General features: G+C 37.4%; 1 protein-coding gene and 1 long non-coding RNA gene across 5 annotated transcripts; one reads left to right on the plus strand and one right to left on the minus strand.

The window, feature by feature from the left end:
* Positions 1 to 2,053: 2,053 nt before the first annotated feature.
* On the minus strand, positions 2,054 to 91,007 carry PPP2R5C (protein phosphatase 2 regulatory subunit B'gamma). Of its 4 annotated transcripts, XM_055715400.1 has the most exons (16): positions 90,876 to 91,007; positions 89,195 to 89,260; positions 73,863 to 74,022; positions 35,545 to 35,744; positions 27,049 to 27,159; positions 26,354 to 26,446; positions 26,127 to 26,257; positions 23,717 to 23,776; positions 20,710 to 20,818; positions 18,498 to 18,551; positions 15,776 to 15,946; positions 14,560 to 14,687; positions 12,919 to 13,020; positions 10,652 to 10,724; positions 8,220 to 8,336; positions 2,054 to 4,997 (listed from the first exon to the last, which is right to left on the minus strand). In XM_055715400.1, the coding sequence occupies exons 1-16, from the start codon at positions 90,900 to 90,902 to the stop codon at positions 4,866 to 4,868; spliced, it is 1,734 nt and encodes a 577-aa protein (XP_055571375.1). In that variant the 5' UTR covers positions 90,903 to 91,007; the 3' UTR covers positions 2,054 to 4,865. The 4 variants fall into 4 exon arrangements, with proteins under 4 accessions (XP_055571375.1, XP_055571376.1, XP_027659344.1 ...); XM_055715401.1 differs by lacking the exons at positions 89,195 to 89,260; positions 90,876 to 91,007 and adding an exon at positions 86,513 to 86,528; XM_027803543.2 differs by lacking the exons at positions 73,863 to 74,022; positions 90,876 to 91,007 and having other exon boundaries at positions 89,195 to 89,216.
* A 239-nt stretch (positions 91,008 to 91,246) lies between these two features.
* Positions 91,247 to 115,169, plus strand: LOC114015511 (uncharacterized). Its single transcript, XR_003559493.2, has 2 exons — positions 91,247 to 91,669; positions 115,063 to 115,169. It is a non-coding gene; the product is annotated as an uncharacterized LOC114015511 (long non-coding RNA).
* Positions 115,170 to 144,179: the final 29,010 nt, after the last annotated feature.

Genomic DNA, 144,179 nt, shown 5'->3' on the forward strand with positions numbered 1-144,179 from the left:
CTATGAATGCCCTTTTTTTGGATACACAGAGGACCTGGCCCTTCTCATAAGTATGTGAGAAGCCACTGAAATCAGCCATCCAAAAGACAAGCTTGCCAGTATGACACATTTCCCCTATAATTTAACTAAAAATGAGTACTTCAGCGAATCAGAGTAAGAACTAGCACTTGTCAAGACAGAAAAGATTTGCTCCTGGCAAATGCCATACAACATATGTAGACAGAAAACCTTTTGCATAAGTTATAAAAGAAACAACTTCATTAAAAAACAAACAGAAACAAAGATTGTCTTTTTCCTATATTTAACAATGATTTGCAAGTATTTGAGACCGAAACCAAAGCAAATAACCCAAACAAGTAAAAATCAGAGCAAATCACTTGTTTTCCCATCTTTAATCCTCTTGCATCTCTAATTCTGCAGCCAGAGTACTAGAGAAATTACTATGGCAAGGGTTTTACACTTGCATGAACCCCCTTACTGTGGTCCTTTGGATCACAAAAAAGCCTAAAATAGCTTGGGGCAATTGTGAATACCCTTCTCAGAACAGTGGAGGCCCTCTCTCAACACCACAGGGCTGATGCTTATGAAACTTCATGTTTTGTGTGTGCAGTCCTCCACCTGTGCGGGAGCGAATGCAGTCCCAGTATGACTGGGTTCTGAGAAAGCCAGCTGCAGTCATGCTGCTCTTCAATTATGTGAGGAAGGAATAATGTATTATCTTCTTTAGCTCCACCGTAGATCTTCCCTTGGGAAATTTTTCATACAAAATTTTTAACTACATCAAAGTTTTGTTTCATAAGGTAAAGACAGCCCAAGCCAAGTCTCACCATATAAAAGAAACCATAATCCAGAGAGATGGTGATATAGTAATTAGAATGGCAATTTCTTAATTAGCTACATGCAGTCAGAGTCTCCACAATCGTTGTGCACAGTAAGGACAAGACTCAAGGAGCAGAAATGCTCCACTTTTAGGTGGGTGGTCCATAATGGCATCCAGAACAATGCTCGGAATAACCTGGAATCATAGCTCTCCACTTTATGTACACTTGTACTAAAGTAGTTTCCATACAGCACACCAACAAACTTCCAAACACAAGCATACTTGTGCTACACTAGCACTTTCCTTTCCACTTAGAAAAAGCCAAATCAAGCAAGCAATGCCAAAAAAAGTTGCTGGTCAAAGCTCCTGAGCTTAATAACCTTAAAAAGAAAGGATTAAAGTTCACTTCCTGAACACGCTTGCAACTCTGCAAGGGATTATGTAGAAAAATATCACTACTGTCAGTACTTTAAATCATCGTATTTTGAGAGGCATTTGACCCCGATTTTGTAAACTGTATGACTGAACCCTCAGTTGTTCCAATATCTACTTTTTGATTCACAATTCAGCTTAGGAGCTCATGTGACGAGTTTACTTCTGAGCTCATGTAGAAAACTATTTCTTTCAGCATGCAAAGGCTTGATTTATACCTCAAATCTTACATTTCTAACTCATCAGTAGTCAGATACTGACCACAGGCTTACAACAGCACTCCAACCCCCCACCCATCACCCCCGCCCCCCCCCCAAAACCCACCACTTACTGAAACTCAGCTTTATGTGAGTTAATTTCCTCAGTCTGTTTGAAGACTTTAATGGATTCCAGAAGGCTGACAATTCCTACTGAAGACTTTTTTCCTACACCCTTGCCACCTGACCGCATACCATCACCTACCACACTATAATCCTTGATTTTATGGCTACTTTGCTTGAAGCCTGACAATATAGAAGTGTTACAGGGGAAAATATTATGGTATGAAAGGTGCGCCTTTCATATTTGTAGATTGGAGATTTATCAGATTCCTTTCAGTACTGACACTTGTTCTAAAAGTGTTCTGCTTTTTTACTGAATATCCATTATTCCTGCTTTTTTTACTAATGGCCTTTCTATTTTTTTTTTGCTTTTGTGAAATTTATGGTATTATTGTAATTTGTACAGAGGATTCTGCCAACAATGGCAATCTGAACACACCCCCAAATGCCCTGTGCTAAATTTAGTTTCATGATGAGCAAGTAAAATTCACATGTTCTTTATTTGTCCATATAATACACCATTTTTTTTCCCTAAAGTCTTAAAATTAGATAAAAGCATATTAAATGGCAGGTGTATGAAGTTCTTCAGAAACAATGCCAGAACAAAAAATCGAATTACAAAATGTTAAAAAATATGTAGGTACATTTGAACTTAACATTCCACTAACGCATAATGTTACAGATATTGTCTAATGAAAAATAATTGTGCCACTTACCTATTTTTGCTGTTTCTAGGAACTTTTTATTCTGTACATAGGACAATTCTGTACAAAATATGAAGTCTACATTTTTATTACTTATTACCATAAAACAAGGTACAATGTATGTACAATATTAAAATGAAGCCATACTAAAGCCACACTAAAAAGACACTTGTAATATTACTTTTGACATTCCTGATATACAGGTGTAATTTTGGAAAACAGGGGAAGGTGTCAGACAGAACTTTATGAAGAACAACAGTCACCAAAATTCTTCAATTTTTCTTTTTATTTTGGATGTATTAGTTTTAGAATGGTTTAGTACAGGATTATAAGTAGTATATAAATATTGACAATAAACATGCTAAACCATTAGTGGTGAAAGATTTTGGAATATTGCCTAAGCAAATGTTCAGTTGCCCAAAACTTCAAAGATGACTTTATGGTGAACTTTAAGCCTTTAAAAAATACTGCAATATTTCCCTTTTTGGTGAATGTTTATCTTCAATAAAGAACAGAAATAAAATCTAGACAGGGAAAGATGTTCTTATACGTTGAGCATCACACAATCAATCAAACATTGATATACAGTTCTTTTTTTTCCTTGGGTAACATAATTCCTTTCAGCAACCTCTTGCACAAACATACTGAACACCCAAAATCAAAGGTAACTGATAATCTACCAGCTAAAGATGGAAGTTCAAACAATGGTATATCAAAATACATAGACATTGCTTTACACAATTAAAAAAGCACCCTTTTTCCCTCAAAAGGAGAAGGCATCTTTAAACTGTTTTAATATAGTTTATCCTAATGGTAAAGCATATTCTTTTTCAAGTTTTACAGGAAATGTTTTCAGACACAGTGGACATTCCACTTAAAGGTTGGGTTGGTCTTTAAATTTAGTTGTTGTAAGCCAATATTCACCACCCACAATTTTCTTCCAACAGACAACGTAACAGTATCAGAAATTGAATGTTAAATGCAACCAACAAACAGCAGGCACTACATCTGCACAAGGTTACTACGAATGTCTGCTTTGCGCCATTTTTTTTTTTTTAATGGATGCAGGAGACGTTTTACTTCCTTAAAAAGTAAAACAAAACTATTTTTAAAGAAGCCACATTTTTATCTCTTTTATGCATCAAGACATTAAACATTAAGTTATATCATGTTACTGCCAGAGACGAAAGAAACTAATCACCCATTTAGAATAGCAGAACACATTTCAAACAGCTTGTAAGCAGGATAAGTAAGTCAAAATACTGGCCACCCTGAGAGAAATCAAATATTGAAGACAAAGCACTATATTTGAAAAGAGATTTTCCTCCCGTGCTTTTCCATCTACAACAAAAAGCTCATTACATGCAAGTAATCTTGTGGAATATATAGCAGCATTTGAAGATATTCAGCAACTCAGATGCATTTTCAGTTCACTTGTGAGGTGTATTTGCAGCACATGTGCTCTTTACAACAACAACAAAAAATATTTTCACGGTAAAATTATGGTCACTATCTCCTCAGCTCTTAGACTCATTTCAAAAGAAGCAGAATGGAATTCAAGGATCTGTTCTTTTTCCTATTTTAATAAGCTTGTGATGTTGTCTTTCCTGAAAGGTTATGTTCATTTCTCAGATAAAAACTGATGCAACTGAAATCACGCATAATATCTGCCACAGAATATTGAACTCCTAGAGCCCAAGAAAAATGCTGAGTATTAAAAGCTCAGATAAGGGAGAAAACAGTGAAAGATTATTTTACTGACTTGAAAAAACTGAAAATGAAGTTTTATATTCAGTCTATTCCCAGTCATAGTAAACAAATTTTTATTTTAGGAAAAATTCTTCTACCAGTTTGTATCTGGAATACTGGTGCTGTATTATACACTAAAGACTGGAAAATATGGCTTTAAATATACATAAAGTATTAGGACATGGTATATATAGACATGTATCTTTATCCTAAGTAAAGGAGAAATAAATTTACAGAATTCTTAGAAAGGAATGATGATTAAGGATTGTCATGAAAAGTTACCAGGTTGTAAGCCATGTTTTGTAATACGAAAGAATAACTGTATTTTCAAAACTGCTGGTATATTACAAGAGAGCAATAATGTGGAAACAACTGTAAAGTTGAGAAATCTTAGAAAAAGTTTAATATTTAAATTTTAAATACTTTTACTTTTGAAAACACACATTTATCATTAGTACCAACTATTGGTCACTCATTTATTTAGATGGAAAGAGTTCACAAAATGCTTTTCTCAAATATGACTATGAAACCTGCATGTTATCAGCCAGCTGGTACTATGATAACACCTCCAGGAAATTGTGTCCACTTGATTATAGTCAACCCAATATTCTGCATATGGAATTAGGTAATTTACCATTGTTTGAACTACTAATCTTGAGCTGCATACTCTATTAAGTTATTGCCTACAGAACTGGGTTGAAGAAAGCTTTGACTTTGTGGTAACTGATTGGTATGGCACAAAAAAGTAAGTTCTACTGTAGAACTGAGTCCAGAAAAAAAAACCAAACAAAAAACCCACCAAAAAACTGTTCCTCCAAAATAATATTTCACTGCAATAGTTTATTGCCCGTCATGTGATATTAATTCATCAGCTCTGCAATGTGATTCCAAGGCTTTCATGGTATAGATATCCTGAGGCAGTTCTGACTTGCGTCGCACAAGAGGACGATCTTTTTTCTGATCTTTCTGTGCCTGAAATAATAGAACAAAGTTGGCCAAAAATATTAATTAATAAACAATTATTTAAAAATACTTCTTGCACATCACTATGTTCACTTATGGGAAAATAAATTAAAAACCTATGGGGAAAAAGTTTATAAATTTCTCCTCTTTTTAACCCACCAGCTACCCAGTTCAAGTCTGGAAACCATTTTTTTTGCTAAGAGGAAAAATTAGAAACAACTAAGAAATTCTAAGCTATTGGCAATCATGACATTACTATCATGATTATCACTTGATACGATTTTTAAAAATAAAATTATCTTCTATCTTCTCACTTATTTTTCATTTTGTATGCCTCTACATGCAAGAGAAATGATTTTAAAGTTTCTCTGTGCTTCTAATTACCTGCATGAGTCACATACCTGAAAATTTAAGGTTCTGCTGTTATTTTTATCAATGCCCTCTCAAAAAAAGACTGTATTCCTATCAAAATACCTCTGAACTAACTACATAAGGGTGTTTTTATATAGTTCCCATGTCTGTCTCACCTACTGTAATTTGCCTGTTAGATTAATTATGTTTATTCATGTTCTTCTATAAAAAAGTCCTTAGAAAAATTCATTGGCTTTTACTTAGCCATTGATTTACTAGCATGTTCAAAAAGTTAGCAAGTTATGGTCGTCAAATTTTATTGTAGCAAAGACTATTCACTATAATCACTGACATAGTCTGGTACAGAAAAAAATTCCTGGTCTACTTTCCTCAGTCATTCCACCACCTCTCCAGTATGAACACCCTGCTGCATTGCTAACCTCTGGGATAAACCAGAGTTTTCACTGAAACTATAGATAACTTGACATAGTTCACTTCTGAAGTTTTATTTAAAAAGAAAATAAGCTGTCCTTTTGATTTGGCTTTTTTTTTTTTTTTCCCCCCAAACCGCTAACTGTAAGACCTCTTCTTTTACCATCAATTTTCGATGGTACTTAGCAAGGGATATATAACTGTCTCTCCAGCATCCACTCAAAGACTGATGCAAGAATGCTACCTAGCTTTCCTTCTGCAATACCTTAATACGTAATCAATCAATCCTTTTCCTGCCTTGTGACCCAGATTTATCAATCTCCTTGCAAGCTTTATACTTCTCACAGATTTCTCTATGTTTTTCTAATAAGAATTCCTGCTTCAAACCAATCTATAAGCTCTGCTAGGACAGGATCTCTGTCTTCGAAAAACAGCCTTATAATCCTTCTAATAATCTCATTTACTTCTTGCATACTTTTTTAGCAAGGAAAAGTGGGAAAGCATGCACTTGGGAGAGATAGCTAAGGAATGCTTGAACAGTTCCAACACAAGTTGCAGGATTTTATTTAGTTTACAATTTGTTTATTTTCCATTAGCACAATTTTTTAATCCCCACCCCTATCTAAAAACTGGGGAGGGGTGGCAGAAATTAAGTTAATCCATAGGAGTGCGATGCACTCGTTTTCCAGCTGGAACACTATCAAATAAGCTATATATAGCCCCAACACCATAGCTCTTGAATTCTTTGTAGAAAAGAAGGTCAGACCTCGGTAGGCTCCTTGGTTTTAGTTTGGGTTGCCGTTACTGTTTGCACTGTGTAATACTGGCTGAAATCCCCAAACACTTGCAGCAGCTTGGACTGGGAACTTTTTTCTTAACTGCCTGCCCCGAATACTAGTATATAGTCATACTTCGGCTGCTCTTCTTCTGGAACTGATGTTAGAGCACTCAGAGTTGGGAGGTATTAGTTTTATTTCTCTCTGGCCAGGATGGAGAGTGAACCAAAGTCTCCTAAGTCTTGAGAAAATGGTTATGTGCTAGAAAATAGCATAGTAAAAGATGGACGCTACCATCAACACAACTTTAAGATTAAGCAGTATGCTTTTTTGCTAATTATCTCATATGTATCAAGTATCAATTATCTTGTACCTTTATCCACTAGGAACTGGTTCTAGGTTCTGGAGCTAGTGAAAGGAGGCAACTCTCCCCATTTACCTGGGCCTGGCTAAGTAACCCAAAGTTTGAAGAAAGGCAGAGGTTTAGAAACTTCAATAAACCCAGTACTCCTCACTGACCAGCTCTAACTAGCATTCCCGTTCAGGGGAACGCTACCCTCATTCATTGCCCTGGACAGGGTGTAATTCAGCCACCAAGATTTGTGTGTAATGCACAGGGTTCCATTCCAGAGATAAGTGTTTAAAAAACAGCAATCACTGAGCATATCTTGGTGGCATTCCAGAATTTCTTTTGATTTCGACCTTCATCCAAAATGCCATAGAACAAGTAATAAATAAAATATAATTTTGCAGAATGATGACCCTGGAATTTTAAGAAAGTAATGTAGGTTAGGTTGACCTTATTGTCTGATACATTGGTTCAAATTAACTGACTATCTTTGATCTCAACCAGTTTTTCCAGCTCCAGATAATTTCTCTGGTCTTAAACATTGCTGGATTTAGAGATATTCATATTATTGATATTGCTACCAGACATCTTAGTGATACTGCAGTGCTCTCTGGCACCTCTCCATCTTCCATGAGCTCCAAGTTTAAATCTCAACTTTGAATGTCAGGATGCTAGTTTCACTTAACTGAAGTTAAATTAAAAAACACCTGAAAATTACAAAGCATTAGCTAAAGATGAAAAGACTGGAATGACCTTAAGACTCCTTGCCCTGTAGCAGGTAGTGGACTGTGACAGAGGGTAGACTGAGGAAGAAGACTCTTGAGTGGGCAAGACAAATGCATACTTTACACATTTTTTTCAAAAAATAGTAGCTTTAGCCACTAAGAAGGCTCTGAATAACAAGCAAACAAAAATGTCATTACTAGACTTTGACTATATTTTATACAAGTTTTCCTTATGAAAAAACCTAAACTGTTATATAGAGAATAGAACATGATGTGGTAGATAATAGCCATATTTTTAACTGTCCTTAAAGAATGTTCATTGTTCCCACTGTGACAAAAAAAGCTATTTCCAAGTGAAAAGAAAATTAGTTTCTATAGAATAAATTTCAAAAGAGAAGACACCAGAAATATAACACTTTATTCCTGGCTGCTAAAGTACCACTTAAAAGTAGCAGCTCTAATTAAGTTTATTACTCTGTGATACATGGTTACAGGGCTGAAAATACAACCCAAGTTTATGTCTATGATTAAGTCATTTAAAGTACTCTAAATTATGAATTACTTTTTTTTTTTCCTTTTACTCTTCATATGGCTTTACCTGACAAGCCTCTTCTTTCACTGTCTTTTTCAACATCTGCAAATCTTCAATTAAAGGCCCATCTGTTTCCATTGCAACAGGACTGTTCAGCAAACTCGTGTCACTGTACGTTGGGTACTAATAAAACGCAAAGTGTTAAAATAATCATTCGTAGTAGTAATACCTAAATATTAAGCGTGTATTTGAGCATTTGAATGGTATGATTAATCATTTGAGCTTAGCTTCAAATACCTTATGCTTCCAGGCACCCATTAATACATTTAAAAATGGAACTCAAATTTCACTTGTAAGAAACGTCCTTTTGAAAAATACAGTCAGAATACATAAAATATGCTTTGATTATCTGAGACTGAATTTTAAAATATTCAGATTTTGCCAGTACTGAATGTCTACTATGGCACTCATTTATCTGAAACCTTATCAATACATTGTGTCATAATTTGTGAACAGTGTAGCAACTGAAACACAGTAATTTTACTTTCTGGTGTAATTTTGTGTTGCGAGAGAATATATACTGTTAAAAGGCCAAATATGGTTAATGTACATTTAGAGTATTTTAAAACCAAAATATTACACTTTTCTGTCTTGAGAAAGTAAAACAGCCATAAAAGTCTTTCAGAAATTAAAAAAAATGATCTTGTAAAAACAGCCGTGTAGTCTCTAAAGCTTACTGTACAGCAATCTCTATTTTGAATTCTATTTTAATTCAGATGAGGTGTACGTGGTCTTGAAATCAAAATTCATTTACAAATAAACACACACTTTTTCATCCATTTTTCCTTATAATTTAGTATCTGAGTGTACCAATAACTTAATGCAGATGAGACAAAATAGAAAAAAGTGACAGAAAAGATCTAATGAATGTAATTATAATGATCCAAAATCTTAAAATGTATTTCTGTGTCATGCAGAGTCAGGAACAGCTTTGAACAACAAGAATTGTCAGTTATTAGACAAATTAAAAGTTAATAGAAATTCCAGGGGAAAAAAAAAAAAAAAACCACCTTGAAAATCCATTATAAAGAGTGCTATAAGCATTTATATCCTTATATCAATTAAGTGAAGCACTCAGCGTTCAAATTATTTTAAATTGCTTCCAATTACTAGCTCTCTTCAAGCATACTATGCAGAACATACTGCATACACATTGTGTTAACCAGTTTCAGAGAACATAAGCAGTTACAAAAAATTAGTTGGGAAGAAAAGGGTAAATTTACACTGTAGAACTGTTTTTTACTGCTACAACTCAATCCTCTTATTTAGCCAGCCACGCAATAGTTCACCACTTTGTGATAGCAAATGACCGTGTATATCAAGTGCTCTTCAAGCAAGGCTTTTTTTTGTATGGCTTATCTGATCAGAGGAATGTTTTGTCACTGAAAGTCCATTGCTGCTTGTATGAATGATTCTTTTTCAATTAAACTGACCTGTTGTCGATTGCCATTTTCTTTAACAAATTTTGAGTAGTTGACTAAATGTTCCCTAACAAATGCCACCAAAGAGAAAAAAAATTCCTCCTCCTTAGAAAAGATGACCCCATACTTTCTGTTTTAAAAGAGCACTGAGATCATAAAGTGTTCCACTTCTGTTTACAGAGTACCATTACTCCCTCTTCCAACACTTTAAACTCAGCTAGATGATGTTGGAAAGTTACAGTATAGAAAGTTTCTTGCTGCAGTATAGTAAAATTCTGGCTGCAAAGCAATTGAAACGCTTGGGGTTTTTTTTCCCCGTAGCAGCAATCAGTATAATTGAGAGAAAGGAAAATGGGCAGCATTTGCCAAGCAAATTAAATAGGGGGTGGGAGCCCAAGCCAAACCATCCCCTCCTCCCATAATTTCAAAATACAATGAATAGTCTAAAGGACCTTTGTTTCTTTATCAAAATTTCAGTTACATCAAGTAATGCCTGACAGGATGTTTTCCTTTTTAGTAAGAACCTGAGGTGCAGGTTCACCGGAAGACTGGACCAATGCAAGTATGAGAATAAATGCAGCAGACAAGAACATACAAGATTACTTTAATCCATTTGACACAGAGGAAAACTAACCAGTCATAACTCAATAGTTTACAGAACGATCTCTTTTGTAATATATTGTTTGCAAAACAGCTTTTCAAGATAAACCAATTATGGCATCTCTGTATTTTCCATAATTTTGCACAATAACTTTTCAAACCGCAATAGAGTATATCTCCTATTGTAAGAAAAGGAAAAAGTACTTCATATCATACTTTTCAGAAAACCTTCTTTTAAAAAATAATTACTTGCACAAGAGAAAGGTTACAAATTTTAAAAGTACTTTTATTGTATGTCTTTCATAATACAATTAGTGAAATTGCTTTATTTCCATGATCAGTCAGACCTGTTTTCCCCACTTACACTTAACAAAACTAAAGTATTTAAACAGGAACATGTTAATCTTTTCTAAATACCTGGGGATTTGATTTGGCTAGATTTTCTATTTTAACCCATGCTTCTTCCCGTTCCTTCGATTTTAGCTTCTCTCTGGAAAAAAAAAACAACCCACCACTTAGAAGCAAAAATGGCAAAAGCAACTTGGTGAATCTTGCATCACAACTTGTATACTTTTTAAAAACATGAATATATTCTTCTGGTAAGAATTCAACAGAATAAATTATTTAGCTATGGCTTTCAGCCTACTGCCCAAAATATCACTTACTGTTGACAGGATAATTTGCATCATATCAATATCCCATGATCACAAAGCAACATTTAAAGGGAAAAAACCCATGTTTTCTCATGAAAGCAACAAACTAGCTGATACCAGTTTATCTTTAATACTGTACATTATTAAAAGGATTAAAATTAAAACAAAGAAGTCTTGATCTATGTTGAAAATGTGTTTGTGTTTTCACTTTACAATATTTGAATTCTATATTGAAATATAAGAAACTAGTATCTGACCATAGAAAAAGGGCAGAGATACTTAGATTCTTACTGCCTGTCCAATGGCTTTAGGTAAAGTTTAAAGTAAAGAGCCCAGAGACATTTTGAATTGGACACCAATGGGGAAGTACCAATAAACACACACTCATTCAAGGGAGTCACAAGCCAAGAGGGATTACACAGGATGGTTTGGTCTGGTTTGTTTTGGTTGGGGTTTTTTTCGGGGTTTCTTTGGGGGTTGGTTTTTTTTTTTTTAAATTTAAGTAGGAAAGGTTTGTTTCTTTATGTCTAATGTATACAAAATGTTAAAGTCGAGGGGTTTTCTCCTTCCTTTCTGAAAACAGATAAATAACTTAATGTAGAGACTAGAGTGAACAGCTGTCTTTGAAAGGTGGTAGAATTTCAAAGGGCTTTGAGCTTAAAAGTGCTAAAAAAGCTGTCAGGCTTCACTGCATAGAGCAGATGATTCAAATGTAAAAAAAATGTTATATTCAAGCAATACACAATTTTCCTCCAACTCTCTATTAAATGAAGAACTCTAACCAGCCCCTTTTAAGTTCTTGTGTGGTGGTGGATTTTTTTTTTGTTGTTTTATTATGTCACTCAGCACCCTGCCTGCCTTAGTTCACACTCAAAATGCCGCTGCCCACCCCCCTAACCCCAAAATACAGAAGAAAAGGTTGCTTTCCCATTTAAAAGGGATTCTACTTATTTGCTATGAGGCAAAACAAATTTACATAGTCTTTTTTTAAAAAGCCAATGTTCACATTTTGTTATCTATGAACACACATATTTAAAATTCATTATACTACAAGATCATTTCTACTTAAACTATATTAAGGAACTTCAAAACTTGTACAAATTCATCTACATTAAGAATGTGTACTACTTCCAGTATGCTGGTTCAAAACAGGTGTGTAATTTGAACCACTACTTGAAGGAATCCCTGTTCACTTTGAAATTAAAACTAAATTCAGATCCAGGTTATTTTCAGTACCCACTTTCTAATTATGCTCGCCAGCCCGTAAAATGAGAGCCAAGTCATTAATACTTTTGACTTCTCAATCTCCCTTTAGTATATTTTGAATATGAATATTCAAAAAATTTTATTTATAAAAATATTTTAACACTATAAAATGATAGTATTATAAAAAATAGAGGAACAGAATATAAGTGACTATGATCTGCGTTTTTGGGAACAAACCAGAAAAATCTGGAATTCAGAAAAATTCCAAATCCCTGCTGTGTTCACCGGCCTATGCAAGAATATACTAAACTCAGCAGGATTCTTCCAACAAATGAAGTACAAATGCCCCTGTATTACAATCAAGTAACAACTTTATTTTTGGTAATTTTTAGAAAAACACGCATATGTGCTAACACATAATGCAATGCTGAAAAATACTGGGAAAGTTTTGGGAAGAACTAAGTGACAACATGAAAGAAAATAACACTGGGTAAACAAAGCATGCTAAAATAAACAGGATGTAAACTAAACTGTTTAGCGAATCTTTTATACTGGCCTCCACGATCAGCAGTGTCCCTCTGAAAAAAATTAATTTTTAGGAAGCTGGTGACCCTCTGTAGTATTAGGTCAAAAACTACACAAAGCATCCTATTCTTGAGATTTTACAGTTCATATATAACAAGAAGTTTCACCAATTTGATTTTGAGACTGCTGTACTATTATCCAATGGGCAACTTCCCACTAAAGACACAGTAGTTTTTCAGAGCTAAAGCACTCTGAACAAATTATTCAAGAACAGACAGACACACTGACATGAAAACTTACTTCAGTTTTTCTGCTTTAAATTGCTGTGTGCAGTCATCGAACAGTTTTTGGTTCATCTCCATGAAGAGTTTCAGAGCATTGTATATCAAGCCATGTATTGTCCTATAAGTAAAACTTCTGGTTGAAACTCAGAGTACTTTAAACTTTGAAATCTATTTTTTCTGGTCAACAGTAGCCAATAGCCTACATAACTGGAAAATTACATCATTTCAGAATAAGTGGAAACAAAACTAGTTAGTGGAAGTTTCAGTTTACCCTCAAAAGGGCTAATACAAGTACTAAAATTACCAAATTTGAATGCAGTTTTTTTATTCTATAGTACTACTTGTCACTTACACTTTTGATGTTTGAACTTCATTTTTAATGTGTATCAATACAGGACTAGTTTTGAAATTTAGTAGCTGACACTAACCAAACTAGGGTTACTAGAGAAAATGCAAGATGACATTGAAGATCTTGAGATAAGTACCTTACTGGCAACTGACAGATTCAGGAAAAAAAAAAAAATAGTTAGTGATTAAAAGGAGCCTAAGAAAGACCATTCATTCTGAAAACTGCCACACAGCAACAACACTCACTTCAACACAATTATGCCAGGACTCTAGAAAAGTGTTAGAAAAGTGAAGTGGAAAGCATCAGAAAAGTTAAAGAAAAATTAATCTGCTTTATGAAGAACTTTTACAAAATAATTTACAGTTCCAGACTGTAATCTATTGCTGATCATTAAATCCAATATGCAATCAGTTATACAATTACTTCGTATCGTACGTGTGAGTTACAAGTAAGAGTGCAGCTGTACTGGGTAGCATGACTTCTACTCAGAATAAAATGAATGCATGGCCTTGAAAGCCAGACAAAACCACCAACAGCAATCCACATTTACTATGTACAATTGCACCACTGAAACAGAATTTTATTACTGAGTACATTATTTGTTACTGTTTACACCCAGTGACAGTAACCAATCACTTTAACCTCCATTTCTTTTCCTGTGTTTAGTGGCAGATTGATTACTCATGCTTGGGCAACCCATCAGTCCTCAATTCATGGCCAGTGCTAGACTGTTGATACTTTCACTTTCCCAGCAGTTGCACAACTGCTCAAACAAAGAGGCACTTTACAATGGAACAGCCACAGAAAGGAGCTGACCAGGACTGTTTCCATGCATAAGTACTAAGTTATTGGGGGGAAAAAAAAGTGAAAACAGTCAATGGAGAAAGAAGAGAAAACAATAAATGGGAGGAAAAACGGAAAGGAAAAAAATGACCTCATCTACAGCATATTCACTAGAATGTAGAAGAAAAGGAAATCAGCAAAGAGGTTAAAGATCAGAAATCAAAGTTAAGTCTTTAGAAGTATCTGAACTACGATAAATGCCAAATTTGCTTCAAATTAATAAAAAATCATGGATTAGATGCACTAAAACACTGCTGCTTGTTTAATGAAAAAAGGAACAACTATCTCCTTCAATTCTTAGTATTTCCTACAAATTTTGACACTCCTTACCCAGCAACTTTAATGTCACAGAATAAACAGCTCAACAAATTGTTGTAACTAGCAATCAAAGATGTGAGCCACTTTTAAGCCTAAAACTAGACGTAAGTGAAGTAGCAGAATTTTATTTGTAGAAGCGTTTCTTACTTGTTCCAATGCGTCTTTGAATTCCGGTACAAGGATGGAAACATGATGGGTAAAATCTTTGCTGCATTATCACTAATTAAACTCATAATATATTCATTATTCCAGTAGTATAATGCTCGCTCTGCAACCTAAGATGACATGAAAAAAGAAAACACTTATTCAGAAAATCTCTTAAAGAGCAAATAATTGAAATGTTTGTCAAATACAGAATCATAGAATCACTTAGGTTGGAAAAGACCCTTACATCAAGTCCAACCGTTACCCCAGCACTGTCAAGTCCATCACTAAACCATTTCCCTAAGCATTGTATCTACATGTCTTTTAAACATTTCCATGAACAGTGATTCCAGCACTTCCCTGGATAGCCTGTGTCAGTGCTTGACCACCCTTTCAGTGAAGAAATGTTTGCTGATATTCCATCTAAATTCCCCCTTACCCAACTTCACACTGTTTCCTCTTGTTCTATTGCTTGTTACTTGGGAGAAGGAACCAAACCTCACCTGTCTACTACCTCCTTCCACGTAGTTGCAGAGAGCAATAAGGTCCCCCCTGAGCCTCCTCCTCTCCAGGCTAAACACCCCCAGTTCCTCAGCTGCTCCTCACAGGACTTGTGCTCTGGGCCTTTCACCAGCCTCGTTGCCCTTCCCTGGACACGCTCCAGCACCTCTGTGTCCCTCTTGTACGGAGGGGCTCAAAACTGAACACAGTATTCAAGGTGTGGCCTCATCAGTAAGGTAAGAAAAGTTTCAGCTCTAGGTTTGGAATTGTTCTAGTGCAAATGGCAGTCATGGAGCTGACTGAAAGAGATATGGAAAAATTTTTCTTTGATAGGGACATGATTCAAACTGTAACCTATGAACGCTGAAATTCAAGCAAAACGTTCTCCCAAAGAAAAGAGTATTTGTAGAACTCTGTTACAATCAGTGAATGGAAACATTACGTACCAAAAGAGTTCAGGTACTTCTGAGAACAGCAAGCTTTTAAGCTTTTATGTTAAGCATAACGCTGAAGTCAATCACCCAATACGGATACATGTACAGCATTCTTAAAAGAAACAATAAAGCTAACATTTGGTTCCCTAACATTTGACACAGAATTGAGGACGTTTTTTGTGCAACAAATACAATTCATCATGGTGAGTAATAGCATGTCTTTAACATTAACAAGTCTGCTTTATAAAAATCCTCGTATTAGCGTACATTCAGTAAGTACAGACCTGAAAGTGTGGACTGGACACGCATTTGGCTAGCTGTCTGAAAAGAGGCTCCATAACTTTTACAAATTCAGATGGTTCAATAACATCTAAAATTTCTTCTAGTTCATTTAAAAACATGACTTCTTTTGGACTGTGAGTCTTTGGCCAGTATTTCAGCAGTGCCATTACAACCTGTAGAGACAAAGTGAACATAATCTTCATGATAATTTGACTTTACTTTGCATTAAATTGTAAGTCATTAAGAACTCTGGTATTTTAAACAGAACACAAAACTCAGATTTCTTTTCCCATGTGACAGCAGTGATCAGATATGGTTCATTGTCACAGAAATAACTGCTAGTAGGTCTAAAAACACTTCTTCAGAAAACAAAGTCATACACGTAAAAGACATATTCAAAAATAACAATCAGAAGACTACAGAAAGTAACCTGACATCTAACTTAACATGATCAAAGTGCAAATTTCCTACTATACTATCTGCTACTTCAGTGGTCACAGCTTTCAATCTCTAATTTCTTGGAGGCATACTCCAAAGCTCAAGAAATTTTATATCATATTTAAAAAAGAAATTTGTTCTAAATACTCAAATTGACAGGTAACCAACTATTCTAAGCATGCTGCTCTTAAACAGTGAGTTTTATTTAATTGACTGTATTACTATTTTCACAGCCTTAACTTTATTCATGATTATCATTTACCTCGCTTGCTGAAGCAGTTTTTGCCTAGCAAACCATGAATGCTCGAAAGATGGGGGGGCAGAGGTGGGGTTGGGGGTGGGATCCATGAAAATCTCATCTACTGAATATATAAGTTGAAGAATTTAACTCTGAAAAGTGATACTAGTCTAGCAGTTAAATATATCCAGACATTATATTTATTAGTGGAGTTACCAATTATATCATAATTTATTCAAGAATCTTCAAAAATGCACAATGTTATATTGAAGGAGTAACAACTCTTGTGCTGTTAGCAATTCTGATTTAAGGAAAATGCGAGTAGACACAAATGTTTTTGTTATGAAAGGATGATGATTTTTTCCCCAAAGATGTCAGTTTTAAAACCACAGTGTAAGATTTTTTTTTAAAAAAAATATAAAAACTGTTTTCCATCTGTGGCAATTTGGTGCCAAACAGTATTCAAATAGGAAGACATTTTCCTTCATGACATTTAAAACATGTTAAATACTTAAAAATTACTACCATAGCATTCAATCTTAAATGTAGGTATTTTTGATGAGAAATGAATACAACCTTGAACATATAAATTTATAAATGCTTTTTTTCATCATTAAAGATTCAAAAGCCACATAAAAACCAAAAATATGACAGCGTCTGTCTAATCTTAGATTAAGAACTGGAGAAAAAACAAAACAAAAAACCAACGACAAAACAGTACAGACTCCCTGAAAAAACTCTTTAAGATAAAGTTTGTATTTGTCTTTTTGTGTAGTTTAAAAGTTAAAACAGACCACTAGCCTTTCTCTCAGAGAATAATTTTTCTCTCTCATATATGAAAAAAAGCAGTCTTTTTGTTTTCTATAAAAATGTCCTCCATTTCAGAAGTCCAGCTTTTTATCTTTAAAAAGTATATGCAATATTTAATATTGCATGTTGACAAGACAATGCAGTAAGAAATCAGTGCATCTTTCATGTATGTATTATTTAATCATGAAAGACGACACTGTGTCCTCAATGAAGCCTTGGGAGATTTACACAGATTTTTTTTAATAAGATGTCAGAAAGTCTCATATGACAATTATAAGGGGAAACAAAGCATTTTATTTTGCAATGACCAGAATTTTTGAAGGGGAACATAGTACTTCAGTGATGCATGTGCTAAGTTTTTAAAGAATGTTGTAATCATGTACTAATTTGGGATCAAAAAGGGAAGCAGAGCTGGATGCATATTAGTTCAGATTTGTACTAGGAAATATGTGACATAGCTGATGTCTGAAAGAAAGCTAAGATTTCAAGATCTCATATAGCACAAATGACAGAATGTCTGAGATTTGATATTTTAACAAGTATTAAAAGCTCCAAGTGGAAGAGAGTTCTTGCTCAGCTGCATACTTACTTTCTTTCCATTTCCAAGAATTCCAGTTTCCATTTTACAACACAAACAGTTATAATCTAATAATGTGCACTTTTGTTAGTAGCAATTTACTTAGTGATTAAACATATTAGTTTTTACCTACTTAATATTGGGTGTAATGAGGCAAACCGCTATATACTATTGAGGATAATTAAAAGCATTCATCTGTACAATTATGTGCAGCCAGATCAAGGTCTGGTTTTGTCTATGGTCCAAACTTGGTAGACAAGAACAGGATCTGACTCAAAAGCCTTGCATCAGTAGGTAGCTCTGTCTGCCAGAAATCTGTGTTCCATCATAAGATCAGTCTCTGAACAGAGCACAGTTCAGGCAAGCTAATTTCTGACTAAACTGCTTCTGGATCAACCATCTCATATCCAGTCAGGCAGAACAAAATAAGCAGAATAAACTCTGGTCTGTCTGTAAGAGGTATATTCTTAACGTTTTAATTAATTTTGGACATTCCAAAAACTCTTGGATAAACTGAATTTGATACATCAAAATGGTTAAACATTCGTCTCTTCCTAACAATTATATATAAATACTTTGTTCCCAAAACCTCCTTAAACAGTCTACAGATGAAAGGGATATTAATATTCCAAAACACATAATAATAACACAATAAACTTACTGGTTCTGTAAGCGTGCTGTCCTTTTCTAAAAACTGAACTACACAGTATGCCAGCTACAGTAAAAGAAAAAGATTTTTATTAATGCTCACTGTGAAACTGAACACACTTTGAAATCACTAGCACAAGTGGAGAACATTACTTAATTCAAATAAAAACACAACAGTTTTTCTGTGATTGTACAAAAATTATATGGCAGACAATTTAAAACAACAAAAGGGTAAATACGCTTTACCAATTTTTTCCAACCTTTGCAAGTCTGTCCCCACCTTTTTCTGGGTTATAATATAGACAAACACATAATTTGATGTTTTATTTTTAGACCTAGTACTTTGCATTTCAGCATACTTCATCTTTTCAAATACAGAATTAAAAATAATTTTAACATCATTATAAACAAATCATATTAACATCATATAAACAAAAAATAAACATTAACATTTTGGTGTCCCATGCTGATTTAATAAGTATTTTCTGTTTCATAACCTAAGTTAGTTATGAATGCATCCAACAGTTTTAAGTCTTAGGATTTTCTATATATGAGAACTCAGGATACCTAAGCGTATCCGTGCAAAGCTGACGCAAGCCGAGGCTGAATTACGGTATTTACCATTTCTGAGAATGAGACAGTCTGTCTAAAACATGAACTATTACATTCCCTCCACTCGACAGGCCCATAGTCCTAAAGTGGGAGGATCACTGCACACCTCATGACCTGTTTAACTATTTTTCCGATGTCTCTCCGTTTAGGGAAGTTCAGCTGATGAGCCCAATTCCTCTCTTGTTTTTGATGATTGCTACCAAAAATGTCCCCAGGTAATCTGAGGAATGTACACAGACTTACACCTAGTGTTCTTCACTGTTCTAAAGCAAATTTGAATTGAATATAGAAACTAGCTTTCTTCATGTATATCTAGATTTGGCAGCAAATCCTTCTGAATATCTGCCACTGCTTCAATCTGAATTGTTGTGGTTTTACTCTGCTGTTTCACACACTAAGTTCACTTGAAGTGCTTTCCTATTTTATTCAGCAGGACATGAGAGGCATCCCTATGTCACGATCTTCTTTTTACTGATAGTAATGAGGAATGTAAATCACCTAAAGGTTTTGGAGAATTAGTTTGTGAATTAAGGAAATAGAGCAACCTGTCTCAGGTAGGTAGGAAGAAAAGGTGGCAATCAAAAGGTGGCAATCACAGATGTCTGCACTAATTGAGATTATAAGAAAGGTCTGATTAGCCACAATCTGATTATGTTTATAACATTAGAAAAAAAAATAAATCTTCTGAAATGGGAGCAACTCTAGCCTACAGCTTCAACAGGAACTGTTATGAGTCCCAGCAGGCAAGATCCAAATCAAATGCTTATAAGCATCTGTCCTCATTTCAGGTGGGATAGAGCTGATATTCTTCCTAGTAGCTGGTACAGTGGTAGAGAACTGTAATTATACAAATGGTGCTCTTAACACAAGTTGTTATTATTTGAAGAAATGCTACTGAAAATTTGGGAGTACTTGAACTTACGTAGAAAAACTTACAAATTAAAAAGCAAAGCTGTGTAACAACCTCAGAGAAAATTTCAGCACATCACAATAATACTGTATTTTCTCCAATATTGCATTATTTCCCACTCCTCTAGGAATTCTGAATGCAACTAAAGTCAGCAGAGAAAAGATACAGCTGGTTTAAAAGTACCATACTCTAAAAAAGATCTACTGAATTGAATAATGATGTCCCTATAAATGCTCAATTCCTTTCAAAACATCAACAGTTTTAAGAAACTGAATTCAGCTGATATTCTCCATGTAGTTTAGAAAAACTGTTTATAGACAACATTCATTAAGACCATAATTTTCTGCAATTTTTGTGTATCTAAACATTACAGACAAGAACAAGATAAACAAAAAATGTTTTGTGCGGATAAATATCATGAAGTCTCACATTAACAAACTACTTCACGTGTTTCATCTATAAACAATACAGAGTGCTTTAAAAAAATATTTATTTATGCACACACACATTTATTTTCAAATTATTTTTCCCCCCTCAACAAATGAAGCATTATACGCACATATATTAAGCAGTTTCCCCAATGTCAGTTAGCAGGGGAAATGAAGCTTATAACAGAACCCACATCGGAACAACCAGAGTCCCTCTGACCTCTCAAGACAAACTTCCTTTAACACTAGTATGAAAAGTACCAAACAAAACCTACCTGTGGATGGTAGACACTGAGTGATTTCACTTTGTGCAATGGTAACAAAACCTTCAATAGGAATATTTTGTGCTCTTCTTTTAATGGTAAGGCAAATCCATTAATTATGCTGCCATGGAAAGATTTAAAAAGAAAAACCCGTAATTATACAAAATCTGCACAACTGTATAGGATATACCAAAATCTTTATTTTCAGCACTGTTTTTTTCCCCAATCTCCTGGAGAACATGATTCAACACAAAAATTTACAAATTAAGGATGCACCAGAGACTATTTAATTTTTGATCCAGTTCTCTAAAGATTAAAAATTAACAAAATAGTCAAATCAACCTCGGCCCATCCCTCACCCAAATCTTTCGCTGGTCCTAAGTTCTTCTTTCAAGCAACATATATGACTATACCGACACTTCGGATTCCATTCGCTATGAACTATTCACTGTCCTCAGAGCTTTTAATACATGCTTCTCCCAGTTTCTTCATGGTATTAAAGAACGAACCAAAGACTGGATGTGGAAGAGAGAAATCCAGCACAGCAGACAAGTGAAAACATGCCTTTTACTACAATGTTACTATTTCTGCAAGACCCTAGCATGTAACAAAACAGCACTCCAGCACATGACATCCCAGTTACAGGTGAGTGCACATGTGGCTCAGTACTGGGTCAACAGCACCTTTACCTAAGAACACACTACTAGAACAGCAGTTTGCATTCCCTCACTTTGCTAGCATTAACATCAGTTAAAACTTCCAGAACCCAACTGCCTACTTACTATTTTAAATCCTGTTTTATTTATTCTAATGTTTTTCTCTTCACCCACAAGAACAGAAGGTACCCAGGCAAAAGGAACCTAACAAACCTACCTTAAAAAACCCCATACACATTAAAAAGTTCAAAGTTTCATATATTTCAGAGCTCAGAAATCAGATGATGACCCAGAATTTAAGCTTACTAAATAACACTTGTTCACCCTTGCTAAAAAATGCTTAAAATAATTTCTATTAGTAATGACTGTAGAAGTATTTTGAGGATATGAGGCTATTCCTCGTTAAGTCTTTCGGTGCATAATATCAAATCCCCATTTCTACATTAACATTTCTATAGTGTTCTTTCCACAACTTCCACATGCTCAACAGATATCTTTTAATTTCATTTAAAAAACCCAAAAAGTTTCTCCAAGATGTTTTAAGGGTTAAGCACAAAAAGGAGCAGAATTATAGGGCAAGTTTGGCCTTGATTGAGTGGGAAAAAATTCTGCAATCCTGTCAAGAGATGTTTGTCAGAAAAAAAACGTAACCTCATTAGTAGTTCCTACTGTAAGTGTTCATATGTACAGTGCTGTACAGCATTTAGAAAAGGAAAAGAATGAAATCCAGTACTTTAGCAGGAAATTCCATTCCTCTTTACTTCTGACAAGTCAAAATCCAGGAACCCAACTGAAAACTGTTACTCCTAAGAAGCTCTCTGTCAACAGCATGCCGTGTGAAACTCCTTAATGGACTGGAAGAACAACCAATACAGAACAGTTACAGTTTGGAAGCCTCATTTAGCTACTGGAAATTTTGATTTGGAAGCCTGAGGGAAAAAAAACCCAAACTTATCTTTTATATTTGTACACTTAAAGCTAATCTAAGAAAACCAAGAATGAAAGAGCCGGTGACTTTAAGTAACAGTTTTGTAGATTTAGCTTGGTATTCTAGTATCTAAGCTTTATGCAGTCTTCAGTATATCTTGATGAGTATTACTTGATTATAGTATGTTGAAGTTATAATGGATATGTAACTCCTTTCATAATTGAACATTTCATTGAAAATTAAAGAACTGTTCTGGACAGACACGTAGATCTAGAAAATTTTAAAACATTTTTCCAGTTTCAACACTATTCCGGGCTGAATTAGGAACAGTGTTGTCAGTAGGTTGAGGGAGGCGATGCTTCACCTCTGCTCAGCCCTGGTGAGACACATGTGGAGTGCTGGGTCCAGTTCTGGGCTCCCCAGGACAAGAAGGATGTGGACACACTGGAGGGAGTCCAGCAAAGTGCCAGGAAGATAAAGAAAGGGCTGGAGCATCTGACATACAAAGAAAGGCTGAGAAAGCTGTTTAGCCTGGAGAAGGTTCAGGGGGATCTTACCCATGTGGACAAATACCTGAAGAGCTGGCATGAAGAAGAGAGTCAGACTCTTCTCAGTGGTGCCCAGTCAAAGGGCAAGAAGCAACGGGCACAAATTGCAACACAGGAAACTTCATTCAAACATAAGAAAAAAACCCTTCTATTTTGAGTGTGGTCAAATGTGGAAACTCGTTGCCCAGAGACATTGTGGGGTCTCCATCCTTGGAGATATCCAAAGCCTGACCACAGACAAGCCTAAGCAACCTGCTCTCACTGACCTGGTATTTTTACGTGCAAAGATATGGAAACACCATAGAGTAAACCTAACTTAGCTTTTAAAGTGTATTAATGTATAAAAATCCCAAAGCTTGCACATGGATTAGAGAAATCAGAATATAAAAAGACTACTCTAGTTTTAATGAGGCTACCAGCTTTAAATTGTAAAATTTTAGTTTCAAAGGCTTTCAGATGCATCACTGAAGTTTGCAAAATAATGGGATTAACAAAAGGTTTCTGAAGTTTCATAACCTGTGCTTCCTTTCTTTATACTTGCTATGCATTTCGTGATGTTAGAAGAATTTTTTAATAAACTTAAAACTTCAACTCATGTTATCTGTACTTACTTTTTAACTGATATGAAATACGAGAACCCTAAGCTAGAAAATAAGACTTTAAAAATAAGAATTAAAAAATTGGCACATCCCAAAATCCTGCCACAAGGTTCAAGTTTTCACTGTGTTTCTACAATCTTAAACAAAACTTACTCTCTTCATTACAGCTTTGACATGACACGGAGTTATTTTAATCACGTTTCAAAGCAATCTGTAATCCCCAACTCTATTTTTTTAAGTGTACTCTGAAGACTAAGCAAGTTTAATTAAACAAAACCTATAGCTTACCTTCCCAGTATTTCCAGTAATTCTGCTATGCCATTGTGATGTTCTGTTTCATAAATAAACCTAAATAAAAAGTGTTACTCAGTTACTGCTGAAGAGAGGTACAAATCTAACACCAAGATCCCCATATAACATTACAGGTAGCCTTGACCTCCCAGGTTTTGGTCACTCAGTAAAAAGAAAACAATACATAGTGGAAAAGAAATGTTGTAGAAACATAAATCAATAGCACATCAAGTTGCTTTCAACCTTCATGCTCGCTCTTTCCTCCCACAGTTAACAAAGCAGCATGCACTCGAGCTTTTTCCAATACTTATATTCCATGTCATTTTAATAATGCAAAGCTGAATAGAGCAAACAACACTTTAAATATTAAAATAATGCAAGAGCATCTGGCATAATTAAATGTCATGACTAAACCTTCTACAGCACATGCAAGCACAAGGTGTTCAGTTACTACTCATGGATCGAAAAATCTCTCTGGCATTACAGACTTCTGTGCATACAAAAGGCTCTGTAATAAACAGAGGAAGACAAATCTTCCTGAATTTTCTTTTGATAGAGCAATTTAATTTACTAGGCAATCATCTTTCCACCCTTCTTCCTAATTGCCTGAGTGTAAAGTTATTGAGAACATTCTTATGCAAAACTTCAGGTATTTTGTGAATAGTTATAAAAATTGACACTTAGGAGAAAATAATTCCACCCATTAAAAAAATATTTTTTATTCAAGATTCTGTCAGGGGCAGACATATAAACAGCTACTTTTAATCCAGAATATTTGACGTGACTTTTTTTTTTCTCCTTTAAAGATCCTTTCCATATATTTCAGGACAATTCCAAGTAAAACTAAAGATAATGATAGAAAAAGCTTTGGACTGAATTAACAGAAACATAAAGGTTTGATAATTCAAAAAATATATATTTTACATTAGGAAAAGTAAGATTAATGCACTATTAGGACAGAATTAATGCAATTCTGGTCAGCAACTAAAAGACAAAACCACAAATTTATTAGGTAAGCACAGTAACAAAGTGATGACTTGCAAGTAGAAGTATAAGAAAAGGAAGTATTTTGAAAAATTCTACACATACTGTAAGAGCTTATAATGCACTATCCACTAATTCAAGACAGAAGTTGAAACAACTTTCCTCCCTGGTGCTCCGTATTGCAGGAACACTAAAAATTTCACATCAAAATGTAAACTAAACTGTTAGCTCCTAAATATTATACAGCTAAGTCAGGTTTTCTGATTAATTTTCTTCCCCCTACAACTTGGTAGAGAAAGGTAGCCTCTACAGTCCAAATCATATAATGCCCCATATACATTTCTTAGTTTTTCAAAAGCACTGCACCAGAACAAAAGTGCAAAAAGTGGCAAATAAAAACACTGTTCAGAAGTGCATTACAATACACTTTGATGTTGTTGTATCATCCGTTTCAGGTAGTTTACAAAATTATGCATTTTGGAATTAATCAATCTATGCGTGGGGAAAACAAATTACATCTTTGTTTGAAAGATAGACCTGTATTTTTCCTACGTCAAGAGCAAGCTGTCTGTAAGGCAGTGAAGGCTTACATATTTTTTTAAAGTAGCCCCTCTGTATCTCTTCTAAAGGCTTACTCATTAGCACAGACAAGGAAGATAAGCTCCCTCTACAGCTGGTACTGCTGGGTGCCATTCATGAGATGGCACAGTGTACGTGGCAGTGTTTTGCTACTTTCTTAAAGGGGTAGCATCATACATCAATTCTAGGATGAAAACCACAGTGGTAGAGAAAAAGGGAAGCACGATGGAAGGAGTGTAAAACTGATACAAAACATAATTATTTGTAGAAAAGAGAAGCATACCAAAACTAAAATACTGAAGAAAAAAAAAAAAGGCACCATAATCTTGCATTCACCTTTGACATAATAGCAGTAAAAAACCACTTCAAGACCTTTGGTAATATGATGGATTAATTTCTCATCTTAGTTCTGTATCAGGGAAAATACCATAGTACATTCTACTGTAGTTAAAAGAGTATTTCATGAGCTTTAAATCTCAGTTCTGAGGAAAGGAAGGAAATACCTTCCTTCAAGCAAATTCCAGATCTCTCAGTCATTTGATTTGAGCCCAACTTCTGCATTATGAAGAACTACATTTTAAGTCATGCTGTAATACAAATAGTATTATTCAGTAAGAAAAAAGGCCTCACAAAGATACCAAACCACTCACTGAATCACATACTAACTCAAATTTTAGCTGCCTATTTATGCTGTGTGCAAGACTACCCTAATTTAAATTTCTCAGACAGGTATTAAATATTGTTAGATGTGGCAATATTTGGTATAAGTTTACTAAGAATTTAAAAAATTACTAGCAGTCTCTTGGAGTATTTTTAGTTGTATACCTGATCACATGCACCATACCTATAAAATATATTATTGATTTGTTTCCGGATGTAAGCTCTTAGGCCCAAGAATTTCCCATATATTCTGTGAAGAGTTGTTTTAAGAAAGTCTCTTTCACGAGGATCTTCACTGTCAAAGAGCTCTAAAAGCTGCAAAGAGGGAAAAAATGAGATGTACTTTACTTGAATCTAATGCACAGTAAAAATAATTTAGAGCTTTAAGTTAAAAATTCTGTTTTACCTCACCTGTAATACAAACTTCTGATCAATGTATTTCTTGGCTATATTAGGTTGAAAATCTGGAGATTCTAAAAACCTTAAGAAAAATTCATAAACAAGCTGAAAAAAACACAACAAAAAATAGTATTAGTCTTTTAAACAAGGAACCATTTTATCAGCAGCACATTACCAAAAGTACCAATTAGTTGCTCAGAACCGCACTATGTTTTTATTTATATACCACACAGTAAAAGCTTTGCTCTTGCTCTCTTGACAAAGTACAATAACTTAAGGTTCTTTAAACCACTGAAATTCTGCTGAGCTCCATCACTAGATTTTACTCAAATGACATACAGTAATCTAATATTCATCATGCCCAGAAGTACGAGTTTTGAAAATTCTCTGGTCTCTGTCATGGTACCTGTGAAAGCTAGGGCTGTGCCTGAGTCACCTCAAAGCATTCACAGTGACAAATGGAAGCACATTTAAAATTGCAGCAGTTACACCTGTATTGCAAGGAACAAATGAGCCTTTAACTTCTACGAAACCAAATTTTTAAAAGGAGTGTTATCAGTTTGAATTCAATAAATGTATTTAAAATATAGTAGAGAAATGTACTTGACTTGAGATAAATACATAACCTAAACAATTTTGAGTCAATGAACAAAGACTTCAGTGTCAAAGTTCTGTTAGACTATGATGTCCTAGCCTTTATTAAATACCTGTAGGTGAGGCCATGCAGCTTCTAAGGTTGGTTCATCTTCCTCTGGATCAAATTCTGCTCCCGTTGGATTGGAAGATGGTGGTAATGTTCGAAACATATTAACTGCAAACTGAAATCACATGTGCCTTTAAGAACTCTGAAACAAGTCCATGATCAAAAAAAGACTTCAAAGATGGTTTTGACTGTGAATTCTTTACATGAACTATTTTAATATTTGCAAAAATACAAGCTATATAACACAGCATTTTAAACCATGTGGTACATCCATTCCTCTTTAAAGATTTCTAACTTGGAGAACACTTTTCCATGCAGTACTCTTTAAAGCACAAACCTACTGTCAGGACATGTTCTATGAGGATATTGGTCCAATGTCTTTACACATACATTTTAAAAGCCCAAGCAAATGTATATGAAATGTTTACACAAACATTTTTTATATATACACTTTACAAGGCCCTGCAACAACCTGCAAAAGTGGAAATCAGAAGCAGAGATGTAAAACAAAGATTACCCACAGCTGTTCTTCTCTGTAAAATGTTACAGTTTCATTTCACACCATGGGTATACACACACAGAAACGCTTCAAAAACAGATTCCTCCCCTGCTGCCCTCAGTGGTGTTTCTCTTAAACCATGTCCATCTACCTGACTTCACAGGAGCACTGAAGGGGGGAGAAGTGCACATCCTAATGTTTTAATCTTTCACTTCACCTGAATTCACAACTCCCTGAAGATTGTTTAGCATCCTCACAAAAGTGGAGCAGACTACAAAGATTAATTGCTTTTCAAGTTGTTGCTATATAGACAGATAAGTTACTTTTGCGTTTCCAAGTGCTTATCGAGATGCACATTCATACTATGTATGAACCAAAGACTACTCTTCACAAACCCCTTTAATGTGAGGAGAGTTTCGAAGTCCCTAACAAAGAAAAAAAACATTACTTGTGCCAGGGACAGAAACCTTTTGTATGAGGTCCTGTTCTAGGCAAAACCACCTCATCACGAAATGCATGCAGCTTTTTTTTTTTTTAAAATAAAATCAGAAATAATGACATTTATATCAGTTTACACAACGAATATAATCACAAATGCAAAGTAAAAAGTTGGCCAAAAAAGACAACCTTAATGATTTTTGGGATAAATTTAGCACACATTCTCAAGAGTAATCTTACCTAAAATGGTGCAAAGATCTAAAAAGTATGCAGTATCCTAAATTTTCCACCTGTTATGACAGCTAGCAAATCCAGCTGGCTTTTTATGTAAGAAAGGAACAGCAGCTAGTGATTCAAACTGTTGTTCTCAAACCCTGAGGAGTTAACGATCAAAACTTTACAGAGCAAGTTGGAGGGATGTTTCTGTGCACACCAGTAAGAAAATCTGAGAAAGCCTTTATCTGTATACGCGATACAGCTATGGCTGTCAGTACTGAAGAGAGACTAATTCCTCAATTCCAATTGTAATCTTGAGTATTACATAAACAGACATTGGTAGGAGACAACCAAATTGCTAAGTAGAAAACCATAATCTATTTAGCCACGTAAGTGCACCCAATAGAGACTTTCTTGTTCTATTTTGTTGCTTACTCATTATCAAACCAGTACCAAGCAGCTTTAACTTATTTTTGTACAGAATAAAACCAAAACCAAACAAAAAGAATCAATTCAAATTAGTATATGGTCCCAAACTGCCTCCACTACTTCAAAATGATCCTTTGAGATAAATGCCTCGGTCTCTCAGCATCTTGAACGCATTGCAAAAATGACGAGAAGACTGCCAAAATAAAACCACAGCAGTGTACTGTCCTAACCCTTCATAACGACCGTGAGTATATTAGGCTTCAAAAAGGAATTTTCTTTGAGTCTATTCCCTCCTAGAATACTAAAGTAAATTCTGCTTTCAAATACACATACTATATTGTGCTTTATAAGAATACTAAGATATCTTAAAGTAAATTTTGGTAAATGTTTGCTCACAATGAGAATGATGCCTACGCTGAATGGAGAGCTACATCCTGAACAAAACTGACTTATCAAATCAGCTGCAGCTGCCTGCATGCAACTTCAGTGTAAGAAATACATACATTCATTCCATCCTAAATATGTACCACAAGTACCAAGAGTTAATGTATACACTGTTATTGACGCTTTATTGCTGTAACAGATTGGAGGCATCTTTTTGCAAGTATTTAGGGGAAAAAAATTAGAATACATTTCCTAAGTCTGGCAAAGTAAGAGACTACAGGGCAGAGCAGCTGATTTGCCAAGAAAAAGAAAATTCTTTGCAAAAGGCTACACCACTAGGAGCAGGAGAAACATTTATAGAGCCTTTTTAAGAAAGCCAATACTTGGCTCAACAAACATGCCAGTACAGGGCATCTCCAGGACCAGCTAGGTAAAAAAAGAAAAGAAAAAAAGATTACTCCACCAGAACCTGCACTGAACTGAATGTCCTATTTGAGGATGCAAAAGAACATTTTACTTATTTCAACAGCTGGAAATTCCTACTTTCAACAAGTGTACAATAAACCCTATAAGTTTGCATTTACTTATACTGTAGCTATTCAGAATGCAAGGTCTACTCCAATATCACATTTAAAATCTATTCTTTATGCCACAATTTCAGTCTTTATTGTGTTCAAATTCCATCACGTGCCATACATATTTTTATTCTTTTCTCATGTTTTACTGAGGCTTTTTTTCACCTGTTTAGTTCATTTGGGTTTGGGATTTTTTTTTGGTTGGTTTTGGTTTTGTATGGTTGTTTTTTTTTAATAGCATCAAAGCTTTCTTGTTGATCACATGAAGATTACTCAAAAGCTCTGAAAGATTGTCTTGGTTTAAAGCTACTTTGTGGAGGAATGCATTCTAGCATCTTTGGTGGGATTCTGGGAAAAGCAACACAATGCCATGTTCCCCTCTTCACATACTGATGTTTTCTCATTAACACCTCCATTCACAATTTAAAATACTGCTGTGAATTACCTATTAACTGGCAAGGCTAAGCAGCATATGTATGTGCGGTCCTGCCATCTCACATCTGACAGATGGCAGAGCGGACAGTGGGAGGCAGTATCAAACTGCATCAGACAAAACTGCAAGACTTACATCATATTCCCATGAAGGAAAAGTCATCCTGATGCTCTATTTTTCTTTATAATACTCCTTCATTTCAGCAACTGAGACGTAGGACTGATCCAGACCAAGACTGGCATATCAGAGTAATCACTATTTCAGAGAATTAGAAGTAAAGCTGAGATATCTTTATGTTCCCCCTTTTAAAAGCACTGACATGGAGCTACTAACCACCTCCAACCTTTGTTTACAAAAATACTGTGAAAATTTACAATGATCAGTCGTCTTCCAAGAAAAGAAACCCAGGAAGACTAGGCTTAAGCTAGAGTTGTTAAGCAAATGGAAGAACAATCAACTTTTTATAAGTGAAAAAGTCTCAGGGTCTCACTACAAAGAAGAAAAGCCAGGTCATGTAAGGCGTTAGGTACAATGTTTTATAATTTTTATTTTGAGAATATTAGATGGAAAGAGTTAAACCCCAAAATCAGAATAACTTGTTCCAACTAGCAATGGAACCAATGAAACCTGATTTGATCTGTTTTCTGTTTCATATCCTTGACCAACATAAAAACCTGCTCAAATCAAGCTTCTCTTTCAGTGAAGGCACGAACTTTACACTCTCAAGTCACCGAGATTCAGGAAAATTTACAATGAATTAATACCAGTGAGACCTTCGCCCTTCTGCCCAATGGCTAATCTTTTTCCTAACTTCTCAGTCTTCTGACCAAACAGACAAAACAATCTGCAAAGCCTAATTTCCTCTAAGGCCCATTTCCCACAGAAGTACTAAATAAACACAGCGTAACTTACACACCTCCGCTCAGCTCTTCCTGCCCCACAACAAAACCCAAGTCCCCCTCAATTTATGAAATTTGAGCCTTTACGAGAACTGGGCTAGTGTGCCGAAATTCTCCCTCTGCTATCAGCACTAACAATAGTTGACTCCAAAGGACATAACTTAGGAGGATGGGGAAAAAAGGGAAGTCAATCAACCTGCATTTTTATTGCTTCACAGGTGTGTTTGCTGTATAGTTTTGCACCCTATTTTTCTAGTGGCCCATTTTGTATAACACCGGAGAACACTTTCAAGCAAGTAAGCATCAGAGATACCATTACACATTTTCTCCTCCCTTCTGGTGAGCAGCCTGAGTGAAGTAAGAACAGCTCTGAGTGACAGGCTATATAATCCAGAAGTCTGTGCCTTCAATATTCATGTGAATAAAGCCATCTTAATAGCTAAATAAAGCCACAAGTACTACACTTCTATTCACAGTAACGTTCTCTTACTCTAGGCCAAAGATCAGACTTAAACAACAAAGAAAAAATCCACATCTGCAAACCCCACAAAAAAAATATTCAACCTCCAATGGGTATAACTGAGGATGTAATTTAATTTTCATAATGCATGAAAAGTTGCAGTGAAAACTGCTTCAGTTGCTGAATAGAATCAGAACTGTTCCTATAAATTATCAATTTTTAAAACTAGTATTAGCCTATGCTCTTCACAAAAATGTTAAGTTACCATTCACAAGTACTTCATCATCACCACCACCACTAAGGAAATTATTCTGGGAGCTACAGAAATAACCAAGCCATATTTATACATGCTTTTGATCTCCTCCTTTCTCAGAACACTACAACCCTGGACCTCCACATCCAGTACTGCCCTAGCCTACTCAGTCCCCCCCAACACCCTCTGGCTGGCTAGCTGGGGAAGTGAGTATTTGCATTAATGTTCACTTTCACAGTCCCTCTTAAAAGAGACACAATCCAGATACTGCCCATCCTTCCCTGAGGTAGAAAGCAGCATTAATCTGGGTCTGTATTCTACATAGCTAGCAATTCTCACAAAGTTCTACAAAACAAACATCCTAACTGTCTGTGCTTCTGACAAACTAGTGCACAACAGAACATTCTCACAAATCTGTTTTCATCAAAAGCCAAGTTTAAAAAAAAAAATGCATGTATTGTATTCTAAATAAGAATCTAACAGATTTTAACAAAAAAACCCTAAATTTATCATTTACAAGATCTGCTCAGATATCTGACTACACATCATAGTTTTGAGAAGAGGCAAAACTCCTGCTCTAAAGCTAATCAATACAACCTTACTATACTGTACCTGAGAAATGGAACTTGTTATTCAAGTGTTTAATAACAACATTTCCTTTCCCACCACATCTTTGCTTAGAAATGTAAAAAGAACTTGAAGAACATGTCAGTTGGCTCTTTGAAGAAGAAAGGGAAGAAACTCTTGCATCCATTCTGGAGAACAATATTAAATCCATTTTAGAAATTTAATTTCTCTCCTATCTTTTGAAAATGACACTTATGCTTAACATTAAATAATTGAACTAAGCCACTACATGAATATATAGCTTAAAGACAAGACCTTACTATATATTAGCCCAGGACCCTTGAAGCAAAACAGAGAAGAGTGAAGGTAGGGTGGATGGACAAGACAGAAGCACTAAAATTATAAAGAATAAAGAAGAACAAGGCAGTAAAGTAGATGCTTCTCTTGTCAGAGAGACAATTTATTATTATTAAAGACATAACTTCTGAAATTCATTGCCCTAAATAATATGGTAACAAACTGAAACAAAAATTAGAGAAACATACACACACATAGATATGCATGTATATACATATATACTCATAAATAAATAACCTTCAAATTAAGATGAACAGAATGGCACCATAAAGTCCTAATTCCTATGCCAACTACCAACTCCAGAAACTTTCCAGTCCAAGAACCACTCTCAAATCTGAATATTTCTTGATCACTCTCATAGTTTTACTGAAATCACTATTCCTTATTAATATAATTCAGTGGTAGTAGCAGCACACAACATGTGAACGTCTCTTGGAAAAAACTTAAACTACCAAGGCATTAGATTTATCTTCCTTAAAATCCACACAATCAACTCAAATCTACTGCTAGAACTTAGCAGAAATACACCTCAAACTACACATACATGCCTGCATGAAAGAAGCTGAAAATACTACTGCAGGAGAAATACAGTAGTTTCAGAAGTGAAGACCAAAAGAAAATTGTTCTATAAAAGCAGCCTAAAAAAGGTGCTAACTGAATTTAACCTCAAAATACTAGTCCAGGTGCTTTTACTGACACTGTCTATTGCAGTGCTGTGCAAGTCCCGTGCAAGGAAACTGTGTGCTCTTTCGAAACTTGCACATAAAAAGCACTTCAAACTCACTGAAAGAATTATCAAACAGATGCTCTGTGCTCCCGGCAACACTGGCCATTAATATAGCAGCCAAATTCTGCACCAAGATTTATTAAACTGACTGAAGTGCAGACTTTATCACCACCAGTTGCATCTGAAAGCAAAGAAAATATATATTCACTTCAGCCAAATGTATTCTGGCCATAACTGTTTGATGAAGGAAGATAACACAGGCACATAAGGCAAAAATTATGAAATTATGGGCAATTAAGCCTTCTTACATGGAGCAAACAATAATGTCTGACATAGATGTTCAAGAAATCACCATGAACTCCATTTTGCCTAAATAACATCTCAGCAAGCTTATTCTCTTTTATAAGCTCCCTTTCATCACTGTCAAGTATCCCAAAACAAAGTAATCAATTAGCAAAACACAGACATAAATAAACTCTCAAGACATGGGAAAAGCCATGATCCCACATCTCCTCATTAACCACCCTCAATGCTTCGTGTACATCTTTGACTTCTAGAGTTATATGTAATCCTCATATGCTCAGAAGTTCTCATGAAAGTAACTTCTGTATCAGTAAACACTTATGGCTGATTTAGGTAACAAGCAGTCATCAGAATAAGCAACATCTTTCATACCGTAAATCCTTAAAATCTTTGAAGAAGCTTCAAAGTCTCTGATTTCGGACCTCAAAAATCTGACTAAAGTCATGTTTATGTTAGAGATGCACTGTTTTGTCATCCTCCTGAAAATTCACCCCAAGCTAAAAAATCTCAGGAAAAACCATTGTGTCACACATGGTCAAGAGTTTATTATAAACTTATGTCGCAGTTTAACCCCAGATGGCAACCAAGCACCACACAGCCGCTCACTCCCTCCCCTCCCTGTCACCTGCAGCGGGATGGGGAGGAGAATTGGGGAAAAAGGTAGAACTCAAGGGATGAGATAAAAACAATTTAATAACTGAAATAAAATAAAAAATAACAATAATAATAATAATAATAAAAAGGAGAGAAAGGGAGATAGGAATAAAACCCAAAGGAAAAAAAAAACCAACAAGTGATGCACAACACAACTGCTCACCCCCTGCTGACCGACCCCCAGCCAGTCCCCGAGCAGCGATCGGCAGGCCCCGGCCAGCTCCCCCAGTTTAGATACCAAGCATGACATCCGATGGTATGGAACATCCCTTTGGCTAGTTTGGGTCAGCTGTCCTGGCTGTGCTCCTCCCCAGTTTCTTGTGTACCTGATCACCAGCATGGCATGGGAAACTTGAGAAGTCCTGATTTAAAGCTAAACCAACTGGAACATCAGTGTGTTATCAACATTATTCTCAAACTAAATACAAAACACAGCCTTGTACCAGCTACTAAGAAGAAAGTTATCTCTATCCCAGCCGAAACCAGGACAGATTAGTAGTCGGAGAATTTCAAAAGGTGCTTTCTGTTCTCAGTGTGTCGCAGACAACAGCTACAGACCCCAACCCAAATGCTACCTTCCAGGCAACTGACTGGTGTCTAGTTACCACAAGAGCTGAAAGACTCTCCTGTACTTTCATGGCCTCCTCCTCTGGAGTGGACTTAAGCATGACAGAAAAATAAAGTAGGTCTAGCCAGCTAGGATCCGGATAGCGAGAAGGGGAGGAAATGCAGTTCTGAACAGTTCGTATAACTTGTTCCAGCAGAACCATCACCTGCCATCCTGCGTACCAGATAGTCTGAGTCTCATTTTCATCTCTGAATACAGAATATAATAAATTGCTGGTACTGAACAGGATTATACAAGATTAAGTGTCAAGCTTGCACAGATGATCCTTAATTCTAATCTACATTTTTTTCAAATGTTCCGTTTTGCCATCTACATAGTTTCCTTAACAGCCAGATGCATCTAACTTTCCTCCCTACTTTTATAAACACCTATCCCAAAAAATATTTGTGGGGGAAAAAAGCAGCCCTTTTTTTTTAATACAAGATTTCATTTTCATCAACTTAAACCACAATTTACTTCTGCTTCATATATGTGCGTAGTTTCTTTCTTACAAAGGAAACAACACTGGCAATGGGATTTAAAAGCACTGTTATATTACCATTTTGCAGATGTGCAAACGTAGTTGATCTTTTATTGAAGATTTCAGTAAGATTTCTGAAGATAAACTGATACAGCTGAAGAAGCAACTGGGAATTAAAAAAAATACATCCAAATAGTTCTCATTTTTAGGTCACTTACCATATGTACTACTTCAGGGTAAATAGGCTCTGTAATCACATTGCGATTGTGTGTGATATATTCTACCATTTCACTTAAAGCTGCGCGTTTTACTTCCTTCCACTTTAGGTCACTTAGTGGATCAGAAACAAAGTCAAAAAGTACACAACATTGTCGTAACTTCTGGATAAAAAGTTTTTCTTGATCAGCAGGAGGAACATCTGAAAAGTGAAAATAATTGGTTATAAGTTACATTGTAGCGGACTTTACTCTTCTCCACATTTTTACTTCCAGGGACACAGGCACAGCAGTGTTTCAGACTACAAGCAAACTTTCTGTATCTTCAAACTTTCCGGAATAAAATGGTCCAGAGTATGAACCCCTGTTAAATACACTGCACATAACAGGATGATTTAACACCATTACAACAGTGATGCATACCTGCTGTTGCCTGAAATAGATACTTGAAAAAATGTCTCAAGGAATTCCCCAAACAGCTCAGTTTATGTAAATAATATTATACCACATTTGCAGAAATACTCCGTTTTTAATATTAGAGATAAATGGGTGGATGTTCAGTTTCAGTATTAGATTTAAGCCACAGTGACTTTTTAAATCTTTGAGCTGCCACCTCACAAAGTCCTCCCATTCTTATATCAAGCGCCTCCTACAACACAACAGGTTGCAGTAAGCACATCTAGGCACAGAAAAAGTACACAAGATTTTTTTTCAGACTTCATCGACACAAGAAATATTTAAAGAAACTGAAGACTATGCACTTAATATCTTCACCTATTTAGTCAATTTGTAACACTATTCTGAATGCTTGTTTCATGCGTACAAGAATTAGACTTGCATTATCAATTTATTTAAGCACTTGCAGAAGCCTGTTCGGTTAGCTGTGGCCAGCACTTCAAAATTAAACAGCACTGGGCTTCTAGAAAAGATCATGCTTATTCACCAAGATAGGTAAGAAAAAAAAAATTAATACAAATGAAGCAAATACTTGGTTTGATATTTACTCATTGTTTAATCATCACTCAAATGTAGCTGTTAAGAAACTATTTTGATTTCTCTCCTCAGTGGTATCTACCAAAAATATTTCACAGACTTCAGATATCCTGAGACCAGACTCCCTCATCTTCACTAAGAATTGTGAAAAAGAGAGAGAGAGAGAGAGAGAGAGAGAATAATATTTGTACTCTTTCGGTAACACTCTGTAATTCACGGCCTGTATCATTGTTATATAGGCACTTAACGTTTTGAGACAAAGGCTGCCTCGCCTCACATGGTCTCCGTGCAGTGGTATTTTTATTGTTTGACAAGGACACCTAGGGTTATAAACAAAAAAGTTTTTACCTCCCAGTTTTCCTGCGCTTTACACCTTAATCCTCCCTACTGATCCTCTGTAATTATTTAGCACTTTTATGTAAAGCAAAATTAACACTGCACAGTTGAAACTTCATACACAGAATCAGTAAGCCAGCATTACTTTTGCCATCAGTATTTTTCAAAATAATGAACCTTCAAAAAATTATAAATATACTCACATCAACATAAACCCAATTATAATTTGAAACTAAAGTAAGCCTAAATCACCAAGTCCAAATATAGAGGCAGAAGTTTAACTTCACATTACAGTTAAGAAAGACTAACACTAGACTGCTGTTTATAAACAGTCATATGTTGACAAATTAAAATACCTCCTATGGCTAACATTTCAACAGTTACACCTTTTAAATTCTACAAAGCTTTAGCGTCAATGTCACAAAATTCCACATGTGCTTTGTTTTTTGCTTTAGTAACCCCATGAGCAGTTAAGATGACTAATGTATGTGAAATTACAGATTATTATACAACACAGCAAGAACTTGCAGGATCAGGACTTTAACTTTCTATACTTAGGAAATACGAAAGTAACTGCCCAGAGGTAAAGAAAGCAGTACCATATTTTGGCAGCAAAAATGCGCATCCAATTAAAATAGCCATGGATTACAGCACTAAGCTTAAGACAAGAAATGTGGACACACCACAGAAAGTCTATGTTAATTTACATTAATTAACACCATAACACATTTTATATTTCTGCATAATGACTTTTTTTACAATAGGTATGAACTGCTAGGATATTAATAGCATGTTAAAAAAGAATAAGGCTAGACTGCATTTGTAAATAGTTCCGCAGTTTACTCCCACTTATTCCAGTTGATGACTTCTCTTTTTCCTCAGAGTATCATAAAATGCTAACATTTTCTTAAACACAAGCAGCAAGTGCCACCATCAAAGTATTTCAGGTGGTACTACTGAATACAAGCATACACAGCCTAACATATGCATGTACAATCTCAAAACTGAATCACTAACAAATATCTGCAATCCAGTTGATTAGTTAAATACAGTAAGTTTTTCTCCTTTAAGTGCTTGACAAACTTCTCCTTGAGATAACAAAAGCTGCAGTAGCTCCTCCCTCCCCAAGATAAGTTGTTTTCAAAAGTACTTTTGTTATAATAAACCTAGAGGACATATTTGGTTAAAAAATAAAGAAAATAGCAGCAGTTTTAAGTTACGTACATTGAATTGCTTTAAAGGTTAATCCCAGAAAAAAATCCTGTAAAATAATAGCTCTGAAGAACATACAGAATAACAATGTAGCATACATGAAAAAAACCATAACTAGTTACAGACTTCAGTGTCACCAAGACACCTAGGATAGTGAAGACTTTGAAAACTAGAAAGAAGGTGCTCAGACATGTGTCCCTAAACAGAGCAACAACCTTCTGGCAAAGAAACCAAAATAACTCGCTCAGTGTGGTAAATAAATTGAAGGTACTTTAAGCTGCACAGATTTTTTATCTGAACTGCATACTTTTGTCTATTTGGATTAAAAACTATAGCAATGAATAATTTCTTCCGGAAAAATAATATTTAACCCAGTAGTTTGTATACTGAAAGCCAGCCAAATCTATCACCTGAATGTAAAAAGTCTCAGATGTACGTAGTGGTTGGAGTGATAACTTTTCCCAATTAACTGTAAAAACAAAAGTGGTTCAACCTCAAGTGTAACAACACAATTTCACTTAGGGATACCGTGCTATGAAGGTATACTCCACAAAATCCAAAGCCTAAATAGAAACTATAATCGTAAAGGTAATGGACAAACAATTACAGCGATTTGCAGTACATTAACCTGAAAGGAGAGGAAGCATTAAACCTGTAATCACTACTAATCTCGGAAGTTAAAGACTGACAACTAAGAGGGTCAAGAAACACCCTCAACAAGGCAAGCCACCTCCCTCACCATTTATTCTCAAGTGGCTTAACTATTTTAAGTACCTCAGTCATCCTTGTTATTCTAGCAGAGATGCTCTTTATACAGACTGAGAACCTCACTATTTCTAAGGAACTTCGTGTTTTCTCTGTTTGGCTTTTTTCTCCCCTTTAGGAGTGTTCATCAACAGCTTTCAAGTGTTCGGACCTCAAAAAAAAAAAGTACCTCTTGTGATACTTGTCTGGAGTACTTGCCATCAAATCAAGATCATCCCTACTTTTAAGGTTTGAAAGGATGATTTCAGTATGACAGAAAATAGAAGGTGGCTAAGAAGCTGACTTGAGTAGACTGTAACTTTTGTGCCGGGAACACATGCACACCTGCAGAGTAACTCCAAGATGCCCCAAGAAGTCACACTGATCTTCAGCCACATGCCAAGGACCGTCTGGTTACGTTCTTTTAGTTAACTGCATGGCAACTGCATCACCTTCCGCTTCAATGAAGCGATAATCCCTTACTTCCAAATTGCTGAAGTTAACTGGCATATCTGAAGAGAGTGCCGTTAGGTAAAAGTTTCCATCATTGAGCAGCTCTGGTGCTCCATTCCCCAGTGACCATGGGAAGGCCACGGTTATTCAGAAGCTACTCCTTACAATTATTCACAAACTGACAGTCAGAGCTGTCATCGAGCAATTTATTTATTTTTTTTTAAACCAAACCAAGCAACCTCTCCGATCATATCAAAACACAAAACCCATGCACCACCCCACCACACACCTCTATTTGCTAGCCACTATTTACATCATTTTCACAGAATCTGTTCCTAAGATTATAATAGTGCTACTTTTTAAGATTCTTTATTCAGTCCAAACACTTATCCCTACCAGTAGCCATACTTCAAACGAGTACTATTTCTGGTCTTCTACTGGAACAGGAGCGCAGTTTTTCAGAATCACAGAGAATTTCAGTCTTACATTTGGATTGAATGTCCAGCTATTTCTGACACAGATTTACACAAACATTGTTTTATGCCTAATTCTGCATTATTTATCCTACTGTCCTTTTTGTAAGATAGAAAAATACACTAGAAAAAGTATCAAAAGAAATGAGGTACCATGAGAACAAGGTAAGCCTCTGGGCCTGAGGGATTAGCTTTTCGTCTTGTTCAGTTTTTTTCCTTCCAATCCCAGTATAACTGTTAGATCAACTTAAGTGAACGGCCTACAGAGATGCAAGCTTTACCCCTTCTATTTTAACAGTACCGATACAGAAGTAGCTATTAATTTTAAAATCTTCATCATCATCTTTGACTGTGGCCTTACCACATAAGCTTGCTGATGAGTATGGGGTATGTTTCTTTCCACTGTATAATTTATACCATCTGTGCTTTTACTCCTAAATTAACTATATGAGTATCTCACACTGTCAAAGGCAGCACTTTCAGTCCATATCTCAGTTTGAAACACCAGGGGAAAGACCAGGTACTCAGCTACCAGCTGCCTCAGCAGAACACAGATGGTTAGTTGTAAAAGCTAAAGTTTTTTCAACTTTGTATGAAAACGAGCTCCTTGGAAGCTTCAGGTTTGTCCTCAGCTGTTCTTACTGCAAGTTAAAGGTAAATGACTCACTGCAAATGAACAGTCTGCAGTGGCAACTGCCCTCCCTCCATCCTTGCTTGCTTCTCAGCCAGGATGTGGCTTCATTCTGCACCCAGGAGCTACAAACAGACTACAGCATGCTGAGCAACCACCGTATTTTTGTTAAGGTACAGCATAGCTAACGAATTAAAACATAGCTATATTCTAACAAATCAAGATTTTTCCCGTCTTCATATTAAAACAAATCTTGCCTGGTTTAAGATGATGAGAAGTAGAAAAAGTAAAAATAAACTAGAGAACACTGAAGTTCAGTTTTTAAGTGCCTAAACATACACTCAATACGGTATGATACATGTATATTTTTGCCTTGTAGGACTGTAGAGAACTTGCTGTTCTCCAGATAACATTTTTTATGTTCCTTCAAATCTAAAAGTTAGATTTTTAGTTTTGTAGTGTAATTGGTCACCACTGGGCATTGATGATTGATCCATCCCCCATCTTTTCTACAGAAGCTCATTTTTCTATGACAACAATGTAATTCAATAGTTGCTGAATGGAGGACAAAAGGCAAGGCAGGGTAAGTAGGTGACCCAAAGATGTCACACAAAACAGCTGTTTTCTAGTAGACTGGAACTGAAACAGAGCTTGAAGTGTAAAGTTTTTAGGTCCTGTTCTGACAGGAAGAAGTTGATATAATTTCTACCACAAAACGCGATTTGTGGTCAGTAGAACTCATTACATCACATCATTTTGAAAACAGAAAACAAGAAATATGGTTGATAATTTGCAGAAAATACATACAGAAGATAAAATTCATCTCAGTTCTGTGAGCACTTTCTTGCTCATATGTAAAGGCTCAGGGGTTCCAGTTTTGCTCACCTGATAGCTTCCCATTTCACAAGAAAAACAGCTTTTTTCTTTAAAACTACCAGATACCCATAGCTACCAATGAGACTATGTACACACACCTCAGTAAAAAGTTCCTCTCCTTTTAAACGGGCAGCTAGATTTTTCCATACAGAAAGACACACGGAGGCTTAAGTCAAAGAATACACAGACCACCCCACAAAGGAAAAGCATGTGCAAAACAAATGTCATAGAAAAAAAGACTAACTAAAACCCACGTGCTAAAAGTAACTGCTTCTGTAGGACACGGGTGTAAGAGCAGATGTCCAAGCGTGTACAGCAATTTCTGCTTGCAAGCAGATGATACAGCTTATAAAATGTGTCTGCAGACCTACTGAAGAGCTAGGGTTTTTAATGATAAATAGAAAGGAAAACCAACATTGAACTGTTAACTAGGGTGCTACCCAGAACATACCATCAAGCATATTGTTAACACATTCCATTCTGCTGCTGGCAAAAGCAAGTATTGGTGTATTTCAAATTTGGTGTCCATCAGAGAAGCAAGCAGCATTAGAGCTTTAGTGAAGCTTTGTAATTTGCACTATATACTTGTACTTGAACAATGGGAGTTCAGTATCTTGCAATGCTTTCTTAGACATTTCAGGTGACAGTACCATGGCAGCAGTTTTTCAAAGAATGAGCAGAGTTCAAGATCTTGAGTGAGAGAAATGGAAATTGTCAGACATGAAGGTAGAGGGATTGCAAGGCATGGGGAAAAAGGACATAATCTGTTGAAACATGCATTTACCAGAATTAGCACTTTTTCCAGAACTAGTGATCAAGTCCCTAAAAAGAGGAGGACATAAAACAATCACAGAAAACTAGAAAGAATATTACAAAATCCCATCTAGCATTTGATAAAATTCCCTTTAAAATATTTACCTTATTTTGAAATTGTTACATTACTATCCTAATCCAAAGCAAGGAATATTTTTCTGGGTTACAGAACTTAATTTTTATTGCATTTCTATTACTTGAGAAACAGAATTTTCACTGATTTTATTGAAATCATGATGATAATAATTAACATTAGATATGCCACTCCCCCAGTTAACAGTATTCTATCCTAATACATGATATTGGAAATAGGGCAGTGTCACAGGGAAAAAAACCACCTTCCAATTCACACATGGAAAAGTTTAATTAAAGCTATTATTTCTAGCAGCAGTTAAAAATAAGCCTGAGGAATAGAAGGAAGTACTATAACTACATACAACATGCAATATTTTATACTGTAACTAGAAACCCTGGGAGTGGGAGTTTGGCTGCAGATACCTCAAAGCAGGCATGATGTTGTTGTATGCATACCGTGGACTAGCAAGTACATAAAACATGCTGCTGTTTATATTGTTTTATTTGGAACATCATTTATCCTGTAGAAGCATTTCTTTGCCAACAGAAGCACTTAAAACAAGAAAAATGACCACAGCGACCAAAGCCACAGGAACACTCATGGAAAAACAGAGTGCTTGTATTAGACTCAAGAGAGCATGATATATAAACATTTTAAGTGGCACAGAACAAGAACAAACTTCTGCTCTTTATCTCACTATTGAAGATAAAGGGATGCACATGTAAGCAACATAAAAATAAAAGAATGAGCTCTAGGTTATAAGATCCTTCTCTAATTACCATGTATTATACCTGTAAACACTCCTACAGAGAAGTTCTCAATAGCCTTTTTTTTTTTTAAAAAAAAATACTTAACACATTTCCTGTCCTGTCAGAAACAGGACAGTAATGATTAGACAGACTTTCAGTCTGAGCTACAACAACAAAGCTCACTATTCCCAATCAACTCTTGATTTGTTAAAAATATTTTATAGCTCCTCTGAACTTCAGAACACACTCGCTATTCCTATCAGCTATTATCATAGTCAAGTTGTCTTGTTCAAGGCCAGTGAGAAGCTGAGCTAAGCATGGTGGCTGTACGTGTAGGGGAAGCTCCCCATCTCAAACAGTACTTGTACAGCAGAATGAAAGTGTGACCCTGTCTGCATCAGCTGCCTTTGTGCAGCACCATGATGCTCAGTAGCAGTCCAGGTATTCAGGAGAGGGGAAAATGAGAATCAGCTGTCATTACAGGCTATATCCACTCCTCTGCTTTCAAGGAACTGAGCTGCTGCCAGGAATACCTTTTGGCTGTTCTTCAGATAACAAAGTTGTTATTGGAAATAAAAGCTGCTTTTCATTTCCCTGCATTTGGAGAAAACTGCACTTTTCCAAACTCCTGCTGTTTCACATTCAGTAATGCACCTAAAAAAACAGGCACCCAAAATATGAGAACTACTTTCCCATACATTGGTAGAAAATAACGATGCTAAAATCACACATGGCACATTTTCTACCTAAAATTCAAAAGCAAGCTGTATTTTTTTCATTTTCAAGTAGTTCAAATTTTTAGACATTCAATTACTACAGTGGTCTTATTTAAAGAAGTCTTATTTCCAGCAAACAAACCCTGGTTACTAGTGAACATTCAACCTTTGCATTTTCAATAAAGCAATAGCACTGATATTGCTTCTACGCTGATCTGCAGTCTGGATAAAGCCCTAAACAAGATAAACAAGTTATTTCACTTATGACAGCTTATATATGAAATCAATCTTAATCATGATACAGAAGGGGGAGAGGGGAGAGGCAGGTAGAAATTAAGTAGAAAGGTACACAATATTAAACATTTTCAGTTTCTACATAAAGAAATCTCTTGCCTAAATTTTCATATGAGCAGCTTTTCATTGGATTATGAGACTTAAAGCAGTAATTCTTCCATTTAATGTTAAAATAAGGGCTGTTAGAATCAAACAAGCCATTATCAGACAAATTAAACTGGGGGGGGGGGGGGGGGGGGGGGCGGTGCGGGCAAAATAGACACCATCCCCCAAAAACACAGCTTGAGAGCCTGAAAAATGAGAAGCACATGTTTTGTCAGCCCTGAAGTGAAGGTCAAAACAGGTGCTTCACCACACTAATCCCCTCTGAAAGCTGCAGTCCTTGGGGAACCCAGTGCTGAAGGCTATTGCCAGTGGCAGCTATCTCCTAACTACGAGATTACACGGTGGTTTTGAGGATAGAGAAACTAAGTAATGACATTAAACTGTCAAAGATTTAAGATGGGAGATTTTAAGGACTGACTGGTAATGAAGTAGGAAAAAAAGACTACCGTCATTTTATACTATTTGACATAATTTTTACACACCGAACAACCTGAAGCACCAAAATTACTTCCAATAATATCTTTTCCAGGTAGAGATCTTAAATCTGATGATGGTGAAAGTAGATCAACAGTGAAAAATCTGTGCATTTAATTATCTAATGATTTTTCACAAGTGGACTGACACCACACTGGCACCTAAGCTCCTGCTTTATGAAGAGTTTTACTAGAAGTCAACTATTTTCTTAGAAGCCATATGGAATTTTAAAAAACCTTGAGAACATATTTGTAATAATATTTAAGTAAGGGGGTTTAGACTATATTAAAATGTTTAAAAATAGAAAGTGAAGAGTAAGTGATAACTGTATAAATACTTTAAAGGCAATGTACCATAAAGAGGAAAACAGAAATGCTCATACAGGAAATGACAAGTGAAACAAGCTGAAATGGGCTTAAGCTAATGAAATAAAAATCCCACCTGAAAATTAGGGAGAAAAATGACAGGGAGGATAATCAAATAGACAATGGAAGAAAAAACTGTCTTAACAAGGGAAGAGAGAAACCAAACAAACTACTCTCAGTAGTGCTTTCTGGCATACTAACAGTTAATATGACAGAAAAACTCATTTTAAAACATGAAGCACTTACTAGAAACCTATGAGAAAAATCCTCAGTTTTCTAGCTGTTATAGTGTACTTGAAACCATTCTCATGGCATAACCCCAAACTTATTATACAACATCTTCAATTGCACTTGAAAACTTTAAAATTGTTTTTAAATATATATAACAGCCTCTAAAAAAATTAAGCACTACTGTGGTAAGACCAGACTTCAGTTACATTACAGAACATAATTCAAGTGCATGGTGTAATGCAGAAGATTTCTATTAAGTAAACTGATGAAACTCATGGCCCACTGAATAAACTGCCACTCTGGACGCTTGGTCGAAGTATCAGCTAACCCAGCCTAACCATCTGCTGTAAGCAGAAGTGCCATTTCCTGAAATATACCCAAACTCCACGCACCAGCCTGTAATTTGACTCAGACACTGCTCAGGAATCTATGTAATTTGCCAATCAATGTTACCTGTCACACACCTACAATAAATATAACTCAAGGAACAATCAACTGCCAGAATAACTTGGTTACTTCCCCAGAGCGTATCAGCCTGCTTCCTCATCTCCTCACTCCCTGTACGTACGCTAAACCCTGGGGCTTACTGCTTGCTTTCTAGCGGATGCTTCTGAATGACAGAATAGGTGAATTTAATTATGACATTTTGTATAATTATTAACAGATATCACAAGAATTCATTGAAGAATGCGGGGTCACGTGTTGGCTTAGAACGAGATGACACAATAGATTAGAACGCATGAAGAAAAGCTCCCCCATGGTTTTCTACAGTCAAACTTACACATTTCACACCCTAATGCAACCGAAACCAAAAGCCCAGCCCTCATGCAAGAACTCTGGTTAAGTAAGAAGCACAACTGCATGCACTTTCCAGCTTGCCTGAAGCTAACATGTATTTTTAAATTAACAAAAACTTCCATAACTTTTCCTTGGTGACAACACTGAATCAGCTTACTATATTCTCCACTCTTCAAAATTAGAAATAAGATGGGGAATAGGGTAAGTCTTCTGAAAAGTCTGTTCAAAAGGAACAGCTTTAACAGCATAGGTTAACTGAGCTGAGATGCAAACTAAGGTCCTGAAAAACTGATCAACAATTAAAGTCATCCCAAATCCCCACACAGCATTAAAACTTCCATTATAAGATATGCAAAAGTATCACCAAATACCAACATGACTTTTTTGTGTTTTTTTGAGACCAATTTCTTAATAAATTTTAAACAGACAGTAAGTCCCATCCCCTGTGGTTTGGGTTTTTTTCTTTGCTTGCTTGTTTTCTGGGGGTGGGGTTGGAGTTGGAGTATTTTTTGTATTCCCTGAAAAACCCTACTTTCCAATGCAGTGCATAGTCATCCTCATTTTTTAGCATAAGCAGTATTTAACTAGTCCCCTGTATGCCTGTGAAATTTACACGCCTGGTGTGATGACACACAGATAAAAGAAATGGTCAAGCACAACAGCAACAATGTTTCAGAAAGAAGAAACATTTTAGAGCTAGCTCAGTAACTTCCCTTAGCAGCCAATGCTGGCCATGTCAAATGCTGACAACAATTACTTAAAATGCTAACAGCAATGAACAGCAATTCCCTGATACGGAATAAAAATTACCTTTCAGCAAGGAAAGCTTTGACTCAAATATATTAGAAAGCCAACTATGCCTGTTTCAAAATGTACCAAAATCTGTGCTTTCAACATAATCATATTTCACAAAGATCAAAGATAAAACAGGAATGAAATGCTTAATCACTTCCCATTTAACTCAAAAATCACTCCTGTACAATCCCACATTGTTTTCCTCATATCATATTTGTCTGAAAACATGTACATTTCCTCAAAACAGATGTCTTCAGTCTCTGGTCAAACTAATCTTCAGTCTCACAAATGAATTCTATTAAGAACTGTACCCATTAACAAGGGTGTCTAACAGAGCCTATTTCTTATCTGCCAGAAAAGCTGACATTCTGCTGAGAATTTGCACCAAATTTCCAGCCCTTTCACACTGCAGAAAGACTGGAGAATTTAGTTATGTAGAATTAGACTGGAACTTCCAACAAATCTGTAAATTTACAGGGCACAAACAAGTTGCTTGGCACTATTAGCTATGAATCCCAGACTGACCCACTACTTCATGTGTCCAGAACCCCTGGACAGGTTTAGACATCTCACTGCCAGCATATTTCCCAAAATATTATTTTATTTACAATTTTATTTTTACACAGAAGAGGTGTAATGAAAGCAATTTATTTTAATTTCCTCCATTTAAAAATAAGCTTTATTATTCTTTATCCCTTAAGCTACATTAATGAATATTGGATTTCCAAGTAAGAGGGAGTGAGAAAAGTTACAGTGAAGTACATGCTCAAAATTTCACTTTATGGAGGATGTGTTTGTTCTGATTCAAAGGTCAGTAAGATCTTAATTTCCTACAGGGACAAGAACAACACAGTTTTTACAGCATGGATATAGCTTTAACAAACAGTCCTCAAAAAACCCCTGTGCATAAATATTTGGCTTTTAAGATACTTTATATAGAAGGTTAGATGTAATGAGAAAAGATATAAAAATATTCTGGGAATAGGTAAGAAGAAAGATTCTAATGTTAAGACTAGTAAATAGTTTGGAAAATATTTTTGAAGGAAAATTTACTACACCCAAAGAACAGACTATATACTTTTTCTGTAAACAATGGGATTTCAGGCTTTGATCAATTTTGTTCAAGTTCCCTCTCCAACATGGCTTGAGTAAACATAGGACACCTTTGAAACATCACTGACATTATTATGCTTTCACTTTGAATACAAAAGCAATATGAGAATTTGGTTCCAGAGGCTGTGTGAAGTCACACAGCTGGTAGCTTTGATCCAAAAATGCAAATTAGAAACCTTCCATAAAACTCCTCAAAAAGTGTTTTCAAATTAGTAGACTGCTACAACTAGAAAAGTCCCAAATGAATAATTTTTTACTTCTTTACATTTCATGTATCACTTTTTCTTTGTGTAACTTCAAGAAAATATTTACTTCACAAAATACAGATCATTACCAGTAGTAAGAACAATTATAGAAGTTGACATAAAACTTCCACGATGGCTAATAATCCAGAGTCAGAACCCACCCCTAATTTTAACTGCATTTTGAAAAAGAAAACTTACATGGCAAGTTATAGTAGAAATGGTACTGCATGATTTGTAGGTGTATTAAGCGGAATTGGTTAAAAGAGGTGCGGATGTGGCTTTAAAATATCATGCACTCAGAGCATCATTTAACTCACTTTAGTCATGAGAGACAAGAATTCGGGCAGAAGCCAAGCACCAGCTCTGCTACGCTGACAAGACTGTACTTTCACTGGTATAGGGTGTTCACCTCCGGCAAAAAGATTAGAACATAAAACCACCTCCATCAGAGGAACATCTCTGTATGTGATGCAAATATTCCCGTATCTATTAAATATTGCTGGTGCTCACTTGATCTGTGTGGTTTACAATGCAGTTTCAGTAGCTAACAGTATTTGACAGCATATGGAGAGAATTAGCTGACTCTACAGAAGTTTCAGTTAATTATTAAAAGCTTTGAAAAGAAATAGAATTTTTCCTCCAAAACAGATATGCTGAATTTTGTTGCTAAAAAATATTTTGAGATTAATCACAAACCAGATGATTTACACCGATATAATTTTGCTTCCTTGAAAGAGCATGCAAATTACACCATAAAGTCAGTAAATGTAACTTAAAAATTCCAGCTGACTACCTTCCTATAATTTCATGGAATTTTCAGCTCAATAGAAAGTCCCCTCCGGAGATATTTTTACAGTCATACCCTTGAGAGATTTCAAGTGCAGTGTGAACACTTAACACCCTAATTGTTTCCAGCAGAAGTTATACATACACTTTTCACATGGGCAAAGGATCTATACAAAAGTAAAAACAACTCAATAAAATGAAGTAAGAGGAATGACAGAACAGAGTAAAAGCAGCAACAAGGTAAAGTACATCCTCCAACATAAAGTGATGCACAGTAAGTGAAGAGTTAATGAACGTGTTACCATGTTAAACGCAGCAGGAGCGATAACTAAGCAACCTACTTCAAATCTGCTCTAAGTATTAGAACACACTCCCCTTGAGTTGCTTCAGTATATACCAGTAAAAAACCATCAGTCTGTGTGTGTAGCTATGTACTGTGGCTATGCCTGGATGCCCTTCCAAAAAATCTAGCAAAACTATACAACAGCCAATACAATAACACACCTGTACCAGTATCAATCATCTGAATTGTCAGAGGACTATCTAATACTAATTGATGAAACTCTTCAGTAAAGACTTCATAATCCTATAGATATGAGGGGCCTAGGTTCATTAAGAATAGAACTGCTACTTGTTCTTGAGGAAGATGGTCCTGTTTCTCCTTTTTGAGGCAATACTTGGGAGGAACAGTGGGTGATTTTCAAAGCTAATGATCCGGTGTACAACTGGTTAAGTGATATTCATGAGCATCAGTGACCGAGAACTTGCTATGAGGATACAGGAAACTTTTGGCAAGATTGATATCTATGAGCTCCAGGAGTCAGGTTGAGTACCAACAGTGTCTGAGTAGCTTCGTAGGAAGGCACAGGTATCAGCCCAAACATGCAGCGGGTTCTCACCTCTTCAGATTATCAAATTATAATTGGCTCATATGGGAGAAAAGGGAAGAACAAGCATTTTTATCTCCTTTAAATCTCTAGCTGAGGTTTATCCATTTGATCCAAAGCCAACAACAACTACGACCCACAAGCAGGACAGATATGTGCTGGCCATGGGAAATCCCATTTATTGGATTAGCAGGGGTAAAAAAAACGTTGGAAGGTCTTTTGCACTGGAATATTTCCACAAAAGTAAAAACAAACATGTAATTTTACAAGTTACTGTAATTTTTTTAATTTAAATTCACTGAAAAAGAACTAGCACAATTTATCTCTGTCATGGAAGCACCTCTGAAGAAAATGATTAAGAGGTGTATTCCATGTAACTTTCTTCCTAGGAAGATTTTACTCACTTCTCACAACAGAGTCTCTATACCTTAAATGTTTACTGAATGTAAATATATTAAAGGAAATTAATATTTAAATAAACATACATGCTCAGACCAGTTAAGGTCATAATCCTTCAAAATACCCACTTACGTGTAAAATGCAAGAGGTGTGTGAAGGTGAAAATTATCATTACACAGAAAACAGAAGGATGACTAATTTCCTACTGCAGTACACACTGACAGCAAAAACACAGTAACATGAAAGGTGACTTTCTGAGATTTTTAAGTATGCTTTCATAATCAGTATAGGCCAGCTTCAGACGACAAAAAACATTAATACCCCCAAAAAGGCAAACTGAGCACGTGTAAGGGATATTATGCTTTATATTTATCAGGTTCTTGGAAAGTATTAGAAAGTTGAAAAACGGCAATTACCTCTGGATTCTTGACTTTTAACATTATGTCTTTATAATGCAGGAAGATTACCAGAAACATGTTGTAAGGGTCTGTGGTAGAAATTATACCATTGAACAATTTATGTTATAAACACCACAGAAAAGGAACAGTAAGGTTTGTTAATGCTGTATTCATTGTCTGTTTAAAGCTTGTTAAAATATGATACTGAGCAAATAAATTCAACATATTAGATTTTTTACAAAAGCTCGTAAACGTCAAGAAATGTGGGTGAAATACCTGACTGTACATTCATAAGTTCTAGCTTATTCTAGAGTTGCAGATGTTCTATAAAAAAACATGCCACAATCTTTTCATACTACTGCTGACTCCTAACAGATTATTAAGAAATGAACGAAACACCCTTTTAGTGTGCCGGTTTTTTAATCCTGCATGCAGTTCCAGTTGTTCATCTTTAACTGTTCGCAAAACCACATAAAAATCATTTAAAACACCATACCACCATAAACTGAGAGTTAACTCAAGTAAGTAACTCCTAATAGGCATGCTAGCACCAAATGTATTAAGAAGTCTGCCTTAATGACCAAAGCAGGAAAAAAAAAAAAAGGGGGGGGGGGGGGGGGGTAGTGGTGGGATAGTTTACAATAAGAGTATTGCTGTTTGAATTTAAAAGGCTATGTTAACATCGATATTGTAATATTTTAAGTGACGGTAAAGCCAGTCACTTTTTGGTCCAACATGCAACAAAATTACAGAACCACAGAAAACTATTTTTTTTCCTATTTCACCAACAAGAGACCATTTCTGCTAGTCTAACCCCCCACTCAATGCAGGGTGAGCTAAACAAACCCAGCTGCTCATGGCATTGTCCAGTCAAGCTTAAAGTTTCTCCAAGCACAGAGATTTCACAGGCCCTTTTGGAATCTTGTTCAGTGTTTAACCACTCCTATAGTGAAATGTTCTCCTCCTTGTATACAGTTGCAATCTACTGTATTGTAACTTGTATTGTTTTTTTCTCACACAATCACTGTGGACCTCTGAGAAGCCTGTTCTCTATATCCTCCCACCAACTAGTTGAGGACAAGCTATCCCCTTAGCCTTCTCCTCCTCAGGCCAAACAAACTCAGCTCTTTCAGCCTCCTTTTCTACATCATGAGATTAATGGCTACTGTTCTGCTTCCTTCTGAAGCGTGAGGGTTTGGCCTCTGCTTCCCATTTAATTACAAAATGGATAATTTTGTTGGTGTTTTTTATTGTAGCTTCGAAACAATTCCTCCAAAGCAACAGCCTTCTTGATTTTAAGTATGGTTAGACAAAAGTATCTTCAGGTCAACTATGCTTCAAGAAAAAAGAAACACATGCTGGGTTCTTTCTAAAACAAAAAAGAACTTTTCTCCTTTAAGAAATAAATTGCGTACTTCAGATTTAAACACAATATGCAGCTCACTTAAAAGTTGTTTCTTATGTTTACACATTGTCAAAAGGGCCTTGACCTTTCATAGTAAAGTATGAAAATATAAAAGTAAGTGGAAAAGCATCTTGCAATAGCTAGATATCACTTGGCTGCTTTAAGAGCCTGACAGTAGTTCATGGTTGTGGTGGATTGACCTTGGCTAGATACCAGGTACCCACCAAGCTGCTCTATTATCACTCCCTGCCTCGGCAGAACAGGAAGGGAAGAAAATACGATGAAAAAAAACCCCACTTGTGGGTCAAGATAAAGGCAGTTTAATAAAGTAATAACAAAAGTCGTGTGCATGGAAGCAATGGAAATCAAAAGATGTTTTTCTCCTCTTCCCAGCAGCATGCAATGTTTGGCCACTTCCTGGGACGCAGGGCTTCAGTATGGTAGCAGTTGCTCCGGAAAACAAACGTCATAAATAACAAATGCCCGCTCTTCCTCCTCCTCTCTCTTAGCTTTTATAGCTGAGCACATGTCATATGGTGTGGAACATCCCTTGGGCGACTGTGGGTCGGCTGTCGTGACTATGTCCCCTCCCAAGATCTGGCCCACCCCCACCCAGCCTACCGGTGGGGGTGGAATGTTGGAGAGACAGCCTTGGTGCTGTGTGAGCACTGCTCAGCAGTAGCCAGAACACTGGTGTGTTGTCACCACCTTTCTAGCTACCAAGCACAGCACTAGCAGGGTTGCTATGGGGCTCTGCCAGACCCAGTACAACGGTGATCAGGCAACCTTTCTGCTCCAGATCAAACGTGGCCTGAGCTCAGGGGAAACACCACAGACAGGTGCTTGATGCTGCGTTAGTACCCAACCCAACAGAACAATGATCTTTCAGCATGCTTCAACAAGTATGCAAATTTCTATCTATTGTCAGATATTACATCACAAAAACATGACCAGTGGTATTTTTAGCCCCGTAGAAAAAGGCCTATGTGAAGACTGAATATGAACTACCTTCCACAATCCCTCACTTAAGATTAATACATACGAGGAACACATAGAAAGAATGGACAAAGCTAACATCACTCGCATCTTTGAAAAAAGTCAAAGCATATTTCACATAAAGGAACTTAAATAATGACAAAGTCCAATCTGTCAAAAAAAAATTGCTGCTCTGGAAGGCAGAGGAGGAGGGTGGACAATGAGGCATTTCAAAGAGGTTATGGCCCACAGGAAGCATCAGTTTGAGTTAATGCAGTATCAGGGTGTTCTCACCCTCCTTCCCACACAACTTTCAGTATGTCTTGCAAAACATCTTGAAAATAATTTTTGAAAAGCATGAACAGGCATTACCAGTCCCAGCCAGTCAGCAATAAAGTAACTTCTATATTCTGCTAATTCTGCATCAGTAGATCAGAGCAAAGTTTTACCTATATTTTTTTCAAATATCTGCGCCTTGAGTTCATAAAAACACTAGTATTTGGACTACTGGTATGTACTGGTAAGACAGCATTAAGAGATATTTCTTATAGCATTGAACTGTATTCCTGATGAAAAACGTCTGCCTGTCCCGTTCCCCGCCCCGCCCCCCCCCCCCCCCCCCCCCGAATAAACATTTATAATCTGCCTACGGAGTTAATTACATTGATTTTCTGCCGCTAATGGCTCTCTGTACTACAGTTTTCAACAAGACAACTCAAAACAGTAAATATGAACTGGTAACCCAAGTCTAGTGACCGATGTTTACTATTTGTCCTAATCCAGGGTGCTCTTACAGCTGCTTTCTTTGCTTGAAGTGCTGAGATCGAAATCAAAAGATCCCAGTGCTTTCCCCCAGGCCTCATCTACATGGATCCTCCTGTCAGGGACTTGAGTGCACTTCCATCACCCTAGGGGGTTTGCTGCCAGAAGGACTCCATAAGGAGAAAGATGTATCTTGAAAACACCATCCAGCTCTGCTTCCTCCTTTTTATAAAAATGTTAAATTCTTAATAACTAATAATCCTCTTGTCTGTGCTGTCCTAATGTCATCTTCACAGTTAGTGACCTGTCTATGCATGCAGATCCTAAAAGGAGCTCTCCATGCAGATATCCCACGACCAGTCGCTTTGGCCACGTCATTTATTCCACAGTCAGCTACAAGCTCAAGTCTCTATCAAGGATCATAAACCACATTAGTTACTCCATGACCATACCAGCTGCTCAAACTGAAATTGTAGTTTTCTTGGAAGCTTTGGATCATTCCAATACAAGGTAAGTTTTCAGTTCACCATAACCAGTGACAAGCAGTTCAACTGACCATTATGTACCATCTTCGTATTCTAGAAAAAGGTCAAATGCAGCGGCAGCATAACTCAGATCGCCTGGAAAGCCTGTTGCAGGTGGAATGACCAAGGGCTCATCACCCCAGCAGGCCAAACACTCTGACTGAGGCAGTGCTTTCAGCATAAGCAAATAACATAGAGCAATGGCTCCATGCCACTTGCATTCAGTGCGGATTATGATCTTTTGGTGCTTGGTATTTTCCAGCAACGGGTCCAAAGTCATCTTCTGCAGACCTGATTTCTACACATTGGTCTTGAACAACTGCCAGCAGTTGTGACAAAGGGCATAGTCTCACAGTACCTGAACAAATGAACGGAGAACAGGTGTACTCTCTGTGATCAGGGTCAGTCAACAGTCCAGTGGCTGCTGAACAATTCTACAGTGAAGAGGCACACCAAGCCAGGTAGTCAAAACATCAGGATCCACATCAGCGAGATACGCGGCTGCACAACCACATAGTTGCAACCCAGCTGAGGCAATGGTCAAGGCCAAGCTAGAGCCTGAGCTTAAAGACAACTCCTGAGCAAAAGGGAAACCCTGATAAGACTTCTCACAGCTGTTTCCACAGCAGTCTGACTCAAGATTACATGGGTGGACCATATCCATGATGACCTTGAGTACTGTCAGCCAAATGAACTGCTGGAGAACAGGGTATTTGTGGCCCTGACACCACCTTATCCTACTGATAAATACTGCTCCTCCTTATAGGTGATGGTGCAGATACCAGCGTCAGCAACAGCAGTCAATAAAATTCTGACACCCTAATCTCCTATTCATAAGACTCATAACATCATTTTTAAAAACCATCTGCATCTATTTTTCTAACTATGTTGTTTTGGCAAAGCTGCAAGTAGCCCAGACAATAAAGCTGTCTGCAGTTCTCGGAGGGGCAAAAGGAAGGGGAGCAAGCTCCCGTCCCATGCCAGATCAGAAGTTCTCTTTTTTATTCTGCAAATATTACATGCTCCATATGATCTAGGTACAGAAAGTGCTTTAGAATGAACTTTAAAAGGAAGACTGTAATTTTTATTTTCACAATCCTGATAGTGCAGTCCACAAGGCTTCACAGATATTTTTTAAAAATAAGATTAAGGTAAAATATGGTAGCTACAATATAAGGGTAAAATAAAATACAATACACCATCTCAAAATTTTACATTAAAGATTATATGAAATTGGTGATAAAGCAGTATCTTCTTTATTACAACAAACTAGATCTACCAGAAACAACTGAGGGGCTTGTGCCCCCACCCCCCTGCTTTTGACATTGACATTGAAGTTTTAGCTCTTACAGCTGCAAAGAGGCGTACTTCTATAAAGTTAATCCTATACTGCAACAAATGATGTAAAAGGACAACTGTAAAAACAGCATGGATTTTGAGACAAACAGTAAAAATGTGTCATTAGGCTTCAAAGTTAACAGTTAATTTTTACTGTTATTAATTTTGGATGTATTGTTCTGACAGGCTTTATTTTAGAGGAGGATCAGCACTGGTAGCATCAGAGCAGCTAGTGAGATAAGGTACACACAAAAAAACCAATGCAACTTCTGTGTGTATGTATGTATGTATGTATAGAAGAGATGCCTTTCATCTCCCAGTGTCAAGAAACTCCCTTGGGCTACAACACCAGGGTCATATCTTACTTCCTACCACCTGAAAAATGCAAAGCAATCTCCCCAGTTATTCCTTAACTGCTTACAAGAAAGTCCACCCCCATCATCCATTAAAAAAAACCACCACCACAAACAAACCAGAAAAACCCACACAAACAAAATACTCCCAACCCCCAAACCAAAACAAACCACAAAACTCCTTAACCTCTACTGTACTATCCAGTGCACCAAGAATTCAAGTCAAATTCAAGGAAACTGAAGGAAAGTCAGTATCAGAACAATTTCTTAAAATCTGTTGTTTCCACAATTATGTATTTGATTGGAGCAACAACAGGGATAATAAATTCACAAAAACCTTTTTATTGTATTGAGACAAAGGATTATTAAGGCTCATCATTACAACATTTCATCATTCTGATTCCAACCTTGGTTTGTTTTCCTAATGTGCACCTTGAAAAGATGGTGCTTCTCCCCTTCCAAAAGGCTGCACCTATCAGAGAATTAAGGTAATTTCTCTGGAGTGAAAAGCAAAGGCCTGTCTACAGGTCAGGCAGATGCATTTATATTCCCTTGACAACAAGCACAGTCCCTTATTCTAACTCAAGGGAATGTTACTGCATTCCCCCCCCCCCCCCAGACCAAAATTAGAGTCTTCTAGAATACATCCAGTCCCACTTCAGACAGAGAAGGATATGGCTCTTTTAAAAGGTAAAGAGAAATCGTGATTTCTTTCGTGATGAAGACCAGTGCTACTGCTTAAGGCAGCAAGCTTCTTAACAGTTGGGTTTTTTTTTTTTTAACTTCCAAAGCAAAATTTGTTTCAGTGTATGGAATATTAATAAAAAAATATACTCTTTTCACTACTAACATGTAGCCTATACCAGTGAAAACTGAGAAGCAAAGGTACTTAAGAACAGTATCAGCTGTGTTTCTTGCATATAAATGCCATTGTTCAAGGTGTGCTGATCCCATCTGATGTATGTTCTGCTCTTGTAAGAAGTTCTAAACCAAAATCACCTTAAATAGATGCAAAAAAACCCTCGAAAAAGCTTTTGTTGGTTAACAGCTAGCCAAAAATATACACAAAACCCCCATACAGCAATTCAAAATCTTACAAACTGCAAAAATACAGGAGATAGACGCTTAGTATTATGCAAACGTGTCATACCAACATGTATTTTTCCAATGAATTATATAAAACGTGGATTTTCAATGCACTAATTCTATCAACCCGAAAGAATGCATTCTGTGAAGAAATTTAACATTCAGAACTGCACAAAGCGACAGGCACATAAGAGCTTGCTTGTTAAAGCCGAACCGCATCTCTGCTAGGAAATGCTTTCTGAATACATAAAGGATATTTTCACAATAAATGTCACGTCTCTTTCCCCCCCCCTTCCTCCCCCAACAACACTTGCAATTATTTTACGCGCTGCAGCGGGTTTGGAAGGAGCTCTATCTGAACGATTCGCACAAAAAAGGCTTTGAAGCGCACCAACCGTTTGCCCTTATTCTATATAAACTGTACAGTGATAACTTGGCTCTTCCCTCCCCCCACTCAATACCTTTCTGGGTAGTGACTTCACATCCTTTGACATCAGCACAGCTTGAAAGGGGGATGGGAGAGTTACGGCTGAAAGCAGCAAAACCTGCTTTTAACTGTGTACGCAAACGCCCCGACGGATCCTTCAGCCTTCCCCGAACGCAATGAACAGGAGCGGGTTTGCCCCCCGCCGCGGCCGGGCCCCACCGGCCCCGGCCCCGGCCCCACAATGGCCATTTCCGAGCGGGTCGCAGGGTCGCGCCGCGCTCCCGCACGCACAATAACTCACCTCTAATATGCAAAAGGGCCACGGGCTGGAACGGCCCGTTGGAATTGGCTGCGTCAACCACCATCCTGCTGCCGGCTCTGTTACATGTCAACATCTAGGCTCCGGCAGGCACGGCGGTGTGTGCCTTAAGGCAAGGGACCGGCCTCCATTTTAGTTTAAAAAAAGACAGAAACTGAAGCGCTCTGCAGCTGGAGGGAACTGGCTGGTCTGTGATGTCAGCGGGCGGGAGGCGCCCCATTGGCTAACGGCAGCAACTTCAAATGACACCGAGGAGGCCGCAAATGAGCGGGGGCTGCTGCGGGGCTGTCACCGCGCCCGCGCCCCCCGGCCCGGCGCAGCGGGGGAGCAGCAGCCGCAGCCTCCGCAGGTGACTGGGCTGTTGCGCCTGTTTGTTTGCTTCAAACCAGGATGATCTCACCGCTGCTCTAGTATCGCCCCCCCCCCAATATCCAGTACGCACCTGCTCGCAGGAGCGCACGCATTCTGCTCCTGCCTCCTTCCAGCACTTACTACTCACTCTTTACTCCCTCCTTCCCTAAGGCTGCCAGGAATACCCACCGGGACTTAGCCCCCACAGCACTGAGGGCAACAGCCACAACTTCAGCTTTCAAGAGCTGTAATGAAAGGTAGTTCATAGTAAGGTACAGGTCCTTTAATTACTATTATTCTTAGTGATTTATAAACATAAAACCTCATAAGCATTCCCATGAGCTGTTTTATGACTGGTTGCTAACACATTATGAATAAAAATATAGACATAGGACACTCAGGAGATGAAAACCCTCATGTTTCATGCTCATCCAAGTATTTCTTTCATTCCAGAAACATACCTATCTCAAGTTTACCTTGATTGCTGTAAAACTTGGATAATGCAGAACTCTGAGTTTCCTTTCTAGAAATTTCTAGTAATTACAAATAACTTGTTTTTAATTATTAAAAGATAAGATACTGCAGCACTAAGAACCAATATATAGGCATCTGAAAAAATTTTTGCTGCATAACCCCAGAAATTCAGAGTACAACCATTTCTAAACTTTAGTTAAATTACTTAAGGTATTTACAACAATTTCTATACTCTTTTTAGTTAAATTACTTCAGGTATTTGGAACAAAACTGCAAGCAACCTCTTCCTCATCACCTGAGACCTGCGTGTCTATTTTTACAACAGGCTGTTTGAAGGACTGTTTTGTCTCCCAGGGACTGCAACTCCGGGAATGATGCTCTAAGAAGCAACGTTATATTTCCACTATCTCCAAATCTGTGCTTTTCCCCAAATGCTATTTGCACTTGTATGTCACCTTTAAATATTTAATTACTTGTTTTACAATGCTATCTTAACTTAGATCTTTCCAAAGGAGGAGTAAATCAAAAAAAGAGGAAGAGACTTTTCAATTAGGTAAGTTACATAAGGCAATGAAAACGTGGAACAAAAATTACAGGGGATATGCATACCTGGTTGGAAAAATTATATGCCACTACATAAAATACTACACTATCAAAAGTGAGTTAGAGCTGTACTAAATATTACTGAATTGGAAGAAGGAAAAAGACTAACTGGAATATAAAAAAAGAAGAATATTACCCGTAAGGCACATGATAAAATCAATTGGATTTACTGATTCACAAGGCCTAACTTGAAGTAGTGCCTCCTGGATGTCACAGTTGAAGAAGGATGTAAACCTGGCGAGAAAGTGCAATGATGACCAATCTAGAAAACATTACTTAGTTTAAAAAATACAGCTGCTCTGTTTGGTATGGTGTGGGTTGTTGGTGGCTTTTCTTTGGTTGGTTGGTTTGGTTGGGGTGGGTTTTGTTGGGTTTTTTGCTAGAAAGGCCTAAACTGACCAAGTCTTTTAAAGCATGATTATGGAGATGGAGTGCATTAGTTTTTCTACATTCACTACGCCCAGGAAATTCCTCCTACATCAAGGAAGATCAGGTTAGATACTCAATCAAATCCTCTCACAATAAGCATAGTGAAACTAAGTAGGAGACTGCAGACTTTCTAGTAATTTAAAAAATGGCCAAACATCATGAATGATACAAATGTAGCTGGATCCTGCTTTTGAGAACATCAAAATGGATTACATCAGCTTCTGATGCCTTTTTGAACCTCTGTAGTCTTAGGAAAAAAGTTAAAGAAATTTGTTCTTCCAGTCCAGGCAAAAACAGAGGTGTACTCCCAAAAAAAGTCTTTAAGTTAGTATGGAGTTTTGGTCTTATAAAACAAAAAGCTAGCATAGAGATATGCCTTTAACAAAACTGGATTAAAAAACAAAACCAAAACTGACCTCAAAGTTTTCTACAATATCTTGATCAATTAAGGAGAAAACTAAAGAACTGAGACTTTTCTTGCAATATTTTCATATGCAGAATTTTGTAAGCAAAATCTGTTTCTTTTCCCCATTTAAATTACAATTAGGCTGTTCTATAGTTATAAGCTGCAGTATGAAGTGGCACAAGTTAGGTTTAAAATTGTAGTTTATTTGGTAACCACATCTTTAAGAGGCAGCTGCTCTGTCTCTCCTTGTGTCTTTGCTTTTATGGTCAACTGCTGCTGTCTCTTTGAAACTCCCTGAAAGATTAAAATGGCTATGCAGACTGCTGGTCCAATGGCATACAACTTAAATACTGTACTGGAACACAACAGAACAAAAAAAGGAGCATCACTTTAGTTACAGTGCCATTTCCTATTTTATACATAAGCATGACTTGAATAGCTGGAGGTTCATTAGCAAATTTTAGGTCATGGCTTAAGAGTCAACCCCCCCTACACTGTTCTTACCTAAAGAGAGTAAACGTGCTATTTGCAGCACTAGCGGTAGTATTGGCAGAACACTAAGTCACATTCACGTAAAGTTTTCTCTTGCAAGATAGACATTACCCTGTTCACATTTCTTCCTCTTTGCAGGACTGTTAGATCTGAGGCCACTACTTGGTAAACTACCATGAAAGTGGTTTAATTCAGTATATTTCTGGTGTGCTTTTGACAGGATACTAGCGGAACTGAAGAAATCAATCTTTGTAAGACCTTTAGCTCATTAATCAAATCTGGTATCTTCTCGCCAGTCATACAGATTGAGACATACATTCTGATCAGGAGGTTTGTATACCCTTCCTTTGTTTTAGCCTTAAGATATTTGATTTGCCACCAAAGGAAAATATTTACTTAAAGTGAATTATTTTGAGCAACTTGGGGGGGAGGGGGGCAGCGCAAAGAAAACTGAGTTAGGAATTGACTTACTAATGGGGAAGGAAAGAATATTAGTGCAAGTGGAACGGAGATAATGAATATCAATGGGAGGAGGGGAGGAAGACTTTACTTGAACAAATTTATGAAGATGCTTCTGTTGCAAGAGAATCAAAAAACATACTAACTTTGGCTACCCATTTTTTAGAATTAAATAAATGAAAAAAATGTATTGACAGTATAGCAAAGCTGTAGCTATTACAGGTTTCCTGATGAACACTGGTAATAATTTCTAACTTCCTGATGATGGGAATGAAGGAAAATCCTATAAAGTTCTTAGGATATAATGAAATGTGTTACATTTAGGATCAAGCACTATAGCTGGTGAATTCTCTTTATACTGGGAGGCTGTGTAGTATGTCTTTCAAAACATCAATCCATTTGGTTGTCATTTAAAAAACAACCAACACACTGCAGCACCCCAACAACAAATTTCCCTGCCCAAAGTCTGCCTTTATTTCCATTCTGAAGTAGCTGCTATTCTGATAGCAACAGAATCAACAACATATGGTAATTAAAACTGGATGAACTTCTGTTTCCATGAAGACACCTTGGATCAAGTTAGTTACCTCTCAGACTTTATGAGGAGTTTTCATTTTTGGATTGCGGGAGGAGGGAGCTATTTAGTCTCAACTCTAAAGGTAACTAAAGGCATAATTCCACAGCTGCTGAAGTTGCTATCCCTCAGCAACCTAAACCAGCCTAGTTACAGGCTGCTTCAGTTCCCTTCCTACAGTCCCCTCCTACTTTATTTTGCTCTCATCTGCTTCAGTGGTCATCAGACCCACAGCTCAGTTGGTTTAGTTCAGTAATCCAACAGAAAGCCACTTACTTTACTGTCAGACTGGTTTTCTGTTAACTTATTGTGTTCCACAGCAGCCTAAGGTAAGCTAAGTCTGTATGAGCTACTGCTGCAATCCCACCTCTTCTGAGGCACACCTCTCAACCTCTCTGAGGTGCAACCATCTGAAATCGCTGTATGAGGGCTTGTGCAGCTGCACGGTTGAACCAGATTAGGAAACTGAGCGGAGTTAAAATAGGAAGGGAAAAGGATGAGTTTGAGCTATGCTGAGTCTATTATCTGGTTTACCAGACAGCTGCCCAAAAAAGGTACAGGAATAAAACACTATTTGCTTTTACTGCTAGGACCAATGCAATTTTGCACCTCCAATTATAGTCCAAGCACCATTCTCATAAACAATGTCAGGCTACAGAAAACAAGGGTCTCTTCACAACCCTGAACAGCGAGTTACTCAAAGACAGTAACTTTGTTTTAGGGGAGAAAAGACACTGGATGCTACACATTTGGAGGAGAAATCACAGCAACAGGAAGGATACTGGACTTCTCCTACAAAGTTCCAACTCAATTTCAAAGGACAGCCAAGAGAAAATTCAAGGACACAGAGGCAATAAGCACTATGTTAACATCTAGCTATCAAAAAAAATACACAGGTGAGAAAAAAATCCTCACCTGGATGAATGAAACTGGTATGGACTATCATTTGGCTTCCTTAAAGAATTCCTATGACTGAAGCATGGCAAAAGATAGCATTCTACCTTCCAAGCTGAGAAATTGATAATATTTACTCCCCTTTCAGTACAGGAAAAAATGATTAAATGTAGAATTGGCAAATACCTGCCTGTGACTGAAATGGTCTCTGTATTGGGTCTGGCAGAGCCCCATAGCAACCCTGCTAGTGCTGTGCTTGGTAGCTAGAAAGGTGGTGACAACACACCAGTGTTCTGGCTACTGCTGAGCAGTGCTCACACAGCACCAAGGCTGTCTCTCCAACATTCCCCCCTCACCGGTAGGCTGGGTGGGGGTGGGCCAGATCTTGGGAGGGGACATAGTCACGACAGCCGACCCACAGTCGCCCAAGGGATGTTCCACACCATATGACATGTGCTCAGCTATAAAAGCTAAGAGAGAGGAGGAGGAAGAGCGGGCATTTGTTATTTATGACGTTTGTTTTCCGGAGCAACTGCTACCATACTGAAGCCCTGCATCCTCAGTACTCAGAACTCTCAGCCTCAGCAGGGACCCAAACTGCATCTGAGGACACCGTGGCTGAGATAGGGACACAGACAACAACTACAGTAATTGCCCCAGTAGTGAAAAAGAAACAGTGGACAAGAACACTCTCCAAAGATCCAGAGGATGTTCTGCATGCAAGAGCCATGTGGAGGACGGTGATTCAAAGTGTCCCAATACCATATTCTAACAGCTTGGCAGTGATGTATTGCCCGAATACAGATAAACCAACTGTGGAGAAAGTGTCTTCTTGGCTCCAAAACTCTGAAGAAAATCTCTGTACTTCCTCATCCCTACTGGTCAGCACCTTGGCTGTCAGGGACACTCCAAGAAATCAGTCCTCTCCTGGCCCAGAGGGAAAGGCAGCCCCAGGCACATGCTGTGTGGTGCACTCCAGTTCTTCCTGCATGTCCAGGGCGAGGACATGAGGAAATGGGATGGTGAACCCACCTTTAAGCTGGAAGCCCACTTAGGAGAACTGAGAGGGAAGACAGCTGTTAAAGAAGGGGTCACCCAAGAAGGCTGTCAGCATAGTGGCTGTAGAGACACAAGGCAGTAACGAACACTCTCCCAGATGTAGAACTGAAATCACCTCCCAGGTGACAGGACCAGCTGTGCAAAATGTACTCTACACTGCATCTGGGGAGCATGGTCTTACCTGGAGCCTCTGGCAGAAAACATCAGGAGAAACCTGAGGTTGACATTAGGGGTTGGAGCTGGGGGTACTGAGGATCAGAAGCCCACTACACCCCAACCAAAAAAAGAGATACTAGCAGCATATGAGGGGGTTGGAGCCACTTCAGAAGTTGTTGGTACAGAAGCACAGCTCCTTTTGGCACCACGATTGCCTGTGTTACACTGGATGTTCAAAGGAAACATCCCCTCTACACATCACGCAACCAGCGTTACATGGAGTAAGTGGGTGGCATTATCATTCAACAAGCTTGACTGGGGAAATCCAGCTGCCCAGGAATCTTGGAAGAGATCATGGACTGGTCAGAAAGCAGAGATTTTGGAGCATTGCCTGAGGGGGTGGCTGAAGCCCAAGAGGCACCACCATATAATGAGTTATCAGACAATGAAAGGCATTATACTTTGTTTACTGATGGATCCTGTCATGGGGTAGGAAACCATTGGAAGTGGAAAGGTGCTCTGTACAGTCCCACATGACAAGTCACTGAGGCCACTGAAGGAGAAGAGGAGTCAAGTCAGTTTGCAGAAGTGGAAGCCATCCAACTAGGCCAAGAGATTGCTGGATGAGAAAAGTGGCTAGTACTCCATCTCTGTACTGACCCCTGGTTAATGCCCTATGAGGATGGCTACAATAATGGCAGACCACCAACTGGCAGTGCAGGGGTAAACCCATCTGGGCTGATGCACTGTGGCAAGAAATCCCTGCCCAGGTAAAAGACGCGGCTCTAAAGATATATCATGTAGATGCTCATATGCCCAAAAGCTGTGCCACTGAAGAACATTAAAACAAACAGCTATTTGTAGCTTGACAGGCCCACAAAACATTGGGACTTCTAGGGAGAGATGCTACATACAGATGTGTTCATGATCAAAGGGTGGACCTGACCATGAACACCATCACACGGGTCACTCATGAATGTGAAATGTGCTGCAATCAAGCCAGCCACACAAGTGGAATCTCCCTGGAACAGAGGGCGGTGGCTGGTTTTTTGATACGGTGAGGCCTGGCAAATTGACTATATTGGACCACTGCCACGAACACGCCAAGGCAAGTGCTATATACTCACCATGGTGGAAGCAGCTATTGGGTGGCTACAAACATACCCTGTAAGCCACGCCACTGCCTGGAACACATCTTAAGCCTTGAAAGACAAATTTTGTGGCAACATGGTACCCCAGATCAAATTGAATCGGACAATGGGACTCATCAGAAATAATCTTATAAACTCCTCAGCAATGAAACATGGCATTGAATGAATGTATCACATTCCCCATCACCCACAACCCCCTGGAAAGATTGAGAGGTGTAACAAACTGTTAAAGACTATGTTGAGAGCGTTAGGCAATGGGGCATGGAAGCACTGGGATAGTAATTTAGCAGAAGCCACTTGGCTAGTTAATACCAGAGGATCTGCTAACTGTCCTGGTCCTGCCCAAACAAAACCCCTTCATGGTGGACATAGCCTGGACAGCTGACCTTAAGTGACCAAAGGGATATTCCATACCATATGACATCTGCTAAGCTATAAAAGCCAAGAGAAAGGGGGAGGAAGGGGCAGGGGACATTTGTTATTAATGATGTTTGTATTCCAGAGCAACCGCTACACATACTGAAGCCCTGCTTCCCAGGAACTGGCCTGCTAACAGGAAGTAGAGAATAACATCTTTTGTTTTCCATTGCTTCCATGCATGCAACCTTTGATATTGCTTTATCAAACTACCTTTATCTCGACCCACAAGTGGGTTTTTTCATTTTACTTTCTCCCCTCACTGTTCTGCTGAGGAAAGCAGTGATAGAGCAGCTGGGTGGGTACCTGACATCCAGCCAAGTTCAACCCACCACAGTCTGTATCTGAATTTCCTAATATTTGCATGGTCACTGTAGCACACAGACAACAGTGCCAAGTTTTCCTTCAGCCAATATTGTACACCCAAAAGGTTTTGTAAGTGGGGGATGGGGAGGGAAATCAGTAGATGTCTGTTGAGTTCAGAAAGCCATATATTTTAAGAACTGCATCTAGTACAAAAACTTATTTCCCAGGCCAGACTGCAGAACCTCATTTCAGGTATTGGCACACTATTTTAATCAAGTGCAGTATAAAAGCTAACACATATGCCAACAAACTCACTCCTTTCTGCAGCCTTATTAGGTAGATCACACATGCCATTTTCAATAAACAAAGCTTAAAAACATTATGTTTGAGTGAAACCTTGAGAGCATGCTAGTTATCCAGCAAACACTGACTTATATTTACATGTATAAATATTGCATTCAATGTTTGATCAGTAGAGGTCTTACGAAGGGAAAAGTTCAGTGTAGCAGCAAAAATGTCTGGGTCTGATTATAATGAAGACCTGTGCAATGGAACAAAATGTTCTTTTTGTAAATAAGGGCATAATAAAAGACGTTTCAAGAGAGATCTAAACTCTGAATTCAGAGACAGGTTAGAATCTAGAAAAAAAGACAATACTACATTTTGAATCCTATTTTTATGGATTCTATCCAAGCTTCAGTAGAAACAAGTTTGGTAGGAAATGCTGCCAGTGACAGATGTAGAGCATTCTTCTAACACTTTCAGCTGCTGACTAATGAGTAGGTGTTTGATAGGGCAGTTGAAATGAAAAATAGCTCATTAATCCAAGCCTATGATTTCATGTAAAGCTAGCTAACAAAAACCTGCAAAACAACAACAACAACAAAAAAAAAATCACACACTCAAGCAATGTATTCTCCTCTATAATCTTTTTTTGGTAGTTACACACTTACTATCATGTTTCTTAATCTTTAAACTGTAATGTAGTAATTCAGACTGGATAATTGCTAAATATTTTTTAAATTAATGATTTCATAATCATTAAATAATGAAATATTTACTCATTTGATAGATCATATTTTCCTGTATGAACACCAATCAATTGTCAGTTTGTGCTTTAAGAAATGTATATGCTTACCACACATTTTAGTAATTCTTCTAAGCATTTAGAAGAAAAATAAATACAAAAAACCCAGGAAAGTTTGTTTATGCAACACTATGGTCATGTTTTTAAGACAGAAGTTCAAAGACAAAGTTACTAAATTAACATGACAAGAAGTCTCTACAGTTCTTTCACATGATACAATACATATAATCACTGACACCTAACCATACCCACCCTGACAGAGGAAAGAGTGAGCTTCTGCAGTATTTTCCATTATGGACTTTTTGTTTCAATAAATTCAATACAATATTGAGCTGCCAAAAATAATACAAAGGCATGAACACAGCGAGGACCAGAACGATGAACTAACTCAGTATGCTGAGTGCTAATCTAGTGTGTGTACAAGGGAGAAGAGCATCATCTGTTTCACAAAACTGTATTCCTTGCTGTTTTGCAGGAGAATGAATTTGCTTTGCCCCAGTGTTTTGCCTTTTAAATGCATTACGTATTAGGGCAAATTATCTTTTCTATTAGCATTATCTTGTTTAATCTGCCATCTTACTTTGCATAAAATACTTGTAGCTAAACAGTGGTGCTACCACCTTGCAGCTGGACAAAACTCCTTAATTGCCAGGCACACACACAAGAAGCATCATTCAACTGGAAAGGCCAAAGTACCACACCTTTGTTCTCTACCTAATTTGCAACTGGCACCAGTAGGTTTCTGTGATGAAAGTGACATTAAGTATTGAGACCTCCAGTCTCAACAGCTCCTAAGAAAAGTGCTCCTCAAAACCCCATAGTCCATTATTGCTATGATTCTCATAAATTCAATTATATTGCATATATCCAGTCAGTGCCTTTTGGATCATGAAAACAGACACTAGTTTTAAATGAACAGGTAACTCTGCTTAAGTTTGACCTTACCCTAATAATGAATTTGTGGAAATTTAACAGTATAGATTGCTAAATTTCTCTGCAGCACAGAGAACAATACTTGATTGCCTCTTAATTTGTCTTTATACCAATTTTGCTTACTTATCTGTACTCTCCAGCTGAAACACACAACCACCATACATTTCTGATCTCTTGAGAAATTCTCACTTTCTCTTCCTTCCTCATGGTTACAACAGTTTTATCAATGAAAATTTGGTTCAGTTGTTTAAGCATCAGAATCTTAAAGAATCACCTCTTCTGCAATCTTGATTCATCAGACTTTAACATTGTACAGACTACAAAAACAGAGCTATCTCCTAGACAGCCATTTATGACTTAAAAACATTAGGAAAGCTTTAATAACGCTTGCCTTCCTATCAGAGTCCTGTATCACAGACAGACAAGTTGAGACACTACCCTGACGTTCTCTTGCACAGAACAGACTCAGAATTTGGCATAGCTCTAAAGTCTCTGCTTGGGGGTGTGTGTGGGGAAACAAACCAAAAAAAGAGACAAGAAATAAGAAACCATGCGGTCTGCATGAAATGTGCTCAGAAAAACAGCACCCTTATGCCTTGCCGTGTTCATTATTCCTTCCCCCCCCCCGACTTTTTTTTTTTAAATAGATATGACTGATAGTATTTTTAATGTTGAAATCATGCTATGTCAGAAACAGACATCTCTACCAGAAGGTCAAAACCAGGACTGATCAACATGCACAGCAAGATCTCCAACAACTAAATACCAGAATCCGTTTAATGATATCACATGCAGTTATTCTACATTAAGAAAACAGCACTGTATTCCATATCCTACACTTCTCAGCATTAAGAGTTTGTATATCCAGATCTGTCAATGTAGCTCATTTCTTCCTATCTTGATACGTAACTTTGGAAGAAGATTGTATCCGCATTTTCAAGATCAAAAGTCCAACTCCAAGAGGTAAACAGTAACTCTGTAAATAAATTTGAAACCATACCTGAAAATAAAAGCTGAATTTCAATCACCACTTTAAGATTATATAAAACAATGTTCACTTTTATCTAAAAAAAAAACCCAACCCCAAAACCCATTCCCAAATCCATGAACAAAACCATGACACTTGTCATGATAGGAATCCTCTTTAAGACTATAAAAAGGACTCTATCCAGCTTTAAAAATCATACAGAAATGCTGCCAAAAGGCATATTTTTGAATCATGCTCAAATTTACATATGCATGACTAATGTTCATTGGGAAATTTTGCAACACTTCAGAATATTAAGGAGAACTGACTTTTTATTTTTTCAAATTTGTTATTCTCCGATTGACAGAGAAAGTTATCTTTTAATGAGTATTACTTGCAGGTTAAAGTAATATTTGTGACAATTATATTTGCCAGTGCACAACACCTTTTATCCCAGTCAGAGCATCTGCATATTGTAAAGAATTCTCAGTGCAACATTCTTACATACCAGAGGGATTCAGACCACATCCTTAAAAATCTCACCATCTTCTGCAACTGTTTTCTCCAAATGCTGCATGTTTACACAGTTTACCGAAATCTGCATTATCTTTGCAAAATATTGTGTACAAATCCAAGTACACTCACCTGTTTGTACTCTTAAAAATCCCTTGTAGCATATAAACTAAGTGTACAGAATGGACAAGGGAGCATCTTAGAAATACATACTTAGCAAGATTGTACCATAGGAAAAAAACAAACCATCAACCTGTAATGGAAGTATTACTAAAACGATAAATTCTTAGTAATATAAATTCTCATTTTTAATAACATGCACATCTTTGAATCAGTAAGCCTCTTTCACTTTTCTGTATAAATAGTCCTGAATAGAAGCAAAACACATTAATGTTTGGGTTACTAGTTAACCAGTTATGAAATGCCACACTGCTGGCTGTTCTATTTTTTTTGTTTCTTTTTTTCTTTTTGATCTTGGTCAATTACTCAGCAAGTCCATCACTGTAGCAACCTTATTCTGAAGATGCTGACACCCACTATTCTCACATGGTAAGGGACAACTATAGTCTCAGTAAAATCAGAGAAGAAAACCAGAGTTTTATTTTTTAATTAAAAATAACTTAAACATTGCAGGCAAAATTCAGAAAACATCAAGTCTGATCTCCTAAAGGTTTAGATAGCAAGCTAAGCTTATTGAATTTACAAATGTTTGTGTTGTCAAGTTTTTTTAATATGCATGTAAGAGAAGGGTAAAAAAACGCAGCTAGATACAGAAATAAATGCAAATACCCCCAAAATAGTAAGAGAATATATATATATCCTTCCTTTCCCTCAGCATTAAACCCAAGTGATTTTTTTTGTTTCAAATTTTAGAAATTCGATCTGTATGACAGTCTTTGTATACTAACTCCATAGAAACCGAAGTGAAAAATGTATTACTGCAGCTGTCAAGCACACAAGCAACAAGCATGCAATTCATAACATATCATTACACTCTCAAAAGTTTCCTCTCAAAACTGAACAAATGCGACTAGATGAGTAGCACATATATATCACATTCAGGCTCTAGAGCTTTTTCCAGTATGTAATGTATTTGGGTGTCAGAAGTTCATAGAAGTAACCTAGACTCAAGAACTAAAGATCACCCATTAGCATCACCAGAAATAAATATCAGCACACAACTAAATCATTGACACTGTGGAATTAATTCGCTGATTAACCATGAAAAAAATCTATCTATAACGTTACAAGGAATTCAAGCTTCCTGCATTAAGTGGAAGGGGGTGGTTGTATAGACACAAAATACTTCAGTGTGTCAATGGTCAGGTACATATAAGCTTGGATACAATACTTTTTGTACAGTTTAATAAATATTCATATCGGACACTTTCAAACAGAACACATTCTTAAATTTGTAAATAATTTCAAGACATCTCAACATTACAAACTGTTTTCTTCAGAAAGGAAGAATGAAGAAATTCATATGTTTCTGAAGGCTGAAAAACCCTTTGTCATTTATATTTGATATAGATAACCAAAGCATTAATCTGCAAGTTTTCAAATCATAATAGAGCAAAACATACTTTAAGGCAAATAAGTAATTTTTTCCCAATAAACAACTGGGAAGGAAAAAACCATCAGCTTTCTGTAACTGAAGTACTGTACTGCAAGTGTTAACTAACAGGGAGAACTGGATAAGCAGAAATTAACACAACACAAGTTTGTTGGCATAGAATTTTTTTTTTCTGTGAAAATAGGCAAGATCTTTTCAAAATGTTTGACACAGTTCTGAAGGTGCTTCTCCAGAGATACTTCTGGGTTATCTGTGGGCAGACAAGCTACCTATTGTACCCAAACTGTATCAGGCTGCACCGCACTGCGCTGCAGAGAGCTTTGCTGGTTTGCAGCTTTACTAATACATAGATCTCAGTGCTCCACAAGCCAATTATATCAGAGACTTCTTTTCGATGTTCACCTCTATTCTTAGAGCCTCTTAACTCATTCTTTTTTTTTTTTTTTTTTGAGTTCTGAGCTATCCTGCTTCTCCATTTCCCAAATAAACTAAGGGTGTACAATGCTAATCAAACTGCTCCAATGAATATAAATCATACCACACTAATACCAGTCACCAGGGCAAATAGGCTGGTATTTCCAGAAGCCTATTGTCAGCACTTCTGTGCAACGCCCAAGAGAAAGTTCACAACATGCTTGAAGACCAAAAAGTATTTCCTAAATAAGAAGCCTTGATGAAAACGCACTTTGGCAGCTCCTCCTTTCCCTTCCCACTATTTCAAGTGATCCACTGACCTCAGCTCCAGCCCCATGGCACAGAAGGAAGGTGGTTATCTCCACAATACTGCAGGCCATTTAGAGTTTACCAGTTACAAGCTCTCACAGACCTTAAAGTATGCAAGAACAACCCCATTCTACATGCTCTGCTTAAAATACAATCTCAGGTAAAAGTATCACAGTATGCAGTAGTCAATCCAACATTTATGAAGAAAATGCACATCTCTTGGTCTACTACAGATAGTAGAAAGGTTTCCCAGGTACTGTAGCCACAGAAATACAGCCACCTGTTACAAGTAACTGGTTTGAGTTTGAGAGCGGATTAAACACAGCTAACCTGAAAGAGTACTACATTCTTCCCATCTCTTCATGGAAGCTAAAGCTGCCTTAAACTCAGTCCTTTAAATTATAGCCTGCCAGTCCATTTAACTCCTGTCCAGACACAGACATTACAAAACACACTTAAACCTGTCAAAAAATTAAGTTTCCCAGCTTCACTTGACCCACTGAACACATATCAAGTCACATATCTACGTACACATTAGGAGTACTGGCCAATAGCATTCTCATCAACCCTAATAAGTAGGAATTAAATCATGACTGAGCTTGTGGAGTGAGCACAGCAATTATACAGACACCTGCTATAATCCATGAGACTGGACATAGCTTTATTCATGAAGACAGTAATTACTACTCATCACTAAATCAGCAATTGCACTAGTGTTTCATAACAAAGTTTGGTCCTCGACAGCCTGGGGACACAGGTACACCATCAGACATCCACCAGAGATAAGCTCAAGATCTTTTCTCTTGTTTCACTTGAGAGTGGGGGTGTGACCACAGACTGAAAAGCAAGTATAATGCATACGCACAATACTTCTACCATTTCTGCACATCTAGGTGTGTTGCATCAAAAATGCTAAAATGCACTCAGAACATAGCTTATACAGTTTTTAAGACTCAACCTTTTTTTTTTTTGTATACCACACCACCACACACACACACCCTGCCAAGTCCAAGCAGGCTCTCTCCTGCCCTTCACTGGCCTACTAGTTCAAACTGAAATGGAGCCAAGGTGGAAAGAGAATCCACTGTAAGACTGATTACTTTCCCCTTGTCCCACCTGCAAGAATTTTTGTCATTTCCAGCTCACCATTCACTCTGCTTTTAACTGCATGCTCAGTTCTAGTCTCCCTGAGCTGACAATCCCAGGCACTACCAGAAACACAGTATTTAAAACAGGACAAAGCAAAGGTTCTAAACCAAGTAACAAATGTTTTTCTTTGTAGCGGAGTCTTTAAACAAAAGGTTAAATGATGCTGTATGCATGACTTTATAAAAAAGAATAATCACTACTTTAATTCAGTGTCATTTGCTTATGTCAGACCCTGGACGTGACAGCTTGTGCATGAACCTACTATGTCAGTTTAAAAGATAGGACATATTTATGAGTAATCTGTGGTGCTACATAGTCTTAGTTCCAAATTTAGTAAAAAAGATTGAAATACACTAAACTTTAAGCAGCACCTTGTATATAGACTTCTATACGAACATGATAGACAATATTTTCTTAAATGGTACCTCTGAAGAGAAGAACATTGCAGTCTAATTTGACTTGTATGAAAAGCAGTATAGTTAAAATTGGCTGAGAAGCTCAGTTTTTTATTTTCAAAAAATACTGATGCAGTATATCAAGAAAACACTGACTAGAGGAAAAAAAGTCTTATTCCTTGACATTTTCACATTGCCTACAGCAATACTACTCGATATTTCAGCAACCTGTTAGGCTTTCACTGCCACCTTTGAACATTAGAAAGCAGTATGCATCACACTTCAAAACAGCTTTTTTTTTTAAATAAACCTTCAGAGCAAATCAGTTACTCATAAGCAACTAATCAGCAACTGATCAGTACATCTGACCACACATGGTAAATTCTACCCTAACACTACTACAAGCTACCATAAGCACACTTACACAAGTATGTATTACACAACAGACAGTAGCTAAAATAAAGATGATAAAAGCTGTGTTAGTAAGAGAACACACATATATTATCATCTTTTCATCACAGTTGGCTGTAAATACAATTCTAAAAGATCAAAGCCTTAAAATTGACAAAGGAAATATTCATATTCACTAAAAAGATGCCACTCCGCTTGACCCATGCTCAGGAAAACAAGACCAGTAAATAGCAACAGACCATGTCTTCTCAGAATGCCAAGCGATTTTAGTACAAACAAAATACAGTCTGAGCATGCTGCACTGAGGACAGATGACTAATATTTTGCATAGAGTGCCCAAATATTCTGCTTTTATGTGAGATGAGTGAACATACTTTCACATAAAAAAAATCTGGGCTGAAGAGACATAGATATTTCTTATACTGATGGCCAAGAAGGCAACACACTGCAAGTCCATATATAGGGACTGAAAGAAAAGAAATAATAAAAATCCAGTGTGTTCAAGCATGCAAGTATGCGCAAGTTTGCACACGTGTATACTTGATATATAATGCATGCTGTACAGATGCAAGTAGTATGATAGTTAAGATGTTTCTCTGTCTCATGCCCATGATCCCCCCAAGAGCATTCTGATTTAGAAAGACATACCTTTTAAAGCTGGCAGTTTTTGAAGCTCCCTGTTATTGCTAACATTAAACTTTGAAGAACTCTGCCGCTTTTCCTTCTTCAGTACTGTCTGTGGTGCTGGTACTTTTATTTTAGATAGTTGTGCTGGAGGAGGAGTGCTATTTGATTTTTTGTTTGATACCTGTTTAAAAAGAAATTACAGCAGTTAATTGCAGCTTAACTTAGAAAATCTTCTAAGAAATTATTTTTGTTACAGAAATGAAGCAAAATAAGCTTTTAAACAAATTACTCTATTAGTCATCCTCTGAATGCATAGTTATCTATTCTTCTGTTCCATCTTTCCCATGTTTATTGCTGTACGACAGCCCTCATAGATGGGAATAGATCACCCTGTTACATGCACTAGCCCATTTATTTGAAGTTACCAGCCAAATGAAAAGAAGTTTTGAAATAATGTAGTTCCTTAGCTACTCTCACCTTTTTCCTGAGAAGTGTAGGTCTCCAAGGTATCTGGGCTGTCTAACTTCAGCTTCAAAGGGATCACCAACCTTGTCTATTTACAAAGGATAAACCTTTCACGACCTATTTGTACTGTGCCTCACTGCTGGAGCCCTGAGCTTAGCTAGGGCATTCAGGCTTCGATACAAAGTTAAAGAAGCAAGTCTTATTACTGTAGTAGCTTCAGCAGCTTCTAAAACATCATCTGATCCAGCTGGGATAGAGTTAATTTTCTTCATTTAGTTGTTGCTAGGTAATGTTTATACTAAGTCAAAGACTTCTCAGTTTCTCAGGCCTTGCCAGTGAGAAGGGATGGAGGGGCACAAGAAATTGGGAGGGGGCAGCTGACCTGAACTAGCCAAAGGAGTATTCCACACCATAAACCTTCATGCTCCGTATCTAAACTGGAAGGAATCGGCCAGGGCCCACTGATCCCTGCACAGGGGCTGGCTGGGCATCGGTCAGAGGGAGGCGAGCAATTGCACCGTGCATCAAAAAGATCTGTGCACCATCAAGACTTGTCGCAGTGCACTGCCTACTCAGAGCAAGTTGCTTTTACTGCAATAATCCTTATTTGATTGGCACTGTACATAAACTTTGTAACACAAAACCAGACAAACAGTTCCCACCTATAGGTTTCCAGTTGCTGTTATTTCCCAGACTATACTTGACAGTGCTCTCTGCTCTCAAGCTGAGTAAAATGCATCATTAACAGAAGCCTGTCAGAACTTGTGATGCTGCCTTTCTCATTCCTTTTTTGAAGTAGGAAAAGCAGGTTTAAAGTAGGCAATGGTTAACTTTTTAAATATGAATAATTTCACTACATTCTTTATGAGAACGATAAAACATCTAGGAGTGACCTACACTAAAAATACAGGAACAGCTGAGCAGGAAATCTTACTGCAAGTACTGCAATTCATTTTACAGGACCTTAATTTGCTGTAGAAGCCTTTCAAATTTGCAAACTATTTTACACTAAAGAACACACATCTGAAAATACAACTTGGCACTTTTCTTTTTCAAGAAAGACTATAGTCTCCAATTTGAAAGCGCCCACTTGATAACAAATAGGAAAAAGAAGGGAATGGGATTCACAAAGGAAATCAAGTGGCAATGCTGCTACTTTGGCAGTTTGAATGGATTTAGTTAGAATTTTGTTAATTACAGCAGATATGAAAGCGGTGTTCATTCCTGCATGAAATAATATCAATGGCATTTTCATAGGGATATGGCTAAAATAACAGAAACCACTTTTCCCCATGTTCCAAAAAAGTTTCCAGAATAGCTTATTCATCAACAATTTCTGCATGGTCTGGGAGTATACACATTCAGCACACAGAGATGTTACCGTACATAAATTTATCTACTTCTAGAGTCTAAGACAGTAATTTTACTCAAATTATGTTCTAGTAACATAACTAGGAGAAAAATTTATATGGTTCAAGAACAGATTAACAATTGTGTTATATTAAGTACTGTGTGTATAATACATCAAAGGTATGACTGAAAGCAACATTTAATTTTCATTAAAGACATTTAACATGACCATGTTATAAATTAAATATTACAATAGCAAAATCCCTTACAGCCTTATAGAAGGAGAGAAAACACACTGAACACTGGAAGTCTTAAGTTACCAAAATAGTCTAGAACTTGTTTCAGTAAAAATAGCATACATCAGGCAAATTAAAAGCATTTATGTACAAGTAATAACTATTACATTGCATTTTTCAGACTATTTCACTTTTTAATCCCAAACACTAAATGCTTAACAATCTTTTTGCTGAAATACAGTTATCTGCAAGGTAAACACTATCCATTAATTTGAGTTAAAAAACAAGCAAACAATTTTCAAAATAAAAATATGAATGGACTAAGCAGAAAGAAAACAGCACTAAAAATTAGGAAGCAATGACTTACTATGCATTAAACAATAAAAGCTAATTAAGATCATTACAAACACTATTACTGCACAAGATTCTGTACTTTAAATACTGAGCTTCAGCCTAATGGTGTTTTTCTGAACTGGCTATCTTCCACTGCCACCTGTTTTTTGTTCATTACTTGGAACAGGAAAAACTGCTTTCCTGTTTCCTCTATTCCCAAACAAATTCTCAGTTTCGAATTAACAAGTGCTCGCATGTGCCTGCACACATGCGCACACTACAGTATCCTAAGGTAACACAGACCTCAGGGAGCCAAGTATTCTAAATCGCAGATAAATTCTAAAATTAGCCAAAAGTGGTTATTTAAGAGGATGGGTCACATTTCTAATTAGAAATGTTGAAAGCAAGCATTTTTTGTTGCTATGGCAACCTCCCATCCAGCAGCAATGACTCCAGTGCAATTCTAGCACTGAATCACCAGCCAATTTATCCAATGTATTTCCTCCTCCTTTCTACCATCAACCATTATCATCCCTGCTTTTCAGTCATGCTCCAGTCACTCAGGCAGCACATACCTGAAAGCTGCCAAAACAGTTTCCAGTTCATTATTATCTGAATGCTGTGCTAGACAGCTGTACCCAATGACCTCTGCAAGTGGCACTATGATGCTACCACAAGAGAACTGGCCTCCAGAGCTCGCAGACAACCAGCCACTGGATAGAAGGGCACCTGGAGAAAATGAGTTAAGTCAACTTGAACCACACAGCTCAGCAATTTTAACCACCCCTCTAAAAAGGAAAATACAGTCTAACAATTCCATGTATTCATTTGCTAAAGACTTCAAGTTAACAGATTTAACTTTGTATGAAGGTACAGTGCTCATTAATTCAGATCAAAGAGCCAAGCTTGGCTGCTTCTTCCGAGTGACAAATCAAACATTGTCAGAAACTACAACTCCTGAGAATAACTGATGGACGTTCTGCTACATCGGTGAACAATTCAACTTATCTGACACCAGAACAATCAAACTACAGATACAATTTATCAATTCTCCTCCTACAACTAAAATGGGAATATCTATCCTTCCCATTGTTCTGGAAAACAGTTTTGTCCTACCCAAATGTTTATATACTCAGGTACATTCAATTCCAAAAGTGCTGATAAACCCCTAAAAATGCATACAAATTACTCTGAAAAAATGTCAGATTGGAATGTATTTCTTCAGATCATAATTAAAGCACAACACTCAGTATTTTTGATCAATTTGATTTTTAAAAGCTAGAGCTTTACATACTTTTATGAACATCTAAGACTATTGGGAACCGTGTGATTCCAACTTTAGCTTCTGCTTTTAACAATTGAAAAAATATAGCTTATTTTCCTTGAATAAGCTTAAAATTAATTCAAGAAAAACAGGGAAGAAAGAAGGAAGTTTCTTGCTAGTCATGACAGTTCAAGACACATAATCCTTGCATCCCTTCTCCCCTCGAGTCCTCCTACATCAAGCAGGATATGGAGCATTCCTTGTCTTAACATCACTGTTTTGAGCAAAGTTGGATCCTTCATCCCCCTGACTCGTACACAGGCAAGTATCAATCTGAGCACAACACTAAGTTTGTGACAAGGGAAAGATAGGAGTAGACCAAACACATCCGCAGTTACAGCCAATTAAACTGACCGTCATCAGCCTACGTAACTTTTACTTTCAGCCAGCCATCTAAGACATAAGACAGAGAGAACACTGGGATCTGGAAGGAGCGTCCACCCTGTTCTTCCCTTTCTGACAGTCCCTCAAAAAACTGGCATTCAAGCTTCCTTGACCAAGAACTGGCAACCAGAAGAACTCTGTCTGACCTCACCTTTTAAGGCATACTCCCTAATAACTGAATTAGAGCAAAGCGCACAAAGCCTTTGCTCCACAAAATCTAGAGCCTAGCCAAGCCAAGCCTGTAACAATGCTGCAAGTTTTCATACTGCTTTATAAGATAAACTGGTCAGAGCAGGGTGAGGATTTGAAGATGACAACAAAAGCACCTGGATGCATCTGTCATTCAAGACTTAAAAACCCTGGGTGTCTTACTAGTGACAAAAATCAGACCATCTCCTAAGCACAAAGCAGAGAGATCCTCTGCCTGAAGAAAACACAGTGCCAAGCAGCACCCATGTGGTGTTCCCTGACACAGATGAGTCTCACACTAATCTGCTATTTTCTTCCCTCTACTGAGTATCACCACTGAATTCAAGTTTATATCGGTGTGTACACCACCCCAGGATGGCAGCAGCAAGCCACACTCCAGCCAGAACCTTGATAAAAATTCTAGACTACAAAATCTCGATAGGTGAAACTTGTACCAATTAACATATGATTAACACTCCCTGTGAAATGCAGGTATACAGAGTGAAAAGCACAGAACACTTTTTATGAGAATAATTAGTCTGAATCTGAGAAAAGAGGAAGAATGCTTATATTAATGAAGAATTAATCCTTTCATTTCCTTTTGGTACAGTAAGTAGCATCCACAGACATATTTTTCATGAAGCTAAACAGATCTGATCTATAGCACTCAGAAGAGCTCATTTCTTGCCAAGGCAGCCTCAGAACGGGCTACGAAAGCATTCTGGACTGTATCTAAAATATACTTACAATGAAACTGAAATAACTTACTGAAACTAAACAAAGAACACGAAAAAACATGAAAGGGCCATTTACAACTTCTTTTTCAAAACCATATGAGGGCCCAGTATGTAATCAAAATAATTTGGCTAAGAGGTTGAGGCCTAATACATAATCAATGTAATTAGGCTGAGAAGTTGAACTTAATTTAATCTCTTGAGAACTGAAATCAAAGATCAAGGAGTCCAGATGGGTGGAGAACAGTTAAGAGCCTTCCATGCAGGTTTTTTCCCTCTGCAGGAACTTCAAAGTAGCATGAAAATCTCTGAACACTCCAGGAATCTTGAACTCTGCCACACAGTTCTCTCCTTTGCAGATCTTAATTTACTGTTTTGGGGGTGGGAACTGGGACAGATCATACCTGGCATGTGTCCCAGTAGCCATCAATGTGGTAAATATATCCACAGCATACCTGCAGATGGTGGGCTGGTAGTGTTAGATTAGCAGCTTGGGACAAAGGCAGCGTTCAAGAGAGCATGCTACCAGGAGAGCAATACTTGTCAGCTCATTTCAACGCTGTGTTGTTAACACCACCAGTCCAACATGCCTTCCAACAGGACATCATCAGGATAAACTCTTATTATGGTATTAAAAATATGGCCCAACAGAGCTATCCAGACAGTCTGCAGTAGTTCTAGCTCATGCAAGTAGTGACCAATCGCCGGTACATAGTTGCTATGGAACAACTAGCTACGATCTTTAATGCCAGTATTTTCAATCTGCAGACTCTGTGTAAACTATATATGGATTCTTAATCATCTGAACATGTAAAAAGGGGCATCGATCCATAAACAACTGAGTTAAAAAAAGCAGGGAAGCAACATGCTTGCTGGGTACCATTTTGGATGGCAAACTTTCTGAGGTTTTTACTCTGTTGCAGATTCTTGCTGCTGTGCCTTTATTGTTCACTAGTTTCACCACCACAATCTTGTCTGGACAGAAAACATATGGAGGAGTCTCTGGAGATGCAGCTTATGGTGCTGAAAGTTTTGGTTGGTTTCTCACAGACTGCAGTTTAGATTTCTATTGTTTCTCCTCAGCAAAATCATTTGCCAGAGTTATACCCTGATTGGTCTGGTAGAATTATCTTTGCAGCTGCCTTTCTAGCAGATATGTTTATTATCATTAGATTGTCTCAGTGGTTGAGGTACAGTTGGATAGTCCAGTGGTAGTCTCAGCATAACTTACGATGTTTTTATTTGCTAAGACAGCAAGAGCTGCATCCTAAAGCTTTGAGGATCCATGTTGTTATAATGATAAAAAGATTAACTTTTTGATAGGGTGGTGAAGACAACGTTTATATGTTTTAGCATACTGTAATTAGCACTCACTGATTTGTGTTGCAGTACTTGTTTAGCAACTGTGGTTTTGCATTTACATACATCAATGCTACTGCTGGCTATTCTTGATGTCTGACTACGGAGTTCCATTTGTGTTTTGTCAGAGAAAACACAGTTTGTTGAATTGCATCAGTGACTGGAAAGTTCCCTATGAGCAGCAAAGGTCATCTGTCCCTCTTCACTGTGGAGGGGTGCCCATGGCAAGGTACACAGTCATAGACCATTTTAGAAGACTGATCTACACCTTGCTAGAAGCTCTCCCACCTTTCTTGCTGGCTTTTATTTTTCACAGCACAAAGCATTGCCTGTATTTCCTGTTAGCTGCTTACACACAGGGCTCAAATTTTATCTTCTAAAGAATTGTATCATCACAGCTTTGTGCAACACACTTGACTTGCAACACATCAAACCAACCCTGACAATTGCCAAAGATGTCTCGACTCAGTTTACTGCATCCTTGATATTCTTGCACTGTAATTTTACATTTATAGTTAAATATCAGCAGCATAAGGCTTCGTTTCCATTTGCTCCTTGTAAAACTTATTTTTAACTAGTTTACTCCAGGAACAAATAGACATTTGATTCCTCTCAGTGACATATCAGATCTGCAGCCTGAGGCTGTAGAGTACTGGCAAAGGAGACAGGGTCCCCAGGCTCAGACCATAAGTGTTTTCATAAGTGCATCATGTTTTGCATTTGCTGGAACACCATCAGTAAGCACCTGGTACTTTGTTTTGTTACCTGCAACCATCAGTTAGCTAATGAAGTATGACTAAAATGAGGTAATGTTCTAAGTATTATTTCAAGACATTTATATAAATACAGAGACAGAGAATCTGAATAAATGATGGCCTGGCTTAAATTACTTCAGTTCTTTATTTTCCTTTGCAATTTCTCTCTGATCAACCTGAACCACCCTTTTACTTTAAAAAAAAAAACAACAAAAACTACTTTTGTGCATCTTTTTACTTCTCAATCTTCTACACACCCTATATATACACACACACCCATATATATAAGGTTCCCACATTTGAAGGAAAACACATACAAACTCATTTGCTTTAAGCCCCACTCTACTGTATATTTTAATTATATAAAGCTACGAGAAGCTAAGGCTACTGTACATGTAGCTCTACCAATGATGTTTGTATTCTTGTGCTCCCTGATCCACTCCTAATAGTTTCTCACTTCACATACTCATATTGAACTTTTTTTGCTTCATCCCCTGCCCACCAATTTGGTATTTGTATTAGATGCTATATGAGACAGTTACAGACCATGACAAGGTTCCGAGGCATTTCAGTCATATAACAACCTTGACCACTTCTTTAGTGCTATACCAAATCATTTCATCTTTGGCTCTTATTATGCTTTTATTTTACATGCCACTAGAAAGTTTACTTTTCAATACTTTAGACTGCTAAACTGAGCAGTGATGAGGAACCATGTTAAATTATAGGCACTATAAAGGTGTAGCAAATGGTAACACTTGGTAGCCGTCTTTTAAGAAGTATATTCAAGAACAGGGCAAGATTTTTTCCTTTTTTTTTATTTTATTTTTTAAAGTTGTACCCCAAAGCCTGTTGAGGTGCAGGGAATCCAGGAAAAAAAAAAGCAAAGCCTACCAACCCACCTGTAGAACTACAAATTTATTCTAGCTTCAAATGAAATTGAGGGGAACCCTGCCCCCAAGATTTAATGTTTGTAAAGTCTGCAAACATATGGGTGGGATTCAACAGCTACCTAGTTTTTCTGTTTGTATTCTCTATGGGATAACTATATTAATAATTCTGTATTACACACACATTAATGAACACCTGAGTCCTCTCAAAGTTTAAGGAGCTGTAGGCATAACTCTTACAAAAAAACCCCAAAACACTTAAGAGAAACAATTTGAAACAAAGGATGTAAACTGAAGACATCCTTTCCCATCTGCTGACACCAATTTTTGTGGGCCACTTTGCTCCTTTGGATTAGAACAGCCTTTGCTTTCATTGCTGCATTTCCATTCTAAAAGGATTCAGAATTTAAAAGCATGATTAGAAGCAGATGATAGCAAGTACCGAAAAAAACTGACAAACCAAAGTCCTCACACGTGTTATACCAGTAGTTGTCAGCCTCCTGTAAGAGCTAGGAGGGCACAGGATCCTGTTTTCAGAAGCATCTCCTTTTAGGTAGCAAAATACTTGTATATAGCAGTGTTTGGTAGACTTCTTTAAGCAATTCTATTAGCTTTAAAGGCATAATATTAAAATTACATAACAAGCACTGTTAAAGTAACATCTTTCACTATTCCGTATTAAGGTATATTTGCTTCAGATGCAGAAAGAAATTCTAATTCCCCAAAAACAAAGACAGGCAAGATGTCAAAAATTGGAAATAAGTTACAGAAGTTAAAAGCAAAAAAAGCAACTCTGCATAGCTGCTTTACGAGTAACACACAGTACATCTTTCTAGTCAGCAAAGAGCACCTTACTTAGTACTAAGGGTATATTCACTTGCTACACTTAAGCATTTTCTGGTGGTTCTGTCAACCCATTAAAAAATCTTTCTAGGAAAGAAAATGAAAATTGGAAGCCATGAACAAAAATTAGTTTTTCAATTATATTTTTTAGAAAAGTTGGTACACCGGTTTAATGACAAACAAAAAACCCAAAACCAAAGCCCACAGACTATTTACACAGCTGATACAAGAGAAAATCCATACTGATTTTATATATAGTTTTGGTTTAAAGTCCTGCTTCGCTAATACTTACAGTAAAATCCCAAACTAGTAGCCTAGAAAGCCTCAGAAAACACAAGGTCCAGCACTATCCATTTATAGCCCTTCTGCAATTCAAACTTGAGAGGACTAGTAGTTCAAGATTTCAAACCTCTTTCATAACACTAGTATCTCTTCTTCCAAATGAAAACCCACCTATTTCCAAACCAATTTTATCTAATGCATGGGGGTGACTCATGAAAAAGACTGGCTACTCCAGCTGTCAGTCTAGCTGGAACATATTACTGAACACATACTGAAGAAACAGCTGGGGTACAGCTAGGTTTGTTTTGCACCGTATACACCAGACAAACATGGCTTATTGGTCTGGCCCACTGAAAACTTGGGAGTTTGGGGATGCTTTATTGCAGGATATCAGCCATTCCTGATCTCGATGGCTATATAACTGGCAACAAACTGACAGTATGGTAGGGAGTACTACCAAAACCCTTAAAACACTGTTTTATAAATAAATTAATACCTAACTTGAGGTGTCAATTAAGAGAGAAATCTGAGCTATGCTAAAACATAACTTTGTAAAAGACATCTGCTTCTATGAAGAACAACAAACACAAAAGAATCTTATAACCTCAAAGATGCTGAACTCAATGCATTAAAAAATGCTGTGCCACCGAGTGAAAGAGATTGCCTGTCAAACAATAATAACGGAAAAGAAGAGCTTAAATGGCAGCTGCTTTATACAAGTGACAATAAACACATATACACTGAATCACATGCAGGTACAAATTAGCATGCTAAACAATTAAAACAGGATAATCTCAGCTGACTGTAAGAATGTTCTGTAGCAAGAAGGTTTTTCCAGAAATAATTTAGGGGCAGTTCTAATCCTAATGCATGTGAACAAGCTGGGGAAAACAACCCCGGAACTTTTGGAAAGGTGTTCTCCCCTCCTCTGCTATAGTCCCTAAGGAGTTGTCCAAGTAATACTTACCTGTGCTAAGCCTTTTGAGTATAACTTTAAATATGGTGAAGCTGAAAAATCTAGTCACAAGCTAGACACTGTGTAACAGCCTCCACACACCACCTTCAAAACCAGATCAGGTACATTTGTTTTGCAGAGTTACCAATAACTTGGTATAGCACCTTAAACAGCATTGTGATTTTAAAAAAGACGCAAAAAGGGAACATGAGAAAAATAAGTAACAGTACATAGAAAATATGGAGTCAACTTTCTAAATAACTTGCTACTGATTACAGGAGCCTGTTAACACAAAAAATACTCGATTTTGTCTATGCCTAGTTTTAACATTAGGATACTTCTACATATGATCTCTTAAAGGAAACCCACACAAATCCATCAACATCACTTATACTACCAATTTAATTTATGATTTTTGAGGAGCATGTTGGTCATACGTGCATATGTAACCAGGAATCGAAGTAGTAATGAGAATACTGAGCCTAATGTGCTAACTAATACTGGAAAGGTGATCACAGAAAACTGGATAGCCAACTCTCAAGGTTCTTCCACAGAGATGAAAATCCCTACTTTTGCTGAAGCATTTAAAAGAATCTATTAAAGAGATTTCTGTAACTTCATTACCATGCCCAAAAAAATATCAACACTATGCTGAACAGCTTAAGAAATCAACTTTGAAATAAAAAAGGCTTCACAAAGCAGGGAAGAAAAGCAGTGTTAAGGTAACCTCTTTCCCTATTCAGTGTTAAGGTATATTTGCTTTGGATGCAGAAGGAAATTCCAATTCCCTAAAACAAAAAGGCAAGATGTCAATAAAAACTGGAAATAGGAAATTACAGAAGTTAAAAGCAAACAAAGCCTGACAAAATTGCTGCACTGGAAGCTCTTACCAGTGTTTAATAAACCTACTGAAAAGCGATGGCTGCAGGACAGAAGCATGGGTCAGGGCTTAACAAATCTTAAGATTTTTAAAAAAATTGGTTTCAACAGTGATTCTAGTCCAACTTAGCAACACATGCTACCAATAAATCAAGCAGTTTCTTGCACAGCAAGAAAACTGGCTAATGCAGTTTGCATTTTGTTACATTTTTATTTGTCTGCATTAAAAAGCCCACACCTTTAAAGTAGAAAGAATCAACCAGGGCATCACATGGAAACAGTGAGATAACAGACAAAAACACACACACTCGTCAACCCACATTAGTCTTTCATTTGCTATTCTGCATGGCAGAACAACTTGAAGAAAGAGTTATGATTTCTGTTCTTATTTGTTGAAACTCACGAAGCCATTACTTTCTTAAATAACAGAAGTATTCTTTCCCGTCTACAGACTACTCAGCATCTAGATTCAAAATGAATAGAATTTAGATTTAGAAGTTTCATGCCTTCTTAAACCAGTCCAGCTAGACCTAGAGGATGCTATCACTTCCAGTCACCAACAACTACTCCGTCGCATGAAGGCAGCTACTTCTGACCCTTCCAACCCCCAGGTGAACCACAACAGTGAATTAATTGTCCAAGGGCTCCTAGACCATTTCAGAGACCGGTGAAAAGTAGAAGTTTTAGCACATACCTTCCCCACAGGGAAAACATACAGAAATGAGAGTATATAGGGTTAGAATTTTAACTTCCTTCCCTGTGACTGACTTGAAAACTACTGTTAAAATACTGTACTTTAATTTTTAGAAGTGTTAGGTTTTTGCTAGAGATAAAGGTAATGTTTCTCATCAATCATTAACTGTTACCAAGCTACCTCTTTCTAAAGAAATTAGACTGACCGTGTTACTACTGCCTTAATTCCAAACGAGACCTCCAGACCTCTGTGACAAAACAGAACCCTATAACAAAGCTTATCTGTGAGGAGGCAAGTAACTTCTGCAAAATTACCAAAGCCAGGTCACAGGGAGTATGTCCCCAAGTTTCCAAGTGTTGGCATAGGCAATCCCCACACCTGGACATCTTATTTTGTTATGTGTAAAGGTTTTGGGCACCAGTAATCATCGACCCCCACCACCCCCAAGTATTTTACCAGAGTAAAGATACTACTCCTACACAGAGGAAGGACAACACACAATAGATAAGCCTTCGTTCACAAACTGAAGACACTAGAATCCTGGACTAATTAGTTAAGTAGGAGGTTATACTTAAAGGAATAGATTCAACTGTTCTGGCAACTATTTAGTCCAATGCGTTAATGCTTACTAACAGGTTACAAACTAAAGTTAGATGGGAACTATCTAATATTAATCATATTAGCTCTTAGTTGTTTAGGAAGCAAAAAATACATGCAACTGGAAACTGGAATAATTGCATTAGGGTTCAGAATGACAAGGTGTCTTCACCTCATACATATGTGCACTTCTGGTACCTCTATCAGAACATTGAAACAGAGGACAATGAAAGTAATTGAAGTCCTCTCACCTAGAGATTAAGCAGGGCTTGGGGAAAAAAATCTAAACATTACAGTATAAAAAAGTCAAATAATTAATAATACAAAAACAATTTTAGACAACACTTCAGCAAAGCAACCTTCTAAGCTACACACTGGTTTAAAAAAAAAAAAAAAGCATACCAGGATGGAAGACCATACATCTACTGTTTCTGAATCCCTCTTCTTGAGTATCAGCTACTGACCATGCAGCAAATAAGAGGTCCTTGTTGCTTCATACATTGCACAGTTCTTTTGGTATAGTATCAAGTAACCAAGGCACAGGTAACAATTATCATCTTGTATTCTTCCCCTTAAACATCTGCTTGGTGGGAATGCTGGAGACAGGAAAACAGGCACAATGGAGCTTGCTTTCAAACACAACTACAATGGGATTCTTTGATATTTGAATTATGATACATTTACTTCACTAGGTCATCTGTGTACTGCAGATACTATTTAGTAATTCTGTACATGCTTATAGGCTACTCCTGCAATTTTCAAACAGAGACAGGCATCAGCTTAAGTCATTTTCACCCCCTTTCAGCACAGGCGTCCTGACTCTGCATACTGAAAATCATTCAATCCCTTTTCAAACTTGCTGTACAGCTTCACTTAACTGAAATCTCATTTCCCTGACTACAAGACAGGAAAACACTTGTTCATTTTTGTAAATATTAAGATCTGTTGTACTTTATCTATAGAAGTCCAAGGTATCATGAATTTAGTTAAGTGCTATAAAAGTGTCTATAAATAAAGTATTTGTGGGATGATGCTGCTTGTGTTGTCCCTGTTCTTTGAATAGCAGACACCTTCTAGTCTTTACAAGCTGCCATTTGCATTAAATGCATATGCATTACATGCATTTTGAGAGGAAAAAAAAAGAAAAGAACCAGCATATTTCCAAATCTACTCATAGTGTAGAAGATTTTTTTAAAAAAGCCATGTTAACATACATGTACAAGGAAAGATGAGGAAAACCTTCAAAGGAAAAAAATATCCTAAAAACATATTAACAGTGTGTTCCAGAATTATTCTACACTTACTGATCTTCACTATTTAAGAAATAGCCTTTCTGCTCACATAAGCACCAGCTAACATACATCATGATTACAGCCAGCCACACTAAAATGCAAGCCTACACTACTATTTGTGTGCAATTACTCAATTAATTAAGTTAATGAGTCAAGCACCGAGGTGCTCAAAATTGTATGGAGACTAAATAATGCCCACTGGGAATGGCAGGCATATATGTACTAGTCACATTTCCAATCCCTTCCCCATTCTGTCCCTACTCACATATGATTTAAGTATCACTGATAAGTAAACTGTACTTTTCATTGGAAATTCTACCTGGAAGGACAATCGAAAAAGAGAAATGCACAAACACTACAACATGTTCTCCTACTGAGATTCATCGCTCACATTTTAAGTTCAAAAAAAAGGCTAGCTCAGCAAACACAGAAAGAGATAACAAAACTGCATACACATTTTCAGTTAAGATTTAAGCTCTCCACTAATTAACTACAGGGGCTTTACACTCTATCCTGAAGTACTGAGGAGGAATAAGAAAATCAGTTCTGGCCTCAGCAACTAGTCATTCAGAAGCCTGAGAAAATAAGCAGTCAATAAACGTACAGCAAAGATGCTGATAGTGACGAGCCTTGCAATTGCACAGGAAATAAAATTATAGCCGAGTAGTAATACTCTGTTTAGCATCACAGCGATTACTGTAAAGACAGGATGTATCACAATAAAGTACATCTATTTACACCATTATAAACACCTACACTGATACATTTCTTTCTTTCTATGAGCTTTCCTAGTAGCTAGGTTCCCTCCACCAAAACTCAAATCGCACTCTTATCTGAATTTGCCAAAATACTTCTACAGGTAGTTTAATAAACTTACTAATTTCTGAGAGAGTGTACATCTTTCTGCAAAACAAATAAATGAGAACTCACTGAAGTGCATCAGAAAGACTACGCTAAATATTCCCACCCACCTGCCCCCAACAGTCATTTCAGGGAAGGAAAATGGTAAAGCTGGGTGACTATTTTGTTCTCAAACATTATCTTTCATTACCAAGACTGAAATACTAAGCTTTTCAGTGCAGCATTTTACACTCAGACTGGTATGAAAACTTTAAAGGAAATTTTACAATCCACCTAAACAGTGGTTTCCCAAATGAAGCAAATTATTAATTGAGTTTCTGAATTAATGTGGGAAGTGGAGTGATTAATGGTTTAATCAACTCCTTTCAAGTCAGTGCACCTTGCTGGTGGGCAAAACAGAGAGTAATGTAAAAGGAAAAAACAAAAACCAGCATCAACAACAGATTAATCACTCAAAAATGGAACACTCCATTGTATACCTGTAAAAAGAAATCAGCCAGCAAAACAACTGGCGGCCTTTGATTAAGCCTAAGGTCTCCTGACAGTATAACAGGCTACCAACGCTTAACTGACATACCAGCATCAACAGTTTGAGAGAGGAGAGCTCTGGCAATTACAAAGAATGACGAAAACTGCAATGAGCAACTAAAAGACAAGCCCCAAAATCCCTCACAACAAGACTAGAAAATAAGATCAATGTATGCCTTATAACCAAAAAGGAAACAGATGAGTATTTAAGGCTGTAGCAAGCATTTTCTCTTCAGTCTTAAAACCACTTTTTGTCAAATAGCAGGGCAGTAGTTCCACAACCACTTTCCCGCAAAGCCACCTGTCATGTCAAAATTTTAACAACCTAGAAACACTTAAAATCACTCTTCAGATGTGATGACAGATTTGCCTGGAAAAGGCTGCATATTTTAGTAATATTTACCTCATGCTCTTGGTTATCTTGCCCATCTTTGCCACTTTTCCCACTCTTGACTGATTTTGCAGGTTCCTTAAAAAAAAAGTTCGCAGTCTCAGTTATTTTGAAAAGGACATCTAGATAGATTTTTCATGTCAAGAAATTAGGGGTTTTCAGACGCTAAGAATATTAAATTTGATGATACAAAAAACCGATACTGTTTTATTGGAAGATCTTAATACCGAACTAACAGTCTCTACAACACTGTTTTAAACTGTTTTTATCTGCAGAAAGTTTCTAGAATTTTATTTATGCATCAAAATTCACCCATAAAGCACATAAAGATAAGTTTTCATGTAGGTAAGCTGGCAGCGGACAAAGAGTGCAAGTGATCTGAACCATGTCTAAGAACTCACCCTTACTGTCTCTGGTTTTTAGCTTCAGGAATATTTACATTTGTTTTAGGTCTGAAACTAGGATCAGTGCAGCACCTATTCTACACTTCATTATTTTTTCTGTTCTAAGGGCTAAAAGATCTAGTATTAGACTCAGGCACGCAACTCAAATTTCTCCCTCCCAGTTATTGTAGCCTTCACTCATTGCATGTTACAATTCGATATTCTCAGAAAAGTCTCAGTGTTTTAGTATCAAAGGTAGCAAGGATATTGAGGAAAAGTTAAAACAAACAATCCCTCACAGACCACAACACCCAACCTCCCTACATCTCATTTTTTAAAACGATGTTGACAAGACAAGAAGTTGCTAAAAAAAATAAAAAAAAAAAAGGTCCGGACGAGGCAGACCGTATACCTCACCGTTCCTGACTTCCAGTCACAGGGCTAACGGCCTGTCACACAACACAAAGCCACCCCAGGTAACTTGCTGTTGAATTCAGAAGTTTTCTGCGACTGCCACTTGTGCAAGCCCCCCGCGCGGCTGCCAGGTAAACCGCTCCCGGCAGCGCCGGGAAAAACTGACGCAAAGCGGGGCCAGAGCGGAATCCTCCCCCGCTGCGGGGAAAAGGGGGTGAAAAGGTTTGGGGTGGCGACGAGCGCTCCCCCAGCGCCTGTGGCGATCCCCCAGGCACAAATCCCAAGGCAGCCGCTGCCACGCAACGGTGGACCGTCCCGGGACGGGGACAGGGCAGGCAGCTGCGGGGGCTAGCACCCCCCAGCCCTGCCGCCATAAAAAACACGCCCCCCGCGCCGCCCCCAGAGTAAGACACCCCCCCACACACCCCTCACCCTCCCGCCAGGCACGGCTGAGGCAACGCGCCCCATCCCCTCCCACCAGCACACCCCCGCACCCCGAAACCGCGGCCTCCCCCCACCGGCTGCCCCCAACTCCGTGCCCGCCCGCCGCGGGCTCCGCGTCGCCGCTTCGGCAGGGCGGCCCCCGAGGCTCGGCGAGACGATACCAGGACCGCCCCCCGCCCCCACGGCACCCCCGGACTAGGCCACACCGGGAGCTGCCCCTTCCCCAGCGCCCCGCTCCCGGGGGAAGGCGGGGGGCCGGCACGCAGCAACAAGGGGAGGGAACTGCCTCTCGCCCAGCTCTCACCAGCGGCGGGGAGCGCTCCGCCACCCCCGTGCTCCGCTCGCCGCTGCCGCCCCCCGCGCTCTACCCCAAGCCCCTCCTCCCCGCAGGGCCCGCACCCCACTGCCTCCCCGCGGGGCCCGACCCCCCCGCACCCACCCCACCGACTCACTTTCTCCTTCTTGTTTTTATTCGGCATGGCCGCGCCGCGGAGGCGCAACCCCCGGCGGCCCCGCTCGGCGCTGCGCCCGCCCCCAACTGCCGCTCTCCCGTCCGCGGCAACGGCCTCAGCCCTCCCCCCACCCCGACGTCATGCAACCGCTGCCGCCCCATTGGCCGCCCGTGTCACGTGAACCGCAGTTCTCGCAGCGTCACCTCGTAGGCGGGGCGCGCGGCGGGTTCCCGCCTCCGACGCTGCCAAGCGGCGGCGGCCGTCGGTGGGGCCCGGCCCGGCGCGGCCCGGCCCGGCCCGGCTCGGCTCGGGGCTCCTCCCGCTCCGCCCGGGCTGTGGGGCGGGCCCCGCGGCGCCAGCCACGCCTCGAGGTGGGCCTGGCGGGCTGAGCTGTTCCGCCCCCGCAGCCCGAGCCCGCCGCCTCGCTGAGGGCAAGCGGCGGGGCGCGTGGAGATCCCTACAGCGCGCCGGGCCTCCGGCGGCATCTCCCTCAGCCGGGTGGCGCCCCGTAGGAAGCGGCCGCCCCTGCAGTCCCCCGAGCCTGAGCTGCCTCCCGGAGCCCGCTCCCGAGTGAAGGGGACGGGCTCCGCCGCTGGGGATGCAGGGAAAGGTTGGACCGCCGGGCGGGGTCCGGGAGACGGTCGCTGGAGAGCGGCAAGTGTTTTAAGGAAGAAAAAAAATAAACCCGTGCAAGGGCATAGCTGAAGCATGCTGGCCCTCTCGTACAAATCCGGTGTGGCCATCATCAGTTTGAGGACTTCAATATATGCTTGCAGTATATGGATAAGGAAAAGGTGAGCTTTGCGTAGTTGCAGCCTGGTTTTATAGCAGTATCTTTATTCCTTGTTTATTTTTAAAAGCCTGGGTGCAGGTGCGCTTTTTTTCACAATGCCCACCTATAGCAGAGGTTATTTTTTTTCCCAAACAAATCGCTTTTTAATCTTTCAAAGCCAGAATGCAAAAATCGGAACAATCCTCTCGAGGGGGAAAAGGAGTAAGGTGCATATACTTCTCCTGGAAAATTTACAAACATGGCCAGATTAAGCCCCAAATTGCTGTTAGCTGAGGAAAAAGCACGGGGATACTAATAATTATAATAATGCCAAGACATAAAGCATTTAAAATTTAAGTTGGACATTCTTTTCAAGTCATAATTGTGCTGTGCTACTAAAGGACAGAAAAAATTCCAGCCTGAAAAATACGAGCATAAAAGTGAAACTGATCTTACTTCCTTATCCAAGTTTATCAAAACCAGCATGAGCAGGCAGCTGTGCTCTCATTTTTAGGAACTGGGATTTCTAATAACCACTTGTGTCTCATGTGATGGTATCTAACATCAGCTTACATCCATTATATTTGAACACTTTGCTTTTGCTGTGGTGAAATGACAGAAACTTTCCCTTTTCCAGGCACTGCAAAGAAGACTACTGACTATGGAGAGCTGCTTCCTCTTGCTTTAGTCCTCTTGCTTTCCTGCTTCTTAAGTGCTAGAAAACAAATTATGTCTGTCTCTTATCCTTTCCCTAATCTTCTCTGGTTTGAGGATTTAGAAACAAAGTACAGTTATCACCATCGTGCTTCTGAGCCAGTCATGAATGAGTTACTACTAATAAACGAGACTTCTGACCAACAGAAAAATACAGATTTTGAACAATATAAGAGACAGTAAGGCAAAGAAGTCACTTCCATCTGTAGTCTGGAGTTTGATCTGTGTATGAAGGGGTTTGTACAGCTGAGGCTAAATGAGGGCTTCCAGTTCTTTGGTACGTTTCGGTTTCATAGAAACTTAAACTACTTTTAATTCCCAGCCGTTATGCTCCTATCTCCCTCCTCTGCACTGGTGCTGATACTGTGCAGCTCCATAAACCAGTTCACAGAATTGATCAGGTTGAAAACTCTCCACCCAAAGTGATGTGTTGTTTGGTGGGGTTTTTTTTTTCCCTTGAACTGGCGCACCACCACCTGCTTCTGTAAACACTAGCATTGGCTGAAGGAAGGGGGTGGAAATATGTGGCGGGGGCGGGATGTGACCTCAACAGCCTAGATTTAGATCAGTTTAAGCAGCTTAATGAGTTTCTCATTGGCTCTTGGCCTCCTTTGTGCTTGCTAGTGCTCGTAGTTTTTCCAAATAATGGAAAAACTCTGTCAGCATCGTTACCCAAGTACATCTGAATAGCAGCAGTGAAAATTGTCTGTCCTTATTTTGCTGTTGGTTGGGAAACATTGAATCAATATGTCAGACCGAATACACATTCAAAAGATGGCACTGACTCAGTTAACATTTAGGAGGTTTTCTTTGTGACCACAGATGTAGAAACTCTTGCGAAAACTTGACTCCCCCTCACCTCACTTGCTGGGGAGTCTTATTCACCAGTAACAGAAAGCAATTGTGTTTCTCAAGGCCTGCTGTATTATATGAAATAATCAGTGGGTGGAGGTGATTTGCAAGAAAAATAGTTCCATCTGTATACTCTAGTGTCTTCACAAAATATGAGAATAAGACAACTGACTTCCATCTTCATGCGGTGCTAAGACGAAATCTTATTTTTGCTACAGTGGTATGTCACTGAGAGCCTAATTATACTGCTACAGAGTAGGATTATGTAAATAAGGTGATGTAATATGAGCGTGAATAGGACTATATTAATATTTGCATTAACATATGAACATGTCTCATGCAAACTAGATGATTTCAAAAACCAGAACAGATTCAGGCTGATTAGGCTATCTCTGTAATTAAAATAGCAAAAACTAATGCATGTAGCATAGCTACCAATTTGCGGGTTTTTACTGTATTGATTAAATTGTCTAAACTTGCAAAAGTTGGATCACCAAATAATTTCAAGTCTTGTGTAAAACGCCTGGATAATATTTAATAGCTTGAAACTGGGCCACATGTCCACTGTGCCACTGAAAAGGGAATATTTACAGTTAGTCCTTTCCAGCTGTATTGAATATTCTTTTTTTTCTCTTTTTTTTAAATCCCTTTAAACAGTGGTTGAGCAGTCACACCCTGGCCTGAATTTATTGAATAGATCACAGTCACTGTGATAGGGATAACGTCTTCCATCCCCAGCTGTATGATTTTACTGCTTTCCATGCACTCTCTCTAGTTTAATTAGGTGATATGCTTGTTTAACTTGTGAAAATAGCAGAAAGCTAACTGAGCAGGGAAGACAATGAGACCTTTTGCTAGCAAGCTGTTAACTTGGCTCAAGTGAAGCTGTGCAACTGTGCTTGTGGACAAGGTTTGAGAAGCCAGTGAACTGTCATCATCATACATAATTGTCAAACATTGGCAGGCTGTTTCTCAAAACACTTTTTATTGACTGAAGCAGATCTCTTCTGTTTTCTGGCACTCTTGTGTCAGATGTAAAGAGAGAACTGAAAACTGAAGCACCACTGGCAGTAAAGAGACTGGAATAGATGGGTTGAGATTTAAGAATTTTTCCCATGCTTGTGCATGCCAAACTACTAGTTAAGGTAACTTTCCTGTCAGGATTAGTGAAACTGCCGGATTATGTCTGAAGAAACTGAGGGAATAAACTGCTTCATCAGCCCCTGCAATAGACTCTGCTTCTATGCAACCTAGCATCAAAAGCTGCAAAGCCAGTATATTCAACTTCACAAAAAACCTTAAACATCTTTCAGAGACCTTCTCCGCTACCATGGATTTATTCTGCCTATCCTGAATTACATTAAAGAATTCTTGGGCTGTTCTCAAGCTAAATTGTAAGGCTTTAATTTTCCTCAGTTCTTTTAATATCCCTGCGTGCTGGACACCCTGCTGTCATGATCTGCTGTGTTGTAAAGGTTACAAAAAATTTTATTCAAAACTGTATTTAATTCAGACTCTTTTGAAGTGATGAGTAACATGTCAAATTTTAGAACTTACGTGCATGTAAACAACATGATATTTCAGCCCTGTGTGTGACCACAAAGTTACAAATGGTGATTATTGGCATCACTTAACACAGACCCAGAGGTACGCGTTCAGAACCACAATCATACATACATGTAGTAGTGTCAGTATTGGATACCTTCTAGCTGTAGTATCTAAATCTCAGCTTTAAGAATTTTCAGTGACTATGTGAAAGCATTGCATTGAAATACAGATGTTTCAGTTTTGTCTGTTCTTCAACCTTTTCATTCTTTCTTGCCTCTTAAGTTTAAAAAATTGATAAGATTTTATTTTTAATTTAGCGAATAACATCAGTTATTTAGGCAATTATAGCATTATAGAAAATGTTTGCTAGGAGTTTTCACTTCTGTTAAAAATTCAGGACTCTCCTTCCTTCAGGTAAGTACTGAAAGCTCATGTTACGTCCCCTTTTCAGTAAGCTCCTACAGGCTTATCGGCAAAGCCAGATGTCAGCTTACTTATGAGTCTTCTATTGGGGAGCAGCAAGAGTGGAGCTGCTCCATAAGAGAGAAAGAACTGGGAGTGGAGAGTGGCTGCAGCAAAGGCAGGGCCTTTCTGGGCAGGGTGCCATCCCAGTGGGGTCAGCATGGTGATAGTCACGAGTCTGAGACAAGGCAGGATAACAAGTCAGGGGTCCGTCCAAGAAGTCCAATCAGGAACAACAGGAGACAGGGCCGAAGACCAGAATAGAGACAAGACTATCCATAATGCAAGTCCAGGCTTACAGGAGACAAGCCCAAAGAGAGGACTACTTATAACATAGGTGTAAGGTTCATCCAGGAGACCAGAGCTAGAGACAAGACTACCTCCCATGTATGCCTGAGGACCATTTAGGAAGCTCAGTCAGGAAGTCATGCTGGAAGGAGACTGGGCTGGATACAGATATAACTCTGACAAAGCAGGTCAGGTTTGGGTGCTCAAGCCAGAGCTTAAATGGAGCCCCTGGACCAGTTGGAAATGTTTTCACATATGACTGGTAACTGGCCCAGTATTAGATGTTGTCAGTAGCTACTGTCCATATTCATTAGCACATTGATTCTGGATTTCGGTTTGGGCCAGCTTAATTTCAAAATGAGCATGAAAAACAGAAATGATGAGCATGGAGAACTCACACAATGTTACTGAGGCGTTGTACTGGTTTTGACTGGGATAGAGTTACATTTCCTCATAGTAGCTTGTATGGGGCTAGCTATGTTTTGGATTTGTGATGAAAACAATGTTAATAACAAGGATGTCTTAGTTATTGTTGAGCAGTGTTTACACAACCTCAAGGCATTTTCTGCTCCTCACGCTAACCCGTCAGCAAGTAGGTTGGGGGTGCACAAGAAGCTGAGATGGGAGATATCTGGGACAGCTGACCCCAATGGACCAAAGGGGTATTCCATACCACGTGATGTCATGCTCAGCAATAAAACTGGATAGAGGGGTGGCGAGGGTGGTGAGGGCTGCCATTGCTTGGGGACTGGCTGGGCATTGTTTGATGGTTTTTTTTTTTTTAAAATTATTATTAAACTGTCATTATCTGAACCTATGAAATTTCACAGTTTTACCTTTTCAGTTCTCTCCACTATCCCACTGGGGGTGAGTGAGCAGCTGTGTGGTTCTTAGCTGCCTACTGGAGTTAAACCATAACAGGCATCATTACTGATATTCAATAATGTTCTGGACAAATAATATATAACAAAAATATCTAATAACATCTAATGATAGCTAAAACATTTTACATGTTTGTGGCCAGAGTTTGCACAGTGCTTATTAAGTATTAAAATGACCTACACGTAGGAATTCAAATGATGGTCAAAGTAAAAGACAGGCTATTAAGCCAGATGAGCCATTTGTTTTATCTGGAATGCCAGTTCCTATCAAAATGCACTTGTGTGCTGGTACCCAAATTCCATAGAGATGGGAATTACAAAAATAATAACATTAAAACATTTTGTGCAAATCACTTGATGTTCTTCTGCCTCAGTGAAACAAATAAAAAGATCAAAAAAGCAAGATTTTCCTGCATGTCATATAGTTGAATCTTTCCAGGAAAATAAACTCAAAGAGGTGCAACTCTGCTGGTAACATATGTGAAATTAGGATGTCTGTTTTTATGTTTCCACTGTTTTTTGTGGGCTTACTTTTCGTATTTACAATGAGAGAGACTTTAAAATATAATATTATAATCTGTTTAAAATGTATTGGATGTGCCCAGTATTCAGAGGGTATAAGGGACAAGTTTATTTTTGATTGTTCACCTCTCTTTTGTATCCAATTTGAGTGTTATTACGGTGTGTTTTGGTGCAATTTTTAGCAGTCTTTGTTGATTACAGTTTTTGCTGCATTAAGTGCAATGTTCCTATTCACATACTACCATTCCTTCTTCCCACATGATACCAAAGGGAAGATTAATTTTGTATCAGATGAGTGAGACTAGTAACAAAAAGGTGACTGCAGCTAAGTCTCCTACATTTTCATTTTTATCTTACTTAAGTTGGTATTTATAGAACGAATGAAGAGATCCAATTAACTGTACCTCCTGTTGATGCCATACAAGATTTTCTCTTTCAACACTTCATACTTTTTTCTGCCTTTTTTAGGATTTGTCATAGCTAATATAGCTATGTATTTTTATCTCAGTGTGGGAAGAGTTGAAAGACATACTCGGAAGGCATACTCAGGACTTAACCCTGCAAGTACCATAAGTTTGTAGATGCGTGAGGATCTGCTTCCGAGTATGCTAGGAAGTGGCCACCTTCTCAGATGATGCATCCACTGGATTTCTGATCTGCTTCAGGAGCAATCCCTGCTTCCTGGTCAGAACGTAAGGAGTAGCTTCCATCAACACAGCTTTTGACATGCTCACCCGAGGGCTGCCTGCCTGCATCTATACTGTGCGGTGTTCAGAGCGACCTCATAGTCTTCTGCAGGCCTTTCCTCAGCCTTGTACATACGCAGCACAAATACCACTCCTCTGCTGTGCTCACCCAGTGATCATGCCAGTTCTTACTGTGTACCTTAAGATGGATAAAGTTTGGTTTTAGTTATCGTTGCCTGGGACTCTACTGCAATCCCTCAGCATCGAGCTGCCCTACCACGTCTCTTTCGGTGGTCAGGGTGTTTCCTGCAGTCAGGGTTCCCCTTTCTTCAAGAGCTGTGATAGTCTGGAATCCTCTGCCACACTGACTTGCTCTGCCACCTTGAAGTCTATCTTTGCACAGGAGACATCTGAACAATTTTAAACAATTCTTTAGTAATGAATACCCTTTTTTTGTTTGTCCAAGATAAGCAGTATGATGCAAGCATTGGTTTTTTTATCTGCTTCTTTTATCTGCTGCTATGACATGTTACCAGAGAGGCATGTTACAGGGGCATGCTAGGTAAAAGGCTTGCAAGGATGATGTTGGAGGATTGGACCAAGTGGAGGGAGACTTTGTACTCAAACCATTTCCTAGAGCTATCTAGCTTTATCTAGCTACTGAATGGCTTCTAGGTTTTGTCTGAGAGGAAGCCTTGTTATTTTGCTTCAAAGGAATAATCAAGCATGCGCAGACAGAGTGAATGCTAATGAAGAGGGCTTTGGAGCAAAACAGGTGATGATTCAAACTGATGGTATAGATGCACTCAGAATCTCCTTATGTGTTATCTTGGGAGCCTTGATCTGTAATTCAGCTGTAGATTCTACTGGATGGCAAAAATCCCGAGGCCATCATTCTAGGTTGAGTTTTTCAACATAAGAGTCATAAGAATTTGTCAACTTCAGCAAACCAGAATATTTTTGTTTAGTCACATTTTAGAAGGTGTCAGCTCCATTTTTACTGAAGGTTTTAAAAAAAACAGATACCCCAAAAGAATTTAGACTGAGCAATTAAACATTGGCAAAGTTTATAAGCATTTCAAACTAGAACCTTATAATAGGAAGTGTTAGGCAAACTTAACTACAGATTTCTCTTCCATCTGTATTTATATCATGCTGTGTACTAACTGTCTGGTATGCCTGTACAGACTTTGCCCCAAAGTTAACTTTGTCTGCATCTTGCATTCAGTATTTATTTAAAAAATTCTGCATAGGTATGAGTTGTGTATCATTTCATTATATCATTTCTTAGGCATATTAGGATTTTTTTTGAACACCAGGCAGGTGAATAAAAGTACTGAGAGAAAATAACATGGGAAGACAATTACTAGGAAGTCAAAACCCAAGGCCTTTGACACAGATTTTTTGCCTGCATGCCTTCCGCAGAAGCATGATGCATAATTGTTATACTTGATACATTCCTTTCGAAAAGAGGTTCAGGGTTTTTTTAACTTTATGCTCTTCTTCTGCTGTCCACAGTTTTTTCCTATCCATGAAAATGCCATTTATTGACGTGAGCAGAGCTGATTACTCACAGCTGTTCTTACAGATTTTAATTTCCACAAAACGGTTCGTGTCTCCAGCATGCTGTATGTCTCTGCTTTTGCTTTTATTGCTATCCTATGTGTTTCTTTCCAATTTTATCAGAAGACTCTCTGTTCATACTTTTCTTGGCTGTTTAGAGAAATATTCCATATACATGTAACATTGATTAAGGAATCTATTGTGAGAGCTGTTTTTCCCTTCCTTTCACAGGGGCTGCCAAGATAATTTTGTGGGCAGCCTTTTGCCTATCTTGTGTTGTTTAATCTATAGAATAAATGCCCAGATTACTTCCTGGACTCCTTTATTTTTGTTTCAGAGAAAAAATTAGCAGACATTTGATCTAAAGTTAACTGCTTTTCATTATACATTGAAATGGAAAATCTCTGTTATTAGCATATAAAAGAAGCAGATTGGCAACTGCCTGTCCATAATCTCCATGGCACTTTAAGGCCTCTTTCATATATGTAAAGAGGATAACGATAATAAGGTAAATAAAGTATGTAAATAAATGAGACAAGGTATGTATTTCCCCATCCCTGGAAACATTCAAGGTCAGGTTGGAAGGGGCTCTGAGCAACCTGATCTAGTTGAAAATGTCCCTGCGTAATGCAGGGGGACTAGGTGAACTTTAAATGTCCCTTCCCATGCAAACCATTCAATGCTTCTATGCAAGATATATAAATAAAAGATTCTTTACATATATTTATGTAGAAATCCTACTCCTCACCCCAAGTTAAGTGGATTTTTGCAACTTACTTTACTAAGTTAAATTTGAAGTTTAGTTCTGCTAAATATCTTAAGGCATTTTAATATTTATCTAAAATGTTACAAACGAGATGAGCTAATAGCTAATCTTTTAAGACTGGTGTTTGTTTTTGATTTTTTTTTTTTTTTAATTTACTTGTATTATGGAACCAGCCAGAGGTTTTAACTCTGGACTGAAGTATCATGGCATTGTATGTGAAATGCTGGTAAGGAAATGTCCTTTTCACAGAAAGGTCTGGTTTTGCTATATACTTCCCTAACAGTATGCTTCATAAATAGTATTATTCAATTAAATGCTAGATCAGCTAAATGCATAAGTTGTAGGCTTGAAGCCAGAATGAGAGGAAAATGATCAAAAGCTGTATGATTAAAAAGAAGATTCACTATGTATACATTACTTATGAGATGCAAAGGCTCAGTAGTCATTCAAGCTTTGACTGTACATTTCCAGGCTGCTCAGCTGTATCTGGGTCCTAGTGTCATTTGAGGTTGATCATTTATGATGTTGACCATTGCGTTCCTGCGTGCTGTTTGCTGCAGAAGCTGGTATGCTGTATACAGCTACCTAACAGGCTGTTGTTGGCTTGAGTAAACCTTGAATATGTGTGGTACAGCAGGTACATTCAAGAGTCTCTGAGCCAACTTTTTGGTTGTTCTGTAAATGTTACAGAGGAAGTAGATTTTTGAGAAGTGGTAAGTTTATTTGCTTTGTGTTTAAAAGGTCTTTTTATAGTCTAACATTAATTGCTACTGATAAACACTGATGGCTAACAAAAATATCTTAGAAGAAGCCCAGGGGAACACTGTGTGAACTCAGCAAAGGACAGGAGTTTGGAAGATCTGGATTCTATTCTTAATGTGACCACTGATTTGCAGTGTGATTTTGGCAAGTTAGTCTCTGTGTTTCTGTTTCTTTTTCATATCTTTTATATCTCTTGTCTATCTTCACTGCAATTTGTCTCTACAATGCCTAGAATAAAGAGGGAGGCAATCTTGGCTGTGATTCTAAGAACAGTGATTACAAATACTAAATACAAAGTTCCAGTCATTCTATTGAAGTATGATTGTAATGGGATTGTATAGGTATAAAATGATAGAGATTTGTTACATGTTCAGCCATATCTAACCTAAAGGGTTGAATCCTGTCTTTAAGATCTGTCTGCATGTTCTTCACTGAGCTGAGAGAAGTTAGACTTGAAGATAATGTCCATGGATACCAAGGAAATAAGATAGTTGTATTTATAACAATTCTGATTCAACAGCTCAATGACCTAGAGCTAAATGTCTTCAGCTCTTTTCCACATACATTCCCTTTCATGCCTAATACATTTTCCAAAAAAATCTCATTAAAAACACTTTCATATGATACTGACCTTATGTTTGAAAACAACTGATTAATTATTTCTCAGATGAGTATTGCTAGGCTTTGTCCAAATATACCCTGATAGTATTTTTCTTTTGAAAGGAAAAATGCTTCTATATTATGACCAATTTTTCTGTCGGATTCCAGGTGATATAGGCAGCCTTTGGGTCTGGTTTGAAACCCTACTAATTTCAGTTGGGTTCCATGAAAACGTAAGTGTGATTCTGTTCAGTAAACATGAAAAAACCCTATAATAAATTAAATTCTCATGGAGACCACTGAACATGGCAAGTTTTATTGCAAAAAGTAGCTGCCAGCCTTCTCTAGGCTCCCTGCAAAAGGGAGTTACAATCACTTGATTTTTATCAATTTATTAATGCTTTTTTGACAATACAGATACTTTGTATCACTACTGAAAATTCTTGTTTCTTGCGTGTACAAAAGAACACGTCCTTCATGCCGAGCTTTGTGAAAGCAATAGTCTGTCTCGTTACATTGTTTTTTCCTTTCATCTCAGGTTGATTCTCTTATCTTTGTTTTTTTGGTTTTTGTTGGGTTTTTTTTGTTTAAAAGTTAATTTAGTCATTATAAAAATACCTGATAGACACCAATGGAAACCAACCACTGAACAAATGTAATATGGGTAGTAAATCCATTGTCCCGCTTGCATCTGGGTTTCAAACTTGTTTTGAAGGGCTGAACCTTTAGACATGAAAGGATAACCAAGTCTTCTGGCCTACTCAATTCTGAGTTTGAAAACAGCATGCCAACTTTGTTAACCAGATTGCACAAGAAAAGCTAGACTAAACCTGTTATTACATATTGGCTATTGAATACCTGTCAAATAGTTACGATCACCATGAGGCAGATCTGGAGAGATGCTTTCAGATGAAAAGCAGTGTATCCCATTACCAGTCACTTGAGCCTTTCAGTGTCCATCTGCTGATTTGAGAAGAAAACATCGTTAATAATGTATTCATTGATTGTGCTCTGGCTTTTATGTTGCTATTAGTTCTTCCAGCATGAGCTATCTCAACATTATCTAGCTTCTGAGCTCTAACATCTCCTTAGTAGCCATGGCAAATTGCTTGGTATTTTCTGGTTTAGGGAATAAAAAGAAGTAAAATGTGTGATGTGACATTCAAATTGATCCATAGGTATGAGGTTGCATGCTTAAGAATCTATACTACATTAATATATTGTATCACTGCTTCAAAATACTATTAAAAAAGAGGGAGTTTGAGCAAAAAAAGTAGCTTCTATCATAATTTATTACAACTAACACAATGACACTAATGTAGCTGATAATATAAATCACTTAATACTATGAAATGAGTGAGATACTGTTTTGGGTTTAGGGGAGCTGAATGCTGCTATAAATTGGTGCAGCTCTATCAATATCAGTGGAAATGTCAATGCCAGAAAAATGGCCAAAAATATTTAGAGAATTTTGTTTGGTTTGGACAGTGTTTTAACATTTTTGATTAACAGTTCCACCAGGCACAGTAAAATTATTGCATTAGAACTTAAGCCATTCAAACCCATAATTTACAGTCTTATCATTTAGGGGAGATGTTTGGGGTTTTTTTAAATTACTGAACAATATGTCCTGAAAAGTGGTCTGAATTAAAGCCTGCAGACAAAACAAGACAGTTTTTACTGTTAAGTTCTTACTGTCTCTGAAAGTCTCACTCTTTCGAAGTACTGATCTTTTTTTTTTCCTTAGAATGGGAAGTTTGTATACACTGGGAAAATAATTATGAACCTGGGAGAAAATGGCATGCAGTCCTTGATCCAAGGCATTTGCAAAATAAAAGTTCTTTTTAATTTATGGTTTTATTTTTTTTTTTAAATATAAGATAGTATGGCTGGCCAAAACACCCAAAGGCTTGGCTGTTTATCTCTGGTACAGATCTCCACAGTTTTCATGCCTTTGTGGCTTCAAGATTGTATTACTGCAGTACGCAGGGACCGAGGAGCTATAGCTATGGCAACCAACCTGATAGGTAGCTGACAGTATGAATTACAGAATCTCTAAGGATTTGCTGCAGACTGGCCTCCCTGATGGTGTGACTGCTCTTTTTTTTTTTTTTTTTTCTTTTTTTTCTGACCTTCAGGACCAGGACCAGCATCAAGGCCTTGTATGTTCTAGTATTCATCCTTCTGTAAGAAACTTTAAAGAGTTTGTACCGATAAACAGGTACAGATGGATCTTAAACTGGTTTAGGAGGGGATTTTTTTGTAGTGATATTTATTGTAAATCTCCAAGTGAGTCAAACTGTGTCTCATTTTTATCAGTATCAGTATTGCTACATCTACTGTAGCACTTTTACCAACAGAACTAGCTCATTCAGAAAGGTTTTTTACACTATCCTGACTGACTTAGTGGTTTAAGTAAATCCTGAAGCCAATCTCAGTCTCAGACATGCCCTTTGTATTAAAGATGAGGTGGGGAATAAGCTAGGATATGAAACGTTCTTGGTTTTATTCCTTACGTTATGTGAAGAGTGTCTGAATTAGGAAAGCTAGTTGCAGCCCTGACATTAAAAATCCAGGTCCTCCATAGTTGCTGGCAATTGGAGTACGTTTCATAGCAGTATCACAAAGGTGAGACTGAAAGGTGAAATACAGGACAAAATAATTTGCATTCTTGCTTTTCTTAATACCTCTTCAACTTGCTGATTAAATTGTAAGAAAAATTCAACTCATACACCTGGTTAATATGTGGGTAGTTGTGCTTCAGAACCTGAAATCAGTTTCAGGTCTCCTCACACAAAAAAAAAGACAGAAAGAAAAAAAAGGAAAAAAAAAGCCTCAATGCTAATTAAAATATTTCATAGATCAGAGTTTAATGTCTCTGTTGACAATGTATTTGTACTTCTTTTTATGAAAGCTGTTGGCCATTTCTGTAAAGATCATCTGCCAATAGTTATCTATTCACAGTTGCTTAATAATGTACATTTAAAACCAAAACTGAACGTGCCTGGACAATTATGCCTTCAGCCAAGTATCTTGTTAGTGCAGATATAATAATATTATGCAGTAATAATAATAACAATGATTTAATTGTACCATCCAGGGCACATGTTCTGATATTACAACAGCTATTTAATTGCATATAAAGGTTTCAAAGAAAATGAAATTTGTAAGAAAATGAGAAATACAACTTAGAACAAGTTTCAACAGTCCTAGGAAAAAAAAGCCTTATCTGAATGAAACAATTCATAGTATAGAAGATCTGATAGATTTTATGGATTTCTTTAGTGTGTAGAGATCATATGCAGAATTTTATTGCTTAAATATCATCTGCAAACAGTAAACTATTCTTAACATGCTGCAAAAATCTACTAAAACAAGAGTAAGATGCTTTTACAAAAACAATGACAGTAAGGTGATTTTATCTCCGCAAACCTAAGGCATAAAGAAGGAGTTCACAAGGAAAAATCCCTGTACAATGTTGTTGGAATTTGCTGGGTTCAAAATTACTCAGATTCACTTCATTTTAAAATAAGGTGACCTAATGAAGTTTAAGACAGTTATAAACCCAACTGAATTTAAATCACTGTATTTGGAAGACTCATGTAATGCTTCAGTTGTGGTGTGGCAAAGCTGGAGAATTTGATCTTTTTTTTTAGTAACTACTAGTTATTTTTTCTAGTGACTGCTTTCAGTGCTGTGAACAAATTTTCAGAAATTGTTACGAGAGTTCCCAAGGTTGAGTGTTGCCTGATGTTATTGATGAACTGATAGTTAAGGAGAGATAAGAGAATTATTTACACATGGATCATTTACGTGGTGATCTGTGCACCAAAGCATAGGGGAAGTGTGCTAAGTGTATCTGTTTGTAACTAGAAGAAAAATCTGAGAAAGGTGACAGATTTTTTCTTAATTATTGATAGCTTTTGTATATACCTAGTTCAGATCCCTTTTCCTAAAAATGTCATATTATTATTACTAATAACACAAGTGAACCTGTTTGATGCAATACCATTTTCCCAGTTTTTACTGATTTTAGTAAGATTGTAAATGAGTAGAGATTTTTGTCTCGCACCAGTTTAGGATCATAAAAGGATTATAAATATATAGGGAAAGGTGAAGTATGCATGAAGAGATAATCCAGGATAACCTATAGCTCTTGTCATATTTATTTTTCTTTCCTAAATAATCTGACAAGCACATTTAAATTTACTGGAAAAACCTTTGGTAAAGAAGGTTTTACAGTCTTCCTAGTAGGTCTGTAGCTTGGCTTCCCATCCACTGAAGAATTACTATAATGTGTGTTCTAATTCTTCTCATTGTAAGATTTAATTAGTATCTCCTGTGCTTCTTCCAGTCCTTCTTCTAGTGGATACATTGAGCAGTAGATGATCATCTTTTAGTAACTACCTTTCGTGTATCAAAAGAATTATCAAGTCCTGTACTCTTTCAGATTATTCATCTCTCTCGTAGGTCTCATTTTCTAAGCCACTTTTAGTTTTCTTCTTTTCTTCTGGAGCTTTTCTATGAATACTGACAATTGCTAAACCTATTGACTTTTTAAATGAAAGCAAAACAAAATAACCGAGTAAGTACACACGCTAATTATTGTCATGTTAGTAATATAAACATGTATGGTGAACACATAATAGACATTAAGGAAAAATGCCCTCTAGTTCTGAACAGTATAATGTTCAGTGTGTCAAGCATAGGTCTAAATGAATTGACTGTGATCCACTGTAGATGTCAGTTGCTGAAAACAAGTGTGTAAAATATGTTCTGCCCTTCTATTGAAAATGAATGCCCACATCATCACCAGACTAAATTTAGATTTTTATTTTTTTCTAGAAATTAGAATTCTTACTCTGAACATGGAGAAATTTACAGCTGTATTGCATCAGGCAGAGCTGCAGGGGATGGCTGGGACAATTTCTCCTCCTTTCTTATTCCTGATGACAGCAACTTGCTATGACTTTTTATTTGACACAGCATAGTCCTCAAACTTCTGCAAGTTTTTTTTCTAAGTTTGGTCTGCATGTTTTAATTGAAGGCTTCATCTGGTTTATCTCTGCTTTGTCCAAGTGAAGGTGTAAGCAACGTATTACAGGAGTAAATTTCGTATTCCCTGTTATTGCCATTTGCCATAAGTGAGTATACCTGAGCTTGGCCTGATCTGGTTCCTAGTCCTCAGTAGACTGTCAGCCAGTTTTCAAGTCTGATACCTCTAATCCTCGCCAATAGCCTCACTTTTCATCGAGCAAATGAAATTATTTTAATACTGCAACAAAGTGGGAACTTTCTAAACCAATCAAAACAAAGACACTTTGAACAGCACAGAATCCCACAGACATTTCATGCAGATGTATGTTGCATCTTCTGAGAGGTAGGCTTCTTCAAGAGCCCTTTTTAATATATGACACCTGTCAGAAGGATCTATATCTGCTTTTGGAGTCGATATTTCTGTAATACATTTTAAATTAAATAAAAAATGAATTGTTTCCATCTGTTTATTAATTAACTATATTAACTACAGCAGAAATTTATGGATTTTTTAAACAGAGAAGCACTTTTTCTAGACTCTGATTACAAAACAGTTTTATTTGAAACAGCTTTGGTGCTACACATTGCCAGGGCAGTGTATTCTTGCACTTTGTCTGTTCTGAGCGCTACCTGTTTGATCACAGCGAGTCAGTTTAGAGAGCTAAAATGCCAGAAAATTCACTAAAGCATGTGCTGAAAGGATCAGTACAGAGCAAGGGAGAATGCAGGATGAGAGAGCAGAGATGTAGCAGCAAGTAGACCAGCTTAGGTTGCCATGATCTGCATCACATTTCACAGACTTCTCAGAAATAAATCATGTTTCCAGCACAACTACAATAAAATTCAGTTATCTGCTGCATGTCAGACCACTGCACAAGGGCTGTCTCCTTCCAAGAGATTCCCGGGTAGCACACTCTGCCTGAGTTAAATTCATTTTGCTTGCTTGAAAACAAATAGCGTATTAAATAGTTACTAAATACAAGCTAATAAGCAATTATGCCATGTGATTTTTATCTCTAATTTTTAATTTTAGAAAGGCTTCAGAGTTTGTCAGGAAAAAAATCCTTAACTGAGCTACAAATGTTCTTTTTCTTTTTTTCTTCTTCCTTTTTTTCCCTTTCCCCCCCCTCGCTTTAGAAAATAAGGAACTTGAACTTTACAGTAATTTCATGTACTTAATGTGGGTGCACAGTAATATGACAACACTGCCCTCTAGTGGCAGTATGTGTTAACACAAGTCTCAACCTACATCAGTGTGAATTGGTCAATGTGTGTTGAAAAGAAGGTATGTTGGCCACGTTATTATTTCTAAATTCAGTTTTGTTTTACATAACATAACAAGGAATAATTAACCAAATGCTGCATACAATGTTGTGATAATATAAGCTTCACCCACCAGCATCAGCTGCACTATGTATATTTTATGTGACTATAAAACAGAATATATATATGATTTCTTGTGATTTTCCAGACTGTCAAACATATGTAGCTGTATTCTGTACATGTAGTTTTATATCTGTATATGGTAGGTTTTTCATAGGTATGTCGTTTAACATGGTAGGATCACTAATTGGTTTTTAGCCTACTATTGAACTCTGGCATTAAAATCTAACCCTTATGGTGACAGTGTTTCTAGACACTGGTATCCACAAGCACATAAAATATCCTTCATGTCTTTTTTCAGTTTGAAATTTTAAAAATCCAGTTTATAGCTTAAGAGAAAATAAGGAAAGGCAAGATTTTGTGTAAGAAAATAAACTCTGACATTTCAATACATCAGTTTTTCAAACTTATCCACTAAAAAGGCTAGTCTACATTGAAGGTGTATTTGCTTACTGTGAAGACAGATGTTACAAAAAATTACATGGTTTCTCACTCGTCCTCTAAAAAACTTCCTGCTTTGGAAGTTTGAAAATTTAACCACCTGTGTAAAAAATCCTGTGAGGCTCATCTTTTTTGGTGTTCTTTTGGTTTTGGTTTTTTGTTTGTTTGTTTGTTCTTTTAATATTCTGACATGTTTTGGAAAAATTCTAACTAAATAATTCATGATGTGTTTTGGGAATAAAGAGGTTATGATGCTTCCCATTCATGCATGCCCCATATAAATCCAAGGTAAAGTGGAAGCAGGAAACAGAAGACCCAGTTAAAGACACATCTTTAGCTTTTTGTATGGAGTGATTTCTGCAAGTGATGAGCAGAACAGATGAGAATGAACGTGTTGATGCTCTATTGTTCTGATTTTACCTTCAAAGACCATTTGGCATACAGCCAGCTCACATGTGTCAGGTGCAGTTAGAGGACTGCATAGCTAGCTTAACAATGCTTTCATTTCCCTTCTTCATACCCAGACAGTTAGCAAGTATGTTTTAGGAAATGGGATTGCACCTTTTGAACGTTACCACTTAATGCACCAAAAATACAGCCAGTGGATACTAAAGAAGTGTCATGGTTTAACCCTGGCCAGCAACCAAGCACTACGCAGCTGCTTGCTCGCTCCCCCCTCAGTGGGATGGGGGAGAAGATTGGAAGAGTGAAAGTGAGAGAACTGGTGGGTTGAGATAAGGATGGTTTAATAGGTAAAGCAAAAGCTGCTCACGCAAGCAAAGCAAAGCAAGGAATTCATTCACCACTTCCCATGGTCAGGCAGGTATTCAGCCATCTCCAGGAAAGCTGGGCTCCATCACACGTAACGGTTACGTGGGAAGACAAATGCCATAACACCGAATATCCTCTCTCCCTTCCTTCTTCTTTCCCCAGCTTATATGCTGAGCATGATACCATATGGTATGGAATATCCCTTTGGCTAGTTCACATCAGCTGCCCTGGCTGTGTCCCCTCCCAATTGCTCGTGCCCTTCCAGCCTTCTCACTGGCAGGGCCTGGAAAACGAAAAAGTCTTTAAATTAGTACAAACACTACCCAGCAACAACCAAACCCATCATTGTGCCATCAACGTTGTTCTCACACTAAATCCAAAACACAGCACTGCACCAGCTACTAAGAAGAAAATTAACCTTATCCCAGCTGAAACCAGGACAAGAGGTTATATTGATGTTGGTACATACCATAGATTAATAAAATTAATTTTAATTTTTAAACTTATTTTAATTCACAAGTACATTTGTTGCTTTTGTGCGAAGTTATTTTTCTGATATCTGTACAAGAATTCAAGGTAAATATTTTCTTAATTTTCATGTGAATTGTCCTTAAAAACCAAAATCAAAAGTAAAACCATAAAAATGCAGTATTCTTTTTCCTAACATTCGATTTATACTGCAAAATACTTGTGTTACATTTTTTTTCCTCTGAGGTCTGCGCTTGGACCAAAAGAGATACTTGATCTGGACAGTTGATGTGCACAGTGAAAAGCCATTGTCTTGTGGTCTTTGTTCCACAATCCCCTCGAGCAGGGTTTGCTATAATGATATAAACTGTGGTGGAAAACTGCAATGTGAAAACATGAAATTTGCAACAACGTAATTGTAGCCAAAGAACGATAATTAGTCAAGAAACAATTCTCTTGAATAAGACAACAGCTATTTTTAAAGTGTCAATAAAAACTATTAGTAGTATAAGCAGTGCCCCCCTAAGGGTCAGATGTAAGTATGCAATGAGCTGTGTTATTTTAAAAATGTCATGTGAAGAGTTTAGATGTTATTACACTTGGAAGATGTTATGCAGGGGCTTCTAAGTTATGGATGTTTGCTTCTGATTCATGAGTTTAACTCCAGTTCACATCGCTATCGACAAAAAATGGCAGATCATAGCACGGTGCTTCTTGAATCAATTATATGTTAATATAGCTAGAAGTTTACATTGCAGATTGGCTAACTATGGAAAACACCATCTGGCAATTTTATTGGCAGTGTTTGTTACCGAGGTTTGAATGGCCAGTGAATGCAGTTCACTAGGGCAGGTGTTCTTCAGCGTGAATAAGGGTGTCTTCTTGCCCTGAATAAGGCAGCAGCATCCTATTGCATTGGCTAAAAAATGGCACAGGCAAAACGTCTCTCTTTTTCTGGTAGTTGACTGAAAACATAAGAAAGAAAAATTCAGTATGTAACAGGGGCAGAAGAAACAAATATATTGAAGAGATTGACTTTGATATGTGGAGGCTGCTTTTTCACTACAATTTCACTTATGCCGGTGGGAAGTATGCCTTCTCTTTCTCCCTGCTGACACTATCCCATACATCTGGAAGCAATCGCTCTTAAAAAGGGCCCTGACATCTTAAGTTAGAGAAAGCAGACCAACTGGATGTGTCAGAGCTATGACAACAAATCTGAAAATCTGTCTTCACTGATTTCAGTTACTGTCATGTTTGATTTGATGCAAAACTTGCAGTATCAGCTCGCTCTTAACGGGTATTACTGTCCGAGCTAAATACCTGGAAGGTATTAAGAATTACTTTTTAATATAAATTGAACAGACAGATCATACAAGCATGTGCTGAGAAAATATTTGAGTTGAATAGGATGCATAAGAGCCTTAAAAATTTTAAAAAGTAAAGTACAGTGAAGTATAGCTATAAAGTAGTCTTTATAGTGTAGAATATATAGAGCAGAATCCTCTGATGAGTTAAACTCCTTGTCAGCTGATTAACCTTTCTGGAATAAAAGAACCTTGTGATTTCCTATAATACAAAGTTAGAATAAAATTTGTGTACTAAGAAAAGCTAGAGAGAAGAAATTTTATAACTAAATACTGTATTTTATATGATGGTATATTTTTCATATTGATCCATTTGCTATGATTTTTTAAAATGAAACTGTTTTCAATGTACACGTTCATGTAATTTGCAAGGAAAAAATACCACAAAATATTTTCACTTTGCAATATGTCCCTACATATAATATAAATTAGAATTTGACTTGTGAAAGGGATAGCTCCTCCTTGGATTCAACACAGACATACAGTACAGGCTGATATATTCTGGTGAAAAGTTTTCAAACCTTGTATCAGGAAAAGAGAAGTCGACTGGTGATACTGAAAAAGAAGCTATGTCCCTATTTTTCGTTTTTTTAATAATATTGCATATTGTCAGTAGTATGAAATGACAAATCCACTAGTTTGTTACCAAGTAGAACAGAAGAACAGAACATGGCCACTTAAATAAAAAAAATATCTAATTTTTTATTTAATTAAATACATTTAATTGGGTCTATGTAAGAGTAAGTACTCACAATCATGAAAAAAGAAAATCATTCATAATCTGGCTCTTGGAGCCATTTGCTATTAAATTTCATGCTTTATGTTTTAAATTGAGAACCTTTAGAAATGAGGGGGGAGTTGTTTCTTCAAGTTGCAAGTGACATGATTTCTAGGTCCACATTCCTTTCCTGGCTTTCTCTAATAAATACACCCTCAGCCCTTCCCCCCCCCCCCACCCCCCCCCACCCCTTTACCCCCCAAATTAAAAGAGTTAGAAATGTTTTGGTCAAAATATTGTGTAACAAAAATACTATCAGGGAGAGGAGTCACACAGCTTTTCCAGTGAGTGCCTTTTACTGCTTTTAAGCAGCTCTCTCCTGGGAAAGAGTGCTACAAAAAATACCTGTAACAGAGTGTGACAAGACTAAGTGCTTTAAGAATAATACGTATTAAGAATAATACGCATTTTGAGTAAACCAAATAGTGCTGTAGTTTTATAATAGTGTAACATAATATTAATTGTTAAATTTTCTGAGTAATTACGTCAGTCCCTGTTCTCTTCAGGACAGAATACCTATTCTTCATTGACATATCTTCAAAAAACAATAATTAAATTCTACATTCTTCTTTACGGCTTGAGAATATAAACGTGTATAGAGGAATTAGCAATGTTAGTCAAATGTTGTACTTTCAAAAATATTTAACTAAGTAATAATCTTATATGGTATGTGTTTGCTTGTTTAATTAAATTAGTTAAAACAAACTCATTGCTACTAGTATTTTTTAATGAGATTTAAAAAAACCCCACAGGATTCTACAATCTAACCATTGTTTCATTAATTGTCTATTGTTTATAACATCACTTTTCTAAGTAATTTGCTACTCAAAAGAAATAAGTTAAGTATGTACTTTGAGAAACGTATCATGCAGTGAGTTTATTACTAACCGTATTTCTTTTAAGGAATTAAGAACATGGCACTAATGTCATTCTGTCTGTTAATCACAACACTCCTCAGTTTCTTCATTACCTTCCAAAGTGTTTCCTATGCCTAGACCCACCCACTGTGAAATTATTTTACCCTCAGAAGTGTCTTAGACAATTTTCTTGCCAAATAAATGTTTTTAGCACCTTAAATTCTGTTCTTTAAAAGTATCAAAGAGGGTGAGCTACTAAGCCAAATTCCCCTCAGGATTTGAGAATGTGACTCCGTAATCTTGTGTAAAGAGGCATTAACAATATTAGTCACAGTACTCTGCTTTTTCCATATTCCTGACTAGTTCCTGATGCAGAATTCTCATTAGCATTAACAGATTTATCAAGTAATTCCCCCAAAACACTGAGATTTGTAGAACAGTTCTCCTGTTACTTACAGAAACAGCATGATTTACTTTTATTTACTAATGCATGTGAGAGTTGCACAAAAACAACATTGGAATTGTGAATCAGCAATATAGTAGGGGATGCCTGGGTAGGGACCAAGGGGAGGATTTTAGGCATCTGGGTTTTAATACTGTAAATAACCAAATGTGTTTGTAATCACTGCCTGTGTAAGAATTGCATGATAAAACCATTAAAACCATGATTCACAACATGTAATAATGCAGTAATTCTTGTAGCAAAGGACCAGTAGGGAGATACTTAGAACTTTCAGATTCTAAATTCAATTTTACACCAGCCCTTGCAACATTACAAAAAGGGTACCACTCGAACTCCTCACTCTAGTTACGATCCACATAAGGCAGTCCACCAGCTGGAATTGTTTTGTCCATGTTCTGTGCTTGCTTCCCAGTTTATAGAATTATAGAATGGTTTGAGTTGGAAGGGACCTTAAAGATCATCTAGTTACTAACTTAGACTGTAGGAATTGGTTATATTAGACCCCAGACAGATGGGAGTGATTTTTGTGATCAAGGAATTCTATCTAGAGAGAAGTATCCAGTCTTTTTTTGATGTTCAAGCAATGTAGCAAGAGAAGACTGGACCACAAAATGTGACCCCCAAAGTGTCTTACAGTAACTGTAAGAATGGAATATCTGTTCCATTCAGTTTCATCAGCAGAATAAAACACCTGAATAAGCAGTCCAAGCTCTGGTCCTTACTGTGCTTTCGTTACCCTTTCTTTCCTTGTTTTGTTATCTTTGTGAATTTTGAATACATACAACTAGTCAGCAAATGAAGAATTGGGTGTTTTTTGGATTATTAGTTACAACATCTGTTTTTCCTGTGAATATTGATATTTTAACTTCCCTTAATATTTATTTAACTGCTTAAAAATTTTATTAGTTTTAATCAGTTTAATATAATTTGAAGATTATGTAAATGCATAGGGTGGTTTTTACCTCTCAGTTGTCTCTTCATTGCTTGAATTCCTTACTGATTTCACTGAAACACAAAAATTTATTTCATGTCACAAGAAGAATTCTGAAAACTGAGTGGCATCAAGAGTGAGGGAAGTTCTATGGATTATATAATATCTGCTTTTAAAATCGAGCCACCTAATAACCTTATGTATTCTGGGTATGTGTTCCTATGACTTATGTACACTATGGGTTTTGTTCCAGATCTAAGTAATTTTATTTTTATTTTCTTGTGATTGCTTTCAGATAATTTTTTTTGTGTTTGAGTATGAAAATAGCCTTTTGTTTGGAAACTGGTTCTATTTAAATGCTGTAAATCTGGTTGACAGATATGCGACTCTTTTTTTGTGTGGTGTATATTAAAAAGTACTTTTTTATTGAGTTGGATCAGTAGCATGTTTTGAGATCAGAAATAGTGCAACAATATAAAATTTGAGAAGAGAGTGCTCAGCATTTTTAGGATTCGTATCACTGATTTATTGGAAGGAATGAGCTGTGGAGTATGTTAAAATGCAGTTCCTACGTAGGATAAGAACATTAATTTGTTGATTAAAAAGAACCATTAGACCATTTAGGCTTACTGTTTGCCTCAAAGGTATTGTTAGTTCCAAAGATCTATAATGATCATAAATAGTATCTGTCTTTTAAGTCTTTTTAAACAGATTGTAGAATTCTAGGTCTTAAAATGTACTTAAAAATAGAAAATGTTGTTGTAGTACAAAAGAGAAATTTTTGGGAAGGTAGTGCTTATACAGGATATTGCAACTCATCTATTTTAGTTCCTATTCTAGAGTGCATTTAATACAATGTACTGGAATACTGTAGTATCATCCCACTTCTGTAAAGTATAATTTGGTGCACACATTATAACTTTTTCTGACAAGTTAATATAAAAATACATCCTGATTTATGAATGCATTAATACTAATGAAGCACTAGGTATAGGTTATAGTGCAAATACCAATAGTATGGGCTTGTTAAAATGTTCCATTTCTATGTTGATATGTGGGTAATGTTTTAATTTTCTCACTGAAAATCTATTTGGGGTTAAACCATGACAGCTAACAAACTACCTCATGAAACTTGTTAAATAAGGTGTCTGCAAGTTATATGCAGTATTTTTTATTTATTTAGTGCCAATAATCTAAGAATGTGTAAGCACTTAACAAATATTAATAAAGTAAACACCTGAATATTCTGACAAGAATATTATATCTCTTTTATAGATGACTAACCAGAGGCCTGCAAAGGAGATGTGACTGTCAAACACTGCATGGAAGATCTGTTAAAGAAGTGGGGATGTGTTAACCTGAGTGGCAAATAATACAGTAGGTGTGTTCTTACCTGTCTCGTTGACTGCTTTCTTTCCTTAGCCGCTAATGGACTTGTAGAAAGACGTGAAATCTCAATACCTATTTCATTTACTTGGAAACAAAACACAAAGTGATTATACTCATGTAAACAGTAAAAGAATCAAAAGTTTTAAACAGCCTATGTCTTTGAAAATGAGGAAGACTTTTTCTTCCTTTTACTTGGCTACTTGGAATTAGGAATTTTCTGGTTAACAAGCCAGTAATGAAAAATACTTCTGCACTGCTGTTTCCACAATACAGATTCCAATTAGATAATCTTCCACCCCGACTCACTCTAAAACTGTATGGGAAATTTATTGATTACTACTTTAATAACAGACATTTTAAGGAAATAATAAGCTAAATGTTTAGATAGTTAAATGCAGTATGATCTCTAAAGAATATAAACTCCAAAATATTAGAACTAATATTTTCAAGCCTAGGTGCTAAAATGTGGTTCCTAAACATCCTTATAGACTCACAATCAAACAAATTGCTGACTGTCTTCCAAAAAGTTCAAGTTACTTTTATTTTGGAATCTAAACATGCATTTAGGAATGCAGCTTTCAGGCACTAATGGCCGATTTTCAGTAAATTTTAATAGTTTATTTGATGATCCATAAATGAAGTCCAGAAGGATCATGAATTTTCTAAGCCCTCATTACCACTAAATTTATAGAACCGCTGTATGTAAACTGTTGTGTTCTACTATGGTATCCGTGGACTTCTGGATATAGACATGCATCCTAAGTGTCAGAACAAGATCTAGCTGTATATCATTCCTGTTTTCCCATCGATCTAATGCTGTCATTTGTGTTGAATGGGAATCTAAAAATACAGGCAGAAAGTTTTCAGTTTGGACAGTTTTCCAGTCTGAACAAAGTCAGGGGAGCTGGATGACAAGGGTAAACTCTGCTCCACATTTTAAGTAGAGATCTTACAGACTACAATAGAATAATATCTCAAGGAAAAATTAAGACTTTATTTACTGAATAAGTTTCCAATCGTGCACATTTTAGTGAAAATTTTATTGTCCTATTTTTCAGAATTATCTTAATTTTGAAAATTGATGATATAGAATGTAGAAACTACATTTAGTAACTTGGGGATGTAGACTGTATAACACTTCAAGGAAAGATGATAGTAGGCGTCCGTGGTTTTTGGACAGTATTTTTTGTTGCAGAGGAACATTATTAGTAGAACTGTCAAAAAGAGAACTAAGCAAGTACATGGGGGCAAATAAGGATAAAGGGCCACATCCTGCAAAGTGCTGAACATGTTTTGTGGCGCTGGCTGCCTTTAACTCCTGTTGATTTCTGCATGCAAGGAGGGTGGGTTGAAAGAATGTGTGTATGTGCATGTGTGTGGAATCAAAGAACCTTACTTGAACCTGTCTTTGGGTTATAGCCAGGTACTTTAAGTCAAGACGATAGTCAGATGCTTGGGCTATGAAGTTACTTAATGCAAAAGAAAAAAAAGAGTATAGCTGCTTTGGTTTTGATCTTGCTCATGTGATAAAAGTTCCAATAGCTTCCTATCCTACTGGCAGGTCCAAAGACCTTCTCTAATTATATTTAAATAAATGTTAATAACTATTTCAGTATTATTAACGATGGCAAGATTTGAACTCATTAAAGGTGGGAAATTGGTGGGATTAATCTCCTCCAACTTTTATTTGCCAAGAGAGCATTTTCCCAGCATTATTCTTTCTCCATATATTTTAACTTTGTAATTGTGGATCAAAGCCTACTCAGCTTTGGTTGTATTAAGTGAATCTTACTGAAATAGAAACTCAGAAAGGCATTTTCTGCCAAAAAATGTAACTGGAGAAGTCACGATTGAGTTCAGCTTATTAAATCTGTTTACTCAGTGTGCCTAAGTCTTTCTGGAATTTAAAAAAAAAATAAAACATGGGTATGCTTGGGTATTGGGACATGACAAGTAGTACATTTTAAAAGAAATATTCCTGGGAAATAGATTTGAGAAACATGGACAATACAGAACAATAAACAAGACCTCATAAATGTATTACCTGGAATATGTGGCTCTGTGAAATGAAAATTATTCAGAAATCTTGAAAAATCAGAACTTCAAAGACTTGCACTTCATTATCATCTGAATATAAGAATTCCATCTGGTTCTGTATCCTGTTTCTGAAAATTGCCAATACATTTGTGCTTTCAAAAGAAGGTGTAAGAATTTTACAGGAAACTGCTGTGGCTGGTCTTTTGCTGAACTCTAACTGCTAATATGCTTCAACTTTTAGTAGCTCTTTCCATAAAATGGATAAAAATAATTATAAGAATAGTGAACATCCACTGTATTTATATTATTTTGATATGAATATTTACATATAAGTTCTTGACCATATTTACTTCATGTAATTTAGAATGTAAGATCGGCCACATAAAATGAGGCCAAAGGTCCATCTAACTTAATATTGCCGCCTCTCACCTGCTATGTGAGAATTTTGTTTGGTGAGGCTTATTATTTGCAGACTAAAAAATAACAGATTATTATTCTCTGTTGCCTGTCTTAATTTCATTAATGGTGTTAATCATCTCAACATCGGCATTAGTCATCTTTTGCTTTCAGTCTTCTGGGTGTTTTTTGTTTAAGTGAGGCATCTTGGTGTGTTTTGTTTCTCTTTTGTGAAGCTGTTCCATACTTCTTTTTCTCTTTGAAACTCCTATAGTTTCATAGAAGCTGTAGTTTTTTAGAAACTAAAATTATAGTTTTATAGGGTAGTTTTTTTTCTGAGATGGAATGTCAGAACTGCATACTTTGTAGATGTTGGGAACATGGTAGGTTTATATTGTCTCAGAATTATTTCTGTCTCTTTCCTAGTAGTTTATGTTGCTTGCTGTTTTGAATCCTCTTGCATATTGTACTGCTGTTTTCAAAGAATCATCCGTAATGACTCCAAGACCACCTCTCACTATGATAATAGTTGATATAATCTTTTTACCTGTTTTCCCCTTATGTTTTATGCTGCCTTTATTGATTTTATGCATCCATCATCCATTTTAAGAACATTAGAATAATTATATTAGGTTTGACCAAAGGTTACTGTAGGCCCGTTTCCTCTCTCCAGCACTAGATAAAATAAAATGCTGTTGAAGAAAGAACATTAGAACAGGGCAATCATGTATTGTTACTTTGTTAGAATATTCTCGTCAGCTCCAGCAGTTTGTAGTTCAGGAAATTCCAGAGTCAGAGATACTGTCTTTGTAGTTAATGAATTTTATTTCCTGTTGCTCAGTACCGCAAATGCTAGCAGTAAGTTTTAGATTTTACTGTCCTGACTAATTTTTATCACCAATAATACTTCCTCCTATTCTCTCCATGTGCTGTTAGTCTTAATTGAAGTAATTAAGCCAATTAGTGTTCATCAAACTTTTAACTTCATGTAGATGCTCAGTCAGTTGATCATTCTACTTTTTTTGTCAGATCAAATGCAGTTTATGCTTTTTCCAATCCTTTGTTAAAACCCAAACTGTTTAATTTCCTACTTTGTCATGTTGCTAATTGTTTTCACAAAAGGTAGAAAGCACTTATCTGAGGAAGGAAGAGATGAATAGAATTTGAGCTATCCTTTGTTTAAATCAAAGCATGCTGCTGATGAAACTGTAGAACTTCATGGTTATTCCAAATGCATTTTGTACCAGCTGCAACTGTTAAGTAATTCACTATTTTTTGAGGTGTTATGATATGAATAGGGATACAAGCAGGAAGAACTGATAAGTGTTTTGATTTAATATCTTTCTGTTTAACCCCTTTATTATGTTCACACAGGATTTTTGCAAAAATATTGTCCTTAAGCAAATGATCTTTTGACTAAAGATCTGCCTGAAAATATGACAGTCTCTTGCTAGTGTTACATGTAGGATTAGATCCTGCATTATTGAAATTAATAAGAGTTTCTGCATTAAGCTTGGTTATAAGGAGCAGGACCTTGAATCCCAATGTGCAGCTGGACACACTGAAAGATAAAAAGTTATCTGGGGTGGGCTTTGTGTGATCGAGTACAGAGATAAGAACTCTGGCACTATTTATATTTTCAGTACTATTTAAGTGCTGAATTCCTAATATATACTGACATTGCACAGTTTTAAGGACGATATTAATGTGCAGCCAGAGAGAAATGTGTGTCATTCCTTTGAATTTTATTTTATAATAAATATATAATTTTATAATAAATATATAATTATAAATAATATGAATTTATAATTTTATTTTATAATATATAATATTTTAGGCATGGCATGTTGGTTGTGGCTTACAGAAAGAACAGACATGCAGTTTACCTTGTGGGGAAAGGAATCAGCTGCAGTAGTTTATGCTTTTCTCCTGGTATTTCCCTATTATCCAATAATCTCTTTGATGAGGAACAGTCCCCTGTTTTCTGTTCTCCCCTCTAAGTCTGGCACCTGCAGACTTAAATCTTTATTTATTTGGAGAAAGAGGCTCCCCCAAAATGCCTCTCATATTTAGCACTGCTGTTTCCATTTACTGCCTGATCAACCTTTTAGAGGCTGTACTCTTTACCTCAAAGGTTATTGTTGCTGGGGAAAAAAAGCTAAAAAGCTAAGTCCTAGATATGCCTTCTGGTCTTAACCAATACCTGTCCCTGAACCACAAGTTTTTGAAATAGGTCTATGTTTGCTGTTGCAATGGGTTTGCTATGGCCCAGGCATTCAAGATACAAAATTTTGTCTTTGCAATATTAGTGGAGATGCGCTGTTGCTCCTTTCCTTGCTACACAGCATATGGCATATAAGGAATTTCTTTTATTGAAAGGGAATGCTTTGCAGATGTTTTGCAGTTAATATGTTGCCTTTTACTTCTCCTGCATTGAGGATTTAGTCCAAAGCCTCATTTCAGTTGTGCAGAACATGTGAAGGTTATGTCCCATGGTCAAGCCTATATGCAGGATACCTTGATTTTCTCAATTAGGGCCAAGTTTCTCAGGGGCATTCTATTTGCTGGTTGTTCAAAATGCAAACACTGTGCAAAAAGCAGCTAGACTCCAAAGGTTTCTTCTCAGATTAATGAAGAAGGCTTTTGCTTTTTCATTTTCCCCTGAGCGTGCCACCAGAGCCAAAATTTCTTGGGCCATTCGGGTAGGTACATAGGCTAATCGTATGGGTGATGTGTTCGTCGTAGCACCAGGGATGTTGCATGTCCTAGTGATTTACTCTGTAAAGTCTATGGAGAGAATGCTGGATGTTCACACAGTGCTTCTATCCTACAGCATCAATCTGCTGGGGAGCTGTATCAGCTTTGGCAACATCCACAGAGCACAGTAGGACTGTATCCATGTTGGCTCATTCACTACTGCTTCCTGACTGTTTCTGACCTGGTGGCTTTGCTTCTTGCATCCTTTAGACTGTTAAGGCTACACTGGCTACCATCAGCACTATTGACATTGTCCTGCCTGCATGGTCCAACTTCCTGAAATCTCCTCCTTGATGTTTAAAATCTCTTCAGCTATCCCTGGCAGGAGGAGTGTCATTTGTTTGCTACTCAGGGATCTAAACTATTCTGCTAGAAGGAATGGTGAGAAAATACGTTTTTGTCTGATCATTAAAAGAAGAGCTCATGCCAGAGAGTCTAAACTATCAATGTCAGTACGCAGTGGTATGTATGTGTTTTACTCCAAAGGTGTCTGCTTCTTGAACTGGCTAACAGGGATCAACCCCCTTTCTCATCAGTCTAAGTGGGCTTGCTTATTTCTCAACATCATTGCAGTGCTAGTTGCTGAACTATTTGGTTTGGTTTTCTAGACATAGATTCAAACAGCTCGACAGGTTGTTTCTCTGTGTTCTTGTTTTACTCTTTTCTCTTTTATACTTTTTATACTTTTTACTTTTATACTTTTCTCTTTTTAATGGAGGCCAGGTGGGTTCTCACACATCACATCACTCCAGACTGTTCATGTGGCAGATGTAAGTTCCCATTCTATTGCATTACCTGTTCAACAGTGGTGGTTTTCATAGCTACAGAGCACTGCCTTTAAGACATGCGATACTCATTGAAAATTTGCGTTCTAATCATTCCTTAATTTTTATTTCCAGAATTAAATTCTGCTGCAGTGTCTTAAGAATTCTTAGACCAGTTCTGTTTGCCATGAGTCTTCTGTTGCAAAGGGAACAGTGTTTTACTAATTACTAATATTAGATGGTCTGTGCCTCCACAGTCTTTGAAGATTGTAAGCCTTGATAATGTGTTTTAGGTCCCTGATTTATGTTTAATCCCAGTCAGGGACCATGCAATAGATATGGGATCCCTCTATTTTCTACATTCCGTATTCAGTTTTCTGGTGGAGTATCTGCCTATGGAAGGAGATTGTTGAAACAGGTGGTGAGCTAGGCATTCTGGCTTGGACACATCTAGCAGTACAAGTACTCGAGAGAGGAAGTCAACCAGTATTTCGGAATGAAAAGATGGTCTTTTATCAGAGTTAATTTATTACTGAAAGAGATAGATGGTAGTGCCTAATGGCAGTATTCTGTATGATGACACTACCATTAACCCTCAGAAAACCCTTCTTCAAGGCACATGATCTTGTCTTTTAAACGTAATGGGATCTCTGTATAATGTCTCTGCCCTAGGCAGTGCTAAGACATGCATGTAAGTTCCCATCTAAGCCTCCACAACTTTGCTGCATATCCACTGACTTGCATTTTGATTTCACCATGGTCTCAAGCTTTATGCAAACTTTAAACTCACTAGGTTTTTTATTTTCTGGGAATCTAAATATTGTAAGGGTGTTGTTTCCAGACAATCCTTGTTTATTGAATGCTGCAACTATGGTCTTGATCCAGAGTATTTAGCTAGGATTTAGTAAGGTGTCAGTATGAATTACGGAAGAGGCTTCTGTACAACACTTCCCTAGAAGTCTAATCCTCAGAAGAATTATTGATTCCAGACCGCTTTGCTGAATAAATTTTAGTATGTGTGTCTTGTAAACAAAAAGGACAATAATTGCATGTTTGGGTGCCTTATCTTTTCCTTTTACTGAATTACAGAATAGCAGTATTTCTTCATTACTAGACAAGTCTATGAGTTGTAGTGATAAACAGTTTATCTATTCCAGAATATTTATCGGACCATTGTCTATTAAAAATAAACATCACTCCAAGGGGGAAACAGTGTACATAATGAAAAGTGATTGTTTAATGATTAATTGGGAATGTGAAATTCTAAGAGGCGATAAAGCCTTCAGAACATACTGGTACTCAGTTTAAAACTGTGGAATGAAAATCATAATGATTAATTTTAAGAATTAGTCTATGCTCATGAGAAGATGGAGTTGGGAATATCAGATTGCTAACAGGTAAATATCTTCACATTGGAAAAATACATCAATATTCACCTCAGTATTTTCAGAAAAAAAATTTGGCTTTTCTTTATTTGCTCAAGGCTTTCTAAATACTTTTTTATATATCATTTCTGAAACCAGGGCATTTAGACTTGTGGTATAAAAATAATCCAAAATTCATTGATACTGTTTTGTTTTCAGAGTTTGGTTTTCCCTAGAAAATAATAAAACCCAAAAGGTTTTATTTGCTATGTAGCTTCAATTAAAATTTGGCTAAAAGTTGGAGGTTTTGTTCATTGGAAATGTTAGTCCCTATTTCCATTCCAGCTGCAGGCTAACTTCCATGCATTGGGATAAATAGCAATGAGCCTTCTCACAGTTTCTGAGAAGCTCTTTAAATAAACAATAATTGTTTATTATAGGTAGCAACGCCATTACAACCTGTTGATGTCAGAAGTTCTTTTTAAGAGGCATTCAGTCTCTACTTTGTGGATCAATAACTCTTCTCCAGATGATGTTTAACAATCGCTAAAATATATGTCTACTAATGACATAGTATGAAATTCTATGAGAAAGAGCTATAACAAGTGACATCATGATTTGCACAGTGTATTGGTAAGTGAGTAGCTAAATAGTGCTAGTATTCTGTCTCTGGTATTGCAGGCTAGAAAAAAGCCTGTACTTAGGAGGTATCACCTGTGCCGATGAAGAGGTAGACCCTGAGCTGCAACTGGGATGTATTGGGGGGCTGCCATAAGGTAAAGGGAAGAAAGTTCTGTTCTCTGATAGTAAAAGAGCGCTCTGAGTTGGTCTAAGTCCCAGGTATGCTACCTGGGAATGGCCCCCAGTGGGCTGATCCAACAGCCACTGGAAAAATCTCATTTTGTGCCTTTTAGTTATGCCCAGTGTCTCATTAGTGGCGGATAGATGAGATAGAGGGCATTATACTGGCGTTGCACCATGGGAAAAAAACCTTCTCACTGCATTTTTCTTAGAGAACTGCAGGTGTCGCTAAAAATCACAAAGACAAATCCATGTTCTGGAAGCCAGGACCCTGGGGTAATCTGGGGAAGTGGTGAAAAAGACAAATCAGATTCCAGTTGTGAAGTCTGATAAGCCAACTGGTAAGCACCAGAAAACCTTTCTTTGTTTTTTGTTGTTGTTGTTGTTGGTGTTTTTTTTGGTGTTAGATCTGTCTCAGTGCTTTATGCATGTATGTCCTTAAAAAGTGCTAATTGTGGCTATAATTGTAGTTAGTAAATTCTCCAAGTAGTCATTATGGTAAGAACAGTCTTGAAGATGTTCAATTTCCATCTGTTACCAGATCCATGGCTTGAATAGCAAAATGATTATATTTTTTTTCTTAAAATTGGCTTTGTTTCTTGTCTTACGCTTGTTTGTCACTATGATCAGTATGTGAAAGATAAATACATGTCACTGTAAAATCTTTCTAAAATTATTTTGAACTGCTTTTTCCTGTATAGTTGTAGGACTTCAGATGGTCACCATTTCTAGTCCTTTCTCTAGATTCTTAAGTGGTGAATATTGCTTATTTAAGTGATTTCTTTCCATAACTCCTTCAGTTTGGCTTTCCTTATTATTTAGGAGGTCCTGCTTTCTTAGGTCATCTCATAGAGCATACGGTTACATCCACTTAGTGAAAAGATACAGAAAATATCTTGATAAGCATGTTTTAATTGATATGATACTGAACACTGTGGAGAACGTAAGAGAGCCTTGCAGTAGTGCTCCATTCAGTCTGCATCTTTTAGTTTTCTACCTTTCAATTTGGACATGAAGTAACGTGTTAAGTTTCATCCTTGCCTGGGAGACAAAAAGTCTGGGAGTATTTGCAGTCAATGATCTGTCATGGTGTCAAACAGTGTATCAATAATTTAATAACACAATTACCTACAGCCCATAGTTTTTCTGAAACAATGGAAAATGATTGCTGCTAGCTTTTAACAATAAACAATCATATTGCCACCTTTCTACTAGTAATGGATATCAAAGACATCATTAAATACCTGCTTAAGGGGAAAAAAGCAGGCAGGAAATCTAGAATGAGAAGGACAAACAGACAGATAGCAGTAGGCTGAATGTGAAAGGTCTGTGTGTCTCTCCTATTGTACAGTTTGGTGCAGTCTTGTTGGGCTAGGGACTGTTGACTTCTGCCTCTGAATGGCCCTTAAATGGCGATTATTTTAGAAAAGCTGTCTTTCCAGCATCAAACCGCTGCTGGTTGCCTTAACTTCCGATTTCAGGACAAGTATAATTTGTATGTAGCGATGTGACTGCCATATCCACTTCCAGAGTTGGAGGAAACACAGATCATTGATGCATATGCAGAAGCAGTGTGAGGGCTAACTTTGAAACTGATTTGAGGAAGCTGTGTGATGGCCATAGTGGAAAGTGCAATGACTTTTCCCAAACATCTGTGGCAAAAATGAATTAAGATCTTGTGAAATGTGATAAAACACACGCAGAATTTATTATTTTGCTGTTTTAAATCCTGTTCTTGGCACAGCAAGTGCAAGGGCTTAATTCCAGAAATATTTCATATCTCTGTCTTGCTGACTTTCTCAACCATCGGGGGTCTCTGGTAGCCTCTTCTTGGAGAGTCTATCCTAGGTAGTCCAGTAATGGATTTGGAAAGTTAATCCCATAGTTGAGTTCAGGTTCCAGAGGAAACGGCATTGATAATGTAAAGTGTACTTTTCCAATTGAATTTCCATTGTTCCAAAATTCTCTGTACCTTGTCTAAACATCTTCAGCACGTCTGAAGGACTAATACTTTCTAATTTTTTAGTTTTTTCAAAAATACTTCACTTTTCTCCAATCATATTTATTGTTCTAAAGCAATAAGATATTATGCAATATCATGCACATCTGTCTGTCTTCCTCTACCCAAAAAAAGCTCTACCCAGAGCTTTCCCACTTTCATTTTTCACTTTGTCTTTATTGGCTGAAAATCAAACGCCTTCTTGTTTACTTTGTCAGGCTGTTGAAGGCTATGACTGAGCCCCTCCATTTTCATAGAATCATAGAATCGTTTAGTTTGGAAAAGGCCTTTAGGATCAAGTCCAACCATTAAACCAGCACTGCCAAGCCCACCACTAAACCATGTCCTAAAGCACCACATCTACACGTCTTTTAAATACCTCCAGGTTGGTGACTCAACCACTTCCCTCAGCAGCCTGTGCCAGAGCTTGATAACTCTTTTGATGAAGAAATTTTTCCTAATATCCAATCTAAGCCTGACTTGGAGCAACTTGAGGCCATTTCATATTGTCCTATTGGTTGTTATTTGGGAGAGGAGAATGACACCCATCTCACTACAACCTCCTTTCAGGCAGCTGTAGAGAGTGATAAAGTCCTCTCTCAGCCTCCTGTTCTCCAGGCTAAACAAGCCCAGTTCCCTCAGCTCCTTCTTGTAAGACCTGTGCTCCAGACCCTTCACCAGCTTTGTTGCCCTTCCCTGGACATGCTCCAGCCCCTCAGTGTCTTTCTTGTAGCGAGGGGCCCAAAACTGAAGTTGGGATTCCAGGTGCGGCCTCACCAGTGCCAACTGTAGGGGGATGATCCATTACCTTGTCCTGCTGGCCACACTGTTTCTGATACAAGCCAGGATGCCACTTACCTTTTTTGGCCACCTGGGCACATTGAGCTGATATCGACCAATATCCCAAGGTCCTTTTCCGCTAGATTTTCTTTCTTTGTTACATTTGCAGTAGTGATCAGAAACACGAGGCTTCCTTTGTGTTTCTTTGCTGTGAAACAACACTGCAGACATAACCGTTCTTGGCACTTACTGCCAAAATTTGATTATCTGTTGCCTGGGTCTTATTAACACTTAGTCATTTCAGTCTCTTCTTATAATAGGGTCATATTGTGCCTTTAACCACATTTTCATTACCTGAGTTTGACACTTTTCTCTTTCAGCTAAACATCTTTTGAAGATGAGTTGAACACAATATTCAAAGATTCATTGAACCATCAGTAACTGTTACACAATTTATATTGTTTTTCAGCTTTTTTCTCTGCTGTACTAGATTCTCAGTTTGATGACCTTCTGTGTAAGTTGTGAAGCTCATTTGTTTTCCAAAAGGTGTCAGTGGGGTTTGCATCACACTTACTCTAAAACCAACAAAATTTATATTTCTCAGTTTCAGTATTTGGGTTTGGGGTTTTCTAGTTTGTCATAATAATGGACTGTGAGGGCTTTCTGTATCTAGTTCATGTCACTGTGGTTCTTTAAGATTATTACACTGTTAGGTTTCTAATGCAGCAAATGAATGATCAGATTTCATATAGATTTAATGAAAATGTTATTATTACGTGAGAAATACTAGATATCATAGCCTAAAAATCTTTTAAGAATTAAGTAAAAAAAATCAATAAACCAAAAATACGTTCCTTGTATATGAATGGTTTTAATTGACTGACAACTACATTTTGTTCTTTTCATGTAATAGTGTTTGCAAGTACCAAGCTGTTTAAGAATTTGTTGTGCTACTTGGAATATTGGAAAATTTTATGTATGTACTCATATTCACTTGTATAATATGCATAAGTACTTGCTATATTATCTTGTTATGTGAGAAATATCTATGCGTATAATATATATAAGTGATTGAGGCAAATTAAGACCTCACAATTACCTCTTTGGACAAAATGTACCACTGTATGTAGAATGTCGAAATACCACCTAGAGCTGCATTTTACAAACCTGAATTGCTGGCAACTTCTCCCATCCCCATGCAGCACCACAGGAGTGGCTTGTTGCCTTAAGGAAACACAAAAGAACAAGTGAAGGGGAAAGTCACTAAATACTAATGAGAACAACCACAACATTAAAAAAGGATGAAAAATAAAATATTCACAATTTCATAATGAACTGAAAATCAAATGGAAGTCAAACCAAAGAAAATAATAAAGTATAAATTAAAACATACAGAATAACGTACACATGTAGAGTGAGATATATTCAAAAGCAGAAATAAAGTAAGTAGTGATCAAAACTTTTAGATTTCTGCTATAAACTCTTATCTTTGTGAGATTTTGGCCATCTTCCTATGAGAAGGCAAGGCTTTTAGAAAGCGTGGAATTCTCACAGATGAAAAGAGACTTTAATGTTGGCACACAGATGCTCCATTGGCTTCTTAAGTTGTTGATCTGGAAACATTTCTTATTCCAGTGAAAGAATATATGGTAGCGCTGCAGGCTGTGGAGCATCTCCACTTTCTCCTGCAAGAGAAAAGGCTTCAGGAGACTGAATTGTCTTGGGAATGCAGAGCCGTAGGAGAAGGTTCTTCTCCTTGAGCCTGCCAGGGAGAGGAAGGCGAAAATGGTCAATTAGTCTCAATTCAGTGCCGTTGGTTTAGTATAGAGGATGCTTTGGTTCTATGCCTGAATATATTTTTTGGTGTCTTTAAGAAATCTTAAAGAGATACAGAATTTGTGATCAGTAATGATTCCCAAGTACTTTTTATAAGTGCTAAGCAGGCTGCTTTGCCCACATTCGGCTTTGCTGGCTAGCTTCATTTTATGCCCTATCACTATTAAACAGTTCCAAGTGTCATCCCAGAAATGGTTGTACTTCATCAAGATAAGGTGAGCCTTAAATATAAAGTTCTGTCCTGAGATATATATATGTCTTATGTGCCTGCAAATTATATTGACCTGACTGGAAATTTGGAGTCCGTGTAAGAGAAGTTTGGAGAACAGCAAGTTCATTTTTATAAAATCATTGCCTTATTTTCCTTTGGGGTTGACTCCTGAACTAGCCTGTAATGCAGTTCATTGTCTAGTATTTTCCTTAGCAGTCTGTCTTAGCTTATCCCAGAGCCAGCATCTGTGTTCTTCTTTAAATCCTCATTTGAGGGACACTGGCTCACTTGGCAGGCAGAGTTACTGGGACGAATATAACTGGACCCCTATGTAATTCCCTCATGGGCAGATGTAGGCTGACATTTTTGCTACTGCTTGTTGTTTGGCAGAAGGTAGGCTCTTGCAAGGCCAGGTTGGGTGTTGGTGAGATTATAAAGCTTATATACAGTGGAAAACAGTAGAAATACATGACGCCTGAAAAATGAAGAATCCATCATGGCTTTGCATCTGTGATTTCCCATTGGTTTGGGACATAACCATTTGATTTTGGCATTGTACTCATTTACGTGTCAATAAGATAGCTAAACCTCCAGGGAATTACTGTCTCTTAATCAAGCCCATCATTAAAGTGTGTACACAGAAATGGGCCTAGAGACTGGAGTTCCTGCCAAAACCCCAGAAGCCAAAAAAGAACATCAAGATTTTAAAAAACATTCCTGTAAGACATTTACCAATGTTTATGCAATTCTTAGTCGATCTCTTCCACTGCTGCTTTTTGTTGACTGAGAGCATAAGGTGCTGTGTTCCCTGTAAGTCAAGGGAAGCTTCTGAAGAAGCAGATAGGAGCAATGCCTTTTTTCCACCTTGATGTCATTATAGTCTTAGTTTTTCTCGAGGGTTCTCTTGGGTGCCTCTCTGGGTTTCTGTAGTCTGAAGAGCCCTGATTAAGCAAGGCTCACCTAATTTTTAGTGGCCTCAGATTTCTCCCTGTGTGTGCCACAGCATTTTTAGAGGGCCTGTGGACATGAAGATTTTAAATTGTCTGAAATGTGTTTATTAGATGTGCATAGACTGAAATGTGTTTATTAGATGTGCATAGAATGCACATATTTATAGAAATGTTTAATGTATGTATAAACTTTTTGTTGCTTTTACTTGCTGCTAAGAACTGTTCAGTCTAATTTGTACGCATATTGTAAGAATACGTGCAAACAAACACATGGTCTTAGCAGTATTAGCATAAACCTAATGGGAGCATCTACTTCAAGGTCTGGATCTGCCAGGTATTTACCATCACATGGTCATTAGGTTTCAAACAGATTGTGTGTGTCTTACATGCACATAAAAACACACTGTCAGCTGCAAGGATCTAACATCAGACCTTGAATCTTATGGGTTTTGTATTTTCAGATTTTCTCCACTTCCCTCAGTAATGTGAACAAACTTTGAAATTAAATTGTCATCTTTGAAACTAAATAAATTGCAGAACATAGTATTTAGGTATGAATCTTCTTTTTAACTCTTGTAAGAAATGTGAACCTATAATCAACAGTGCCGAGGGCAAAGAAGAATAGCTCAGGAGTTAAACTGACCTGAAGTGCATTCTTTTTACTGACTTCTATGTCTTTCCCGAATGAAAAATAACAAACAAACAAAGCTCAACAAACAATCCACACAATTGGTGCACAGATGGTACAGAGCAGAACCAGATTCCTCTGCAGAACTGCAAAGCTTTCATCCCATGCAACACTGATACAGAATTTACCCATCCATCTGAGCTGTTAAGTTTTTGTGCACTGAGTGTGAGACTCATAGATTTGGCTCCTGCATCGATGCACCCCCACAGATAGGGACATGTCTTACATACTTTTCTAGCACAGTGCCAGAATCTTTCTCCTACTCCATGACCTGATATACCAGCTGCAGGTGGCTGACAGCAACTCTCGTCCCCTGCTTCCTACTGCAGTGGACTGTGGAGTGGGACAGTTTGCTGGGCTACATGTCCACCAGTTCTTAATGAGATGTTGGTCTCCAAGGAACCTGCTTGCTGGCCCATTCCCTTGTTGCAGCACAGGAATACTGACTTCTTCCCCAGCACCAAGATATTGCTCCTGCACAGGACCAGTCCACAGTTTTGTCTTATTCACTGGAAAAGAAGAAACGTGAGAGGACTGAGCCATTTGTAAATGGAGTTATGCAAAGCTACAGTCAGTTTTGTTTGCCAGAGCTTGATGATTTGAAAAATTTGTTCGCATATTTCTTCCAATCTGTATCAAACATTCTGGAAAGTCATCTGCTTCTTCAAACATCTTTTTGGTCCTCTATTGTATCTGGATAAATGAGTCTGAGGACTCCTGCTTTAGTGGACCTCTACTTTTGTATTGATAATTCACAAAATTGTCATTATTTTTCAGACAAAAAAAATTTAATATTTAATTTGTTGCTTCATAGCTGATTCAACTAGTGTGGTTTGTTAAATTTTTGCTTATTTCAGGTCTGGCTCAGCCATATTTCATCAGGCAAAGATGCCACCAAAGCTTGACGGGGAATTTGTCCAAGTAAAGGCTCTAGGCTTTGACATATATTATTTTGCTGTGTCTTTGTGCTGTTACTGTCTTTCATTTGAATTGGAACATAGATAATTATATTCTAGATTTAAAACAACAACTTTGGGTTTTTTTATAAATATTTGTTTTACTATCCAAAGCCTGGAAACACCTTCAAAGAGGTGATTTTAGTATCTTATAATTTTCTGTACACCATAAATGGTTACTTGGAATGTGCTTCTAGTTGTCTGCCCTAAAAGGAAAAAAATACCGACCAAAAGAATTTAAAGTGCTTAAGAGTTTTAACCACAAAGGATACACAGAGAGGCTAGAATGGCACATGGTGCTGAGCCTGTCAGATTCTTAAAATACCAACAATTCGGTGGTCTATAATCCTGTCACTCTCTGTGTATCTGAAAAAAAATGCTCAACATCGTTAATTGAAACTAGAGCTCTCAGGCAAGAGATGTGATTTTTCCAATATCAGTGTTATAAAATCAAGGAGAATTTAGAGTATATGCATAGGGGTCTACTTTCTAAGAAAACCTCCTGAAGTTTTATAAAAAGATTTTGCAAAGCAGACTACTGAGAAATGTTCTCGTGTGTCATGTTATCCATAATTTCTCTTTTCCCATTTGTATTGTTGAGGAATTTCTTTACAATCTTCATGTTTTAAAATCCATGTGCTCCTTTTTCTTCCTACCCATGTGAATTAATCCTTTATTTGTGACTTCATTCCACTGACATTTTTGTGATGTCACAAAAGATCAGATCCAGAGAAAACCTAAGAATTTGTCAGTAGAAGTTAGTGCTCAGGATTTCACAGGATTGAGCCCACTGAAAGAATTACAGTCATGTTGGGGCATGATTTTCTAGCAAAAGCCAATGAACTTTTAATGTGAAGTGGTCCAAAAAATATATGAAGCATAAGCATGAATGTTTTGAAATAAAATGTTTTCCAACATTTTCTGTGAAGGGTCAGCTGTAGAATTCCAAAAAAAATAATTATTCTTGTTTTAAAGTCTAAGAATAGTAAGATTTTAACAGAAATAAAGGTACTAAATAGCACATAATCTACTGTGTACAAACCTAAAGACATTCTACAATGAAGTAGAGCTTTATTATTTTTATTGTAATCATATTACAATTATATATTCCAAGACATTTATTCAGGGATGTCTGCTTGTCTTCTCCCTTTTCTTATCTATGTCTTACAAGCAAAAAATATATAGAGGTGGTCTGGACCAATGAAACAGGAAATTGCAAAGCCTGCTGAATCTTATTTGTTGAGCCACCTGGCTGGTGTTGGAGTTTGGGGTTTTAGGGGGTTGGGTGTTTTGGGTTTTTTTTTTTTTGGTGAGAAATAAAGTTTTCCTCTCCTCAGCAGCAACAGGAGTGAAAACAGAGAAGGACCAAGTCGTTCTGAACTGCAGTAGGTGGATTAGGCTGCCATAGCTTTTCAGTACAATCAGTCTATTCTTTATGCAAACCATTCTTGGCTTCTTTCACTGCATAAATGGAGACAGTTTGTGGGCAGAAGCCTAGATGGGGGGAAACTACCTTTATCATTTGTTTATGTTGTTCTCCTGATACATAGCACGTGCTTACGGATGTCCTTATCCAGCTCTCCGCAATAAGGTTGTAGGGAAATAACTGCTGAGGATAGGTAGCTTGAGAATTTATAGCATGCATGCTGACTCCATTTGATCTTGAGAATAAGATCAGACCTTCATTTTACTGAGGTATATGTATATTCTTAGAAATTTTCTCCATCTGACAGCAGCAAGGTATATAGGAGAGCGAAAGTGAGCATCCTTCCACTAAAGAGGAAGAAGGAAATCCTTGGTTTAGCACAAGATATTCCTGTAGAGAGGGAAAGATGGAATCTTAAAAGGCCCTGCTGACCTTCACCACTAAAATGAGAAGGGGACCAAATCACAAATGTAACACTTGCCTCGTATTGAAATCTGACCATAAGTTTCTATATGCAAACCATTTGTGCATTTCATCTTGGCGGATACTAGCAGACTTGTATCTGGGAGAAGAGCTGAGAAATTAGTGTTTTCTCAAACAGAATGATTACCTTTAGTGTTGTGTTTTTACTTGATGCTTGTCACATTGTAAATTCCATACAAACAACCTGCCTGCACTGTGATATGATATCCCTGTGACTTCTGCTCCCTAACTGGATGGAATGGGTTGTTTTCTTCTCTTTCTACTTTCTGTTTTAATTTCTAGACTAATAAGCTTTTAGAAAAGCTGCAATCTTGTAACAGCATTCATAAGCTCTTGTCATGTATCATCTGTTACACAAAGTCTCCTAGGTATTCTTTGATTTCCAGGTTTTCCAAACATCTCTCTCCCAGATACTTTTTGAATGATTATTTCCTTCAGCTTGCGTTTTTCCAGAATGAATCTCATTTTGGGTGATATCCAAAGCCCATTGAGGTCAGAAGAATGTCTCCTATTGACTTCAGCAGGCTTTGGATTTGTTCCTTTATTTCCTATATCCAGGAGCCAAATTCTGCACACCTTACTGTTTTAATGGGAATTATGTATAAGCAAGGCAAGCAGTATTGGCTTCCATGACATGATATTTTCAAACTCCTTTGCATTGTATTTCACTCTTTTCACTAGCATTCATAATGGTACAGTATAATTTACAAATATAAGTGCTGTTTATCTATCACCATGGATAGCTTATGGAAATCTTAAGTAATACTGAATGAACTCTGTTGTGTCTGCTACCACCTCTTTCCAGACTTGATATATGTTCTTCCATTACCTTTTGTCTTTTAATTACTTTGCAGTTCATAAGGTTTTGTCAGTGTTTAGGAAAATATGAATAATTTGTGGGTAAAGTTTTGAAAGGCACTGTAATCAGGCATAAAGTCCAGTTACAGGTTAGATTCAGAAAAGCACTTTAACATGTGCTTGAGTCTATCCCTCTTAAGAAATGCAAGTAGATTTTTAAATTTAATTGTTTAAGTGGGACTTTGGTCTCAATAAAAGTTAAGAAAAGCTTTATAGTCATTCCTGAATAGGGAGATCTTTTCAAATTGTGTCTTTTATATACCAGTTCTCTAAGATGAAGGATTCCAACTATTCAACCAAGTTGGTACCTGTAAGGGCTATTCACCACTAGAGTATGAGTATCTCTGAAGTGAGGATTCGTCATCTAAATTTAAAACTGGAGTGTGTTTAGCAGAGGGCCACCAAGATGATTGGGCGATGAAGGATTTGCTGTAGTAGGAGAAGCTGAGGCTTGTTCAATGTGAAGAAGATAATGGCTTTTGGGCACCTTTGTAGTAGGAGGTCACCAAGAGAATGGAACCAGGCTATTCACCATGTTGTGTGGTGGGAGAACAAGAGATAACAGGCAGAAGCTGAAACAAGACAAGTTCAGACTGGGTGTAAGGAAGAGCTTTTTTTTATAGTGAAGGCGGTCAAACACTGGAACAGATTGCTCAGAGAAGTTGTGCAGTCCTTGAAGGTTTTCAAGACCAAACTGCATATGAGTAAGTTGGTCAAATCTCACCGCTGACCCTACTTTGAGGCAGAAGCTGGAGTAGTTGAACTCCAGAGGTACCTTCCATCCTAGCAGTTATGCTATTGGCCCCCCTCTGTGTTCATACATTTTTTTATAATAGCATTTATTCAATTATTTTTCTGGAAGGAGAAGAAAGAGATACTGGAAAGTAAGTGCTAGAATTCCCTGGACTTTCATAGGAAAAGTGTTAATCCATATTTCCCTTTCCATTTCTCAGTACCTGCTCCTTCTGGCATACCAATTTAATTGTCTGTGGCTCATAAATTAACTAGCTAATTCCTTTGTGATCTGGGGATGCATATGCCCTCCTTCTGGTTTATATTTTTTCCTAGCTGTTTTATTAAGTACTTGTTATAAATAAATGTACCAGAAAGATTCTGCTGCTCTAGTTGCTCAGGCATCTTTTCCTTAGTTTTCTTGTTAAAGACTATTTTCTTTATTATTATTATTATTATTATTCCTCTATTCTTTCATTCTCTCTCCTTAATCTTGTATCAATTTGAGTAATATTTCACAGAATCGCACATCACAGAATGCTTGGGGTTGGAGGGGACCTCTGGAGGTCCAACCCCCCTGCTCAAGCAGGGCCGCTGGAGCTGGTTGCCCAGGACCAAGTCCAGAGGGCTTTTAAATATCTCCACAGATGGACACTCCACAAGCTCCCTGGGCAACCTGTACCAGTGCTCTGGTACTCTCACACTGAGAAGTGTTTCCTGATGTTCAGATGGAAACCCCCATGGGTTTTGTCCTGTCACTGGGCACCACTGAAAAGAGTCTAGCTCCATCTTCTGTACACCATCCCTTCAGGTATTTATATACACTAAGGACATACCCCTTCTCCAGGCTACACAGTCCGAGCTCTCTCAGCTTTTCCTCATGTGAAGCACTTTAGTCAGTCATTTCAGTGGCCCTTTGCTGGACTTTTACCAATAGTTGTGCATCTCGCTTGTACTGGGGAGCCTGGAACTGGACACAGTGCTCCAGGTGTGGCTTTACCAGTGCTGAGTAGAGGGGAAGGATCACATTCCTCAACCTACTCACAACATTCCTCCTAATGTAGCTCAGGATGACTTTGGGCTTCTTCAAAGCAAGGGCATATCACTGGCTTATGTTCAGCTTGGTGTCCACCAGGATTCCAGGTTCTTTTCTGCAGAACTGCTTTCCAGTTGGTCGTCTCCCAGCATTTATTGGTGCATGGGGTTATTTTAACACATTTTGTTTTCATACTTAACAGAAAGTCTGCAAGGGTAAAGACCAGCAGCTGAAGAAATCTAAAAAGGCACAAGCAGTTACCTAATGCAATGTATTAATACGCATAGAGCCTTAGTTGGGCTTTATGTAGTATTACAGATTGACTAAGCAGGTGAAGCCTATCATTTCAGATCATAGTTCAGTGCTGTTGCTATCACAGACTTTAAAATTTATATCAACTCCTCTATTACAATTAGGTAATTTTTTGCAGTATTTTTCCTTATCTTCCAGAATAATCTTTAGTTTAAGCCTAGGGGCAGTTTCAGTCTGGGGCAGGACACTTCCATTTTGTTTTGGTATTCCCTGCATGCATACAAACCTCTCACAGGATGGTTCAGGGAATGTTAATCATCAGGGACCTACTCTGTACCCAGAAAGTTTAATCTATGAAGAGATGCTACTAGACAGATGTTTCTATGCAGAAGATATAAAAATTCCTCAGAGGTAGTTCTTGTGGTGTTGTCAACTCATGGCACGTAATGGATAAACAGATCTAGTATGGGAATGAACTCTTTCATTTCTCTTTCTCAAAAAAATAGAGGCTTTGTAAAAGAAAATCATCCCAAGTGGGAACAAAAAGAGAAATTGTTGAACATCTTCAGGAAAAAAGATTCAAATTAATACATCTTTGGGTCATTTGATTGTAGTGTTTGGCTAAAATTGTAATGTGAAAATTGGAACCTTTCTTTTCCAGAAACGTCTGGTTGAAATATATCTACTTGACAAAGTTTTCCACTTTGTCAAGAAAAGCTTAAATTAAATTTCATTTCTTTTAGGAAAAGATTCAATGGAAATGACAGTTTTCTAGCAGAGAGTTGCTCAACACATTTTTAGCACTTTGTGCAAATCATTTAACTGAAATACCTCGGTTTCCATCCCTTGTGAGAGGAGAGTTATATAGTGTATTGACCTCATAGAGTGTTAGGAGAAATATTTTGTGTTTATTAAACACTTGTAAAGACAGAGAAGACCAATCCCCAAATGGAATTATAAAAAATACTGTGGTAGTCTAAATGCCACCAACTTTTAATGAAATTAAAAGGCACTATCAGGAATACTCTGAATCACTGGTGTGAATTAATTAAAAGAAATTGTTTCATTAAATCATTAAACTCTCTGTAGACTTTGTTGCCCAGAGTTGCATCAGGCAGCCATTATGTGCAAAAATGTGTACACATCTTTTTTCCAAACTTAGAAGTGGCATTTAATTTCATCTGTCACCTTACCAGCTACTCATTTGGTACTGTGAGATGCTTCTATACCTTTCCTCAAACAGCTTTAGTTTTGACTGTCCTGAGTAATTCCATATCATCAGCAGGATGTATAAAGTTTCTATTTACTCTGTATTTGAGATTACTCACAAGTATGGTGAACATCACAGATTCCAGCAGAGACCTTGTAATGCCTTGCAAGTAACCTTCCTCCCTTCTGACAACTGGCTGTTAGTCTTTCCAAACTTGGAAAAAGCTAATAATGCACAAGAGGACTGTTCCTCTTGTGCCATGGTAGCTTCACTCTTTTAAAGACCTGTCAATTTTCCCAAAGCTTTATGGAAATCCAAGTCGTATGCACCCAAGTATCCAAGTATAGATTTGCAACACTGCAGTTACCAGGTCATCTTTACCCACCTTTAGACAAGGCTAATACATTTTTTGAGGCGTGACTTCCATCTGCAAATCTGCATTGATTCTTCCTCAGTTAAAATCTGTGCCACAGCTGTAACTCCCATCTTATTGCTGTGCTAGGATAGGTTTCTTAAAATATGTAGTCTTTATCTTCTAAATTATTTGGATGCTTACCCTTTAAATACCCGACATATTACTTTGCTTTTTTTCATAAATGATGTTGAGGGGACACTTTATAGAAAAAGAAGGTAAGAGTGAACAAAATAACACTTATTTTTGTAAGTAAATAGTTAACATTGTGGACATTAAAGAATGGTTATAAAGAAAAAATGAATTCTGAAAGTATATTTCGTGCAAGAGAAAAACAAAACAAAAAATCCTTCAAGGTGAGTCAGTTCCTGAACGTGTGCTAACTGGTTACTGACTTGTGACTGATTAAGTATTATTTTCTTTATGAGCTCTCTGATAAATATTTTTTTGTGTTTTCATTTTCAGATACATATTTAGGCAACTTTTATAGGAAGTGGATTAATCTAGGCTTTGGCTTTCATTCAGCTATGTCTGGCATATACAAATCTAAGATCTGTAATAGAAGAGTCTGTTTCAGAGACACACATTCACATCAGGATCCTGTGTTTCTAAATTTTACAGTAGTCTTAATTTTCAGAGCTTCATACTTTGTACATGCTGGATTTCGCTGTTGTGTCAATTGGATTTTCTTTCTGTGAAGCACTGCAAAAAGCGTGTGTGAATTCAGATGAAAATTGCCTGTGCTGTTGACATTTTCTGCTGTTGAAAATGTAGCAACTCAATTCTGATTTTCAGCTTGCTTTAAACTTACAGAAATAGTGCAACTGCCACCTGTTTCTAATTATTCCTGAAAAGCCAGTAAGAGGTAGTACAAAGGCCACTCAGGAGAATGATTCAGAGTAATCTGGAAATTTTAGCTATTGATCTTTGACTGATGACGTTCTCTTTGCTAAGCCTGACGTGTGCTGCCCAGACCAGAGGTTGTTTGTAGTGTGCGTTGCATCCTGTTCTGTCCGAGGCATGAAATCACAGTGATGGAGGTTCGGAGGAGATGATGATATTCTTTTTCTTAGAAGTAGTGCAAAAGACTGAAACAGAAGGGGCTTAAAGAGGTGCTTTTTTGGTAATGATAGCTTCAGTGAAAAATTGAAATCTCTGCAGCTGATCAATGACATCAGCAGTTACCAAAGATCTTAGCCCATCACTGCTATAGTCTTATGACAAATGTTCAAAACTGGATGTCTGTATTTAAGTAGGCTCCTGCATCTATAATGGTAATGCGTTTATAGATAGTTTGATCTTTAGCCGGGTTGTATCTCATAGCCATTCAGTGAGATTTGTGGATATCTGTCACTGAGGTATAACAATTTTACTGACACTAGGGAGACTAAATATGGATTGAAAATCTTAACATTAGGCAACTGTGTGAATATTTTGCCCCTGTTTCCTAGAAAATGGTATTTTTCTTTTTAACCTTAAAAAACACACAGTGAGTAAAGCAATTTTTAAACAGCTTGGCCTGGTAGTTACAGCATCCTTCAAAAGCTTAGGACTGGTACAATCAAGTTAAAAAAATGGCCAAGATTTCTTAAAGATACATAAAGTAGGAACAAAATCCTACTTTTGTGAAGGCAAGTTTATCGCTTTTCCACATTCCTGGGTATGAGGCCATGTGACAGAAAAGCCCTGTATGAGCTGGATGTAAAATACGCAGTTTCAGTATGATTGTGGTTTATTTTATGTAGACAAATAAACATGTGCATGTGTGTGTATAAAATCCCTCACCTAACTTTGATTCTTCAGGAGTCCTGATCACTCATAGCTTCCTGGCTTACTGCATTAATACTATTTAATATAGATTCTTTTCTATTTCACTTAACACTCTTCTCGCCTTTTCTTAAGCAAATCTCACTCATCCTACCTCCATTTCTCAATGATGTGTTTATTTTCACAGTTCTCTCAACCATCTCTTGCACAGACAAGCTCACTGACCATTTTTCAGTAGCTTTTGAGACCCAAGAATGTACTTTCCTCATATGATCAGCTGGTAATTTGAAATCTAGGTCTCCTCATCCTCTTATTTCCTGGCAGCTTTTTTTAAAAACTATCATGGGGCAGCCAGTCATCCTTGAATGCTTCATGCAAGAAGCTGATCTCTACAGAAGCTCAGATAACTGTGGTCTTAAGGAATCTTCTTTACTGAACGCCTGTTGTCCAGTGTTATGTGCTTACCTTCAGGTATATTTATTCGGAGTGTCACATGAGCATCTGCAGAGCAGATAACAGCAATTTGTGGAACTTCTGTCCTAAGCTGCAAATAATTCTTTTGTAATACAAGCTGCCTCATCCGTTATGCACAAGAAAAAGGAGAAAGCATTGAAACATACAATGAAAATGAAGTGATAACTTTACCATAGCTTACTAATGTTTCTTTTTTTCTTGTTAAAATGGAAAGCTTTTCAAATAGTAGAATAAAGATTTATATTTTTATTATCAGGGACAGTATTTAGAGCTACAGCTACTAAAGATAACCAGCTCCTCTGTTAAAAGACTTTTTTGGAAGTGACTGCAAGGAGCAGGCAGGAATTCTCTCCTTCCTATGTTCACTGTTTGCACCAGTGAATTCTGTGCTGCCTCCGACATGCCAGACACATGGCATTGCTAGTATGCAGATACGATGAATTACAGCTCAGACCTGATGTATCTGTTAGTTTTATGGTATAGTATATACTTCATTTATTAAAGTATAAACCCTAATAAAACTCTTACATAAAGAAAGCTCTCAAACGGTCATAAGCTTAATGTCCCTCCATCCTTTTTACAGGAAGAAAAATGACTAAAACTTGAAGTCAGACTCTGGCATACTTGAATACCATATGCCTGCGTTATTGAAAGACTGGAGCAGAGTATCTGGAGAAAGATGAGAGAGTGTGGGTGGCAATAGAAAAAACAACCACGACTGTAAGTTAGCAAGATAATATCCTTACTTTCTTCTGTGGGTCTCAAGAGTGATTAAAAAAACATTGGTGTTTTAAAAATATTGCTGAAGACTACAGTGTGACTCATAATGCTTCAGAGAATGGAATTCTTGGAAGTTTCACTGTAATGCCAGATTTTAGAATGGAGGGCAGCAGAGCTGCAGAGAAGTAACACGAGGCTATGTTGACAGAGAAAGAACATCTCTGAGGAAATGCAGGCGAGCGAGAAAGAAAGGAAAGAGAATGAGCCTGGGGAGAGATGACAAGACAATTATTTATACTGAGAACTGTTGCTTGCACTGATGGGAATGTTTCATTGCTTTTTGAGATTTTATTGGCCAGCATGCCTGCCTACAAAATGCTTGGTCATATGCACAGCAGGGGAAGATCTGTAAACAGGTCAACCAATCAGACAGTGAAGGCAGTTATATGTGACTCCAAAAGTTGCATCCTAGACCTGGCCTGAAACTTTCAAGTCAAACTTTTTTTGGGGTGGAGGAGTAAATTTCTGGTAAATTGAGCAATTTTATAAGGGAATATATTGGCTAAGAAGGTTTCTCAAGTCAGAAAAGTCTTTCTGGTCAAAAACTAAAAGGAGAATTAACTACCTGGAATTAAATAGTAGCCTCACATGGCATGGACGCAATATTTTGCTTGATACTGTAACCTACCTGTTTTATGTACTAAATAAGTACCTTTGCTAGAAGAGTGAGCAGTCTTTCTCTCACCATTCCCCACAAGTGCTGATCCATACCTGTTCCCCTAAAGTTCCAAGGAAGTGGTTTGTGTATTTCACAGGCTGTGACATTGGCAGGGATATGGAAATTTCAGGTTCAGATCCATGAGCATGGGTTGGGCTTGTACCAGAACCTTCTCCTTTAGGTGAGTGTCCTAACTATCTGGCAGCCGAGGTGTGACTGAATTTTCATGATTAGTTACAGGGGAAAAATATATTGTTTATACTGGAAGCCTAAATACAGAAATATAGGCTTTTTTTAATTATTACTTTTTAAGAGCATTCTTGTTATCTAGTGCCTCCTATAAACTATTTCTATAGTTTGTGCATATGATTAAATAAAACATTGGTTCAAAGCACTGAAAATACGTTGATGGCTTAAAGGTGGATAATACTGCTGTCTAGATTTGTATATCTTTTAAACATTTAATGAGTATTCATCTGAAAATTCACATCTGAGATATGTCATGACTTTATATTTGGCAATTCCTCTCTGAAAAAAAAAGTAAATCATATATCCAGCAGGGGACCAAATATGACACCATTCATACGGGTGATGGTCATATATCACAGTTACATAAATACCCTAAGTGAACAATTAGTTGATATGTTCTTGGCTGAAATTTGTTCATGTAATTTGATCGATGAAGTGTGTGGATAAAGAATAGATTAACAGGTCATAACCAGTTCATGAATGATTCGTGAACAGGAAGAAGGACTACAGAGCAGGGAATTTGAATGATGTATATTTCATTTCACTTGTATAACAGGAAAACATAGATTTTTGAGTTGGCCAAAAGGGAAAATGAAACTTTTCATTTTTTGTTTTATGTATTTTTTCTGGAAAATCAAATCTAGTTATATTTAGAAATGAAACAAATTAAAAAGGTGGTCTATTATGAAAATATGAATATAGATTTTTTTAGGTTTTGCTTTTAATGTTTTTATGTTTTAATGAATTCTTGTTGGAATAATTTTGCAGTTTTCAGGTGGATGGCACATGGATTTTAGCCAGGCTGAACTGACACTTGGGTGGATAAAACCTTTGACAAAAAATTTGTCCAGCTTTCCTGGGCTTATGATCTACCAATTCTGTTGTTTCCCAAAGCAGTGAATTGAGAAATGTTTATCCGTTACAGGATTAGTGCAACTAATTTGCTCTCATATTGCTTATCATCCTGTAGTTTTCATAATACGTGAATGCAGCCAGATTGTTATGATCCCAGAGTCAGCAGTAGAATCTACAATGCATGATGATAGCAGGTTCTCAAATAAAACAGGATCTTGGACAGAGTGAAAAAATGCACCAAAAAATTTGAGTAAACAACAACAAGACAATCTGCATCTTCTCGGTTTGTGTAGGAGATAAGTTGAAGCTTGGAAACATTTTCTGATATGCCCATTAATGGATGTACAACTCATCCAATCACTCAGGAGCTAATACGGCACTTTTCTGTTCTGTGCATAAAAAATGTCATGCCAAATGACTCTGAGTGGTATCCTTAATGATGAATTTACAACCATCAGTAAGGAGCCTTCTTCGATTGTCTGCATTAAAGCAGCAGATGATTATAATCCCATCCAGTGATGCTTTTCCTTGGCCTTATTAAAAAGAACAGCATACAAAGCAATCATACCCTTGGGTGTCTTTTGACTTGCTCATAAGTATGGCCTAAGTGTTGATTTCTTTTCCAAAAGAAGCCAAATTCCATTTTACAATGATGACAAATCCATCACCTAAAAACAAATGATAGGGGAATGACAATGAATGCCCTGATTGCTCACCTGAGACTAAAAATAATACCAGGTTTCACAGACAATGTTTAACTGGGTATATCTGTCAACTGTCAGTGCAGTGCATGGGAAATAGACAACGGACTCCCACTTTTCATCATCCCGCAGTTTGGGGCTTATCTCATGTATTTGTAATGCAGTGCTGCAGTCTCTCTTGGAGACCCTATATGCTTGATGGCTTATTCCCCATCCTCTGGCCCATGAACCACACAGTCATACTGCATTGAGCAAGAGAAGCTTGACGTATCTGGAAATTAATTGTGAGTCAATGGGCACATATAATACCTGGAAAGATAAAGTCTGATTTCCCTTTTTTTCAAGTCACTTTTCTAAGGATTACTTGTATTAACCAAGCAAAGGGTTCCAGAACGGGACCACAGTAACACAGAATATGTGGTAAAAGACAGATCTTTCTAGCTTCCAGCAGTTTCTGCAGGAAGTGCTAATGTGCATCTCCTCTGTTTAGCTTCCTAACCAACTGTAGGAAACATGGATGTATTTCTATAGTACATACCAATCTCATGGATTCATGGAATCATAGAATCATTTAGGTTGATATTTCAGTTTTATAGTAAATCACTACTGAGTTTCTCCACACCTCCCTTTTGTGTTCCTAAGAATGCAGCTGAAATCTTTAAAGTTCAGTCAGTAAAAAAATGAAAAGCAAGATCAATGGCATTTCTTCCTCAGTCTGCTTTTTTTTCCCCCTTCCATTCTGTTCCTCCCAGTAGGTAATTTCTGGAAATTATTTCAGCCGACTGAATCAAGTGAAGACATCTCATGGCAATAGAGGAGGTCTTGCAGGTTAGTTCTGGGGAATGATCGCATGTATTACAGATTCTTTTTTTGTTTTTTTCTTTCTACACCTTTGGTGCTCTGATCAGGTAGATGGACCTATTGACTTAGTTTGATGTTGTGGTGAATTATTTAGTATCAGAGATACATCAGTCAGCTAAACACTAACTAAAAAAACTATAGATATTTATGAGCATCAAAAAAACTAGAGCTCAGCGTAATAATTTCAGTGGTATGCATTCTAGAGAAGGCAATATACAGTTAAAAGAAAAAAGAAAAAAAAGAAAATGGAGAAAACAAGACAACTGAGTTCCATCTAATATTTTCCATTTCCTCAGAACTGTTCATTATTCACTGACATACAGGCAATGGTTGTGTTCCTCTTAAGAGTGAGAAGAAATAGAAATTAACTTGGTAATTTGCTTAAATTTTTGTATAATTGTCACTTTTTGAAATAAATAATTCATTCTATACTCCCTGCCTCTCCCTTTCCAATGTTCCAAAAACACTTTGGACTAATTCTGATCTGTTTGCAATTGTATGCATGTGTCTGTGTGTTAATAGCACAGTATGTTCTCTATGTCCATGTGCTGCAAATCCGGTTAACAGCAGCCTTGCGTCCTATTCTTTCCTGGTTGTACTTCATCACAAATGGTAAGTGATGAAATAACTAAAAATATTATTTATTTTTGCATTGAATTGTACAACTTCCAGAATTTCTTCATCCCAGTCCCATAGTTTTTATAAGGGTC

Source organism: Falco cherrug, chromosome 7 (genome assembly GCF_023634085.1).
Source record: "Falco cherrug isolate bFalChe1 chromosome 7, bFalChe1.pri, whole genome shotgun sequence".
Classification (NCBI taxonomy): Eukaryota; Metazoa; Chordata; class Aves; order Falconiformes; family Falconidae; genus Falco; species Falco cherrug.

What these genes read in the sequence shown, in the direction of transcription:
- PPP2R5C (XM_055715400.1), bottom strand. Translation starts at nt 90,902, where the DNA reads ATGCCGAATAAAAACAAGAAGGAGAAA. An exon ending in AAGATAACCAAGAGCATGAG is followed by an intron (nt 74,023 to 89,194) that starts GTAAATATTACT and finishes CTTTTTAAACAG; the next exon opens with GTATCAAACAAAAAATCAAA. An exon ending in ACCCTGAAGTAGTACATATG is followed by an intron (nt 27,160 to 35,544) that starts GTAAGTGACCTA and finishes ATGTGATTTCAG; the next exon opens with TTTGCAGTTAATATGTTTCG.